At 36.8% G+C, this 144,179-nt stretch overlaps 3 protein-coding genes across 3 annotated transcripts; all 3 read left to right on the top strand.

The window, feature by feature from the left end:
* Nucleotides 1-46,974: 46,974 nt before the first annotated feature.
* Nucleotides 46,975-86,612, top strand: LOC110681355 (ADAMTS-like protein 1; the record flags this gene model as incomplete). The annotated part of the gene is made up of 4 exons (XM_021857104.1): nt 46,975-47,119; nt 47,951-48,080; nt 53,031-53,229; nt 86,364-86,612. Coding segments are annotated over 4 exons (723 nt in total), but the record flags the coding sequence as incomplete, so codon positions are not given.
* Nucleotides 64,480-65,287, top strand: LOC110681357 (glucose 1-dehydrogenase 3-like). Its single transcript, XM_021857106.1, is given in 4 exon segments — nt 64,480-64,528; nt 64,531-64,647; nt 64,650-64,916; nt 64,974-65,287. Coding segments are annotated over 4 exon segments (651 nt in total). The 3' UTR covers nt 65,192-65,287.
* Nucleotides 86,613-86,622: 10 nt separating the features above from the next.
* On the top strand, nt 86,623-122,161 carry LOC110681356 (ADAMTS-like protein 1). Its single transcript, XM_021857105.1, has 9 exons — nt 86,623-86,752; nt 103,956-104,171; nt 104,233-104,694; nt 104,754-105,338; nt 105,402-105,498; nt 115,196-115,483; nt 118,452-118,781; nt 118,844-118,994; nt 119,055-122,161. The coding sequence occupies exons 1-9, from the start codon at nt 86,652-86,654 to the stop codon at nt 119,171-119,173; spliced, it is 2,349 nt and encodes a 782-aa protein (XP_021712797.1). The 5' UTR covers nt 86,623-86,651; the 3' UTR covers nt 119,174-122,161.
* The last annotated feature ends 22,018 nt before the right edge of the window (nt 122,162-144,179 follow it).

Here is a 144,179-nt window from a genome sequence, read left to right as displayed (position 1 = left end):
GTTACAGTCGAACTCCCGCCAGTTTAGAAAACTCTTACTTGAGAAATTTATGATGGCATCTCTGAAGCGATTCTTCAAAAAATGGATTAATGAAGGAGGAGCCTTCCCTAAAGAGTTTCTTATGGAATTCAGGAAGGATCCCGTCAGAATCAGTACAGAAAAAAATAGAAAATTCCTGAAGTAATGTAACTTGTTGAGAAACTTCAGTCACCCCACAGTTATGGATAGCACACAGATATGGATCAAAGTAGGATTAAACGGTGAATATCTCATCAAATAGAGTAGCAATCACGCAAAACTCATTTTACCTACGTGAAACATATATTGATAGCGATGCTGTATCAATTATAATACGTTAGGCATAAATTTTTAGTCCGTACAAATAAAATGTCAACCATGTTCCTGGAAGCGTTGATTCATAACTGTGGGGTGTTGAAAACCATACCACAGTTATGAATCAACGATAAGACGATTCTGAAAGAAACGCCAAAAAGTATGCTTTCACTAAGGCGCCATTCGTTTACCTCGCAGATAAATTGCTGTTAAAGTGTTCTGATCCATAATATGAGTCGATTTGATCCATAATAAGGAGCCTCCTCTTCCACTGATCCACATCTGTGGGATGGACAACGTTTGCACTTTCCATCGAAATCGACACTTTTTTGTAAATAATCAGAATTTCCATATGTATTCTCAAAAACAACTAAATTCTGCAGTACCAGGAAGGTAATTTTATTTTGTAAAGTGTCACCATGATTTATAGGCATATTTTGTTGTGGAAAATGACCGTTAGTTGATCCATAATTGTGGGGTGACTGTATATGATGGATTTCAAACATTCTCAGGAAAATTTCCGTGCAGCTCTTTACTTAGGAAAAACTTTCAAAAAATCCTAATATATAAGCAGGCGTTTCTTTCCATAAGAGTAAAATATGATAACAATTGCTCTTGTGACAGCTGTACGAATGTTGCGTTTAGCTGCTTGTTCACCAAACATTGAATGGTTTCGTAACTTTGTGTGTAGACATTATTATCTTCTACTTGGAAATTTTTCATATCAATTGAATATATTATATTTATAAGCATGTTTATATCTCACAATTAATTGTTTTTCATGGTCTAATCGTTTATCATAGTGAATCCTGTGACCCAACTATTATATCTTCAGTTAGACAATAACTGCACGCGGACACGCTTTCTCACTTAGTGGACAATGTCGAGAAGCCTATATGTTTCGCTTCTTCCACCCTCACACCTGCTCAGGTGAATTATGCCCAGGTGCATAAGGAAGCATTAGCTGTTGTGTTTGGAATTACGAAATTTCACAAGTACCTGTACGGTGCTAAGTTTACCTTGGTAACCGATAACACTGCCGTGAAAGAATCTTCAATCTCACCTCCGTTATCGCTGCTGCAAGACTACAGCGATGGGCTCTATTGGTAGCAGGTTACCAATATGTCATAGAGCATCGTCCTGGAAAACTTTTAAATTATGCCGACGCTCTATCTCGATTACCACTTCCTGAAAAAACTGATATTGAGCACGTCAGTCTCGGTATCAAGTGCCTTAATAATGCGTCTAGCATAGTAAACCTCGATCTTGTTCGTACTCATCAAAAGTCCTTTCTCCAAAGTGGTTGGCCGAACCAAGTTGAACCTTTTTTACAACCCTATTCAAGTCTAAAATCTCATTTTGGAGTTGATGATGGTGTTATCTACTTTGACGATAGAGTAGTAATACCCGAAAGCTTAAAGTCTGCTGTCATTAAGCAACTGCACTCCAATCACGATGGAATAGTCCGAATGAAAATGTTGGGTCGTAGCTATGTTTGGTGGAAACATATGGATAAAGACCTCAACGAAGTAGTTCAGAAGTGCGTTGTTTGCCGAAAATCGATGTTTTTCATTCCGATTAATCGATTTTTTGAATCGATGTTTAGAGTACCCAAAATAGGTTGAATCGATTCTCTAGATTTGATTTTTCGATTCGATTCATTTTGTTGAAATCGATAAATATTTCTTAATGAGTTGCTGAACAAGAAAACAAATTTTTAACTAGCCTTGAAGTAGTAAATTTGTTCAATTGATTTTCAAAACTGATTTGATTGAATGTTGTTATAATCGAATACAAATGAATTTGGTCTCAATTCAAACTTCATAAATTTCAATTTGCATCCAATTCGAATCGATTCAAAAACATCGATGTTAAGGATTCGATTTAATCGGTGAATCGATTCGGCAGCTCAAATGTGAATCGATTCACTGACATCGATGTTCTGGACGAATATGCCCAACGGTATATCACCCGCAATCGAACGGGTTGGCCGAGAGAGGCGTAAGAACCGTTAAAGATTGCTTGAAAAAGTACTTGCTCGATGAAAAATGTAAACCATTATCATTATCGCGTAAAATCAATCGCTTTTTAATCTCGTATCGCGACACTCCTTGCACGGTTACTAATCGTACACCGTCGTCGTTACTCTACGCATATACGCCGCGAACATTAACCAACTCAATTAATCCGCGTAAGGTTGAAATTGAAAGCAATCACCCTAAAAACGTGATTTCTTCTAAAGGCGTACCTCCGTCTAAATGCGTACCGTAAATTCGGGTGAAATTGATCAGTAGGGTGAAATTGATCACTGTGTCACACGATTTCATTTCCCTCTTAAGAGCACAGAAATCAATGCAACCTATTTAAATGAACGTTGTTTGTCTTAACTATTGTCAAATTGCATGTTGTGAAGTTTTTTTGTGTTAAGGAATGTTAATTTCTATGAAAATAATAGAAAATTGCATAATCTTGTTCTGTGTGGTATTGGCAAACACCAATAAACTTATAGTTTTAAACAAGGATTTGGACATGGTGTCAACCTGAAAATATGTAAGGATGCTTGAAATATATCCCCAAAACGAACTCTATCATCAAAATTCGTACCAATTTGTTCATTTTGTTGTAATAATTGATTTTTTTATAGATATCATAAGATTCCTTCGGAAATTGCCTACATTTAGGCGTTTTCTACGGTATTGTTGAAAATTAATTGTTTATTATTTCCATATATGTTGCATTGTTAAGAATTTGGTAACCATATTTGGATTCAGGAGGCCCAAATTTAATAAGTTAAGTTGTTTTCAAAACTAACAATAATTGTTTTGACAGGTGATCAATTTCACCCCGAAACGGAGTTCCTTGATTTTTTATTTTAGAGACGATTTTTAGCACTAAAATCACAACTGTATGAAAATTTGAGTATATAAGCCAAGGAGGCTCACCGTCGTACTTGTTTTCCTGCATTAAGTTGTATGGAATTGGCAACATCATAAAAAACAGACATGGAAAACGGGTGAAAAGTGATCAATTTCACCCGAAATTACGGTACCTTCAACTAGTCCGAATCGTGCTTTACAATCGTGCAAAACGTTCACCGTTGGTGAAAAGATATTTTATCGGAATCATTTTAAAGAAATCGTTCGTTGGATACCTGCGGTCGTTTTACAAAAGCTTAGTCCATTAACTTATTTAATTAACGTTGACGGAAATGTAAAAATGGTTCACGTAAACCAAATTCGGCATTCGGACTTGTCGGACAAGTTTTCATCCTTCCGTACCGACCACGCCTACAGCCCCGCAGCAAGCAGAGCAGCTCGATGAAAGCAGCGATGACAACGATCAGCCAGAATCTACTGTGTCATCCCCACAGAGGACGAAATCCAGCAAGAAACTGCCTAAAGGTAGACAATATGTGCATCACTCGATCGGTGGGAATCACTATCAGGCCCAGATGACCGGATATTCCAGATGAAGCGACGACGCGTAATGTGACACTGCCCAACGGACGTATTTTTTGACCTGAAACGGAAAGATATTCTTGAGCAGTAGGAATTAACGGAAATTTCGAAAAATGATTTTGATAAGTTCCTGCCGATATCACGCTTCGACATGCTCCGCAGTCTGCTTCGAAGTCAAGACGTTGACCTTCGCACACAAGGGGTACGAATTCTGGTAGATTTAGGCGGTTCAGGCCACTTGGACAGACTGCATTATCTCCGGGAGTGGACCGATATTCCTGGACACATGGTTCCGGGCTGGTAGGACGACACGAATTTGATGCTGGTACTGTTGCTTCTGGGACTTCAAACAGGTTCAACCGTAGGACCTCGAGCGCTTCAGACATTTCCGCTACACGATTGTTTCCTTTCGACTTTTTTCCCTGACCTTGACTCGTTGACTTTTTTGACTGACACACTTTTGACGTGTGACCTTGCTTGCCACATGTGTAACACATCCAACTCTGAGCAGGACACGTGGTTGGATCATGCTGCCGACTGCAGCGAAAACACGATTTCCAAGACTTTTGGTTCGCAGGCACTTTCCTCTGACTACTGGGTTGACTGCTTCGCTTATTTGGCCTTCCATTTTGTTGGTGGACTGCTGCGATCTTCGACGATGACGACGTTAGACTGGACATTTCTTGGTTTTGGTTGAGTGCTGCTTCCCAACTCCTGGCTAGAGAACACGCACTGTCGAACGTTAGCTGGGCTTCCGTGAGCAACCGTTTACGAAGACTTTGGTCGTAAATTCCCGCGACGAACTGGTCACGTAGGGCGTCAGGTAGGAAATCTCCATAGTTGCAGGGTTGAGACATTGCTTTCAAACTGATGATAAAATCCGTGATGAACTGCGAAGAGTGTTGCTCGCACTTCCGAAATTTGTATCTTTCGGCGACTACATGGTGGTGGGTGCGAGATGCTGCTTTAAAAGATCTACCAGACTTGGTAGGGCTTGACACGGGATCTTCTGGTGCACACAGTCTTACAGAGAACGTGTAAAGACTGGACCGGCGACAGTAATTAACACCGCACTTTCTTATCTTCCGGGGTATCGTTGACAAGGAAGAACATTTCCAAACGATTAATGTTATTCCACAAAATTTTCCCCCTACGACAAACGGCTCTATCTGACCAAACATGCCAGCTCGAATGACTGGAGCGACCGCAACAGCATTTCCTCCATTTTCATAGTATTCGATGATGTACCACTTGCACCACTACCTTGCGTATCAGTGTTCGACATTTGGAGTTAGGTTACTAAACACGTGTTCAACTGATCCACACAACTTTCACTGCGCGAACCTTTTTTCGCTACCTATTCACTGTTTCACAGTGAGGTTTTATCCATCTTCGTCACCAAGTTATTATATCTTCAGTTAGACAATAACTGCACGCGGACACACTTCTTTAAACTAACTTTATTATATAAAAACAGTTACACTGTTTAAAGAGAATACTTATAGTCGTCTGATCGGTCCAACCGCCGGATGGTAAAAGAGCACCGTTCTACTCAACGTGGAAGGAAGTAGCCTTTAGCCATAAAAAACTAATTTGGTACTTGACGGTTGGTACCTCATTATAGTAAGCGAGGGACACTACACCAACGATCCTTACCAAACATCGCTCCCAGTAACCTTTGTGAGATGAAGAGGTAAACACGGTCTTCAAATAGCAAAGGTTACACACTAACGTTCATTCACCCAATGGACCGATGCACGAGTTCACTAACTTGACGTTTGAGCGGTGCCGAATTCACTCGTTGCCATGGTCACGTAAATAACACGGCACGCTCAAACGTCAATAGTGAACCCGTGCTATAGGTCCATTCCACCTTACTGCTATGAACGTGCCGGCCCCCGTTATTGACCATGTAATAAAGATGCACTGAAAAATGCACACTGAAGAAGATTATGACCAATCCCAGCCGAACTTCTAGTTGATCCTGTGGTCATCTTCATTGACTTCGATCAATCATGAAATAGCAACACATTGTTATGTGTAGTTAGTCTGAGCTAAGCTAAGCAAAAATTCTCGAGACGCTCTTAAACCCGTTATAGGCCTGAGTGAAATAAAATAACTAAAACTCTCACCGCGCAGTAACTGACTTAACGGATTTGAACTATTTTTCGTCAGTATACTGGTACACATAGCTTGTTTCAAAAAGTGGCGAATGGACATCGGGAATATTCATGTGGCCGGAGTTATACAGGTGGATTACTGAGTCAGGTCGGCTGAAAAGGAAGCTGTACTCCTGTGCCCCAGGAGGTAGGCGAATTTCAAGTCGTGGATAATTTCCGGAATCAACTATAATGTGGCCTCTATATCAAGGACTTGAAAGAAAAACGCATAAGCGTTAAATCTGTCTCAGGAACGATGAATTGGATAACCCTGCATTTGTTTGATCCTAGGAATGATTATTTTCGGTCCCCAGTACGCCTCAAATTTACGATAAAGTGATCAATTTGTATTCTGAAACATATGTGTCAAGTCAATGGTAACGCATTTCAGCTTATGTAAGACGACTGTTAGAGAATGAAGTGATTTAGTATCCAACAAATCTAAAGCCAGTTCTTCAGGGTATTTAACGTCAGAGTGATCACATCCGTTACATGCTGAACGGTGCTCATAGCTCTTCATTTATAATGTTGAATGATTTATGCAAAATTGCCATTGCAAATAAATAAGGGAGTGTCCCAAAAATAGCCTCTTTTTACCCGACCTGACCCAGTGTCCCACCGGAATAACTCCGACCCGAGATCTTTTGACCACGTTTAGAAACTAGATATGTGTTCCAGTCTATACTGACATAAATATTTGGGTTCGTTAAGTATTCTCTGTGCGGTGACAATTTTGGTAATTTTGCTTTCACTCAGGCCCTATATGGGTTAAAGACTTTCCTATGTATATGTAATGCCTAAAAAGCCATTGATTTAACTTCTTAAAATTTCTGAACTACTCCATGAAAGGATTCCTAGAGGCATCCCAGAATCCAAAATATACGATTTCTGAAGTATTATTTCTGTCAAAAGCACGAAAGGTTAAATGACCAATCATTTACAAAAACTATGAAACGCATATTAATTGTGGTTATTGCGGCGAAAATACACCTCTGACACTGAATACGCTAGACCCCTCATAGGCTTCCTCCAGAACAAAATCCAAACTACGCCATTGAAAAATGCAAAATCGTAAAAATAAATCTATTTCGAACGGTTGTTGTAGGTCCACTGGATCACTGGACCAACGTGGGCATTTAACCGGTTATAAGATAACAGCAACGAAGAAAGCGCATCGAATAGTGAATTTACATGCATACAGTTGAGCTTCCGTATTAAACGTATCTAATTGCATCTCAAACGTTCTTTAATATTCAATGATTCTTCAAGATAATCCTACACTCGTTATCAAATTGTAAAATTACAAGTTAGCAGACTTGCTGTATTTCAAATAAATGATATCCTGTTTCAAGTATAACATGCGTATGTTGCATTTTACTAGTGTTTGATTTAAAATTACATACTCAAGTTTGAATGTTGCTCAAATCTGTAGAGATGTTACTATTTTTCCATTTTTGACATGCTCTGTGAAAATTTTCATATGATTGAGCACTTTAACAATCGATGCTGCCATCCTTTTATTGAAGTGGGATTCATCCTATGTACACAATAAACTGCATAAATACACATGTGACGATAGCTCAACAAATTGCTTTTCTCCAACGAAAATCTCTCTCACCCCTCATGCAAATATGGTAAGCAAGTCTTTTACAAGGCGATCAGCGACATCAAGCTCCTTGCCCTCTTTCACCAACTAGTCTAATCGCTTAACACGCTAAGTACCGACATGGGCAAAAAATGTGGACGGTAACCTTCGCACGACGATATCTCAGCTGATAATCAATCAATTTTCATAATTTTTTCACCATTGCAACCGTTTACTATCCTGGATGCGTTTAGTGAAGACCGACTGAAATTTTATGCCACCATGGCTGAGAATTGGCCGGATCAAAAAGTTCCACATTTTTTGCCCACCTTACAAGCTGGTTGCTGGTTGTATACAAGCGTTGCATGCAAGTTGGTTATTCCGGAACTAGGTTTGCGGCCGGATATTTCAAAATTTTGACCAGCTAGAAGGGTTCTGTCTTCGGGAGAGTTGTACAGGGAAGTGCTCGCTTCCTTATGGTATATGTAATGATACAAAATTCCACCACTACGTGGCGCTAGTGTACATAAACACTTCCGGTTTACTGCTATTGAAGGATATCTCGGAACCTAAATGACAGGGGTTCCCAAACTTTTTGTAATCACGGCGCCCTTTGACATTTTTTATCAGAAGCGCGGCGCACTATTATCATTTTATACAAAAATATGAATATTTTCGAAAAGTTTCTGCCAGACTTTTCATGCTAGAACAAAATCTACTTTTGCAAAAAGTACGTTCTTTGATAATTCAATAAAATTATTGATATGAAAAATAATTGCACATTTTTTACAAAAATAGGAATCTGCAAAAAATATTAAATTATATTTTGAACTATCACAGTTTCTGGTGTTTCTGGATCCTGTAGTGAACTTTAAATTCTTGTTAAATTTGCGCCGCTTGTATTGTAAAAGCATAAAAATAGAAAAAACGACAAATTTTGATCGAAGCAGGATTTAAAAAAAATCGTCAAAGGATTCCTTTCAATTCGAGGCTATAAAAATGTCTTTACATTTGCGAAAGATTTTAACATGGTTAACATGGTTTAACATTTTTGCATCAGAATAAGAAATAAGAAAAGTTAAACTGTTTCTCCCAGTGTTGTGAAACCCCCTTCTCGATATAACTAAGCGACTTTAATTTTGATAAGGAGAATAAAAATTATGGCATTTTCCAGGTTAGTTTACTTTTTGACATATGATCGCAGAAATGAGCCAGCCTAGGGCTGCAATTCTCTTAAACAATTAATAACATAAGCTATTCCGTTTCTATGAAATGTGTAGTATAACACAGGTAAACAGAGGAAGAGCAAGCAAGCAAGATGAAAAAATCATAGTGGAGCTTTTAACAACACAATGTAACTCCATCCAGCCTGAAGATCTGTTTGTTACTGAGATCCCTACCAGCAAGGTTGTGACTATAGCGTAATAACAATTTGATATCATTTATAGAGGATGTTGTTTCAGAACTTCATCAATATATAAACTCTGAGAAAGTTCTAACTAATCCTACAGAAAACTCTATTACAGTAGACGTTCGGTCGGTGCAAACGGTTTAACTGCAATGCTTTGTAACTGCAAGTCCGGTAACTGCAACAATTCTCCAGTTATCGCACCACCAAACGTCAAAATGGTGCTCCATGTTAGCCCCTGTTAGCCCAAATGAACAGTCGAATGAATTTCACGTTCATTTTACGTCAGTTGATGGGTTGTTGACGTTTGTCAGTCGTTGCAGTTATCGAATTTCGTTCGATAAATGAAACGTAAACATGTTGCAGTTACCGAACGTCTACTGTATATACCTTTACAATGTTTGTCAACATAAATTTGGAACATGGAATTTGAAAAACTTTGAACATAGATATATCGGAAAATGTCCATAGAATGCTTCGTAGAAAGTTGTTCAGAGTGAGGCCTAGCTTCCCTGAAGGACCATAGCATAGTTCCAAATTTATCCACTTCGGTGGCGCAAGGTGGCACATTAAACCACTTCCGGGTTACTGTTATTGGAAGGATATCTGGAACCTAAACGAGATAAAAAATTCCCTTCTTCGAGAAGGTTGTTCAAAGTGAATCTAGCTTCCCCGAGAGACCTAGCATAGTTCCAAATCATCCACTACGTGGCGCTAGTGTACGTTAATACTTCCGGTTTACTGTTTTGAGGATATCTTCGGAACCTAAACGAGATAGAATTCCTGTCTTCGAGAAAGTTGTTCAGAGTGAGCCTAGCTTCCCTGAAGGACATAGCATAGTTCCAATTCATCCACTACGTGTGGCGCTAGTGTACATAAATACTTCCGGTTTACTGCTATTGAGGATATCTCGGAACTTAAACGAGATAGAAATTCCTGTCTTCGATAAGGTTTTTCAAAGTGAGCCTAGCTTCCCGAGGGACCTAGCATAGTTCCAAATTCATCCACTACGTGGCGCTTAGTGTGCGGTAAACACTTCCGGTTTGTCGATATGAAAGGATATCTCGGAACCTAAATGAGATAGAAAATTCCTGTCTTCGAGAAAGTTGTTCAGAGTGAGCCAAGCTTCCCCGAGGGACCTAGTATAGTTTTCAAATTCATCCACTACGTGGCGCTAGTGTGCGTAAACACTTCCGGTTTGTCGATATTGAAGATATCTCGGAACCTAAACGAGATAGAAAATTCCTGTCTTCGAGAAAGTTGTTCAAAGTGAGCCTAGCTCCCCGAGAGACCGAGCATAGTACCAAATTCATCCACTACGTGGCGCTAGTGTACGTTAATACTTCCGGTTTACTGCTATTGAGGATATCTCGGAACCTAAACGAGATAGAAAATTCCTGTCTTCGAGAAAGTTGTTCAAAGTGAGCCTAGCTTCCCCAAGGGACCTAGCATAGTTACAAATTCATCCACTACTTGGCGCTAGTGTACGTAAACACTTCCGGTTTGTCGATATTGAAGATATCTCGGAACCTAAACGAGATAGGAAAATTCTTGTCTTCGAGAAAGTTGTTCAGAGTGAGCCTAGCTTCCCTGAAGGACACAGCATAGTTCAAATTCATCCACTACGTGTGGCGCTAGTGTACATAAATACTTCCGGTTTACTGCTATTGAGGATATCTCGGAACTTAAACGAGATAGAAAATTCCTGCCTTCGATAAGGTTTTTCAAAGTGAGCCTAGCTTCCCGAGGGACCTAGCATAGTTCCAAATTCATCCACTACGTGGCGCTAGTGTGCGTAAACACTTCCGGTTTGTCGATATTGAAGGATATCTCGGAACCTAATGAGATAGAAAATTCCTGTCTTCGAGAAAGTTGTTCAGAGTGAGCCAAGCTTCCCGAGAGACCTAGTATAGTTTCAAATTCATCCATACGTGGCGCTAGTGTGCGTAAACACTTCCGGTTTGTCGATATTGAAGATATCTCGGAACCTAAACGAGATAGAAAATTCCTGTCTTCGAGAAAGTTGTTCAAAGTGAGCCTAGCTTCCCCGAGAGACCGAGCATAGTACCAAATTCATCCACTACGTGGCGCTAGTGTACGTTAATACTTCCGGTTTACTGCTATTGAGGATATCTCGGAAACCTAAACGAGATAGAAAATTCCTGTCTTCGAGAAAGTTGTTCAGAGTGAGCCTAGCTTCCCTGAAGGACATAGCATAGTTCCAAATTCATCCACTACGTGTGCGCTAGTGTACATAAATACTTCTGGTTTACTGCTATTGAGGATATCTCGGAACTTAAACGAGATAGAAAATTCCTGTCTTCGATAAGGTTTTTCAAAGTGAGCCTAGCTTCCCCGAGGGACCTAGCATAGTTCCAAATTCATCCACTACGTGGCGCTAGTGTGCGTAAACACTTCCGGTTTGTCGATATTGAAGGATATCTCGGAACCTAAATGAGATAGAAAATTCCTGTCTTCGAGAAAGTTGTTCAGAAGTGAGCCAAGCTTCCCCGAGGGACCTAGTATAGTTTCAAATTCATCCACTACGTGGCGCTAGTTGTGGCGTAAACACTTCCGGTTTGTCGATATTGAAGATATCTCGGAACCTAAACGAGATAGAAAATTCCTGTCTTCGAGAAAGTTGTTCAAAGTGAGCCTAGCTTCCCCGAGAGACCCTAGCATAGTTCAAAAATTCATTAACTACGTGGCGCTGGGTATACGTTTACCAATTCTAGTGTGATATCAAAAAGGTAAAATTAGAATTCCTGCAGGTACCTTAAAAATATTCTGTGTGGATCTCTCGGAAAATTTTGGAAGCAATCCCCGAAGGATTTCCGGAAAGATACTTGGGTGAATTCCAAAAGGAATCCCTGGAAAATTTTTTGAAGGAATCCCTAGAGAACTTGTTTTGGGAATTCTGTAAAAATCATTGGATGAACTACTGAATGAATACAAGGAAGAATTCCGTAAGATATCGTAGGGAGAATTCCTCAAGAAATCCCAGGATGATTTCTTGAAAGGACTCTTGGGGGAATTTCTGAAGGGATCTCTGTTGAAACTCCTTAGGGACCTTTGAGGAAATTCTTTATAAAATTCTCAATAAATTTCAGCAGGAATGATTTGGGAATTGAGAATTCCTGAAAAATCTTTGGAAACATCCCTAAAGGAATTCCTGAGCAATTCCTAAAGGAATCTCTGGGTGAATTCGTATGGAATTTCGGGGAGTACCTGAAGGAATCGCTTTGGAAATTCCTGAAGAAATCCATGACCATGAAGAAATCCTTTTGGGAAAATCCTGACGGAATTCTTGTCTTGACGGAACTGTTGTCACTTTGGATGTTACGCTTATGAAGAATCATGATTATCCAGAAACTATGATTCATGATCTTGATATCATGACCTTACTTATTCTGAGTTGCATTACTTGTAATCATGATTTAAGAATCAGATTTAAATCCGTGCAGATGAATTAAGTTGTTTGCAAATGGCCTTTCTTAGCCGTGTGGTTAGAGCCCGCAGCTACAAAGCAAAGCCATGCTAAAGGCGTCAGGGTTCGATTCCCAGTCGGTCCACGATCTTTTCGTAATGGAAATTTCCTTGACTTCCCTGGGCATATAGATTATTATCGTACCTGCCACACGATATACGAATGCGTAAATGCCAACTTTGGCAAAGAAAGCTCTCAGTCAATCCCTGTGGAAGTGCTCATTGAAACTAAACTGATAAGCAGGCTCTGTCCCAGTGCAGACATAATGCCAAGAAGAAGAATGTTGACGAATCAAATTTTTAATCGAAATCTCGGCGAACGTTACCAAGATTCTGTAAACATTTAGCAAACTTTACTGAGTTTTACTGAGATCAGACAAATAGTCACCGAGACCTCAGTTGTTCGTTTCTCTGCAATCCGTTTACCGAGATCGATTTCCGAATTTAAGTGGGCCCACATATTTAATTGTTAATCAAATCTATTATCTATTTGCTAAGATCATACAGAGTATGTGAATAAATGTAATTATGGTGCGAAGGCTTTGTTGATCAAATGGTTTGCCTCAACATAAATCGGGGTTATTTCCTCAGGGTTGAAGTTGAAGAATATTAGCTTTCATGTACTATACGAAACCACTGCTTGAAGATTCCGTCTTGCAAGTTCTGCTTCATGTCGAGCACTCGACACTGAAGAAGTCTGTAAGTCACACACGAAATAGACCTATCTGTCAAGATAAGCAACATATGAGAGTTTAAAGGTATTTTGCTCCCCTTACGAGTGATTTTTAGTATTCTTTTTCTTTTGAAAAAGTTAAGTGAAGTTGTCCCAATTCAAGGGTTTTCTTAAAAAAAATCAAATTACTTCTCCATGAATATAAAAAGTGTAGAGAAGTTCTGCTTTTTCTGAAAGGAATACCCGAAAAAAGAAAATTTATATCCCGTTTAGATTTAAGGAAATTTCTCATCAATAACTTACCAGTTTTATTCAAAGATATATATCTATAATCTCCTCTATAGATTGCGAAGTATCTCTAAATGAAATGATACCGGAACCACAAAGTGGACGAACTTCAAATAACTCTCAATAAGGATGAATAATAAAATGAAATAAAATAATAATTAAAATTGTGGCAAGGAACCCGAGCAAAGTTGAACAGCAAAATGATAACAAGTAATAAAAAATTATGTTATCACTGAGTTCAAGTGATAACTAAATTTGCATCATCATATATTTTTGAGTTTTATGTTCATATATCAAGGAAAAATTTTGAGAGGTGAGTGTTTTGGGTTGAACTTACACTTCAAATAATTTCACAAAATTTTGTATGATGAAAAGTCAACTTTGTTTAGTAAAATATGCTTTAAAAATGTTATGGGAGAGATGTTGTGATAACATATTTTGTTATCAAACTATTGTCAAAAGTTTCTGTCACGGATACAATGATAACAAATTTTGTTACCATTCAGTTACCATTGATAACATAATCTCAAAATTGATAACAGCGATAATACAAGTTGTTATTATTTTGATATCATCAGTTATCCGACTTTGCTTGGGAAGCTCTGCATACTATGAACAACTTTCTCGAAGACAGAAAATTTTCTATCTCGTTTAGGTTCCGAGATATCCTTCAATAGCAGTAAACCGAAATGTTTACGTACACTAGCGCCACGTAGTGGATGAAATTTGAACTTCTTTGAGTCTCTCGAGGAAGCTAGGCTCACTTTGAGCAACTTACTCGAGGACAGGATTTTTTTCTCGTTTAGGTTCCGAGATATCCTTCCAAAAGCATGTAAACTGGAAGTGTTTACGTACACTAGCGCAACGCAGTTAAACCAGAAATATTTATGCACACTAGCGCCACCTAGTGGAGAATTTGGAACTTCGTTGGGTTCCCTCGGGGAAGGCTCAGTTCACTCTAAACAACTTTCTTGAAAGAACAGAAATTTTTATCTCGTTTAGGTTCCGAGATATCCTCAATAGCAGTAAACAGGGAGTGTTTATGTACACTAGCGCCACGTAGTGGATGAATTTGGAAACTATGCTAGGTCTACCGGGAAAGCTAGGCTCACTTTGAACAACTTTCTCGAAGACAGGAATTTTCTATCTCGTTTAGGTTCCGAGTATCCTTCAATAGCAGTAAACCGGAAGTGTTTACGTACACTAGCGCAACGCAGTTAACCAGAAATATTTATGCACACTAGCGCCACCTGTGGAAGAATTTGGAACTTCGTTGGGTCCTCGGGGAAGTTCAGTTCACTTTGAACAACTTTCTTGAAGACAGAAATTTTTTATCTTCGTTTAGGTTCCGAGATATCCTCAATAGCAGTAAACCGGAAGTGTTAACGTACACTAGCGCCAACGTAGTGGATGTATTTTGGAACTATGCTATGTCTCCCAAGGAAGCTAGGCTCACTTTGAACAACTTTATCGAAGGACAGGAATTTTCGTATCTCGTTTAGGTTCCGAAATATCCTTCAATAAGTAGTAACCGGAAGTATTTTATGTTCACCAGCCGCCACGTAGTGGATGAATTTGAGAACTATGCTAGTTCTCTCGGAGAAGCTTGGCTCACTTTGAACAACTTCTCGAAGACAGGAATTTTCTATCTCGTTTAGGTTCCAAGATATCTTCAATAGCAGTAAATCGGAAATGTTTACGTTACACTAGCGCCACGTAGTGGATGAATTGGAACTATGCTAGGTCCTTCAGGGAAGCTAGGCTCCTCTGAACAACTTTTCTCGAAGACAGGAATTTTCTATCTCATTTAGGTTCCGAGATATCCTTCAATATCGACAAACGGAAGTGTTTTAGTACACTAGCGCCACGTAGTGGATGAATTTGTAACTATGCTAGATCCTCGGGGAAGTAGGCTCACTTTGAACAACTTTATCGAAGACAGGAATTTTCTATCTCGTTAGGTTCCGAAATTATCCTTCAATAGTAGTAAACCGGAAGTATTTATGTTCACCAGCGCCACGTAGTGGATGAATTTTGGAACTATGCTAGTTCTCTCGGAGAAGCTTGGTCACTTTGAACAACTTTCTCGAAGACAGGAATTTTCTATCTCGTTTTAGGTCCAAGATATCCTTCAATAGCAGTAAATCGGAATGTTTACGTACACTAGCGCCACGTAGTGGATGAATTTGGAACTATGCTAGGTCCTTCAGGGAAGCTAGGGCTCACTCTGAACAACTTTCTCGAAGACAGGAATTTTCTATCTCATTTAGGTTCCGAGATATCCTTCAATATCGACAAACCGGAAGTGTTTAGTACACTAGCGCCACGTAGTGGATGAATTTGTAACTATGCTAGGTCCCTCGGGGAAGCTAGGCTCACTTTGAAAAACCTTATCGAAGACAGGAATTTTCTATCTCGTTTAAGTTCGAGATATCCTCAATAGCAGTAAACCGGAAGTATTTATGTACACTAGCGCCACACCGTAGTGGATGAATTTGGAATTATGCTATGTCCCTCAGGGAAGCTAGGCCACTCTGAACAACTTTCTCGAAGACAGGAATTTTCTATCTCGTTTAGGTTCCAGATATCTTCAATATCGACAAACCGGAAGTGTTTACGTACACTAGCGCCACGTAGTGGATGAATTTTGGAACTATGCTAGATCCTCGGGGAAGCTAGGCTCACTTTGAACAACCTTCTCGAAGACAGGAATTTTCTATCTCGTTTAGGTTCGAGATATCCTCAATAGCAGTAAACGGAATGTTTTACGTACACTAGCGCCACGTAGTGGATGAATTTGAAACTATATTAGGTCCCTCGGGGAAGCTTGGCTCACTTGAACAACTTTCTCGAAGACAGGAATTTTCTATCTAATTATAGTTCCGAGATATCCTTCAATATCGACAAACCGGAAGTGTTTACGTACACTAGCGCCACGTAGTGGATGAATTTGGAACTATGCTAGGTCCTCGGGGAAGCTAGGCTCACTTTGAAAAACCTTATCGAAGGCAGGAATTTTCTTATCTCGTTTAAGTTCCCGAGATATCCTCAATAGCAGTAAACCGGAAGTATTTATGTACACTAGCGCCACACGTAGTGGATGAATTTGGAACTATGCTGTGTTCCTTCAGGGAAGCTAGGCTCACTCTGAACACTTTCTCGAAGACAGAATTTTCTATCTCGTTTAGTTCCCGAGATATCTTCAATATCGACAAACCGGAAGTGTTTTACGTACACTAGCGCCAAGTAGTGGATGAATTTGTAACTATGCTAGGTCCCTTGGGGAAGCTAGGCTCACTTTGAACAAACTTTCTCGAAGACAGGAATTTTCTATTCTCGTTAGGTCCGGAAGATATCCTGCAAATAGCAGTAAACGGAACGTATTAACGTTACACTAGCGCCACGTAGTGGGAATGAATTGGGTACTATGCTCTCGGTCTCTCGGGGAAGGTAGATTCACTTTTGGAACAAACCTTCGTCCGAAGACAAGGGAATTTTCTTGATCTCGTTTAGGTTCCAAGAGATACTTCAATAGCCAGTAAACCGGAAGTGGTTTATGTGCACTTGCGCCACGGTAGTGGACGAATTGGAACTATGCTATGTCCCTCGGGGAAGCTTAGGCTCACTCTTGAACAAACCTTCTCGAAGACATGAATTTTCTATCTCGTTAGGTTCCGAGACTATCCTTCAATAGCAGTAAACCGGAAGTGTTTATGTACACTAGCGCCACGTAGTGGTGGAATTTTGTATCATTACATATACCATAAGGAAGCGAGCACTTCCTGTACAACTCTCCCGAAGACAGAACCTTGTAGCTGGTCAAAATTTTGAATATCCGGCCACAAACCTAGTTCCGGAATAACCAACTTGCATGCAACGCTTGTATATCAAAGCAGCGGGAGGTGGGCAAAAAATGTGGAACTTTTTGATCCGGCCAATTCTCAGCCATGGTGGCATAAAATTTCAGTCGGTCTTCACTAACGCATCCAGGAGAGTAAACGGTTGCAATGGTGAAAAATTATGGAAATTGATTGATTATCAGCTGAGATATCGTCGTGCAAAGTTTACCGTTCACATTTTTTGACTCGTCGGTACTTTACGTTACAAAAACCGTCGGTCGGTATAAGCAGTGTTAATGCATCAATCTCGCAGCCAGCGAAAACTTCAACATCCCCAAGCGAGAATGACAAAAGTGATATGGACAGCTACAGAGAAAGAGTCTAACAAAATCAAATCTATATTCAAATTAGGTCCTTAGACCTTTCTCTCCGCTCGTCTTCCCTGGCCAAACACACTCCCAAAAGAGCAATTTACCCCAAATGGATACGCTGCCATGTTGGCACAATGATGCTGTTGGATCTGGAGTCCCTGCTCGTCGCCACGTCTGGAAGCGTACCGAAGGAACTTGATTGCTCTACTCGAACCTTTTTTTTTGCACTCCTTCGGTTACCCGCCCTTCTTCACCGATTGGAAAGCAAAAAGCGGTCCGATGCTGTGAAATGGCTCTTGACTATTACATCTCGAAGGGCAATAAATTATTTCCCAATTTAATTTTGCTAAATTATCATGAGGGGGCTACCCGATCCAGCAAGTCCCAGACCAACCCGCAGTGGTTTGTTCAAAAGCAAATGGCGGCCTAAACCTCAAACTATCATTAAAAGATATATAGTGATATATTTTTGCATAACTTATAAGTTTGACATTCATGTTGACATATCAAGCACAACAAACTTTTATATTTTCAAGTTTTAATTATTTTGGACCAATAGTTTGATATGAATCTCCAAACCGAAATTTTGTTAGTTGTAGTATAAATATTTAATTACAAAACTATTATTCTGAGACAATACTTTATAACATAAGACAAACATCTACAAATTTCTTTTAAATTTATCTTCAGAGGCTGACAAACATATTACCGTTCAAATGAATTTACATTGATTTTTGAGGTTTTTGCCGCATTTGAACCTCTGAGCTACGGTTTCCTTTCTCTCGAGTTCAGAAACTTATCATGCTCCTCTGTTCATTAGAGTGATTCCCCGACGTGCCCCGTATGGAACTGATGGACCCCCGGGCAAAAACGTAAGAGGGTTTGAGAGCGAGGTAAGTTTTGCTACAATAATGGACTTGGATCGTTCGATATTACATCTCTGCTGCATGCCATTCCAGCCAACACAATGTGCTATGGTAGTGGCTTTGCGCACTTATCAGGCAATAAACGCGAATGGGGATTTACCCAATGGCATGCGAGAATGGTGGATGTCCGTGTAGTGGAGGTGAGCGTAAAACTATGATTGGTTTGGATGCAACATAAATGCAGTCCAGGGATGTAAGTTAGTATCAGTAATGTGAGTTTGTTAATATGCATTTTTTCTGTCAAAGGAGTACAAACAGTTATTGTGGAAAGCATTGTCTCTTTGTAATAATAGCTCGATGTTATAATAAGACGAGGCAGAGAAATCTTTCGGAGGTTCTAGGTCTCAGGTCTGTTAACCTTTGCGTCTCTGCCCCAAAACTTTTTTGGCTTTTTTTGATTAAATATCTTTATGAGTATCATTTTACACATAACATTCATTCTTGTATCTAGGTGTTCTGTTTACAACAAAGCATGACCCTTATTGATGAAACTAAATTAAGTTTTTAAAGCATTTTGCTATTTTTTGAATTTATACTGGTGAAAAAGGAAAAAACGCTTTCAATTTACTTTACCTAACTTAATCTAAATATATAACGCTTTAATCGTGATAATAGAAGATTGCAAACGATTTTTGTTTAAATTATTATTAATTTCAGGTTCCCCACACCAATTTCGACCCGATCCCACCAAGTTTCTGCCTTCAGTGGAACATTAATAGATTTGCTCATAATCTGCGCAACCTAGAGCTTTTGACACACGTCAGCTTTCCTGGGTTATAGGCCTCTGCACTGTTTGAATTTGTATGGAATTTCGAATTTTGACGGCCTTGTTGTTTACATGTTTCATGAAAGAGTGAAAGGAAGAGATACATTTTCGTGCAGAGCCCAGAGGGGATTGCACGCCGCGGTTTGTTAATGTAAACATTCTAAGTGTTTGTCGTTTCGTGCCTTGTTGTTTACGGTGTCGGACTTAGACAATTTCTGTTCGCGTTTGTGGATCGGCCTTCTATGCAAATTTTATGCAACCATCCATGAGAATCGACCGGATCAAGACCGTCCACAAGATTTGCCCATCTCCCGCTTGTTGCATGCAGTTGATTATTCTGGAACTGGCTAGGAAGTTAGATATCTCAGGACTTCACCAGTTAGAAGGGTACACAGTTAAAACAAAATGTAATTTTAAGTTTATTTTCATGCACATATTTGGAGCATCGAAATGAACTTAAATCTCATTCTGCTAATAGATTTACACGGCTTTAAAAATAGCAAGAGACGTGTATTTTACATCCTACAACAGTCTTCATATTCTTTATGATTTTGACCAACGATGGCGATCCTAACGGTGCAAAACGAACTAATCGATGTATGAAAATCACTGACTGGTTGACCGGATGTCGTTGAGATCCATTCGTTGACAGTACGCGGTTTGTTGTTCCTTTGTTAGGCTCCCCCGCTCGGCATAAGCTATAGGATATTCATTATGAAATGAACCATTCACAGTACACATTTATCGTTTATTTCACTTCATCAGATTCACATTTTCAAATTCTACACTAGTTTACACGTTTTCACCTGGGTCAAACGCTGCTTTGCGACATTATGCTGATTATGAGAAGCAATCATCAGTAAGATCTCGGATGCGGGTAGCTGGAAGTATTCGGGTCTTTTATGGCTTCGATGCACTAAATAGTAAGATAAAAACATACCTGCAGGTTTTTCTTCAATAGATTCACGTATGCTGGAGAAATAACTATGTGGATCACCACAACACGACAGAAAAAATACAAATAAGCAAGCTGACCGAAACTTCGATTTCAACACGTCAGCCATGTTACTTTTCAATGAATGCTAAGTGATTGAGTTTTACACGTCGATTGAAAATTTATTTTTTTATCTATTTGAAATCTAATGCAAATAATTTATTTTTTGCTAAATATGTTGAATATAAAGTTTTCGGCGAAAATAATGTCGATAGAACTGGGATATTGTATGTTTTTTGATGCTCAAAAAATGTGCATGAATTCAATTCAATTTGAAATGATTTTTTGCATTTCAGTAATGTTATTTACAAACACTTGTTTTACATGTCATTTAAATTTCATCAGTTTTTTGCTGTGTATTGTTCTCAGAGAGTTGTACAGAACGCTTCCTTTTAGAATAACAGCTAGTTTAGATTACCACTCCGGTAAGAAATTTACTAGGGTTTTGGACCACGGACTCTCGCGTAATTTATCGAGCATATCGAAAAATTTGTGGAGTTTTCAAAATTACCTATTACGTAGCCGGGTCCTACTCTTGTCACTTTTGATTCACTCCGGTAGAAGGGTGTTTTGAAAGCTACTGTGCTCATGATTTGGCCACAATATGAGTCGCATTGAAGTGCTTCTTATTACAAAGGAAGACAGCGAAATGCAGCGGTATTTTGCAGGCATCTCCAGTAAATATCATTTTTGTTTATGTTAATCAATTGAGCTTATCGTGGCATAAATTATCTTTTATTAAATATCTATGTATGCTTGATAATTTAAAAGATCGCTACATTCCATCTTGTCATCTGAATTTTTTGTATTGAAAATTTAAAGATTACCGGCATATTTTTGACTGAAACTAAAATCTACGATAACGAAATCGTTTCCATTACTAATTTACAAAAGTGGACATGAACCATTAAAAAATGTCTACCATTCACAAAAATGCTTGTTTTAACGTGGAGAATTCCTTTGTCTAGCGCCTTTACTTTGCAGCAACATTAAGAGATAGAGACAATTCATCGGCAATTTTTAAATAACTTACCATGAACAGTCGAGCATAGTGTACGTAAATACCAGGGTTGTTAACGTTAATCAACGATTAACGCGCTAACGTTGATTTTGCTCTGGATCAACGTCACGTCGTTTGCGTTGATTTTCATGGCTGTTAGGCGTCAACGTTAACGATGTTTGCGTTGAATCACGTCAACGATCAGCGCTAAACAAAGCGTTGATTTTAATTTTCGTACAGGTTTCTAGAGAATGTTTCGAAACATCAATAAACAACACGTTTCTATGCTGATATCCGTATCCATGGAAAATTGGATTGGAAAAATCTAAGTTGACTGTGCAGAAGCCAATTATTTTGGCTCCCCAACAGTCAGCCTCTTCAAAACGTCACAAACTTTGCTTGAAAAGAACTTTCATAAATTTCAAAGATTTTTCCAAGCAATATATTGTATCCTCTCATAGTTCCAGCCCCCACAGCAATAGGCCGAAAGCTTTGTCAGAGAGCGGCTTCCTTGCCTTGCCTCCATGAAACACTCGGTATCCTTTTTTCTACCCAGTGAACAATCAAATGTTTCTGAGTAACCGCCCCCAGGATGACCCGATCTCTCATTTTCAAATACAAGTTGCCATACTGCCCTAACTTAACATGACAGATACAAGTTTTAAGGTGATTATAAAACGAAGACAAACTTTCAATTTTCAAGTGCACCAAGGAACTGGAGAAGAATCTGACAACAGTTCGCAATTAAAAAATCAAACCAAATTGCTTGCTTGCTTGGTAATAAACAATGGGTTTAAATATTCAACGCGGAGCTCTGTTTTGATAGCTCGAGTCTGTGCTCTTGAAATTGTAGGTGTGGCTGTCGTTCCTATAAGTCACCTTTATTTAAATCTGAAATCTGGGCAATGGCCGTGGAACAGATTTCTCTTACTTCCCAACGACTATGGAGCTCTGATCTAAACATCATTTTTCTCACTGAGACTAAAGAGCTTCCTCTCTCAGTTAACATCCATAATAACTGCAATACAGATCCGCATATTTTTCTTCCCAAGGACATGGCATGTTCAGAGTCTAAGTTAAAAACCGTTGCAAACTGTCCACACATTTCATAATTATCTTGTTCTTATTATGGTGGTAATAAATTGTTCAGTCGTTATTATTACGTAAACTGAATCTTTTTCTACTTTTCTACATTTACGTATTTTTAAATACATCACATGAGACAAAAGTTATTATTTTTTTTAAATTATTAAAATTTCCCGTTAACGTTAAAAATAACGAAGTCGTTGACGTTAAATCAACGCTGTACGTTAACGTTATTGTTTAAATCGATTTTCGAACGAATCAACGCAAGCTTCGTTAACCGTTACTGGTTAAGGTGAAACGGCGTGTAACTCAATGAATCATTAGAATAATCATTGATGTAATAGTAGTAGTGTCGCCTTTCCATGTATATTTTCAAAACAAAAAATACAACATTGTGTTAAGATATTTTTATGTAAACACAATGGAAATTTAGTAGATTGAGAGTATTGGAATCAAAATCAACTGTTCAATAGTACATATCAAAAGAAAACATTACAATTTAATGAAAGGCAACGGAATTTTCTCGTTTTTTAATGGGATTTATCGCATATTTTTGTTATGCATCGGTATGGTTTATGTTTGCAAGGGATGACGATGTTGCCAGGTGATTGGTGATAGATTTTTCTAGCAATTGTTATATGCTTGTTTTCGAAACATTTGCTGCATATTATAAACTTATCATTTTGAAAAATAGTTTTCCATCACAAGATCACTGATTAAATAAAGTTTAATGATTTTTGTGATCAATCCACATTAAATGCTATCACCGTGTCTCTGGTAGAAAACATTTAATATAAAAAAATCAGTATCGATGAAACACCCACCAAATGAAGCTTAGGCTTTCCCCTTTCATTTGAGACCGGTTTGAAAATGTTCTATCGGGGGGTCCTGAACATTTTTTTTTATTTTAGTAAGAGATACGTACCATAGGTGATCTTCTTAAACCATAGTATGATACAATGAATCGCTTGTACCAATATGATGACAACTTAATAGAACCGTAGAAGGCCATGACAAATATTTCTGGACAAACATTTAAAAAGGGCTGGAGAGGTCTTGAGGCTTTTTTCAGAAACGTGGCTGTTGAGCCCTTTTTAGCTCGCCCATGCAAAACTAACACCACTATCAGAAAGATTAGTGTTAGCTCTTCCTGATTGTAGTATTGGTAAGCGTGATCAAGTTTGAATTGGGGCTCAACAGCGCTTACAAAGACATTGTTTACCTATGTCGATGTGCCCTTTTTAAATGTTTGTTCAGATTTTCATAAAACAAGCTTGTTTTTTGTTTTGGCAGTATTGCTGTTCAGTTGATTATAAATTCAGTAAATAGTAAAATTGTATATCTTTAATCAAAAATTTATTCATTTATACAAAAACTAAAATAGTTGTAAATAGTATTTAAATTTTGAATAAAAAAAAATGTTTAGAGATTGAAAGATTACCAATAAATAACGTTATTTAGATTTAGTTGTATGCTATCGTCTTAAAATTCAAAATATATTTTCATAAGATATTGCTTTTTACGATTAGTAATAACCAAGGCGTTTGAAAACATTTACTCTTGGATCATTACATTACCAATGGTTTCACAGATTGCAAAAAAAAACTAAATTGCATCAATGATAGGGAAATCGGCGCTGCGTTATAACGCTTCATTGCTTAAGTTGTCGCGTTCTAAGGTGGTATAGAGAAAAATTGGTGCTTATGTCGCGTGATAAGTTTATAAATTCATTGTTTTGGGTCAACATTTTGGTTGCTGTTTAGAGGTATGCTGTTTAGGTATGCTGTTTAGAGGTATCCTAAAAAAAACATTTCTTCGTTGATGACTTGTTTTTGATTAAAAACATTTTTTGGGTTTGTAGAGGTAACACATTTGCACTTTGATTTGAACGATAATGCAGAAACTGTAAATAACGTAAATGAAAATGCATATAAATGCGTTCAGGGGTCTTCCTTAGCCGAGTAGTTAGAGTCCACGGCTACAAAAGCAAAGCCATGCTGAAGGTGTCTGGGTTCGATTCCTGGTCGGTCCAGGATCTTTTCGTAAAGGAAAGTTCCTTGACTTCCCTGGCATAGAGTATCATCGTACCTGCCACACGAGATACGAATGCGAAAATGGCAACATTGGCAAAGAAAAGCTCTCAGTTAATAACGTGGAAGTGCTCATAAGAACACTAAGCTGAGAACAGGCTCTGTCCCAGTGAGGACGTTAATGCCCAAGAAGAAGAACGTTCAGGGGTTAGTTGATTATGTGACGTCCAAAAAGGGGGGTTGGGCCTGGGAGTTCGATCTGCAAGCGATGGAGAAGGGTCTTTAATCATTTACCCTGTCGATTATCGAGCATAATTCCGACGTCATCGGGACTCAAGGCCGATGTAAGGATACTGTCGTAAAAAATACTGTTGCTGCTTGCTGTTGCTTCTGGCGTTCCAGAAAAATATGGCAATATTGAGAAAATGTGGAAGAAACTGTTGCTATTGAATAATTTTTGGTGCTCCATTGTTGGAGATTTGAAAATCGTCAATCTGATTTTCGTAATAATGGAGGTAGTTCAACATTTCCTTGCCCATACTGTACCACACAAAAAAAAATTAATCCAATTTAGCTGGTCATTCACGAACACTTTGTCACATACGCGTCCGCGAAATGGAAAAGTCTCGGCTCGGACCATAAACTGGCGGAGCAGTTCTTCAATTGTATTTACTATCCACTGCTCGATGGATCACCCGACGAACAAATTGTCCACCACCTTCCTTGCATATGACACTAGGTGGTTGTAATTCCAATCGACAAAAAAGTATAGTACATTGATCCAAATAATGTCGAGAAATGGGTAAGCATCAGCAGTTTGATTGTGTGATTCATAAAGATGACCTTAAAATAATTCTTTTATCTCAGGTGAGGATCAGCAGTTGCCAACGCCACAACAAATGTGGATTGACCAGATGAAACTGTCAGAAGCTTTTGAAAAATTGGCATGTTTTGGAAGTGTAATAGGATCTAAGTTTGCGTGCAATTGTAATTTATCGTACTGTTCTGTAAATTGTCTCTTTAAATGAAAAAATGTATTTCAGGCGCTTGATCATTCTGATCAGATACATAAAAGTTGAGTCTAGATGATGATTTTGCAGAAAAGTTGAGAACTTTTCAAAAACATGGATTGCTTACCCAATAGCTCGAAGTTTCATATTTCCACTCTCATATCCCGGAGTTTTGTGAAATCACAGGAAGTGGTTTGAGCAAATACGGGAAACAAGCCAGTGAAACCGTGCATTTCGATTTTCAAGTTGCTTGGAATCATGTTAAGGTTCCGGAGAACTCCGAAGCATATGATCGACAGTTTCTTTGAGCTGTAGTAATGTACAATAGTGAGCATTTGTAAGCCGTATTATCCGTTTTTACTTTATCGATATGTCGTGTATACAATTGGTTTAAATAGAATGGTATAATGCTAAATCTAAATCCTTTTTATTAATTGGTTAACTATTCGTAGTAAAATTTCTCATGGCTACCTTAGATAAGCATGAAAGAAAATGACTGTGTGAACCATAATTGAGAAATCAGTACTGAAAAAACGGCATTATACTGTTTTGAAAAAAATGTTCAGGACCCCCCGATAGAACATTTCCAAACAGGTCTCAAATGAAAGGGGAAAGCCTAAGCTTTCATTTGGTGGATGTTTTAGCGATACTGATTTTTTTATATTAATGTTGTTCTACCAGAGACACCGTGCTATGATTTTACAGATAGCAACTCTGACATCACTGCGCTCAACGATCGCGATGATTGTGCACACACGATAGACGCGTCCCGACGCATCCCGACGCATCGCACTGTGGAGCTTTTCAATTATTTTGGGTGGTCCAAATTGATAAACACTTGGTATGATTTTATGCTTCGTAGAGATGGTTTCTGTAATTTGAGAGAGTCGAAAAACAAACAACGTATGAGTTTCAAGTTTCTATGCTTTGCCCAACCTTTCCGCACTGAAAATTAATACAACACAAAAAAAGTTGAATATTTTAGACTATAAACCCAGGCATGCCTCAGTGTGCGGTGGCGGCGTCGATTCGCAACAAGTGAAAACCATCGCCATAATTGTTTTGAGTGATGCGTTTGATAAAACTTTATAAATATTGAAATCCCGGTGGAAATGTGTTCCTTTAAGGAAAGTGAATAATAGATTTGTTTTGTGGAAGTATAGTGAACGCAATATGGAATCCAAAACACAAATGCTTGCCGCTGAATTACAATAGAAAAGGTAAGCACCTTCTATTTACAAGTGTAGTTGTGTGAGGCAATGAAATGCGGCATGAAATCGGAGATTTTTTTTGAGAATATAAATCTCATGTATATTGTCGCTAAATTGATAATGCTGTATCTGAAAGTGTTGATTAAATATTAAAATACCACCTGAAGCATTTCTCTTCGCATAAATTATCCATTTAATCAGGTAATAAGCAGTTATATTTCATCGATGTTGCAAATACCAATACTATCATAACAATATGTTAATGATTTTGGAAGAAGCCATTTTGTGATGACGCACCAAAAGGCCTTAACGTTAACGAATTAGCGAAACGGCGTTAATTGTTGGTTATCGTTAACAACCCTGGTAAATACTTCTGGTATGATGCAATTGATGAATATCTCGAAATCTCAGAGAAATAGGAAATTTATGTCTTTAAGATAGTTATTGAGAGTCAGCAGATCTTCTCCGATGGAATCATGAACTTAATGTTTTCAAAGGAATCCAAAAAATAATTATTGAAATAATACCTGACCCGAAAAACTTCCGAGTCCTGGAGCCAATCCAAAATTAAATTCTGCAGAAATTCTTGAGATATTGCGTTGAGATAGTCCTATGTTTATCGCTAGAAGAACTGAAGATGGTCTTGGGTCATTTGGCCGAATGGCATTTGGCCGAATACCGATTGGCCGAAAGGGTCATTTGGCCGAATGCCGTTTGGCCGAAATAGGAAATAATAGTGAATTACAGTTAGCATGTTATTGTAGTGAGTTTCGAAGCTGAATTTCAAAAAAATCATTCAACTTATTTTTAATGAAGGTTAATCATCATTGATATACACATAATAGTTCAACAAACAGTCAGTGCTGAAAGAAGAACATCCTACATGTAAGCAAATATTCACTTTTCTGCTAGCGGTAATAGCTGCCAGCAGAAGTTTTTGCATTGTGTTTGCAGTCAGCTTTTGACAGTAACTTAAACGGTTCACGACTTATTTGTCCTGCTGCAGAACCGGATTGCTTCGATCCCTCGAATCGTATCAAGTAAATTATTTCATAATTCTAATAATCGCAAATTTTGGCTTCTTCAATTCACAACGGAGAAACTGAAAGCTTTTTCCACATAATTGTTCACAGAGTCAATCGGTTTACAGCTATACGCAAGCAATGGTGCAGAGCTCTGTGCACACGTTGAAATCCTAATATTGGAGGAGAAACAGAAAGAACAGCCTATGATCAAAAGAAGGAAAAATCTCTTATGAAAATTTAAGCAAGTGCGATGCAAACAATTTTTGTATTAGTATAACAACAGAGAACTGCCGATGATGTTAAGAAGGTAGAATTTCCAATTAAACTATAAGCCGAATTATTGCCAATAGAAGCGAAACCAGTATAACTAGAAAGAATAGCCTATGCTTAAAAGATGTAAAAACTTCTAATGATTCAATGTCTCGCTTTACCCTCACCTTGTCTCGTTTTACCCTCTCTGTTCCAGCCTCAGACGTAAAACGCTGGGTCACTAAATCCGTCTGAAGCTACTGGACCTAAAAGTAGCATCATAATACCTCGGTACAGCTTCAAACGACAAAGGGAGATATCTCTAGCTGGGTAGAAGAGCTCTCCCAGTGTCACGAGTCCCTTGCTGCACAACCAACAAATTATTTCACGCCTCAGGACTGGACACACCCATTTCACCTACAACTTTGATGGCAGATCTTTCCGTCAATAATGTGATCAATACAGCGTACCCAACTTAGCAGAACACGCAATCCACCACTGCGCTCTGTACGAACACCACAGAAGAACCAATAATATTCCCCATGACATCAATTTGACATTGAGGGGTCAAAAATAGACTTCGTCATTGTGTTCACAAATAGGCATGAATGCTAGTTTAGTAAATTTATTATTCGAATTTGAAACTTAGTAGCCAACTTAAATTTATTATAGATTCTAAAAATAAAAGTACGGAGTTGCTGAATTACTGAATTGCTTTGTTCGCGAATTAAAACTTGTGTTCAAATCAACTTGCTGATCAGTACATTGAAGAAGCAAATAAACAGCAATGAACGTATATTTACCAAGCTATGTTTCAACAAGAACACCCCAAATTTCAAAAACTTTGGTTTTAATTTATTATAATAGTTGATGATCATCACGATAAACAAAACAGTTTGGATCCAGATTTCAAAAAAAAAAATCATTAATAACTGTTATTTGTTTGTTATAAGCTGTAAGGAAATTAAACAGCTCTTTTTACCATTCAAAGAACGAGTATTCCAATTCAAAATATAAAAATACAAAAATTTGATCCATTAGAGAAACGTAATTCAATAACAATTTTTAGTAAATTTCTTAAACTGCTTCAGTCATTGTGATGGTTTGGAGCATTGCATCAATCATTTGGTATAATTGTTCAATTAAAAGTCAAAATCAGAGGAAGACATGTTTCTTGAAGTAGGAACATTTTCTTCTTTGGATTTCCGTATGAATCTCAATTTATTATATCCCTCGCCTACAGCCCTGTTCCTCAAAATTCGAATTTCCCTTTCCGCTTGAGAACTTATCCGCATCCGCCAGGGCTTGTTGTAATATGTGTAATGTGATGCTGATGCATATCACACAGAAGAGATAGAGAGAAAGAGCTAAGAATGTTGAAGTACTTGTCGTGCTCGGTGGATGATGCTTCTTTGCCAGAGATTTTCTTCCAAGAAGTGCAGGGCAATCTTTCGAGTAAACTTAAGCTCCGAATGGTCTGGAAACGAGGTCAGCCATTTAGTGAACCTTTAGAGGAGCTCATCCCACCGTCGGCGTCTTCGTCGTTTTGTAGATCCATTTTTCCAGTAGAACTCCCATTCATTCCCATTCATATTTTATGTCCTTATTTGCATCATATATTCAACGAAAATTTTCCACTCATCCAGCTTTGCTTAAATTCACGTCTTACCCTATAGGAAGACGAATTTCCAATGCAGCTGGAAAAACATATCGAATCGCTTGCAAGGGTTAGATGCTTTTACGCCCTTCACCTGATAGTAAGCCGGGGCCAACACTCTTTTCGGATACCTCTATGTAGCACTTACTCTCCGTTCCTTTTCCCTTGGCGATGGCGTGTTAAAGTGTTACAAGGAACAAGGAATATGCGCTGAGGAATGCCAAAGGACTGCTCGGGAGGAGAAAAATGAATGCACAGCCAACCATGAAGTGACGACGATGGGCAAAGTGGAATTTGCATACCATATTGCTTTCATGTGGTCGGTTGCTATGTGACAGAGGGATTCCTGCAGTTATTTGATATATTAGTGCAGTTTCTGGTGCTTCCACTGGTTACAAAGGAATTCGCGTCAGGCGTTTGAATTGACTTTGATTTCAGTTTCAGTTCCAGGAAGTATACTATTTGCTACTGTTCTTCAAGCTATTTCTAAACCTATATTATACAATATTCGCAGTTAGTAGTCCTGGTAGTTTAGAAAGTTTCCAATACTAAAAACCCTTTACTGGCGGTATTCGAACTCACAACTCTCAGCTTGGCCTTGCTGAAAAGTTGAGCCGTTACCATTAGGAAAATAAACAGATGCATTAACTATAAATTAACAAATTTCTAACTATTGTACTTGTTAACAATAAGCTATTTTAGACAGGATTTTTCCTGCCAAATAATATGTAACTTTCAAAAGTAACAACTACAACCCTGAAGCAAATGTAAAAATACCGTAGAGTCAGACCAAGCTCCAATGAGGGCGTACCATAACAAAGAGGAAAAAGTAGCAAATAGTAGGCACAACATTCAAACTTTCTCATCACGCCAGAATGCTTCTTTTCACTTAAAACTTATATCGTTGCGTTGTCAGCCGAAATGCGAAAGCATCATTTATTTTATCCACTCAACATGTGCGTCAAAGATGTCAACAAGTTCACTGGAGAAAAAAATCACAAAAATAGCACTGAATATACTCTCGGTCCGTTTCGGTCGGTTCGAAAATAAGCCGAAAATCGCACAAATAGCGGAGGCAAATAAAAGATCAACTTCTGGGGATGGAATGCTGCCGTAGACCAACTTCCAGAAATTGTTCCGCGAAAAGTGGAAAAACCGTTTTCTGTTTCCTTCTTGGGGCAAAATGATTAAAATGGGTTTCGCTACAAGGATTTCTAGGAAATTCAGAAAATTTATATTCGGAAGAGACTCTAACAAGTTACTTACTGCCTTTAGGGGATTGACGTTTTTCATTATGCAATGCTAATTGATCAATAAACTTAATGTGCGGACAAAACATTCATTTTCGAATTATTAGTATGTTTGCTAGCTCTTTTTTGTTTGGGGATTTCTACTTATTTCAATGATTCTTTGTCCATATATAAAATTAATATAACATCGAGCAAAGTGCTATCATATAAAGACTATAAAAATCAGTTGATGGTAGTAATTGTCACATTTATATACTAATGACAACTAACAGTAGATTTTGCTCTGATACTTATGTCCATTATACTGCCCATAAAGGCATAACTGTCCCATATGGAAAAAGTAGGCATTGAGAAAATGACTCTCAAAATTTGAAGTTTGCCATTTCATACAAAAGTTCATAATTTTCTAGTGTATATCCGCATGCCATATTCATTGAGCACAACTACACAGATTACTCATTTTGCTACTATTGGTCAGCAAAAAATATAAACTTGAACATAATTCTAGTTTTGCAGCTGCTATTGGCTGTCAAATATCATATAGAGACTGTTATGCCTTTATTTTTTATATGGGACTACACTAACTTCACATTTTTCCACATCATTTTCAAACAAAGTGTGTAAATTTGTGTATACATGGTAAAGTATATACTAAAATATGAATGTAGCAATGAAAAAAGGTGTTAGTTCGAAAATCAATATGGGACAGTTATGCTTTTATGGGCAGTATACCCCTTGTTCTCCGCACTCAAGCACATAGAGCGAATAAATGAGTGCCATAGGCAAAAGCGCATGCCGCCGCTGAAAGCATATCCACTCGCATATAATCAAAATCAATGCTTTAATTCAATTTGCTTTTGGGCGAACCGAGCTTCAAACGAATGGTTCACGCGAGATTCTCCTCGTTTTTTTTTTCGAAAGAAAAAAAAGGCAATAAAAGTTGCTTTAAATATTCATCGTCGCTCGGAATGGGAACGAAATCAGTTTGCAGCATGCTCTGCAAGCAATATTTTTACGCGAGATGGTTAAATCTTTTAGGATATTTCCAACTGCTTGTGGGTTATTCGGGGAAATTTTTCTACACCCTTGGGGCGGAATGTGCTCTTCGACAAGGCTAGACGCTAGGGCTTCATGGCAAATAATGAATAAACGGAACGGGAAAAGTTTATCACTAAATTACAGTGCTTTATTATAGCGAATCGAAGCAGGCTCAGGATCAAGAACAACTTTTTCCTAAGAAGCATGGCAATGCCTAATTTGCCTGCAAGGTCGATGATGCCATTCTAAGTAAACGGTACTTCAGTCCGAGATGAACATTCAGTACTATTGTTTTATGAAATTGTGATTAAAAGTTTCGTCAGGGGAAAAATCTCGATAAATCTTTTTGCATTATAAAATTATATACCGTCGGACGGGGCTACTTTTGATTCCAGGGGCTACTTTGGACACTTACCTTTTGTATTTATTAGCAGCGTAAATATTAATCTGAGCAATTTTGTGTCTTCAGCACTTTTATTAACTAATATATGCTCTACCACTAGGCATGATTTTTTCTTGGAACAACATCAACAATAACAGAATAAACAGGAAAACATTTCAAAAAAGCCCGAATAAATATTTACAAGGTATAAAACAATGGCTATAAGGTACAGTGGGGGAAGTGTATCAGTGGGATAAGTGGTCAATATTAAGCATAAATACTTGAATATGTTGAATGTTTTCGCACCATTGCTTCGTTTTAGGTTATATTCTTACGTCCACACTGATACCATTGCAAAACTGGTACTACACGTACACTAACACAAGCAAACTTGTTAGCTGCAAAAAATAATTTATTTCAAAATTGTTTTCCATCAATCAAAAATTCATTGTATCTCTGTCTAAAATCGAATTCTATTAGTTTTTACAACACATGGTGAGCATTTCAGTTCTTATTGAATGAATCACAATGAAAAATATGTGATTTTTATAAATAAATACAGATATATTGTACATGGTACACTTACCCCTACTTTTTAATGGGATGGGGTAAGTGGATCAAGTGATATTATCATTTATTGGCAGACTGCTTACAAGAATTTTAATAAATTGTAATATTCCCAAATGTTGTTTTCCTTTATTTTTTTTTTCACTCCCAACTTAAATTTGTCAAATTAACCATAGAGAATTTAAATTAATCCACCTAAAGGGTTTTTGATCTTTCTGGTACAAAAAAATATAAAATAATAATAATTTCAAAACTCACAAGAAACTTTTCGTGGTTTATCTAGGCTGACTTGCAAAAGAGCAAAATAAACTATTTCTCCAATTGAAAGTTTATTATAGTACCTTATTTGACCATATAAATTATTCTAGGTAGATGATACAAACATATTCATGAATAGAATAAAAAGATTTCAGTTTGTTAATCAAAAATAAATGAAACTAATATTTTCAAACTACGAGTGTTTTTCGAAAACATCGTTGGGAATAATCCTACAATACTTCTGAATAACTTATGTGTATAAATGGAAGAATTTTTTCCAAATTATTGAAGTTACAATGTTTTTTTGTTGTGCGAATCAGTGTAAACTAATGTATACATATTTTTAAATATATTTTGATTAAATAAAGATACTTTTTAATTTTAAATTATTTAAAAGCATCATTACTAGTACTATTAATAAGAACGAGAGTAATATCATTATTACTATACATAATTACATCACATTTGTTTTGAGAACAGATTTTTTCCTTTGGTGATCCACTAACCCCACCATGGTGGGGAAAGTGGATCATTTGGCGCAAATTTTTAAGTCCCTTATTCTCAATACATAACAATCAGAATAATCGAAATAATCGACGATTTGAAGTATATTAGTCTCTCATTTATTATCCACAGAAAAAAAGTTTGCATTACATTATTCACTTTAGCTGTACATAACAATGAAGTTGACTATTATTTTTTCTGTATCCACTTACCCCACGGTACCTTACAAACATTGTTTGAATTTTATCCATGTCGTGGAAACTTATTGGGAGCATCACAAAACTATCAAATCGTCATGTTTCATGAAAATCTTGTGATTTGTTTTGCTTAAAATTGTTATTTTATTAAAAAAAATTGATCAAAGGTCTTATTTTTGCGACTTTTATTTTATTATAATGTTTTGGTTTGTGTATTTTTCAACATAAAAAAAATAGAATCAATGTTTGTAAAAGTGAATAGACATAAAACACACATATTCCATTACGTACCAATGTCAAATTCACAACATAATCTCTAAAAAACTATTTTTCGTCATATTTTACATGAATTTATAGTAAAGAACAGTTGCATTCTTCAAATGCTTAAATTAAACTACTCTTAAGCCAGCTCTCAACTGCTAAGAAGCCAAAAGCATATTACAAAAGCAAACTTACTTCTTTACGATCTTGCTAAACTTTACTTCATAGATTGCGTTTTTAATGAAAATTACTTACTGGTATTAAATTAGTTACCGGTATTCATGTGATCCTTCAACATATCGTTCATGTAACAGTAAGAAAAGAAAAATAAAAAGAGTTTTTGCCCATAACTCTTTATCCATACTCATTTATCATCGCAGTACCTAGTAGTTACGTCGTTCGTTTATGTCAACTTGAAAATCGAGCATTTGTAACTGATAGTTCCATTTAAGAGGAAGTTGAAAATTTAAGTTTCATACTGCAAACTGAGAATAGTTAATGGCATGTTTCGTTGAAATTTGTTATATATGTGTATTTTATTCTAGCTTTGCAATTTTCTACATTAAGTTTATCAATGAAAAACGTTCCATAACATCACAGTGGACGACAATCTATTGAATCAGTTTGAAAGCTATAAGGAAAAATCATTTCATTAGCAAATTGTGAAAATGTCCAAAGTAGCCCTTTTTTGTCTTGAAGGACACACTTTTTTCGTTATTCAAGCATTTTTGTTATTTCTTAATGGATTTGCTTCATATTTTGCACATTTGTTACGTACATATACAACTTAAATATAGGCAAAAATTACCAACATCTATCCATAATTCTAAGAGTTACAAATCCTCAAAGTTAGAGAATGTGGAAATAATGTCAAAAGAAGCCCCGTTTGACGGTACTATGGCGTGGGACTAGGTTTTAAGAAGAGCAATGAACAGCGTCTCTAAATGCTGTGAGGTTCAAGCGATAATTTAATCGATGTTGCGATAGCATCATCATTTATTTTGATTCTCAAAAACGTGGAAGATTTACCACTAGCTCAACGCATCCTCCAAAAGCTTCGTGCTGCAAGCTGAAATGGACAGGATTAAGGACGATTGCATCTTGACATATGAACGAAAGAATGACCACTTGAATGAAGCAGCGAACACAAGCTCAGAGGCAGTATGGCAAAATGGTCCAAAATGCCACACATTCGAAGTTTCACATTTTTTTTAACTATCATCATGAAAAAAATTATCAAAATTTGAGCTTTCTTACGATTTAAAATCGTGTCAAAAAGTTGGTTGAAAAATGGGTACACAGAAAAAAAATCCGTTCTCGTATCCGTGAACAGCAGACATGAACTCGTCAACAAGCAAAAATACACCGTGAACTAGATCATGTTTATGTGAACGTTGGTGGTAGTTCATGGTGTATTTTTGACAGTTCACGTTTTCCAGAACTCTTTTTTGAGCGTGTATGGTTCAATAATTGAAGAACAACAAGTCCATTTGCAAGAATAGCATTGGAGCTGAACTCATCAAAATGTTTCCAAAGGGGTTGATCGCTATCACTGTATCAATGTATCACTGCCTTTCACCACGGAGGGCTCCAAATTATACCTGTGTCCTCCACACACCTCACTCACTGTCCCACCTCTTTCACTGGTGGGAATACTTGGGCTCCAGAATATTTTTCATGGCCTGTCACCTATGTTTGCTCCCATGGGATTTAGGCAGAGTCCTCTATTGGTAGGTGGATTCAAGTTACGGTAGCATTTGGCAGGCTGCGTACTGATCGGGTGACCAAACATAAAGCAGAAACATACAACACAAACACTTTCCTGAATTATAACCATTCAAATGTCACGAAAACTACAATAACCGCGAGAAAACCTCGATAACCTGGTGAGGGAGTACTACGAACCGTTACACACCTTCCCCGCTGCTAATCACATCCTGCACCCACTGACTACTTAGATTGCTAAATCTGTCATTTTAAAAACCTTTGTGTGGACGACGTGGGGTAGGATTTCTGAGCTCCGGTCTGGAAAAGCTAAAGTCACAATAAATGGACCACTCGTTGATGCCTGATTTCTGGCCTATTTTCGCTTTTAACTTTTACGCAATTTCATGGACACCTGATCTTCTACTTTACAACAATGTGCAAACTTTTTCATGTGGGATATGGCTTCTCCTCGGTTCTTGTCTTCAGCACTTCGTCTTGATCAGTGAACGGTCCAGACTCAACTTCCCTTCCAACTCACTTTTTCCTTCTTACATCCCCCTCTCCTCACTCTAACTTCTTACTTCATCTCTTCGCCCAGGATGTATGGTTGCCCTCGGTGATTTTGCTTTCAAGTGCTAGGGTTGTGAACTGGGTAGCGTTAGTAGTAACAATATTGTGTGGGGATAAACAAATAGGGTTTCGTTCTATTTCGTCGTAAGCGCGATTATTCGTCGTATCAAACTTAATATGTTCCACTACGTCGGATATTCAAACTCACCTCAATTGGGCAAATCGATGTTACTAAATTGATTCAAATTCGTTATGTCGAATCGATTCACCGATTTAATCGATGTTTTTGAATCGATGCGGTTTTATATCTCATAGAAAAATAAAAAAAAGGCTCGCAAAATGAGATCAAACGTTTTTTTATTTGATTATTGAATTCCTTCAATTCAATTATGTTTAAAATATTTCAAGGCTTATTCAAAACTAGATATATTGTTCATAAAATCATTGAAAATTCTAATCAATTTCATTCTTTTCAATCAAAACAAAACATCGAATGAAGAAAATCGATTCACTCGATTTTGAGAGATCCTAACATCGATTCAAAAAATCGATTAATCGGAACATAAAAATCGATGTTCAGAACATCGATTCAAAATCGCCCATTGCTATACCTTCTACATAGTTTCATTTTCCAAGTGTATTTTTGGGTAAGCTGTAATGGTTTGTACACTTCTTCTTCTTTCTGGCGTTACGTCCCCACTGGGACAGAGCCTGATTCTCAGCTTATGAGCACTTCCACAGTTATTCATTGAGAGCTTTCTTATGTCAATGACCATTTTTGCATGTGTATATCGTGTGGCAGGTACGAAGATACTCTATGCCCTGGGAAGTCGAGAAAATTTCCAACCCGAAAAGATCCTCGACCGGTGGGATTCGAACCCACGACCCTCAGCTTGGTCATGCTGAATAGCTGCGCGTTTACCGCTACGGCTATCTGGGCCCCATGGTTTGTACACTTGTACATCAAAAATGCAATAAAACTACTGTATTTCGTTAAATTACTTTCTGTTCAATCATCCACTTTTCACTGTTTCACCGAGATCGCATGGACGAATACGATTTGATAGAAATGCTTAACGATCGACACCAGTCACACCACTTAATGATACAAGTTTCTCCCCGACCCCTGTGTGACTTACTTCGCCAGGCACTTATTTTCACCTTCGTACTTCTTCACTGAAGAATTTTATTCCAATCACACGCCGTAGAAGCTCTATAATTCACGAAATTTTATGAAATTTCCTCACCGACCACCAGGGATTGAATCCTGAGTAAAGTGAGAAAATCTCTCACGTGTCGCTCTCTGTTACTATCATAACATGCTGCACATTATGAGAGACTGTTTATCGTATACTGCTACAACTTTGATCAGATTGGGGGGATCGTAGTGCATGATAAAACCCCTCTAAACATGCTCCAAACCTGTGGGACACTATTTCTATTGGAAGTTCGTGGATTATTTATCGTGCCAGTAAAGAAAAACACCTATCCCCAACGTTAAACAAGCGAGAAAAATGGATTTTATCATCGCTCTCTCTTTGGGGCTCTCGCTCGCTGCTTCCATTTATCAGACTTGTTACACCTTGCGATACAATGACGATCGTGGACCGCAACAGATGGGATGTTTTTCTTTGCTTGCTTTGATCGTGCTTCATACTCAAATGAGAGCGAATTCTGCAATGCCTGTCGACCACGTAAAACTGAGGATGTAAACAAAGTTCAATCCGTCGTACTGAGAAAAAAAAACTTGTGCGCATCAATGTGGGCACGATGTTCGACGTAAAAATATGGTTCCTATGATTGTGTTGTTTTCGCTGCACTGTGAGCAAATGCCATGATTGTACAGACAAAAAAAAATTGTGTTCATATGTTTGGACTGAATGCTGATAACGAACAATGAATTTTAAAGAGAATTAGTATATTTCATCATGCTGAAGGAATGGAGGGAGATGCTCGTAGATCTATATATTCTAGTTAAACATTTCATTATAGCATTGTTAAGTTGTGTTTTGACCACTCAATATATCATAGTGAGCCGTAAGTTGTGAGACGAAACTGGAAGATTGCATTGTCTTTGCATTATTTCCAAAAAGAGATAAAGATTTATCAAAATCTTATTGTACAATGCTAAAGCCGTTTTGAGAAAGAATTGTTTGGCATCGGTTTGTATCCGCATCATTTACTGCAATACTGGGAAAATTGCAGTTCTCATGGATCAATGCTTAATAAGATGGATACTAGCACATCACCCTAAACCGAAATTTGTTTGTCTATTCCTTTTTAATGATTCTAAATTAGGGTGTGGATTATTTTTCAAAAGGAACATTTATTGTGCTTTGAATTCAAATCACAAAAGAGAATCCTAAAATTATGGCCAAAAATTTTAAGATTTAGAGATGGCGCAAGCGAATTTTCAAGTTATTAAATATATCCTTCAGTGAAGTGTACATAGCTTTGTTGGTTTTTAACCAATTTTGAAACTTTGAACTTTGAAGCATCATTCTCTTCAAAATTAAATTATATCAAACTTTGTCGAACACCATTTTTTTTCTAAGATCAAAACTAAAGTTAGTATAACACAGTTTACTCTTAATAAGTTTCCTAATTTTACTAAAACTTTCATCTTTGTTTGACCATAATTTCATAAAAAGTCAACTGATTCCAAACCGTGTATTAGACACATTTAACATTTAACAACTACACAAAAATGTGTATTTTTTAAGGAAAATACCTTTTTTCACTTGTTGGTAGGAAACATATTGTTGCATGTGTTAAAAATATATTGATTTAAAAAAAAGATGCTTTGAAAACTTTGGTTTTATTGTAAACATGTAATTTCCGGCAGAGAAAACTTAAAATATCTAAAGAATTTTTTTTCGTCAAAAAATCATGTTTTTAGATAGTTTTTTGTTGAATAACTAAATCAAAACCAATTTAGGTAAATGTGTTGTATACACAGTTTAAAAACAACTAAAAAGCAGCATAAATTTGAATAAAACTTCTTTTATTTATTACCAATCTAGATTTCAGACAATTTTGATGTTCTTCAAAATTTTCATAAATTGTTAAGATAATAGTGTTAAAACGTTCAAAATTGGTTAGAAAACAATGGTGACTTTGCTGAAGTTCATTTTATACAACTTGAAAATTCACCTTCAAGACGTCATCTCGAATTCTGAATATTTTTAGCTTAAACTTTGAAGTTTCTTTTTCTATAATTTAAATTCAGAAGAGCATACGAATTTCTGGTTTTGATAACCTTTGAAAAACATGCCGCACCCCATACTCCATGCATAGCCTCACAACAGTATAATTTAGCTTTGCCGGACATGTAAGATTGATGCTCCAAATTGTAGTTTTTACTAAAAATTGAATAGTTGAAAATGATTTCATCAAAAATTTTATAAGTATTTTCAATTCAGCTAGAATTTTCAAGTACTATGAAGAATACAGAATTAACTTGTGACTTTCAGGCGTAATCCAAGATTCAAGGTGTTGAATTGAAAACTAAACTAAAAATTAAATGTTTTTTAAAAGTATAACATTCATGTTTGGCTCTGATTTTTGTAAGTAAGGACATTTTCAGTATAACCGAACATCGTTCACATGGATGATCCCCCACCCCATATCAGCTATGTAAAACAATTATATGATTTTTAAAAACATGCTTAAAAATTTCAAAAAGCAAAATACAGCATATATTCACGTGCGACGGGTGCCAGACGGGATTCAACAAGAAAACATTCTGAAGCTTCTCTGAAAACTGTTTCTAGTATAAATCCTGTAGTTTTGTATGAAAATTATTCAGGAACTCCTGTTGATATTCCTACAAGAATTTTCTTGAATACTATCTCCAGCAAAAACCCAAGAACATAGATTTTTCTCTAAAATAAATTCTACAGAAAGACCTTGTTCTGTCTGGAAGAACGAGCAAAGTGGAGTGTAAAACTTTTTTGGGAGGACGGTCGAAGCTAGAGGGTAAGGGTATCTCGTTTTGTAGCCGATTCACTTTACGTCTCATTTGGGAGGACACTTCTTTGGAACTAGGACTGGGTTACTGGGAAATGAACTGGTACACTGAGTTTTTACTTAATTACTCTCTAATTAACTGAAATAACAAGCGAGCTTTAATTTTCTTCTCAACAAGTCGGTTGCTATCGACACTTTCTTGAAAACTGTACTTTTCCATATTGCTTCGCTTTGCACTGAGTCTTGCGTGACGTGATCGTGCATGAAAGTTTGGCGCAGCAATAAGTCTCCACACGCGCAGGATAGAGATGGTAGGAAAAAGAAACACAAAAGATGTTCACGAATCGCATGACTTCTTCCGTACACGGAACAGATCTTTAGGAGTTTTTTTTGGATTTATTTAGAAATACTCTGGGGATTATTCTAGGAATTCCTCCAGAAAGCTCATTAGAGATCACAACGAGTATTCCACAAAAAGATCATAAAGGAAGGAAGAGGAGAGCAGTAAATGCGTGGAGGTCATGGGATCCATTTCCACCGGTTGAGGATCTTTTCGGGTCGGAAATTTTCTCAACTTCCCAGGACATTAAAGTATATTTGACTTTGCAAAAATGCATGGAAAATGATCAATGGGCTTACCTCTCATATAATATTCAAATAATTCGTTCATGAATCAATCCTTCCTGGTTTTGCATATAAAAATGATCTTTCTTCTCAGCTCAGTGTTCAATAAGTACTTCCACAGTCCCCAGTTAACCGAGAGCTTTCTTGGTCAAAGTTGCCGTTTTCACATTCGAATATCGTGGGCCAGATACGATGGTACTCCATGCCCAGGGAAGTCAAGTAAATTTCCTTTACGAAATGATACTGGACCGACCGGGAATCGAACCCAGACACCTTCAGCATGGCTTTGCTTTGTAGTCGTCGACTTTAACGACTCGGCTATGAAAGGCCCCCTCTTACAAATAATAAGAAGTTCATTTATGAAGACCTTACACAGTTTGTCTTGGAATACTTGAGAAATTGGGATTTATTTCTAAGAACTCCTCCAGGAACTCTTCAAGTAATCCGTCAGTTACTGCTGAGATCCCCCTAGTATCACGTTCAAGAAGAGATTTTTCAGATTCAGTCCCTAGATAGTTACTCCAGGCAGATCCGTTAAAAGTTCATGTAAGTTCATCCAGAGTAGGGTGCGGCATATTTTTAAAAAGTTCTCAAAACCAATAATACGTGTACTCTATTGAATTAAAATCACATTAAAAGAAAAACCTCAAAATCTGAGCCAAAAATATTAACATTTAGACCTCTTTAATGAATGTTCGAATCCTCTGAGCAGAATCTCAAATAGAGAAACTTTAAAGTAGATGGAGTACCGTGTACCTTTTAATTCCGCTCCTAAATGCTTATCTTTGACAGATACGCGTATTTCGACTACCACTTGCAGTCTTCTGCAGAAGACTGCAAGTGGTAGTCGAAATACGCGTATCTGTCAAAGATAAGCATTTAGGAGCGGAATTAAAAGGTACACGGTATTAACATTTAGAGTTGGCGCAGGCGTCTTGAAGGTGAATTTTCAGGTTATAAAAAATGATCTTCAGTGAAGTACTCATAACTTTGTCTTTTATCAACCGATTTTGAAACTTTTAGCATCAATACTTTCAAAATTAAATTTATGAAAACTTTGTTGAATACCAAATTTGTCTAAAATCAAAACAAGTTCAAGTCAAAAGTAATTTAATCCAAACTTTTCCTCATTTTACTAAAAATTCAACTTTGTTTGACAATAACTTCATGATTACTCAACCGATTCCAAATCTGCATGCTTTTAAAGCTAATTTAATTGTTTTTAAACCTTTCATACATCACATTTCACAAAAAAATTTCTCAACCAAGTTATTCAGCAAAAACTGCGCAAAAACATGATTTTTCAACGAAAAATGCCAGAGTTTTCAAATTTTTGCCAGTTAAATATTATTTCTAAAGCTAAAACTGGGTTTTCTCATTTGCTAAACCTTTGGGAAGAACTTTGCAACAGTTTTTAAATAATTTTGAAGCCAACATAAGTTTGCATATGTTAAAAAATATATGCACTATTCAACTCGTAAGTAAGGAAAGATGCTTTATAAATTTAAGTTTTATAGAAAAATGCAATTTCCGGCAAAAAAACTTAAATAATCCAAAGAAATTTGATTTGTTTTTCATTAAAAAATCATGTTTTTGGGTAGTTTTTGTGGAATAACTAAGTCAAAATTATTTTTTAGATACATGTGTTTATAAACATTTTAAAAATAACTAAATTTGCTTTAAAACCATGTTAAAAGATTCGGAAACGATTGAGTATTTATAAAGTTATGGTCAAACAAAAATGATTTTTTTAGTAAAATGAGGAAAAATTAATGTATGTAAAAGTATTTTTAACGAAGACAAGTTTTGATTTTAGACAAATTCGAAATTCTACATATTTTTTATAAATTTGATTTGAAAAATGATAGTGCTAAAAGTTTCAAAATCGGTTGAAAAATAACAAAGTTATGTTAACTTCACTGAAGGTAATTTTTTATAACTTGAAAATTTACCTCTAAGATGCTTGCGCCACCGCTAAATGTTAATATTTTTGGCTCAGATTTTGAGGTTTCTCTTTTAAAGTGATTTGAATTCAGTAAAGCACACGAATTTTTGGTTTTGAGAACTTTTGAAAAATAAGCCACACCCTAATCCAGATATTCCTTCGGGATTCATTTGACAGCCTCCCTTATTTACTGCAAGACTTTCTATAGAGACTTCCATAAAAATTCCCCCAGCAATTGCTTTGAGGATTCTTCCATATGATTCTTTGGAAATTAATTTGAAATGGTTCAGGTTTAAACACCGCTAGCGCATGACGGCTTACCATGTTAGCATGTCCGGAAGAATTTTAAACTATTGGGAACCAGGTATCGTGTCGACACTGAAGGAGCAGCCCATCTAGCACGATGCAAGTATCGTAACCCTAATTAGGTTACTTATCGAAGACTCTTCACTAACTAAAGAGGCAAAAATAGAGCAAAGTAGGTAACTTAAACAGGACAACGATTGAAAAGTCGAATATTGGACTGTGAGAACTTTGAATGAACCCGTGGAAATACGCCAACCAAAACCTGGAGAACGTGACTTGCGAGCGGTGGATCCCATCGCCAACAATTCATTCAAGTACCATATCTACTACAGCGGTAGCGACAGTGCGGATCATGGAGTTGGCTTCATTGTGATTGGGAAGCAGATTAAGCGAGTCATTCGGTGGAAACCGGTAAGCGACCGAATCTGTGTGTTGAGAAGGAAGAGTAAGTTCTTCCAGTACAGCCTAATCAGCATATATGCGCCAACGAACGATAAGCCCGATGACATATAAAGGATGAGTTCTATGAGAGCATACATAAGGTCTACAGATTATGAGACTCTATCCATGAAGCTATGACCACATCGGCGCGGGATGTGATTGGCCCTGGTCAACGACGAAAGCAAAACGACTGGTTCGATGAGGAGTGCCAGAGAGTGACGTGAACAATGTCACCAGAAACCGTGACCGGTACTCGACAGAACAGAGAGCTGTACAGGGCAGTGAGAACCAAAGAAAAACGAAACCACGACATAAAGAAAAGACAGAACGAAGAAATTATGGTCGGTGAGGCTTAACATAGCATGAACCAGAACGATATGCGGAGATTTGATGCAACGGTCTATGGCGTACGGCATAATACCGCACCGGGCATAATGGGTGGACGAAGAAATGCTCACAGGTGGGTTGGATGGTCAATCTACAAGAAAGGGCACCAACTAGAATGTGCCAATTACAGAGAGATTACCCTGATGAATTCAGTGTAAAAAATGCTGTCAGCATCCTGTTTGACAGATTACGACTGCACGAGGAGTCCAACGTCGGCAAATACCAGACTGGATTTCGCGAGGTGCTTATTTCAAGCGACATTGCCTACATTTAGGCGTATTAGGCTGATTTTAAAAGTTTTTAATTTTGCAATAAAATGTTCAAATACTCAAGTTGTAAGAATTTCGCCATAATTTTCAGATTCAGGAGACCCAAATTTAGTAGATAGGGAAATTTTTCATTCTTACACCTGCTTTGTTATATGATGATTAATTTCACCCCAATGTGTTATTTTGATTTTTTGATATTTGAAATATTTTTATGATATCTAGAAAGATTCGCGAATTAGGCGAAACTGACAAAATGTACACAATTTAAGAAACTATAGCGGTGAAATTGTAGCTTGATTGTGTATTCACTGCACTTGAAATTTTCCCCTTTCAATAATTTAACTATTTAAAAAACGCAAATTTGTAGAAGACGAAACTTCACCTCATGCAAAACCACACACTGTATTGATTACGCCTGTGTTTTTGTTTATCAAAGTGATAGGCGCATCTGAAATCGAAATCAAAACACGGCGAGAGTAAACGGCGACACGGCAAACAAAAAATAAACAAGGCGTACATGGCGGGCTTAATTGAAACCAGAATGAAAACACGGCGCAAAAGTAATAGGCGACACTGAAAATAATATCGATTACAGGCTCATAACATTGGGTGATACTGGCATTCTTGAGTGCGTTTAAGGCGAAACCTTATAATATTTTTTTATTACGAAATAGCTAGGAAAATTGTAGGAGATGTGTGTGGTATTGATGGGGATTTTGAAACTAGGTTTATGAAATGTGTATTAAAGTGAAATAGTTAAAGTTGGAGTATATGTTCCCCAATTGGGATTACAAATTGCACATGAAAATTTCATTGGTTATTTTCTCATTGTTATTGATTTGTCAGATAGGCCCTTATCGCGAATCCCTCTCGATATGTTAAATAATATTACATGAAAGTCTATAAACAAAAAGATAACAGGATAACAAAAAGTTGTAAAATAATGATCAATTTGCCCCCGGATTACGGTACAGAGTTTTAACTAAAAACTCATGCAGTTGTAGGTAATCAATTTCATTTTTTTAAGAGATATTACAAGATCATTTCAACAGGCTTTAGCTATTTTTAAAGTTCTCTACAATTACATAGCGTATTTTTTTGCGTGTCTCAAGTATCAAGTCATTAAGGACATATCTTCATGAGTACCAAAATGGCCTCTAATATGGCACCTTACTTCCCCCTTTACTTTCCACTCCCTCCTCCTACGTTTCTCACAGTGTTTTGGAGAGCGATCACAAAAAATGATTATTTGAAGTTACTAACCTTATTGCAGAGGGGTGGTTTCTTAAATGAAAGCATTCCATAATGTGTTTTTCACAAATTACCAGTCTTTGAATGCAAACACTACCGAATCGCTTCTTCTTCGCGCACCGTGTTGTTGTTTGTTGGCTTTTCGGTGCCCGTTCTAAAACTCACTTCTAATAGTTTTTCTACTTACCGTAGCTATTCAAAAATCTGATGCGATAGTTGAAACACTTAGACTTTCCTCGCGCCGTGGTCCTCGGAGCAATCAATCACTTAAATTCATCGATTTGTGCTCGAAAAACAAAACCGGAACGCGAATTCACTGAGCCAACATTGTTTATGAATGGGAGGCGCAGCTCTCGTTGATTGGAAGTGATGTCAGTTTTTATGTTTGGATATTCATACGCTCGATTCAACCACGTAATCTACAATTTCAAAACACTCAAAAGGTGTACACAATGTCACAAGTGTTGCAAAACATTTTTATGCGTGAGAGAAACAATGTACGACGCAATTAAACAGAAAAAATGAATATTAGATATAATACAGTACAATTGACTGTAAAATTCAAATGCATACTGATGGCAACTTTCGCTGTCCGTGAGAAGCGAGAGAAGAGAAGAGAAAACTGCCAAAAAAAAGTAAACAACACACGCATGGTGTGAAAAATGCTTATAATTTTGGTCAAACAACATGTGTTCACTACCAAATGAAATAAATTGTGATTTTGAGCTTTCATGAAGTTGTTTATGAATTCATATCGACAATAATACCTTTGTATGAAACGTGTGCTAGTAATACTGCCTACAAAATTCTGTGGGTTGAGGTATGCATGGAACATGATGATTTATTTTTGGCCGAGGTGCATAACATTGTGCTCCGCCTTGTTGTGTGGCTCGAGAGGGTGCTTCAGCGGGTGGCTCGAGTGGGTGGCAACATTATGTTTACGTGCTCAAGGAACTTTCACCTTAAGGTGTCTCTAGTAAATTTGGGATTGCTGAATCGGATGCCTCTCTCAAAAATATTCCAACACGCCACAATTTTAACTTTCATAATAGATAATACTGGTTAATAAAACATTAATAAACAAATCGCAATACAATCTGGTAAACTTACATTCCAGCTGACTGAAATCGTCAAATGATGCATTTTTAACAGCCAATATCTGAAATAGCAGACGCGCTATGATATTTTTTGAAAATAGTATTGGAATTAGTAACCCTGAAATAGATAAATAACGTTTTTGTAGTTGTAAATGACCCTCAGTGTTATTGACTTACCCTTTAGATGGTGTCACGAAGTCAAATTTGATTCAATTCTACGTAAGGCGTCCAAATGTTCCGTGAAATGTAGTCATAATTCAAAATCGTTTTCCAAATCTGGTTACGACGTTACATATTTATCATGACACAAAACACCACTTCTCATAGAGCATCTATCCACACAATAACCTAAACATATTTATATTTATTATCTTCATCCGTTTTTTCTTCCTTCCAGCGCGTCGGATGTGACCTTAAAATCGGTTCCACGAAGAAAATAGACGTTTGTGGGGTGTGCGGCGGAGACGGAACCTCCTGCACCCAGCCACTGTACCAATGGGAGATAGCCCCGATGTCTCTCTGTTCAGTCACCTGTGGAGGCGGTAAGTGAATTTCGTTACTTTGTGTCAGGCTGGAGGTATTCCTTTCGCGTACGGAGACCAGCAGGGATGCAAGAGAAAGTCCTCTTCAAATATGGCTTTGTTCTGGTGCCGGCGATGCCTCTCAAGCACAGCACAGTGCAACACACAAAATGTAAACAAAATTCTGAATGTAGTTCCTGAAAGAATACACCCACAGTAGCAAAACTCTTTTTGGGTTTTTGAAGATTAGTTCGAAATATGAAGTTACGCCATTTTTGTCCTTTTTGCTATTATGGGTCCGTACTTTCAAGATCTGAAGATAGAATTTTGTTTACATTCGATGGCCTCGAAAGTGTTGCACTGTGTAATACGGCAAAAGCTTTAAAGCTCAAGTGCCGTTCGAGCATTTTTCAATTCTGGGAATGCAGTTTTCTCTTGAATCGTCAACAAATCTAGACAAATGAGAATGATTGTTTGTTTCGTTTGTCAATTACGATAAATGGACGCTCTCCTATTTCTCTTTCTGTTTTGAGAAATGCTCGAACCTCAATTGAACCTTACGGAAATCAAAAGGATAAGATTCCCTCTTCTAGGATAGCCTTTCAAAGCGCACTCAAAAGCCCGGAATGTGATTGCTTTGCTGTTGCGAGAATTCTTTCTTTTCTGCATGCCTGACCGTGCTCTAAAATCGGACTTTGCTTCTCGCTTTTCGGGGCAAACACACTTCAATTGGGATTTGATTATTGAAGCAAAGCTCCAATTTCGCTACTAAGCTGATGAATTCCCGTTCGTAGTGCGTTCCATCAATGAAATCATCCAAAGTTTTTCCGCTTTTCTCTATTCTGATTTCAGGCTATAAAATGGCAATGCCCACGTGTAGGAACCGGGTGACGGGAGTAGATGTTGAGGAATCTCTGTGCAATGCGTCGTCACGACCCGAACCCACGGTCGTCCAGTGTAACACCCATCTTTGTCCACCAAAGTAAGATGCCAATTGAGCTTTGTATGTAACACGATCCATGTTGAATCTTGAAAAGAAAATTAGCTTTGACCAATGATACTAGATCAATACTTATTCCACGTATTTTGACCATTTGCAATGGATTCAATTGATTTTTGCCCGCTGATTTCAAATCTGTTCTCATAATTTCCGTAACACGTGCAATTTTTAATCAAAATGAGGTTCATATTTAGAAATTTACAGATAATCATGGAAATTCTTTTATTTTTGTTGAACAACAATTGATTTCATTCACTCATTAAAATCAACGCCTGATTTTGTTGATGTTTTGTTAAGCTTCAGAATGCCCTCTCAATCGAATTTCAATCTGGGTAGAAGCACCAGTTTTGACAAACATAAAAGAACATGTTTGTAAAATATTTATAGGTAGCCCTACATGCATTGAAAAAAACGTCAAATGAAAGCGTGATATCCATTTTATGTGTGAAAATATTGGAACTGAGCAGAAACCTTTTTCACCACTAAAAATCTCGGAGGTAAACGATTTTTTTTTTCAAATTCGTTGGATTGTTTTATTTTAGCGAGACCACAACTGTAAAAATAGCGTTCTACCAAAAACACAACGTCACCCATGACTTCATGTACAATCGAAGTAACCAAATAGCACTTTAATTCGCCCTGTGTGCCCTGGCGCGGTAAATGGCTGGGCATGGCGTACCATTGGTACCTCGTGTACTTGCAGGAATAAAATAGACCCCTTTGTGCGGTCCTTAGCCTCTTACCCAGCAACTCCAATCCCTACCTCCTCGCGGTACTGGCAGGGGTACGAGTAACCTTGGGGAAGATTGGGTAACCAACTCCCGGTGGGAACATTGGTCGTATGCTGACAGGGAAGGGGGGATTTTCTTTTCCTTTTGCAAACCTGGAGCTTCTGTACTCCATGTTAGGAGCGGCTCACAACAGCGTCTGTTCCCCATGTCAGGGACGGCTGATCATCGTCCGAATGCCAGAGAAGGACTCTAAGCTAAACTGCGCACTATAGCCCTCCGAACATTTAGGGGGAATGGTCCTCCGGAAATCTAGGGGTTGGTGACAGGCCCTGCAAGCCAACCGTAAAAACACATCAGCACAGGAACGTCAACGAGAGAATACGGACCGGAACAATCGGCAAAGACCACAGCGACGAAAAAGGACTAGCGATTGGAAACTCGGTACGTGGAACTACAAATATCTCAACTTTATTGGAAGTACACGCATACTCTCCGATGTACTGAAAACCCGCGGTTTCGACATCGTAGCGCTGCAGGAGGTGTGCTGGACATGAGCATTGGTGTGAACGTTTAAAGGTAATCATACCATCTACCAGAGCTGCGGCAACACACGCGAGCTGGGAACAGCTTTCATAGTGATGGGTGATATGCAAAGGCGCGTGATCGGGTGGTGGCCGATCAATGAACGAATGTGCAAGTTAAGAATCAAAGGCCGATTCTTCAACTTCAGCAAAATCAAAGTGCATAGCCCACACTCCGGAAGCACTGATGATAACAAGGACGCATTTTACGCGCAGCTCGAACGTGAGTACGACCGCTGCCCAAGCCACGACGTCAAGATCATCATAGGAGATTTGATCGCTCATGTTGGCCAGGAGGAGGAGTTCAGACCGACGATTGGAAAGTTCAGCGCCCACCGGCTGACGAACGAGAACGGCCTACGACTGATAGATTTTGCCGCCTCCAAGAATATGGTCATTCGTAGCACCTATTTCCAGCACAGCCTCCCGTATCGGTACACCTGGAGATCACCTCAGCAGACAGAATCGCAAATCGACCACGTTTTGATCGATGGACGGCACTTCTCCGACATAACCGACGTCAGAACCTATCGTGGAGCTAACATTGACTCCGACCACTACCTGGTGATGGTGAAACTGCGCCCAAAACTATCCGTCATCAATGATGTACGGTACCGACGCCCGCCCCGGTACAATCTCGAGCGGCTGAAACAACCGGATGTCGCCAATGCGCACGCGCAGCATCTTGAGGCAGCGTTGCCGGATGAGGGCGAGCTCGATAGAGCCCCTCTTGAGGACTGCTGGAGGACAGTCAAAGCAGCCATTAACGACGCTGCCGAAAGCATTGTCGGATATGTGGAACGGAGCTCAAGAAACGATTGGTTCGACGAGGAGTGCCAGGAGGTTTTGGAGGAGAAGAATGCAGCGCGGGCTGCAATTCTGCAGCATGGTACGCGGTAAAACGTGAAACGATACAAACTGAAGCGGAAGCAGCAAACCCGCCTATTCCGAGACAAAAAGCGCCGCCTGGAAGAGGTGGATTGCCAAGAGATGGAGTTGCTGTACCGTTCTCAAGAAATGCGGAAGTTCTATCAGAAGCTCAACACATCCCGCAAAGGCTTCGTGCCGCGAGCTGAGATGTGCCGGGATAAAGATGGGAGCATCTTGACGGACAGACGCCAGGTGATCGAAAGGTGGAAGCAGCACTACGATGGACACCTGAATGGCGCAGAGAACACAGGCACAGAAGGTCAGGACAACGAAGACGATGGCTACGTCAGCACAGCGGACAGCGGAAACCAACCAGCTCCCACGATGGGGGAAGTTAAGGATACCATTCAACAGCTCAAGAACAACAAATCCGCTGGCAAGGATGTTATCGGAGCCGAACTCATCAAGATGGGCCCGGACAGGTTGGCCGCTTGGCTGCATCTGCTGATAGTCAGAATCTGGGAAACGGAACAACTTCCGGAGAAGTGGAAGCAAGGCGTTATATGCCCTATCTACAAAAAGGGCGACAAACTGGAGTGTGAAAATTATCGTGCAATCACCATCCTAAACGCCGCCTACAAAATGCTATCCCAGATTCTCTTCCGTCGTCTATCACCTATAGCAAACGAGTTCGTGAGAAGTTATCAAGCAGGTTTCATCGACGGCCGCTCGACAACGGACCAGATCTTTTCCGTGCGGCAAATCCTCCAGAAATGCCATGAGTACTAGGCCCCTACGCACCATTTGTTCATCGATTTCAAGGCGGCATACGATAGTATCGACCGCGTAGAGCTATGGAAAATCATGGACAAGAACAGCTTTCCCGGGAAGCTCACAAGATTGATCAGAGCAACGATGGACGGTGTGCAAAACTGCGTGAAGATCTCTGGCGGACACTCCAGTTCGTTCGAGTCTCGGCGGGGGCTACGACAGGGCGATGGACTTTCGTGCCTGTTGTTCAATATTGCGCTTGAAGGTGTTTTGCGGAGAGCCGGACTTAACAGTCGAGGCACGATTTTCACGAGATCCGGACAATTTGTTTGCTTCGCGGACGACATGGATATTATTGGAAGAAAATTTGAAACGGTGGCAGATTTTTCACCCGCCTAAAACGCGAAGCAACAAGAGTTGGGCTAATGGTGAATGCGTCTAAAACAAAGTACATGCTGGTCGGCGGAACTGAGCGCGACAGGACCCGCCTAGGAAGCAGTGTTACGATAGACGGAGATACCTTCGAAGTGGTGGACGAGTTCGTCTACATCGGATCCTTGTTGACGGCTGACAACAATGTTAGTCGGGAAATACGAAGGCGCATTATCAGCGGAAGTCGTGCCTACTATGGGATCCAGAAGAAACTGCGGTCAAGAAAGATTCACCTCCGCACCAAATGTACGATGTACGAAACGCTCATAAGACCAGTGGTCCTCTATGGGCATGAGGCGTGGACTATGCTCGAGGAGGACTTGCAAGCTCTTGGGGTTTTCGAACGCCGAGTGCTAAGGACGATCTTCGGCGGCGTACAGGAGAACGGCGTGTGGCGGCGAAGGATGAACCACGAGCTCGCTCAACTCTACGGCGAGCCCTGTATCGTGAAGGTAGCTAAAGCTGGAAGGAAACGCTGGGCAGGGCATGTTGCAAGAATGCCGGACAACAACCCTGTAAAGATGGTGTTTGCTACGAATCCGGTCGGAACAAGAAGGCGTGGGGCGCAGCGAGCTAGGTGGATTGACCAGGTGTACCAGGACCTGGAGAGCGTGGGTCACAGTCGAGGATGGAGAGAAGCAGCCATGAACCGAATGAATTGGCGAATTATTGCTGGCGAGGCTTTATCAAGATAATTGATGTAAAGCCAAATAAGAAGAAGAAGTGCTTATATAATGTTATGGAGCTGACATGCCCTATATTAGTCGTACAATAGCCCTATAAGCCCAAAAAGGTGAATTAGTGAACAACTACTAGTCCTGGGAATATCCTTTATCTTCTAGTAAGGTAAGTGAGTAAGTTATTTTTCCAGGAAAATCGTTCGATAATGGTGTTAAATATGTTTAATTCCATCAATTTATATGTTTTTTGTATTTTTCATCAAAAAAGTTTCTAAGGTTTGACTAAGTCATATGGCTTCACTCCATATAATGTTTCTTTTTAAGATATGTTGGACCTAGTTAAGATTTATAGATTGGATAATTTTTGTTCAACATCCATAGGGAGCCGGATCCTATTCTTGGCACTCATGCAAAGATGACTGGCAACAGCGTGTTATTAATTGTAATTTCACAATTACCAACAAACAAGAGAATATGTTTTGTGTACCACTACATTCAAATAGAAATTTAAGGATTCAAGATAGTTTAACCTTAAATGCATTCTATACGTGGATTTCACTCAGCAGATAAAGGTATTACGAAAATTACAGTTTCAATGTCAGCAGGCAAATGGTCAAAGTGCGTGAACCAGTTTTGCCTATTAATATATGCGCAGTTTAAAGTACGACCTACCATTTTAGTAACTGTATTGAATAGGCTATTGAAGTATTTCAAGCAAACTTCTATTTCAAAAATTGTAATTTTCTATCTCAGATATCAGTTTTGCATGGATCGCTACCCAGCTCTAAAACGGCAAAATCGGACGAATCCATTCACGCAAACTGAATATTAATTTGGTTTATTTGCACCGTACGTGTCTCATTCCAGATGGGTGACCGATGAGTGGCGACCTTGTTCCAAATCCTGCGGGGGTGGCATTCGAGAGCGAGTGGTCGTCTGCGCCGAGGAGAGCAACGGTGCTAAAAACAAAGTTCCGGATGAGGCCTGCCGAGGCGTTCGACCGAAAAGTCAGGAAACGTGCAACGTCCAGGAGTGCCCCAAATGGGTGACCGGCGAGTGGAGTGGGGTAAGTAGTGGAGCGTACTTTTACATTTTATGGTGAGATTTGCAGTGTGAGCCTCGAGGGTATTTGGAATGCGATATGCATTGAAAAGTGAAGGTCTGAAATTGCAATATTGATAGTTGGGTTCAATGAATCTGAATAAAGTACCGTGAAACAGATTATTATTGTTCTGCGGGATAGTATTGATCAGTTTGGCCTTTATCGAATAAACTTCGAATGCATATTTTTTCGTTCGAAGAACTTCACTACGTTGAATATCGGTTTCCGATATTCAAAAAATAATTCTCCTCACACGTATCTCACTCTACTGAAATCTCATATTGCTTATATAATAAATACTTAAATTTCGTGATAATTGAACTCTATAAATGTTTTTTTCACACTTATCAATCATATTCCTCTCAAAGCATGCATTATAAAATACAGACATTTCAAATTTATCTTAAACCAAAATTCTCAAATATTTAAACGTCTTGCTGCACCAAAGCAAGTATGGCTAATTGCGCTTGCGAATTGACTGGAGGGGTGGAAATTTACATACTGTAGCTAAATCATTATACTAATAAATATCAAAATGAATCTCGTTAACGAAAAATACCTAAGAAAGCAATAGAAATGTAAGCATCTTTGTTTTTAATATAGTTTAAGCTGTTAGTCGATACAAACTTCGACCGTATCAAATTTTATTACAAGTGTTTTGCGACAGTCCATCGAACAACCCTTGTCAATCGGTTGGAGGCGTTTATACTACATATCTATCCGATCCCAATTTCTGAGAAAGATAGCAAAAATCAAACTGAAAGGTCAGCAAAAATAGCGACGCCTTCCTACTTGATATCTTGCGTGTAGTATGATAGCGGCCGAACAACAGTGGTTGATTTATTTTCAACGAATTTTCCTTTAGATTGTTGCGCGAAATTCGTTCGAAGAAGGACGAGGATAAATTCCAACTAAAACAAGAAAATAACAGTAGAGTAAAGTGGGGCAAAAGTTCGAGTGGGGTAAGAGTTTCTTTATAAGATTTCCAGCTCAATTCAAAACAAATCTTATAAATGTCATGGTGGTTCAAATACTATTCAAATAAGAGACTTTCAATCCAAATCACGGTGCTCCAATTACCGTTATTATCAAATAAAATATACCATTCAAACGGCAGTCAGCAATTGATTCCTTACGTTGTTCTGCACCTCTGGGCCGATTTTGAAAAAAATCCTTAGACAGAATTTTGAGTTACGCCCTTTTGAAGTTTATATGATAGAAATCACTTAAAATATGCCATTTTTACTTGTTTAAACAAAGAGATTATATAAAAAAATGTAGTTTTGATTTTTTATCTGATTTTGGATATGGAAAAATATTTTCATAAAAAAATTTCTAGACCGACATTTGAAAAGGGCCAATGCTATGTTTAGTTATTACTTATCAACCAATACACGAACAATTATATCTAACAATCTAACGCCTGATAGTGATTTTAGGAAATTGTCCAAAGCATTCAAATATGAATGAATAATTCTTGGACAGGATATGCAGATACGCCCTTTTGAAGTGTATGGAAGAATATTGCATGGTGAATTCCGTTTCATCTATAATCAACAGTTAGGTGCATACATTATCATTATACCTCTGCGGTTCATTCTTATTTCATTCAATTTAGCAAGTCGCACAAAATTTACACGTACACATATTGTCTAGATTGACATTATAAAAGGGACAAAGTATAATAATATAAATATATACACATCAATATACTGCCCATGAAGGCATAACTGTCCCATATGGAAATAGTAGGCATTGAGAAAATTGCGCTCGAAGTTTGAGTTTTGTATTCTCATACAAATGTTCATAATTTTCTAGTACATTTCTGCATGCCATATTTATTTAGCACCACCGAACAGATAACTCATTTTGCTTCTAGGCATCAGCAAAAAATATAATCTTGAACACAACTCACGTTTTGCAATTGTTATTCGGGTTGAAATTTCATATAGAGACTGTTATGCCTTTATTTTTCAATATGGGACTGCACCAGCTTCATATTTTTCCGCATTTTTTTCCGAACAAAGTGTGTTAATTTTTATATGCATAGTAAAGTACATATAAAAACATGAATGTTGCGACGAAAAAAGGTGTTGGTTCGGAAATCCATATGGGACAGTTGTGCTTTTATGGGCAGTATAGCTGAATATCAAAGTTGATCGCATCATTCGAACATAACATATCTGTATCTACATAATTCTATATTCAATATTCTATTCAATTCTATATAATTCTTTTCTATTCTAATCTGTTCTATTCTATTCAATTCTACTCTACTTAAATTTATTCTATTCTGATCCACCCTACTTGTTCTTATACATATTTTTACAAATGCCAATGTTGTAATCAACAACTGTGCGCAAAATAATTGAACGATACACTTTCGATGTTTATTCGACTTTATAGCGCTGACAGGTCTGTGAAACAGCGCTATGCACAGACTCCGACGCCAGCTCATTATGTCAGCCTAGTCCTCGACCAGTTGCATTGCAGAAGTCTTTTACATTAAACATGGTGGTATGATATTTCGAAGATTTTGTCAGACTCTGCTCTTCCCAGCTCTCGACAAACTTGTTCAAATTACCTTTAAAACGAGGATCCAGCTCAAATGAAAAGCATTGAATACAAAATGCTTAAGTTCCTTAAAATACATAAATACTATCATATATAAGTTGAAACCCTTATTTGGACTTACTGTGAAATAATAATTCAAATCTTCATTTTTATGGATCATATGAGAAGCACGCATTAGGAGTCAGAATCTGTGCATAGCAATTTTTTTTAAAGAGCTGGGAGCGCTAAAAAGCCGTACAAATGTCGAAAGAGTACCGTTCCAATCTTTTGCACGCAGTTGTGAATTTTTACAGTGTCCATTTGTAAAAATATGTATAAGAACAAGTAGGGTTGATCAGAGTAGAATAAATTTAAGTAGAGTTTAATTGAATAGAATAGAACAGATTAGAATAGAAGTATGTATGTATGAATATATAATATAGATAAAGATAAGTGATGTTCGAGTGTTTCGGTCAACTTTTATACAGTCATTATTCAGCTATATTGAAATGTGTATATTTCAATTATACTTTGGTCCTTCTACAATGTCAGTATAGACAACATGTGTAGGTACGTGTAAATTTGGAATCGTTCAAATATTACGTAACGAGGAGGTTCGGTAGTGTTACGGTTCATACATTTTCCATACAAAAGCTGTAACGTGGGGCAAGAAAGGGGGTCTCAAATTGGAAAATTCTGCGTTGCATTTGAATACAATTTGAATCATTATTTCTATGCAACTTGCTAAATTGAATGAAATAAGAACAACCGCAAAAGTGTAATGATTATGTATGCATCTAGCTAACCGTTGATTACAGATGGAGCAGAATCCACCATATCCCATATTCCATATTCTTTCCATACATTTCAAAAGGGCGTATCTGCATTCCTGTCCAAGAATTTTTCATACAAATTTGAATGCTTTGGACAATTTCCTAAAATCACTATCAGGCGTTAGATTGTTAGATATAATTGTTCGTGTATTGGTTGATAAGAAATAACTAAACATAGCATTGGCCCTTTTCAAATGTCGGTCTAGAATTTTTTTTTATGAAAATATTTTTCAATATCTAAAACCATATAAAAAATTAAAACTACAAAATTTTATTATAATCTCTTTGTTAAAACTAATTTCGTGTGATTTCTATCATATAAACTTCAAAAGGGCGTAATTCAAAATTCTGTCTAAGGATTTTTTTCAAAAATCGGCCCAGAGGTGCAGAACAACGTCAGGAATCAACTGCTGACTGCCGTTTGAATGGTATATTTTATTTGATAATAACGGTAATTGGAGCACCGTGCAAATATCATAAAAATCGATTGAGATTTGGAAAAGTTATGGCTATTTGTTGTTTTTCGACGTGAATGTTGTAATTTTTTGTCAAACTTTCGTTGCATGGAACCAATTGAAGATAAAATCTTTTTCAATATTTTATGTAAGGGCGTTTCTAGGCCTATCATAAGGTTGCTTTGAGGTGTATTAGTTTTTGCATAAATGCTTGAAAACAATGTTTGACCCCTAGTGGGGCAAAAGTTCGAATCAGCGGGGCAAAAGTTCAACCCATGTATAAACTCACGCAAAAATTTGCAAATTGCCTAAAATCCACATATTATCTTCAAATTCAGTTAAATTTGTCTGATCGTGTGAAAATCGTCACCAAAATTTTTCATTTCCACACAGTTTTGTGAAAAACTGCTTTTTTTGAGTATATTACAATTAACCCGGTTTGGGCAATTTTTTGATGAAAATTTAGTGTGTATTTTTCGTCAAACTTAAGTTTACGGCTGGTGTAAAGTATGTCTATCATAAAAGGATCGATATTTTGTGTTTTAGCCAGCGAACTTTTGCCCCACACTAGATTCGAACTCTTGCCCCACCGGTGGGGCAAAAGTTCGAATAAGACAATTAATTTTGAAACTGTTATAACTAAAAATGGGTAAATATTTTAACACAAGTTTGTTCAGCAAAATTATAGCCAATACGTTGAAGATGCAATGTATGGTATTTGTTTTGTTTCAACTGCTATTGTTTTCCTGGAAACTTTGATTATACCACTAGGGTCGAACTTTACCCGTAACGCGGGTAGATCACCTTTTCGTGGTGCATTACGAAGTAAGATCTACCAATTTGAACCCTAGTCTCATCTTGTTTTTGGGCTAGCGAATATGTTCTGGTAATTCAAGGATTCGCGGTACAAAGTCCTTGTTACTGGCAACAGTTTTCTGAAAATAATCTATTTTACCTAGCAGATGGTTAAAGACTCGGAGTTGGTCAGTCCCGAGACTACACTTGAAGCCAGGATAACAACCATGAGCATTAACTCAACAAGGACTGTAAGTACTGGTAATTCAAGGACTCACGTGAATTCTGATTACTAAACAAATTTTCTAGCTTGATTCGGTTTTGCTGCTAGCATAAAGCCCCTTTTTTCTAGTATTTTCTGGGACTAAACTAAAAGCGAAACAAGGATGGGACTAGAGTTCCGTTGCATGGTCAAATATCAGTAGTACCGATTTGGTTTCCCAGAAATTTAATCGATTATGTTTGCTAAGGGGCGCGCCTTCGCTGAGATGTAAATTTCTATGAAGGGTGTAAATAGCGGGATCTTTTCACCATAGTCGATTTGTATCCATATCTGAGGAATCAAAACAAGAACTGTACAGAAATCGATGCTTCATTACCTATCAATGGAAATGGAGTAATGCGACATGCACTATACACTAAGGATACGGGTAATGCCACAATAGATCTAAATACTGGTCGCAGTGGCGCATCGAACAGGAAAAAAAAGGTCGAACTTTTGCCCCCACCTTACTCTAGAGTAAGGTGGGGCAAAAGTTCGACCTTAGTGGTATAATCAAAGTTTCCAGGAAAACAATAGTCCGCTAATGTCAAGGTTGATATGAAAAAATGATATGCAAAATGATTCCAATTGACTTTTCCGCAGAAATCATCCATTTAACTTTTCCGCAGAAATCATTAGCATTAGTCGTCAAAAGCGCAAAAGGACTGACCAGCGACGTGACTCTTACTTTGTTTGGTTATGTTTTTCCAACTTTGACTGCATCGAAAAGTAAAATTGTTGCTATTTTGAGCGATACAGGTACAACCATCAAGTTAGTATTACAGTAGCAATACGACTCGAAAGAAAAAGAGCTGAGTACTTAATTTTTCATTAACAGTAAGAGTAATACAATTTTTGTAAATAAATATAAAAACTTTAAACAGATTAACCAGAACAAATTAAAATCAAATTTACAAAACTTCAATTTTTAAGTAAATTATAAAAAATAATGTTTTTTTTTTTCGAACAAATTATTTAAATGGGATTCACCAACAGGACAAGAATCCTGTGGGGTTTACTATGTGCAGAAAGACCTCATAAATGACTGCCAAATAGAAAATACAACAAGTTTCCTTGCATCCTCACGCAAAAGGGAATTGTTCTACTTTATCCGATTTTAGGCCATCTACAGCAATACAAGAAAAGTTTTGGTGTTGTTTTTTCTAACAGGAATCTCATACTCCTCTTTACTCAAGCGCAATGATTAATATTGGTGGCTAGGTAGAAAAGTTTTCCTACTTCAAAGTTTATTGCGAACAGTTATAGAAACGAACATGATTCGCCATTTAAATGCATGCGATCTAGTTTTGAGTACGTTTTGCAGACTCACAGAATATGAAGCCTCGTAAATAAGCAATCAGATCTCTGATTATTATCACGAGAAACTATTTTCCCCCATTTATTTCCAATGAATAATTGACAATGATAATTATCATTCATTTTGTTCTCAGATAGTCCACAAAAGTCCTCAATTCACAAGCAATTCTCTCCCATGTGGCAATTTCAATGTACTTAGAAAGGTCACGAAATTTTCTCTTGAGAAACTTTGGAAACATTCCAAGGAACGTAAAAATTATCTAACCTCAAAAAACTTAAGGGGAATCTTTACATGAATCCTGTGTTCTTATAGATTCATGAGTACGATAATCTTTCACAGATCTGTTGTCCTACTTGTCCTAGCCCTTCTCATCCGCTTTTTGTTCGGCTCAAAACCACTTGTTCTCTCCTGGTTCAACTTGGTACACAACCCAACAACAAAAAACATTTTTCAGAGTAGAACGGTCTTATTTTTCGTAAGAAAAATGTTTTCTTTAAATACACTCTGAACTTTATGTACAATCATACAGTGTTGTGAGAAAAATTCTATTTTATTTATAACTCACGATTAAAAATTTTTCATGCGTTAGTTGTCAGACACGCAACTCAGCAGTAAAAAAATCAGGGATGACTTGGCTTATCTGTTTGACTCATTACCTGTTCTACACACCAAAAAAAATCTTTAGATTTACACGTAACATTATTTTAGTTTCAATCATGCAAAGCCATCTCTTATGTATTATTCAACGGTAAAACCTATAAACAAATTTATTATATCCAACATTGTTACCAAATTCCTTAATATTGAACGCGAAAAGTCTTCTCTCAACGAATGTTGCTTGCAAAAACGGCTCGGTTTACATGATTTCCCCGCTGAAAATTCAATCATAAATAATGCGCATGGAATGACAAAGCCGTCGATCCATCCATGTGCATTATTTTTGGCAGAATATTCAGCGTGGAATCATGTAAACCAGGCCTGCCCAACCTGACTCTTTCTCGACATAAATGGTTGGTGCGTTCGCAAAAGTAGACCGATATGAACAAAATTAGTCTCAAATGAAAGCTTGGTAGTATATCTGTCTAAACCATGCTGGAAATTTAAAATTTATATCAACCTCTTAGCTACCGGTGCAATTAAGTACAAAAATGATCCGGCCCGCGGGCCGGACTGATTTTAACCTTTGCTTGCATCGCTAGCGAAGAGATTGATATAAATTTTAAATTTTCAGCATGGATTAGACAGATATATTACATAGCTTTCATTTCAGACTAATTTTGTTCATATTGGTCTATTCTTACGAACGCACCAGCCATTTATGTCAAAAAAGAGCCAAAAAGGTTGGGCAGGCCTTATGTAAACTGAGCGATCTTGTTTTCAATTTCACTTTCAAGATGCAAGAAAGCATGCAATATTGGCGAATCTTGGATGAAAGATCATGAAATGTTTCAGTTTCACTACAGATTGCAAGCATTTTTGAATGCAATGAGACAGTTACATTATTGATCGTTGAACATTCAGTTATAACTCGTTTAACATGATTATTATAGAAGTTCACGTGCCATGTAAATTTAGGATTTTTTTGCTGTGCATATAAACCCATAACCAAACTTGCAGTTGAGACTGGATTGATGCATTGTAGTACAGAATTTGTAGAAAAGCCACCTACAAAGATTTTTGAGCTAAAGCAAGCGCCGAAACCATTATAAGTCTACAAGAATTAGCATAAATAATAATTCTAAAGAGATATCGATTGATAATCCCGTTTCGACATGCTTTTCGCTATGCGATTTGAGATCGAATTCGTGTTCTTCTATAACTACACAGCAAAAAAATCTCAAATTCACATGGCACGTAATTTTTTATGATAATCATATAAAAGGACTTGCAACTAAACATTCAACGATAATTAGTGTAAACTGTCTCATTACATTAGAAAATGCTTGCAATCTTGAGTGAAACTGACACATTTGATGGTCTTACATCCAACATTCGCCAATATTGCATGCTTTCTTGCATCTTGAAAGTGAGATTGCAAACAAGAATGCTCGGTTTACATGATTCTACGCTGAATATTCTGTCAAAAATAATGCACATGGATGGATCGATGGCTTTTTCAGCGTGAAAATCATGTAAACCGAGCCGTTTTGCATGCAAAATTCTTCGAGAGAAGACGTTTCGCGTTCAATATTAAGGATTTTTGTAACAATGTTGGATATAATAGATGTGTTTATAGGTTTTATCATTGAATAATACATGAGAAATGGCTTTGCATTATTGAGGCTAAAATTACGTTACGTGTAAATCTAAGATATTTTTGATGTGTAGGCTATCAAGGATAAGTGACGAGTTCAGTCTAACTACATCAAATAGTGGACGTAGAGAAGATTTTTGTGAGCGTTTCAAAAATGCAAAAATCTCACTTATTTTCCATATTTGAATATGAAGCCTCAAAGGTTCTATTTAGTGGAATACCTTTTAATATGTAAACGAAAAACCTAATTTATTACTATACCATTTAATTCTGCTAGTCGAGTAAAGTACACGACACCGAAGATGGCCTTACAGTTGAGGTCGGAATATGTGTATCTGTCAATGAATACAAACTCTGGCGGTATTGAATTCGGGGTTTCGTTTATTTAACAGAAATTATGCTATTTCCTTTAGTATGTTGTTGGTTCAACACTATTAATGTTACCCGCCATATTGAAGATACCGCGTTTAACGGTACCCAAAGTTTCCGGCAAAGTTGGAGCATCGTTTAAGTACTTTTTCAAATTCCGGGTTTGTATGCCAACACTGTTCGAATGTCATCAAAAAAGCCTATTATATGAGGGTATTAAATGGGAAATAAAAATTTGAAGATAAAGATAGCGTATATACACCAAAGTTCATCGATGATCAAATACTTATGTAGCTGGCAACACTACCATAGAAGAATAAAAGAAAGATCAAAATTAAAATTCACAGCAAGATGGCAAAAATCAATTATATGATAACATTATTAATCTTTTCTCTTCATTGATACTTTCTTTTCGTGAATTAAGGTGACAAGATGCAAGTTTCATTGAACATTTTCATCTCAGAATGCAAGGCAGCGATGTAATGTCCTGGTGTGGAAAAGTTACTTAAAACATGCAACTGGACACTATCATTTACGGAAGAGAAAATCGACAAAAAGAAATCGATTATGTTGCATACGCCCTTATTCTAGCATAAGCGTGGAATACGTTATTGGCAAAATAAAATTTTAAGCACAAAACTGTATTACAGAAAACAATGCAATTCGCCTAACACTGAATGTGAATGTGATTATCTGAAAGTTATGTCCGTCACTGTATATTCATGTGAATATCAGTGTAATCTTCTCAAGATCCGCCACTTCTATGGGTGATAAATCTACGGAAGTCATGTCTACAAGATTCACTTGATAACGACGCTGCTATTTGCAAGTGTCTTAGTTGTCTGGCACTTAAATAGGGCTACTGACCATTTTACCCTCATCTGTCTAAAACAAGCAGTAAGTTTTTTCATGTAATCCAGACAAACAAACGTGAAAATCTCGTATGGTGTGATCCTTAAATAATGAAAGCTTCGATAAATGATACTTTCCTGAAATTGCGTTTACTACGGTTATTAAACCAAGACCGATCGCATGCGTGTAATGAGTACACGTACCCTTTAAAGGCTCACTTTTCATACACAGCACGAGTGGCATGGTGCTTACGATGGCTGAAGGAGTGATCGCTCATTAATGCAGAAAAAAAATAAAAAATGCACCGAAATATCATAATAACTAGTTAATGTCAATTATTCTTCTTCTTTTTGGTGTTACGTTCCAACAGAGATAGAACCTGCTTCTCAGCTTTGTTGTTATTATTTTTCGAATGTTCTCAAAACTAAAAATTCGTGTACTCTTCTTAATTCAATCACATAAAAAAAAATAAACCGTAGAATTTTAGCCAAAAATATTAAGATTAAAAGTTTGAACACATTAATAATACATATAAACGGTAAATATCATGTTTTTTAGCCTTCTGAGCTGAGAAGCAGGATCTGTGTCAGTGGGGACGTTATGCCAATAAGAAAAAGAAGAACTTTCGAAAATTATGTCACACCCTATTCCACAGTCATTTACTAAGAGCCATTGAATTAATTTCGCTCAGCGTGCTAAGAAAAACGAAAGGTATCGGACGCGGCTCTCGAAACACTAGTTCTTTAAAAAATGTTGACGCTCAGGAGACGATAGTCCAAAAAGTTTGAGGAATACTATAACCTATGAGCTAATTACACTGCGGAACACGGTTGTGTCTCAAGAACCAAAATACCGCTATTTACTAAATTAAGGGTTGCTGAGTCCATTGCCGTTTTCAGAAATATCATGGCACGTCTAGTTTTTGAGATATTGACTGATGTAAATGCAAAATTTGACTGTTTCAGCCAACTTGCATGCAAGTTTTCCAACTTGTACGGCAATTTGTTTGCTCAATTTGTCACAAAATTAAAACTTTATGTATAGTACAATAATTATCAACGAAGTTCATAATATTTTCGATGGTAAAATGTTATTTTTGGTGGTTCAGAAATGTATTGTATTATGCATATAGAGAAACGAAGAATTTTATATGAAGGCTGCAAACATGTTGAAAAAAATCGATTTAACCTTAATTTTATCGTAAAATTTCAACTGATTTGCATCTAAATAGAAAGTTCAAGTCCTATTTAGCATGTTTGGTAGACAATATCACAAAAAAGTTTGATAAATCATACTTTAAATTTTATGTAAACATCAATAAAACCAGTGTTTTATACAACTTTGGCGATCTGTAGCTAAAAATTGTGACGTGCTGGAACATTTCTGAGAACGGCATCAGATTCAGCGACCCAAAATCTACTAGAAACACATAATTTGATCCTTGAGACACGCGAAAGTGTCATTTTTGTTACGCTGTGTTATTTCCCAGACTTAATTCCTATAGCAATATCGCTATAGTGGTCATGACCGGTAGGAATGTCGAAAGTTTGAAGAAATGTGGAGCCGAATGTGTTGGAAACAGAAACCTCTGATTTTGGTGGCCGACGTGACAAAACAGGAAGACAACGTCCGTGTAATTGAAGAGACCATCAAAAAATTTGGCAAACTAGACGTGCTGGTAAACAACGCTGGTAGGGGAGTATCGAAACCACTAGTCTGGATCAACTGGATGACATGCTGAATACCAATTTGAGAGGAGCTTATCATCTGACGATACTAGCCGTACCCCATCTAATCAAAAGCAAAGGAAACATCGTTAACGTATCGAGCATCACTAGACTCAAGCCGTTTCCCAACTCATTGGCTTACTGCATTTCAAAAGCCGCGTTGGATCAATTCACAAGAGTGATTGCTCTTAAACTTGCACCGAAGCAGGTCCGGGTGAATTCAGTCAATCCAGGTACCGAGACATTGTTTTTTATCAATCATGAAATATTTCAAACATTGATTTTTTCAGCGGTCATTGCAACCGACTTTCAAAATCGAGAGGGTATGAGTCCCGCACAATATGCTGCTTTTGTGAAGCACAGCGAAAAAACCCATGCCCTCGGACGGATCGGACAACCCAGGGAAGTGGCAGAAGCCATAGCATTCCTGGCGACGGATTCGGCCAGTTTCATCACAGGAACGTGTCTTAGCGTTGATGGCGGAAGGACCATCATGGGTCCAATTTGAGTGCGTTGTGATTTAGTGGAGGCTGTGTTACTCAAATGAGAATTACACATCTATCTTATGCAAAACTTGAATGACAGTCATATTTTAAAAACTTGATTCTAGATGGGTATTTGAAATGGATGGATGGATGGATGTGAAATAATTAATCATATAATAAAATATTAAACTTAAAAAGCATACCAAAAACAAACGGATTATGAACAACAAATGAACTATGCGAAAGATCCCCTTAAAGCACTAGCGGTTAAGCTTGAACATTCATTAGTGTAAACGATGGGTTTTGTCTCCGCTGGTTTTGATTTTTTAACTGAACAATTGAATCAAATGAAGCAGTCCAAGTTTGTGTAAAAATATTAATAATATTGTCATTAGATTACGTTTCACTACTAGATCCATATATCATTTTTTTATGGTTCTAATTGGAATGCTTCTTCACTGAATCGTAAAGAGGACGAGCTGATTATTTTCTAACAGCTAATAAAATACATATAGCAGTTATTACTGAAACCTATTTGAAACTAACTCAAAAGAAATCCAAATTATTTTGTATCGTAATGATCGACTTGATGAAGCTGCTATCCTCATTCATAGACGTATAAACCATCAACTTTTTTCGTCATTGGAAACCAAAGCTGCTGAATCTTTGGGTGTTTCTGTTCAAACACAATTTGGTAAATATAGGCAGCTATATTTGCCTTTTCAATTCACTTGCCAGTAAGTTATTTTGCTTCATACTGAATTGCGGAAATTGACTCGCAATAAGTCAAGTTTTTGATGAGTGCTCATCAGAATATTTCTTAATTCAATACCCTGATAGCCCTACTAGTTTTTTCCTTTTATAGAAACCCTTCTATGATTGATTTGGTCTTTACCAACTCTAGTCACCTGTGCAGCCAACTGGTTATTTATTTATTTATTTATTTATTTTTAACTCATTAATTTTGAAAGAGGAAAGCCCCTTTGAGTGATATTCTAATGAAATCTTTCTCAAAAGGTACAAAACCTCTTTATTTTTTCGAATAACGTTATAGAATAATATTTATTAAGGGGCCGGGCTCTCCCGGAATCGATCCATAGCGGAGCCAAAGTTTTCCAAGTTCAGTCATCACGAATATTCACTAGCACGCATTCAGAAGCCAATCGATTAGATGGATGAGTACCAAACTTGATGTTTCTGAAAATAATATCAAAGAAAAAAAAAACAAACGAGCAGTATCATACACGATACGAAATTTCATTCAAATATTTGTATAAAATTCTCATGACAGGAAGTGAATTATTTCCCAGAATATCCCGAACTGACACAGGAATATCATGACTTAAACTGCTTATTCTATCAAGGAATTTTTCTCTAGATGCAATTTAAAACTAGAACATTCAAAAACGATATGGTATACTGTCTTTCATATGATTTATTACATTCACAAATATTTGAATCTGTGATAATTCATGCGATATAAATGATTACTTACAAATGTTATGATTTGACATTAGTCTAGAATAGGATCAAATAAAATTACGTCCAACAGGAAGACTGCGAAACCAAGGAAATATTTTTATCTTCGGACATATGAAATAAAAATATCGACCTTTGTCACTTGTATTCCAAGAAATTGTCAATCATTCATAGAATATTTTTTCAAATTAGTTAAAATATTCCGAATAATAAATATCACAATTATAAATTTATTCCACGGAAAACCCCCCAATTTTGCCAATAAATCAGCTTGTTCATTACCATAAAAATTGCAATGAGCTGGAACCAAAACAAATTTAATTATAAATCCTTTAGAATATAAATCATTTAATAACCCTTTAATTGATAGAACAATATGATGGGTTTGAAAATTAAAACTAATGCAATTCAAGAGCTTGAAGACAACTAAGGCTATCTGAGCACACCATAAATATATTTGGTGAATAATTCTCAATCAATTTGCATGTAAAATATATAGCTGTTAATTCAGCTGTTTAAAATTTAACAAGGAGATTCTAATTTATAAAAATGAACCAAAATGAAAATTAAACACTCCAACCCTTGCTTATATTTTCAAGTAAAGATCCATCGGTAAAAAAATCTGATCATTGTCTACCCCAATAAATTTACGTTTAAATAATAAATTGGCATAACGGGAACGAGCATGATTAGAAATTTGTTTTAATACTTCATGTAAAGATAAATCCACACATGGTTGAAAAGAATGAGCATCTATGCTATATCCATAAAATGTGGAGAAACATTTGATAAAATATTTTCTCTAGAACAATAGATATATGATTTCAATATTCTATTAGAAGGATTGATTTCAAACAAAGATTTTAGTGTACCAATTAAAGGATGATCCATTGAAAAACAATGCATCAAAAATTTGCAATTCAATTCATGGAAGCGATATTTGAGTGGAATAATACCAGCAAGGACTTCAATAGATTTAGTATGCGTAGAATTCATCAAATTTAAACAAATTCTCAAACAACGAAATTGTATTTTTTCCAGTTTAGAAAAATGTATTTGTGCAGCACTCCCAAAAGTAAAACAACCATATTCCATTAATGAACGAATAGTTGTTTTATAGAGTGTGATCATGTCATAAGGATGTGCACCCCACCATGTTCCATTTATCATTCGAAATTTATTCTCTTCGAGCAAATTTTTGAATATATTTAATCTGACTATTCCACTTTAATTTCGAATCGAACCATAGACCAAGATATTTATAATCAATAATTTGTTCAATTTGTTGATTACTAAGATACAAATCAATATTTACTGAAGAATGTTTACGAGAATATGAATTTTGTTTTTCGAACTGAAAAGTAAAACCATTATTATGTGCCCATGAGTGAAGATTATCTAAACAATTTTGCATAAAATGACGAATAACTTCTCTGCTATGACCATTAACAGAAATGACATTCTAGAAGACCCATTATGCAAAAAATGCATTATTTTGAAGGAAAACAAATTACATAAGAAATTGGAGATAATGATTGAAATTTTACAATCATTCAATTTGTTGAAAAGTAAATCAATAAGAACTGAATCATATGCACCAGAAACGTCAAGAAAAGTAAAAACTACATCTTGTTTTTATTGAACGATAATTCAATATGTGAAGCTAGAAGAGCAATACAATCTCTAGTTCCGCGATCTTTTCTAAACCCATATTGAGATGATGAAAATATATTATTTTTCTCAGCGATTAGTTTACGAAGACATGATAATAAACTAATAGGTCTTCTACATTCCACTAATGAAGTATTCTTATCAGGTTTAAGTAAACTAATTACTTTTATGAATCGCCATTCAGAAGGAAAAATGTTCTGAAACGAAAATGAATTATATAGGCATAGTAGTAATTGTAATTTACCATCAGTAGGTAATTTTTTTAGCACAATAAATTTTATATTGTCAATACCTGCAGCAGTATTTGTAGTAACAGATAATGCTAATTCCATTTCCTCAATTGAAAATTCATTACAAAGATCAGGGTTATAATTGTACAATTGATAAGTTTTAAATATGATGGGAGTAGGAACAAAATCAGGACAAATTTTCGAAGAAAATTGATCTATCCAATTTTCAGAATATTCCAAACAGAGGTAGAAGGAATATTATAGTTCCTTAAATTTCTAGCAACAGACCATAATTTATTTAATGACGTTTCTGAATCAAGATTTTCAATAAAAGTTTTCCAATAATTCCTTTTTTTAAACTTAACAATTCGTGTAAACTGGGCTTCAGTTTTACGATAAAAAATATAATTGTTCCTAGTACCTGAATTACGATTTTTTTTAAAGGCTTCAGATTTATTTTTAAGTGCAACAGTACAATCATGATCCCACCAAAAAGAATTATGTCTTCTTTTGGTTGGCCCCAAAAATATTTTTTTAGTCTGAGATTTTTGTAAACAATCTATTAAAATGACTGAAAACCTGTTATAATTTTGAAGAGGAGAAAGTGAATAATCGAAATTGATTAGAGCAGTAGAAATTAAATCTGAAAATTTGGACCAATCAATATTTTTGTTAAATCAGGAACAAATGGTTCTTGGTCATGTTGATCACGAAGAGGAAAATGAATAGAAATTTGAATAGGTAAATGATCACTACCATTTGGATCATCTATAATTCTACAAGTTGATTTTAAGGCCAAACTACTTGAACACAATGATAAATCAATGCATGAATGATGAGCAGGGGGAAACTGCTATTCTAGTGAATGAGTCATCATTCAGAATATTTAAATTCAACTAATCAATCAGATCCATGATTATGAACCTCTGCCATCAGAAAACTCACTACCCCAAGCCAAGTTATGAGCATTAAGATCACCAAGTATGTAAAATGGAGAAGGTATATTATTTAGAATTGTTTTCAAATCTAATAATGAAAAACTTGCTTGGGAAGGAATATATAAACATAAAATCGAAAATTCTATTCCATTATGTTTGACAGTAATAGCAACATATTCAATTGGTGAGTCCAACGAAAATTTAAAAATTTAAATTCAATATTCTGACGAATTCCGATCCTTACACCTCCATATGCTATATTACGATCCTTTCGAATTATTTTAAAAGAAGGAATTCTAAAAAATTTAGTTGCACTAACCATGTTTCATTCAAACAAAATATATCAATATCATTATTGACTATCAAAGCTTTCAGTCTTTCAATTTTGGAATAACACTTCTGCAATCCCATTGTAAAAAAATTCAAACTACTATTTTTGATTTGAGCCATTAGGAACAAAATAAGGATCTAATGAGGGGTCCATAAGAATTCAATTTCTCTAGTAAACTAACTACAATGGTTAACATTTCTTTATCAATTTTTTCCAAAAATCATTAAAACCCAAAATTTTATAATATTTTCTAAATTTTCAAAATACTACCCCCATCATCGTTTTGAACATGAGAATTATTGGTAGTCTTTTTAATATCATCATTTTTGTTCCCAAATAATCTTGATTAATTTCTGAAAACCAGGAATGTTTTGAGATTTTGATAAATTAATTGAAGGAATTTTTTTTTCATAAGATGTTGATGGTTGAGGATCCAAAATATTTGTTTGATTGTTTGTTTTATTATTATTTTCTTTTGATAGTAGGATGATTCACAAAATTGTGTTCCTCATTTGAATCCTCAATATCAACCTTTGAGTTAATGGTTCAAAAATATTATTGGACGAAAATGCATTAGATGTTTTAATAACTTCAGAATAAGATAATTTGTTCTATTCCTTATTTTAAATTGAATTGCTTATGATGAGCTATAAAGCCAACTGGTTACTCACGCTGACTTTGATGCTGATCAAGTTACATTTAAAATTCCCATGAAGCGATTCTCACTCCTATCAGCTACACTTCCAATTATTTACGAGCCAACTGAAATACATATCAAACAAACATTGATAGTAATCTTGATGTAAAATTTCTTTGCAAATAAAACTTGATATTGACAATACTCTCAAAACTCAAATCCGTGATTATAGAAGATGCTCTTAAACTCGTGATCGTAAAACGCACTAGTGATCCTGCTTTGAAAAATATACAGCAGGATCTGCAAAAGGAAATTGTAAATTCACTCAATAGAGCAATACAATATTGAAATAAATAAAATTTCACAAATGGAGCTCTTTTGGAAACTATATCAGAAACCAATTCCGGCATTGAAAACGAAAAAAAAAATTATGTACCAATTATTGCAAAAAACCTCAAAAATTTGCTATGCAGCTTGAAATTACGCATAATTTCAATTTAGGATTCCAATCCAATAAAAACAAATTTTTCAAAGGAACGATTTCGAAAGCAATCTCTATCTAGAGAACGTATTCCAAAATATCTGGGAACTGACTTGAAGAAGTGAGTGAAAAATTCTGTTATTTCGTTCGTAGGGGAAGTGGGAGTAATTTGCCACTCCAATTTGGATGTACGATGTGTTCTAGAATTCATCTCCAAATAGAGAGTCAATACGAATAAGGAATTTCAGGCAAAATATTTGGTTGAGATGCATGAATACAGATATTGGAGCAGTTTTGTAAATGAAACCACACAAGAGGGTCCATAATACGCATTTCCAGGTGAGTCCATAATAGACACGTCGCAGCGAGCCGGATTACATAGGAATCAAATGGAGGATCCAAATAGGAAACGTCAAATTTGTAAACATTCCGGGAGGGTCCATAATAGGCAATTCGGACAACAGTTCGCTGGAAAAATCGAATGATTTTGTAAGTTTCATAGGCGTAGGGTAACTGGTGTAAAATGCACCGTTGGGGTAAAACGCGCCACCCTTGTTTGGAAGAAACGACGTGCTTTGGGACGCTGTTTTTCAATTCGATGGAAAATGTATTGGCAAAATGCTTCTCTATACATATTTTTAAGTTTTTTCCTGGAAAAAATCGTGAAAAACTCGAAAACTTTTTTTTGCTGTTTTCGTTGTAATTTGTGTTATTTTATAGGCCATTTTCAGGCCGATAAAAAACCAAACTGTTAAAACTATCACCGAGAATCGACTTGTGCACTCCAATAGTTCACATTCCATGCGAAAAAAGTGTCGAAATTATCTTTAAAAAGCGTATTGAAAACTTAAACTTTAATCAACTCGAGGGGCAAAACGGCCACTCCTATTTCATAACATTGAACCAGCCGTTTGAATTAAATTCCAGCAAACGTAATGCCAAACTGTAGTAACGTTCCAATTTGAACCTTACAAATGCACATTTTTCGAATCAGCGTTACATTAATCAAACAATAACATCAGATCAAACGCCCTTATGTATGCGACGTATTTGCAAGCATTATTGCGCATGCGTGCGCGCGAACAACTAACGACAAAATGGATGGCTGTTTCTACTATTTGATAGAAAACATGTTTGTCTATGAGATAATGAAACGAAAAAAAGCTTATAATAACGTTCTTGATAGCTAAAAACGCTTCCTTCCTTAGAGAGCGCGTTTTACCACCAGTTACCCTACTATGAAGTAAAAATATTGAACTTGTTGTTACATTCCTACAAATCGTATATCCGTCTGAGATATCATTGCGGAAAAGTGTCGAGAATGAATTTCAGCTACTAAGGGGTCCATTACTAGCCTTGAAACCCTATATTTAATGAGCTTTTCTCTAGAAAATCGTAAAAAACGTATAACAAGTTTTTCGTTGTTTTCGTTGCAATTGTGTGCGATTTTCAAGGTCATATTTTAGGGCAATAAATAACCAAAAATCAAAAAATATCATCGTTAGCCAACTGTGCACTGTCATAGTTTGTATTAAATGTAAAAAATACGTTAAATTTGTCCTTAAAAAGCTTATTGAAGGACCTAAACTTTAATCAACTCGTTGGGCACCCCACCCATAACTCCAAAACAGCCGTTTGAATTCAAATTCGAGCGAACGTAATGCCACGCTGTAGTAAAGTGCCAATTTGAACCTTACAAATGCACTGGATCAGACGCCCAGATATATGCAGCATATAAGCATAACTCAAGCGGGACGTTTCATTTTTTAAATGTAGTTAGTAGGAGGACTGGGGGCAATATGCTCACGTTAAGGAAAATAGGAAAACAACTTTGCCGATGACGCCATCCTGCGATCTGCAAAACAAAAATTTTACCAGCGTTGTCTAGGGGATGATCCAAATATGACGCCACTTACGGTACAGCTTCCGCGCACGCAATTTGGCCACCGTGTTTTGCTTGTCAGTCTGGTTTGGGGCCTTCTGACCTTAAAAACACGTAGACTAGCCCGCTTCATGGTCTGCTGGACGAACCACTTCGACGAATTGACCTTTTTGGCCACGTTTCGGGTGGAAAGGTTCTGGTTATTCTTAAAATACTGCCTTATCTTCGGCGCTTTCTCTGGGTATTCCATTTTCGGTTTTTGGCCGCTAAACATAACACTCCAAACTAGTATTACTCAAAATTTCATGAATTCTTACCCACGCGGTAAAAAGTTACACCCAAACAAAGTGTCTCATTTTTTCCGAGTCCAATCTTCATTAACTGAGGACTTTCTTTGCCAAAGTTGCGATTTTAGTATTCGTATATCGTGTGACAAGAACGATTATACTCTATGCCCAGGGAAGTTAAGGAAATTTCCATTACAAAAAGATCTTGGACCTACCGGGAATCGAATCTAGACACCTTCAGCATGACTTTGCTTCGTAGCCGCGGACTCTAACCAATCGGCTAAGACCGGCTAAAGAACGTCTATAAGAATTGCATGTAATAATATTTGGAATAGTGCATATGAAATAGAATTTTGAAATTTACAACTTCTACAAGGAAAATATAAATAAAAATGCAATATTCAACTGCTTCAACAGACTCAAGGCCTTTTCCTCATTTATAGTACTCCAATATTTCATAATTTTCCACTATCGTTCAATCTATTCATATATTTCTAACTGAAACCAACTTTCCACCCGTCACTCGATCGAAACTATTAACTTTATCGTGTCGAACAAGCTCTCCACTGCAGAGTGCAGATGTTGTTTGTGAAACTTTTTCGTCACAGAGAAAACAGCCCTACCGGGAACCGGGCTGTTGAAAATTCACCGCTTTCGAAATGCGGCCGCTGCTATTTCACCACTTCGAGCGAGCTGTACTGCACTTCAGCTGTATACAAATCAACAAGGACAAAGTCACATACTTTATTTATGCTACACCACTATCCAGCCTCCCAATTGTTTCGGCGTTCGTTCGTTTGCTGCTCCTGTAGGAATGCTTGCTCGCAAACCAAACGACCACTCAGCCGAATGTAGCCATGTAGTGAGCGAACTATCTCATTCACACTATAGTTTGGTCGGTTTTAGGGGATCAAGGGGAGAAATGCGTACTTTTAGGACAACATGGCCCCGTTTGGTATAGATTGCAGTGCTATCGTAAAGGATTTTGTTTTCTGAAGAGGGAGATTCGAAATAACCTCTAGCTCGATAATTCAACCGTTTGTACAGAAACACAGCTATACAACAGCATGCTAATATATGCAAGATGAATTAAAGTGAAGATGAATCGAAGCCAAACTTCAAATTTTCACCACCAGCTAGTTACCAATCGATTAAGTTTCCAGCTTAAACGGATGTTTGGTTCTCCAGATTTGAGCTCTTGAAAATTTGAGGTTTGGCTTTGATTCATCTTCACCTTAAGGGCAACTTGATAATTTGTGTAACACGAAGTGCATGGTTGCAATTAAAGACAGAGATTGCTCTGAAAGCCAGCTTACAAGGCGACAATTTTATAGCATTTGGACCATTTCACTGCTGGCCTGCTTTTTAACCCTAATGGCTGCTCTTTAAAAACTCTTAAAATATCATAGATTTCCCTATTGTTCCCTACTTAATCGTGTATACAACCCGCCAGAACCCAATCTACAATTCATTGCTGGCGCGCGCTCTCTCGCTCTATATGTTCTGTAAACAACGATTGGTTTGATAGTCCACTGCGCAGCCTTCCGAATGCAGCAGGACCATAATGACATTCATAAAAAATCTTTATGACTTTATTTAAATTTCGGACGATAAATTTATGGCTCAGCAGACTCAAGACAAATTCCCACTACTGCCTTCCACTACTAGTGAGTAGGAAGCTATGGAGGGGCAATGGGAAACAACTTGTACCGCCGAACATAAATGACTGCGATAGGCTATCGTTTTGTTGAATCTGAATAATTTGGTGTGAATGTGAAAATTTATTGATTTATGGAATATACATGAGCGAACGCGACGTGGAGCCAACCGACCACCAGGAGTTTCCTAGGACAGCGAACCGTAGAGGGAAAAGTTATGCGAACCAAAAATAACCAAACTTTATCAGCGATGGCGACAACTCGATTAGGGACATCAGCATATTGGAGAGGAGGGATGGGAAGCGCTCGAAGTCCTGCCGTTTTGCCGTAAATTAAATCTCTCTACTCTGGTATGGCCGTGAGCGCGAAAGTTTAATGGTGGTAATGGGGATGATTTAGAAGCACCGTGGTTCTAGAATGGATTTTTTGAAATTTTTGTTTGCCAAAAGTTTTTGTGACATTTTTTGCTGTTTGAATCATATTGCTAGAGAAATTCCACTTGTCTAATTTTGAAACTAACTATTTCATTGAAATTTTAGCAAACGAGGTAAATGAAGTTCGCCAAATTAAAGCGCTTCTAATCTATGGAAGCTATACCTACAAAATTTCTTTGGAATCCCTTTAAAAACTCTTGCAGAAAATCATCTATGATTTTTTTTTCAATTCTCCCAAATTTGTACACAGATTGTCTACAATGACTCATTTGAAAGGATTCAACCAGGAATTTCACTAAAAAAATGATCTAGGCAACAATTGTGTTTTCTTTATGTTATGTTTGAATGGATTCCAAGATGAGTCTTTGACAGAATTACTGGTTCTATTTTTCAGAGGTATTTAACGAAATCCTTTTCGTAAATTCTTTGGTTAATATCCGGTCAAATTTTGGTAATCTGGGAAGTTTGGGGAGTTTTGTAAATGTTTTTAAATACATAGTTTGGTACAAAAACATAACTAGTTTTTTTTTTTATTCTTGAGTTATTTTGGTAACTACAAAGAACCTGAGTGATTATTCACTCTTTTTGTGTGTGAGACAGTAGGGCGATTCAAAATCTAAAAAAGCTTGAAAATGCAATCTTCCACATCTTTCTTCCCATCGTAACCATAAAAATAGTGTTCTGGGATTTTTTTTTAAATCGCTATGGTTAAATTTTGAAAAAGGTTCTAAACATGGTAGTACTAGACTGCAAGTACAATCTTATCATCCCATAATGAAAACTCATTCTAAAAACTATAATAGAGTAATTTGCTGAGGAGAGTAATTCAATCCGACGGAGAGGAGAAGAGATATTCGTGAGTTTGTTTGCCATTATTTTGCTTCATATGGGATTATAGCTCTGCATGCATCTACAAAAATCCCATACAAAATTAGCTCAAACGGGATTTGTATCGCTCTTGGTTGGTAAATGGCTGGGCATGGCGTACCATTGGTACCTCGCGTACCTGAAGGAATAAAATAGACCCCTCTGTGCGGTCCTTAGCCTCTTGCCCAGCAACTCCTATCCCTACCTCCTCGCGGTACTGGCCGAGGTACGAGTAACCTTAGAGAAGATCGGACACCAACCCCGGTGGGAACTTTGATCGTATGCTGACAGGGAAGGGGGGTTTGCTTTTGCTTTTGCTTCTGCAAACCTTGAGCGTCTGTACTCCTTGTTAGGAGCGGCTTACAACAGCGTCTGATCCCCATGTCAGGGGCGGCTGATCATCGTCCGAGTGCCAGAGAAGGACTCTAAGCTAAACTGTGTACTATGGTCCACCGAACATTTAGGGGGAATGGTCCTCCAAGCTAGCCGTAAAAAATCAAGCAACGAATAATCAACGAGAGAATACGAGCCGGGACAATCGGCGAAGACCGCAGCGACGGAAAGGGACTAGCGTAGCGATTGGAAGCTCGGTACGTGGAACTGCAAATCTCTCAACTTCATCGGAAGCACACGCATACTCGCCGACGTGCTGAAGGACCGCGGATTCGGCATCGTAGCGTTGCAGGAAGTGTGTTGGAAGGGATCAATGGTGCGAACTTTAGAGGTAACCATACCATCTATCAGAGCTGCGGCAACACACGTGAGTTGGGAACAGCTTTTATAGTGATGGGTGATATGCAGAGGCGCGTGATCGGGTGGTGGCCGATCAATGAGAGAATGTGCAAGTTGAGGCTCAAAGGCCGGGTCATCAACTTCAGCATAATAAATGTGCACAGCCCTCACTCCGGAAGCACTGATGATGATAAAGATGCTTTTTCCGCGCTGCTCGAACACGAGTACGACAGCTGCCCAAGCCACGACGTCAAAATCATCATAGGAGATCGCTCAGGTTGGCCAGGAGGAGGAATTCAGACCGACGATTGGAAAGTTCAGCGCCCGCCAGCTGACGAACGAAAACGGCCTACGATTAATTGATTTCATCGCCTCCTAGAATATAGCCATTCGTAGCACCTACTTCCAGCACAGCCTTCCATACCGATACACCTGGAGATCACCACAGTAGACCAGAATCGCAAATCGACCACGTTCTGATTGATGGACGGCACTTCTCCGGCATTATCCGACGTCAGGACCTATCGTGGCGCTAACATCGACTCTGACCACTATCTGGTGATGGTCAAACTGCGCCCAAAACTCTCCATCGTTAAAAACGTACGGTACGGACGGCCGCCCCGGTATGACCTAGAGCGGTTTAAGCAACCGGATGTCGCAGCGGCATACGCGAAGCACCTTGAGGCTGCATTACCGGGAAGAGGGTTAGCTGGATGAAGCCCCTCTTGAGGACAATGAAGAACAGTAAAGCAGCCATCAACGATGTAGCTGAGAGCAAAGTCGGGCACGTGGGACGGAGTCAACAGAACGATTGGTTCGACGAGGAGTGCCAGAAGGTTTTAGAGGAGAAGAATACAGCGCGGGCGGTCATGCTGCAGCAAGAGACCCGGCAGAACATGGAACGCTATAGATGGAAAACGGCAACAGCAGACCCGCCTCTTTCAGGAGAAAAAACGCCGCCTGGAGAAGTGCGAGGAGATGGAACAGCTGTGCCGGTCTCAAGAAACGCGTATCATCAGGAGGAGTTCTATCAGGAGCTTAACGCATCCTGCAACGGTTTTGTGCCCGAGCCGAGATGTGCAGGGATAAAGATGGGGACCTTTTGACGGACGAGCGTGAGGTGATCGAAAGGTGGAAGCAGCACTTCGACGAACACCTGAATGGCGCTGAGAGTACAGGCAATGAAGGACGGGACAACGGATGAAATGCTTTCTTCAGTACTGCGGAGGATGGAAACCAACCAGCCCCCATTTTGAGGGAGGTTAAGGATGCCATTCATCAGCTCAAGAACAATAAAGCTGCCGGTAAGGATGGTATCAGAGCTGAACTCATACAGATGGGTCCGGAAAGGCTGGCAATTTGTCTGCACCGGCTGATAGGCACAATCTGGGAAACAGAACAGCTACCGGAGGAGTGGAAGGAAGGGGTAATATGCCCCATCTACAAGAAAGGCGACAAGTTAGATTGTGAGAACTTTCAAGCAATCACCATTCTAAATGCGGCCTACAAAGTATTATCCCAGATCATCTTCCGTCGTCTGTCACCTGTAGTAAACGAGTTCGTGGGAAGTTGTCAAGCCGGCTTCGTTGACGGCCGATCGACAACGGACCAGATCTTTACTGTACGGGCAAATCCTCCAAAAATGTCGTGAATACCAGGATGCGGAAGCCGGGCTTAACAGCCGGGGTACGATTTTTACGAGATCCAGTCAATTTGTTTGATTCGCGGATGATATGGACATCGTCGGGCCGAACATTTGAAAAGGTGGCAGACCTGTACACCCGCCTGAAACGCGAGGCAGCAAAAAGTTGGACTGATGGTGAATGCGGCCAAGACAAAGTACATGCTAGCTGGAGGGACCGGAGCGCGACCAGGGCTCGCCTAGGTAGCAGTGTTACGATAGACGGGGATACTTTCGAGGTGGTCGACGAGTTCGTCTACCTTGGATCCTTGCTGACGGCTGACAATAACGTTAGCCGTGAAATACGGAGGCGCATCATCAGTGGAAGTCGGGTCTGCTATGGCCTCCAGAAGAAGCTGCGGTCAAAAAAGATACACGCCCGCACCAAATGTACCATGTACAAAACGTTCAAAGGCCGGTAGTCCTCTACGGGCATGAAACGTGAATGATGCACGAGGAGGACCTGCAAGCACTTGGAGTCTTCGCACTTCGGGTGCTTAGGACGATCTTCGGCGGTGTGCAGGAGAACGGTGTGTGGCGGCGAAGGATGAACCTTAGCTCGCCCAACTCTACGGCGAACCCAGTATCCAGAAGGTGCCCAAAGCTGGAAGGATACGATGGCCAGGACATGTTGTAAGAATGCCGGACAGCAACCCTGCAAAGATGGTGTTCGCTTCGGATCCGGTTGGTACAAGAAGGCGTGGAGCGCAGCGAGCTAGGTGGGCGGATCAAGTTCGTATCGATTTGGCGAGCGTGGGGCAGAACCGAGGATGGAGAGATGCGGCCACGAACATAGTATTGTTGCGTGAAATTGTTGATTCAGTGTTATCTGTCTAGATGTTAACTAAATAAATGAATAAATGAATGGATCTGTATCTTCAGCAACATTCTTGATATAGGTTTGAAGAATGAGTTTACACTATGGGATGAAAAGATTGTACTTACATCACAGTAAGTACAGCTGTAAATTTAACAGAACACTACTTTTGTGATAACGACGGTAAGGAACGTATGGGAGATTGAATGATCATACATGTTTCCATTGAATAGCCCTAGTGAGACAGGTCACATGCTCGAAACACCAAGAACATTGAGCCGTCAAATGCTTTGAGGCTAACAGTCCTCTATTATATAATTGATAAAAATGATTCTATGAATGATTCTCTAGTAAGAGTTTTTTTGGCCTTCATTTCTGAGTAATTTCATGAAAGCCAGTGGCGTCACAAGGACCTGCGTAACTATTAGGGTGCGGTTTATTTTTCGAATGTCCTCAAAACCATAAATTCTTGCGCTCATCAAAATTCAAATCACATTTAAAAAAACAAACCGAAAGCCAAATATATTAAGTTTAAGAGGTGGCTCAAATGAATGAAGGTGATTTTTTAAGCGATAAAATGTGAACTTTAGTGAAGTACCGTAATCCGGGTAACATTGATCAGCGGGGCAACATTGATCACAATGACCCTCCTCGTGATAAGTTCAATTCAACATTTGTCGATGAAATATTTTCAATGCATGAATGGTGATTCCCTCCCTTCTATTCATAAGCTAATAAACAATAAGGTTTTTGCAAAAAATGAATTGTATTTATGCGTAAATTTTTCAACTTTTGGAAACAATGATTTTTATGAATATGAATGACATGCTCTAACAATCATATCTCACATAAGTTCTGAAAACGATATGAGCAGAAGGAATGCAGTAATAACTGAAAATGACATCGCTGCAAACGGTTCCATTTTCAAAACTTTCATAAATATATTCAGTTAAGCATGATTCACAAATTACTTTAAAGAATGCAGAAATTCCTTAGGGAATTGCATACACTTAGGCGTATTTCACAATTTAAGGTGTTTTTAATTTTGAAATAACTCAAAAAGTAAACGACTTGTAAGAGTTTCGTCTTCATATTCGACTACAGAGACCATGATTTTAGTAAGTCATAGTAGTTTCAAGATAATCGAACGTTGTTTTCATGGGTGATCAATGTTACTCATATCAGCTAAATAAAAAAATCACCTAAAACATGCTTTAAACTTTCAGAAAACAAAATACTGTTAACAGACATGAGCATTGAGTGTCAGTTCTTGTTTTAAAAATATAAAACTTGTAACATCTTCTTCTTCTTCTTCTTGGCATTAACGTCCCCACTGGGACAGAGCCTGCTTCTCAGCGTAGTGTTCTTATGAGCACTTCCACAATTATGAACTGATAGCTTTCTTTGTCAAAGTTGTCATTTTCGCATTCGTATGTCGTATGGCAGGTACGATGATACTCTATGCCCAACCGATTTCAAATCTTTCTAATTGCTTCTGTAACTTATTAAGTTGTTTCTATACATAGTGTTCAACACATTTAATAAAAAATGGTTTTGACAAAGTTATTTTGCAAAACTGTAAAAACTTAACGTAAATACTAAAGCTGAAACTGGTTTCTCTCATTTTAAAACTTTTTTAAGGTGTTACAGTCGACTCTCCACATCTCGATGTTCTACATCTCGATATCTCTCCCTATGCCGATGATTTCATAAGTCCCTTCAGTCCGTATACATTTTCACTCTCCATATCTCGATATCCTCCTTGTCTCGATATCTCCATATCTCGATGTGTTTCTGTTGATTTTTCGTTCTCAATTTTCTCTCCGTATGTCGATATGACTCATATCGAAGGTTACTAGACCGAAGTTTTGGGATTAAAAACAAATTAGGAGCGCAAAATGACGTCTGTTTGTGTATTACTTTCTTGGCAACGGAGTGTTTTCCGATCTAGTATTCATCTAAAATTTGTTTTTTTTGTGTCGATCTCTCCCTATCTCGATGGTCCCTTCGATATCGAGATGTGGAGAGGCGACTGTAGCAACAGTTTTGATTGATTTTTATGACAAAAAATATTTGCATTCATTAAAGAATATGTGATCAACTCGTATGTATAACAAGATGCTTTATCTACTTTATTGTAAAAGTGTAACTTCCAGCGAAAAAAATCGAAAAATTTGAATTATATGGAATTTATAATGAGAAAATCATGTTTCTGAGTTGGTTTTAGTGAATCATTTGGTCGACATTTTTTTTTTAATCACATATATTGCATACAATGCTAAGAAACAACTAAATTTGCTTCCAAAATCATGTAAAAAGATTTCAAACGAGGGTGAATTTTTTGATGAAATGAGGAAAAATTTGTAGAAAACTACCATAATCCAGGGTAACATTGATCGGAATGTCCCTCCTAGTAAAAAATTCAAATCATAATTTATCGATTATTTTTAATGCATGCATAGTGCTTTTTCTTTTACATATTCATTTTACTAATTATGGCATTGCAAAAAGAAATCAATTCCGTTGTCAAAATTTTCATAAGTATTTTCAAAACAGCATCATTACGAATTACTATGATGCCGTCCACAAATCACGTAACGCTCTTGAAGGAGAAGGTTCAAGCGTCACGCTCGTACTAAAAACTGAGACTTTTAATACAAAAAAGCGTTACGAACGGGGGAAAGAGGATCGAAAATTGACAATTTTAGCGTTACGTAATAAATGGACCCTGCCTATGAAGAATGAAGAATTTCTAAGATAATTTCTTACTTGTAGGCGTATTTGGCGATTGAAGGTGTTTTTGTTTTTTTGGAAAACTTAACATATTTACGTATTGTAAGAGTTTGGCCTTCATATTCGGTTTCAGGGGCCATTTTAGTAAGTAACGTCATTTTCCATAACATGCTTAAACACTGCAAAAATAGAATACTGTAACATGGTCACGAGGAAATGGTCATACTTACTACATGTGAGCGCATATCAGTGATGCCTTTTTGGATCAATATTAACTGTGAAGATTGAGTTTTATTACTTTGAAAATGCGAGTTGCAAAACGAATAACGGACTACTTAACCTTAATGTACAAGATTTGAATAGAAATGCAATCAGGCTTGGTTGAAATCACAAATTACGTTTGTATTTTTTCGAGCTTGAACCAAATGTGTCTCAAGAGTGTATAATTTATATTAATTTATTGTAAAACAGATCGTAGAAATAGTTGTAAAATATTGAGTTTAAAGAATAAAAATTAAACACCAGTCACGAGTTGTGTTTCAATTTGTAAAATATCAAAATAACTTAAGTTTAATAATGAACAGTACCTACTAAAACTTTATCCAAATATTTTTCCATCGTCATTTGCGATAAAAGTTTTGAACCATCAGCTGTCTGATGCTGCATAACATTAGGAAAATATTCAATTACTGATATATAAATGTTGTACTTTATTTTAATATTATTTATTTATTTTTTGACCAAATATAATTAGAGGGAATTAATTTAAATTTAAGTACAATTTAAATCATCAATCAATATAATGATGCAAAAAATACGTTATGTTTTAAGATATGTACTAAAATATTTTAAACCTAAATTCATTTCCGGTAGTTTTGGCCACCTCTGTGTATAGAAGTGGATCATTGTGCGATAGTCATCGCTGAGTGGCTACAAAGGATATCGGGTATGGGTGGATAACGGTATTTCTATTCGATATATCTTACACTTTACATTTGGAAGACAATTGTAGCGTTCTCTCCCAATACCTTAAAAAATATATTGATGTCCATATCGGGCAAAATACCAATAATCTTCGGTATTCATTTTAATTTAAGGAAAGCAAACCGTAGTGATATATGAATTTTTGCTTCATTAAAATGTATCTTATCGATAAAAGTATCGAACCAAATATCAATACTTCACAGTATCCTTGAACGTGAATTTTGTTTACTAAATTTTTACTCAGAGTAGTGACATTGAAAAAAAGACTGAAAAAAAAATAAAATTATTTTCTCAGCATTGGATTGATTAAAACTTTTAATCAACGTGTCATTGGAATCATAATCTTATATTCTTTGAAGAGCACTCACGAAAATTTGATGAACAAATCTGAGAATTGATCAAAATCAATAAAACAGTAATTCAGGTTATCGCGCAAAAGTTTGAGTTCACCTTCTGGGGTTCATCCCAGGTGTATCATGTAAGAGTTTGGGTTGGGTCATAATCTTATTCAGTGTGCATAATGTAATGCCTCCATTTATATACGGTCAATACGGCGCCGGCGTGGAATTGGGGTAAGGAATGTTAGTGTGTAACCTTTGCTATTTAGAGACTGTGTTTACCTCCGCATCTTCATCTGTGTTTACCTCACGCATCTTACTGGGAGGCAGTGTTGCTCAGACTCATTTCCCCGAAAATAAAACTAAAAGTTTATAACAGTTCATGGCTTCACAATTCGAATTTCGGGGAAATGGGTCTGGTCAACACTCCTGGGAGGGATGTTTGTTAATGGGGAGGGTCGTTAGGGCACAGGATTCACTTTGATAAGCGATTATACCATGATAATAAAAAGAGAGATCTTGTGGATTTCTAATATGGACGTATATGATGAATCTATTATTAGTAGTGTATTTTTTTTAATATAATTAACAACTTCCAAACAGAATGTACGAGAATTTACGTATTCTCGACAGTCTAAGCCGATGCTACACTTCTTTTGTAGTTTTCCTGTACACCTGCAGACAAACTACGTGTTTGTCTGTTTACATTTATGCGCTGCTCAATCCTCTACCGATTCACACCGCCAGACTTTTTAAAAGCTTTTTGGAATCGTTTTTACAACGCTTCGAACATCTCTTTGTCAGTGTGACTATTATCGGCAGCCTTATTCTTTTCGGCAACTTTCCCATAAGAGCTGCTGGTGAATCTATTCAGTAGCTCCAAATCAGTCGCATTTTGAGTCGTGTTCATTTGAATTGATGATACAGTGACTCAATCTCATTTTCCTACGGGGCACTGTTTTCAAATCAAGTTGGTTATAAATCTATTAAATGGTGCATGGACTTCGATATACTTTATCAATAATGAAGGTTATAGGTGTCATCTATTGTTTGGCAATGACAAACTGTATTCATTTGCTTAAATCTTTGGAATAATGGAAAAATATTGAGATTGTGTCTATAATTGACCCAATTCCATATTCGTACACCTAACAAAAAGGAAATATACAGCATTCAAAACTAATTTTTAATGGACTAGATGATTACTTAAGCTCTTCGTTGTGTTGTTCAGATGCAGTAGAATACATTTGGAAAATTTAAAAGCGGACATATTTGAAACTAAAGTAAATTTAAGAAAAATACCAGTTTTCCCATGTTTTTCGCTAAAATATTCGGTAAGTCGAACAATAAATTGCATTTTTTTTTTCAACATCACTTCCTCAAGAATGATAACTGCGAATATTGCACAAGTTTCAAAACATTATAATCAGTTTTAGAGTAGTTAGGAGTAGATATCGACAACTTATACTTTTGAATCTTAGGTATTATAACATTTATAACAAATACAAAACCAAAAATTTTAGTCAATTTTCTTTATGTTTGGCTGCTAAATGTGTATACATAATCCATAGTTAATGTCCCTATCAAAGCATTGCGTGATTATCATTTTTAATTTACATTTTACTACCAAAACATGATTATAGAGATTTAAAGAATAAATATTATTGCCATAACCGCAACACAAACGTTTTTTAAAATGATGAAAACAACAGGATATATTCTATTAAATAGTATATCAATGCTCTCTGCTCATTCAAGTTATTTTGTATTATTCTTATAAAATCAATAAATTGCAAAATAGGGTGCTATTTTGAATATACTTTGAATATTATTTCAAAGATAATTGAATATTACGATGACATCAATTATGTGGAGGTATGTACAGCGAGGTTTAGGGTACTTTATTGTAAAACGAAGTTCGTAGTTCAAATTATTTTTACAGACAAATTCAAAATTAACATTTACCTGTTGTTTAGAATGAAAATTTGGTTTACATTGATTAAAAATATCATTTAAGAAGAGTTTGAACTTATGGCACAACAATTTTCTGAACTCAAAAGGGATAAAAACTGTTTATGATTTCTGTAAACTATATATATATTTCAACTAAATTTCTATCAGAGCTTACGAGTATAATCTATAGATTGGATCCAATGACAAAAATAAACGTTATTGTTCGATTTATAGGATTTAATAGCAAAAATCATTGGAAAACTGGCATTTCTCATTAACTTTACCTAAATTTCATATATCATACATCTGAACATCATAATAAAGCATTTCAGTAATCAAATAGAGCTTCTAAATTTAGTTTTGAACGTTGTGCGTATGAATTTTGGTGGGTGTACGAATATGGAATTGGGTGAATTTTAGACATCAATTCAATACTTTTCTATTAATCCAAAGATGAATGTAAATGGAAACATTTTGTGATTGGCAAACAATAGATGACACCTGTTACCTTCAATGTGAATAAACTATTTGTAGCTCAATACTTCATTTAATAGTTTTTTACTAACTTGATGTGGAAACAGTATCCTGTACGAATATGAAATTGGGCCACTGTATCTCAGGCGAAATTGTTTGTTCAGTCTCGGGAAACTCTTCAGCGGGAAGCTGACACAACAAGAAATCATCTGTTTTCATTGGTGTGTTTTGATAGAAAATTATTGTGTATTTGGCATTTGAAATTTGGTTGCCGATAATAGTCGAATGGTGCCGAAGCCGTTAATTACCCAACTGTTTTCACCAAATATGTCTAACAAAATGAATTTGAAATAAAGAAATAGTAAAAAAAATCCCAGATCATTAAACTGTTCTGTCTATGAGTTCACTGCCTACCATTGAATCATTTGGCCTTAGCAATACTTCTTTTTCAGCTTTGATCAATTTTTGTTCACTGTGGAAACTTCAACTTCGGCAAATAAACGAAACGAATCAAATATCTGTCCCATTTTATTTCCCAATAAAAATAACACGGCACTAACCTAATTACCACGGCTCTCATCTTTGCAGTGTTCCGTATCGTGTGGAAGCGGAATCCAGATCCGAAGCGTCGAGTGCATGGATACAAGTGGTCACTTCAGCAACCAGTGCGACCACAAAACCAAGCCCTCTACCGGCCAGCAGTGTACCACCGGAATCGGCTGCATCGGAGATTCGTCCGCTTCGTCAGGTCTTGCCGCCATAATTGCACCACCACCTGCCCCATCGCCTCCTTACCCGTGCAAACCTCGCTGGATAGCAACGTGGCGTCGCAGTTGAAGGAAAAAGTTCTCCCATTCCGAACGGGATCCCACATTGATGACGTACAACGATCAACCCTTCTACGCCCAACCGCTGCGACAGGATCGACTGCCGAAAGCGGAGAAAATTGTTTCCCAACGAGTGCCCAGTGAGGCAACGTAAGTTGAAATATCTACCACATTTTTTTTTTGCTTCGCTATTGCATCCTTTTCTTCATACTCTAATTTTCCACTCTGATTCCCTTGCTAGGGTGCTAGGGTTTCGGTTTGTGATTCCAAATCGGTAACCACCTTTCGATACGAGGGGAAGCCCATTTGTCATATCTAGTTTATACACTACCCGTCATTACTATGGGATCCAAGGATGAGAAAAAGCGACAAACGACACAGTATCTTTATGGTCTAAGAAGGTTGTCGTTCTTGAAGCAGCATGGTTTCAACACCTACGCGTGTGTGGTATAGATATATGAAGCATCCGATGCACTATTTGTCGTGGGACAGTCTGTCGGATGTTGTAACAAGTTGCGATTATCGTGAGTCGGAACGCATTCACAGCAATTGCCCAAATCATGCTCGACTAACTTACGGAACAAAAACTACAAACCAGGAGAAAAGTCGTGGAGTAAAAGCCTCCAAAAAATTTCACTTCGATTTACGTACTATTGATCGTTACCATACATGCCGAGCGATCCATTATTAGTAGAGCGTAGTTTGTTGTGATGATTTAAAGACAAAAGTTTTATCGTAGTTGCTATGCTTCCATGGTGAAGAACAACCGCGATGCATCGTGGATTTTGTCATGATCACAAAATGTTTATTCTTGATGGTATCGCATCATCAAGTATTGCATCATCCTGATAGAATATTGCAGCACCCCTAGAATTTAAGCATCACCTATTTAAGATGAACTATTTAGGAATTCGGAGAAAGTGTGCCACCGTAAGCAATATGTTCTCTAACTTCGTGTAAAGCTTCTCCAACCTTAGCATCATGACGTTAAAACAGCTCAAAAACTACTTATCATCGTGACGTTAGTTTTAAATTTTCTCATTAGTCATTCAAAATGAAGCTGAATTCTATTAATATTAGCTTTGGAGCACCTCAAATATCATCCAAAATACCGTATTTTTAGTAGTATCAGACAAGTATGTCCCTATATGGGGCTAAATAGTCACCGAACAAAAAGAAATATACAGTTTCAGTAGTAATTTGAGAAATATTTTAAAATTTAACGTCACAAGTGACTGCTTCATGACAAGGTTGATCACATGCTGGGCTATCTATTAGTCAATGCAGCAGTATCTTAAGAATTAATGACCGAATTGATTATATTTATCTTCATTCCATAAAAAAAATTGTAGGTGAAATTTAACGCTAGTTCAGCAAAAAAAATACGCTTAAAACTTGGTATTTCGCTTACTTGTAAATTTATAAAAATTAAATGCTGCCTCAATATTGATTACAAACTTTTGTTAAGGGTATTGATTTGAATTTAAAAATTTAAAATACCGTAAGACGATTGTTAGAAGAAGAAGGACGCAAGGGCGATTGTGTATAGTGCATACAAATTGCATGACAATAGTTCCTTAACCCCAAAAAAAGATGTTAATATTAAATATTCGGAAAAAGATTCTCATTGTGAGCACCAGAATCAGATAATCCCCTCTCACCGACAAAACCACACCCGAAGTCTCCTCTTGGTTTATTATTTTGACTCTGTTGCTGATGCTTACACTTTCATAATTTTAAATCCAACGCTTTCATATTTCCAAACACTTGCCCTACAAAGCACAGAATTCAATGTAACAGAAATTCGTAAGTCAAACTTAATTCTTTTTTTTCGTTCAAATGCCACTACAACTTTCACATTTGAACAGTTACATGATGAACCTAAATCTACAAAATCTGTTCATCATCAACCTTAAATCATGCTATATGAAAACAGCCAATATATAAAAATCCACTGTTATATCGATAAATACTACGTGAATAATTGAAAAAAATTGTACATTATATTTAGATAAGTAAGGAAACACATTGTTGAACTCAAAGAGGGAAAAAAATTGCTCGTATTTTTAATAAGTAGAAGTAGCCTACTTGGCTCCATGGAATTACTTTACTCATACTCTGCTATCGACATGCAACATTCACAGGGTGAAATATTCGAAGCGACATTTTGTTTCTTCAGGTCTCTAGTATGAATTTAAATTTAGAAGTGTTCTAGCTGGTTTTATCTCATGATCCTGTCTTTAGCAAAGATGTTCAGAAGACTGAGAGAAATCGTTAACAGTAGATACACTTTCGCTACATAGGGCAGGTGTTTATGTAAAGTGAGAACTTTTGAGAATGGTTTAGATCAGTGATTTCCAAAGTGGGCGAATTCGCCCCCCTGGGGACGATTTTCAGGCTCAAGGGGGCGAAAATTTGTAAAACAGAATTTGGGGGGCGAAAAATCTACAAAGGGGGTGAAAAAACAAACTCTGGAGCATTTGAAAATAATTACTCATATCCTTTGGAGGAGACACATCTGAAGGTTATTCAATTTCAAGGTTTATTAATTGCAGTAATATTTCTCCTAAGATCGAAATATCTCTAATCATGGTCATTTTAAAATTATGATAGACAACACTTGATGATTGTCAAACACAACATGTCTGTGTTGTACATTCACATTTTTTAATATCATGTCAGTTTTAAGAATGCTCTGTGTTTGAGATTTTCACACGGTTGGAAAGATTAGTCAAAGATAATATTTAAATCACACAACATATTTCGGATGTACAAAATATGTATCTGAATGTTTGTAAAAATTTTGCAAATGCTCAATATTTATATAAATTTTGTTTTGTATGGGAACTGTGACGTTAGGGAGCTAATACTTCTTTTATTGAAATCCAGCTTTTTACGGAAAAAAACATCTACAGTACCCATTTTGAAGATTTGGTTGTACTCGTTCTTACTATTTCTTATAAAATAAATCATTTTAGAAACAAATTTAGAAAATAATAGCAGACAAAAATCGGGTTCAACGATAAAACCGCTTGATGCCAAAGACTGAAAAAACTCTATTTAAATATAGATTTGAAGAAATATCAGAAATGCGTCGGATTCAAATCTTCAGAATGCCCAAAAAATTGAGTTTTTCTTGGTGTTAAAAATACTCTTTTAATATAGTGCACGGAAAAAGGAGTTGAAAAACATTAGAGGTTTTCATATATTTTTCAAGTGTTTTGGATTGGATAAAAATAAGCATTCCCAGAGACTTTAAAAAAAAAATTTATTCACAATTTCTGAAAATTATTGCAATAATTTTAGAAATAGCACAAAACTCAGTATGAAATTACAATTAACGAATCATTTTACTTGGTGACGTGTTTGGGGGGACGAGACCTTCCAAAAACGCATCCAAACATTACATTTGGTTCAATTTTGGAGAACATCGTCCCCAACTACGTCAAAATTTAGCGCTTATGCATATATTATATTCGAATTTGTATAGAAAACTAATTTGGTAACTTGTAATGCACGCAAAATATTATTAAAATTGCTATTATAAATTACAAATCAGTAAATCATTCCTTATAATTGTGGGTTATCGATATTTAAGAAAATATTTTTGAATGTACATAATTCTATGAATATATGAGTCAAAGACATTTTTTATCCAACAGCGCTTGATTAAAACATTTGAATCACATGTCAGGGGGGGCGATTCCAGATATATATTGGCCTCAAGGGGGCGAAAGTTGAAAAAGTTTGGGAAGCACTGGTTTAGATCATGATCCCCACAACCTAGGCAATTCGAGTTTCAACATAGTTGTTCTTACCACTAAATGCATTTAGATGCAAAACTGACGTTACGAGGTACTTATGCACATATTAAATTAGGGTAGTTCGCCAATTGTTGAAGGACTCTAATGCTATGAATCAACTTAAAGCAAATTACCATAGGTACTTTTTTAACAGGTCTTAGGCCGCGATGCCGACCTCGTAGGAATTTTTTGTTTTCAGCAGAATTGTTCCAAAGATCAAAAACAGTCTGAAAAAATACCACGTGGTTAAGCCTTATATTTTGGAAGGTATAAACTTGGGTACCGTAATCCGGGGGCAAATTGATCACTGGTTAACATCTTTTTGTTGTGTTAACCTTCGAAATTCAAATATTGTCAAATAAATTCTGACAAAATCAGTACTCCATTGATCTATATCAGTTTATGAAATCGATTTTTCGTGAAATTATATTGAACATATCATAAAAATAGTTTTAATATCAAAAAATAAAATGACACACTGGGGTGAAATTGATCACCGTATCATAAAGCAGATTTTAAAATTAACAACATCCCTATCTACTAAATTTGGGTCTCCTGAATCTGAAAATGATGTCAGAATTCTTACAACTCAAGTACTTGATCATTTTATTGCAAAATCAACTTTGAAAATCTGCCTAATACGCCTAAATGTAGACAATTTCCCTTAAAATAAGCACATTATTCGAGATTAAACGGTTTTATTAGCAAAAAATATATTTGCTATGCTGTGTGGTATTAAAAATTAGTTCTGTATTTCATACTTAAGCTTACACAACATTTTAAACCCTCAAAGTTGACATGTAGGCATAGCACCAGTGGATTCTTTAGCACCGACATTTTCAACTGCATTGCTTACACCTTCAAAAACTGTGAATATTTCTATGCAAAACTGACCCTAAGAAAAATGAAATAGTTCAAAATCATCATTAGACATCTATAAACTAGAAAATATGGAGTGTCTGTGAGGCCAATGAAACCTTCAGCATCCTTGGAAGGAAATGTTGTTTGGTACAGGACCTGGTCAAACTAGCCCCAATCATCAATTTGCCCCCGGATTACGGTACGTTATTTTACTGTTACGTAAAACCTTCTTGGAAAAAAAAAATCAATCAATCGACGAAAACTGATTAATGTTCAAGCACTGTTAAATGCTCGATCAAAATAAAAGCAGATGACACATTTCGAAACGTTCATAGATTGAAATGTTCACCTTTGCTTCACGTAAATACAAAATTTCAGCTTAAAATTTCAATGTTCAAAATTTTTAGTATTCAATTTGAAATACACAGTAGCGACGTGTAGCGTCAGAATGGCGAAGTGTGCTATTTTATTTTATTTTTTTTTAATGCGGCCCTCTACTCAACCTCCACACCAAAAAGCTCAGTGTGAGCCCCCTGGTAGTGAACGCATTTTTTATACATACAGTCTTTTGAACAACTTTGCTTAAGATACACAAATGAGTTTCTTAAAATATAAGTTTATTTTACGTTATTCTAAGGAAAAGACCTTGAAAAGCAGAGAGACACATTTAAATTAATCGTCTCATAAGTGTAGATCGAAGTGTCTCCTTTCATACCGTGGTTGTTTTTTTTTTAAAGGTTACTTAGAATTTTATTTGAAATCTTTTTGAAAAACATTACTTTGTGTAGAGTTTAACACTATATGGGGCAAAATAGTCCTTTTACGGTTGACGATTTTGATAGGAAAAAGCGCTTACAAGTCTGATTTGATTGATAAAATTGTATGTTTTGCTGACAGTCGAAAAATTCATGATTCTAAGAGCTTCACTTTTGGAATAATAACATTCAATAACTTTGACCAGTTATAAAATGATGGTATCGCTTAGAATTTTACGCGACGACGATATTGCACTGAAACTGAAAAAAATGAATGCATTAGTGATCTATTTTTGGGATAAGGTAGCTTTGGCCGGCCCCGTTCGTACATGTTTAATATGAGTTCTGTTTTTTGCTCTAGAATCTGTACAATTTTGCGCATATCAAAAGTAGAAGATCGAACTACTGTGAAAAATTTAAATAAAATTAAACTTTTTAGGACAGTCTGTTTTTGCAGCCTTATTTTTTTAAAATATTCATGTTAGTAACATATTTTCATATTTTCGTGAATACATGACGTATAAAAACAAAGATTTTGCACGATTTTCACGGTAGTGGCTAATTAAATTGGTTATGAGGTCATAAGATAATCAGGGTCAAAATATGTTTTTCAAACTAACTTATTTTACATTTTTGATCTCATAATATTTTCAACAAATTTATTATTAAGGGTAACTTGTTGTATGTTCGTCAGCTTTGTTGTCTTTGTCATGGGTGTTTTTTTTAACTCTTGAGCTCAATATTTGCATCAATACTTTAAGTAAGGACTGCTCATTTGATAAAGTGGCCACCTTGTACATACAATATCTGTTTAATTTATAAATGAAATCGCAATCGGTTTTCTGTACTTCGTTCGACTAATGTTGTACAATATTGTAATAAAAAATCCACCAACATAATAAAATTTCACACGAATAAGGCACAATGCTTAGAACGGTCGATTTTTGGAGGTTATAGAAAGCAATGATTTTAAGAAATTTTCTGGAAATTACGATCATCTATATTTTTTTATTTTAAAAAAGGTTATAAAGGATGGTGTTCAGGAAATTTCGCCCCAAAGGGAAAATCCTAGTGTCACACTAGAATAGTAAAGGATACCAACACACAATATGCTCATAAAAATAAAGGTTTTTGTTATGCGAAATATAATGCTCAGCTTTGATGAAGCGTTTTTCTAAGGAGTTCTAGGAAAAAATATTTAGTGCTTCAACCAAAAGCATTTTGTAAGATTTTATATATTCATAGCATTGTAGAATAATAGTTGAACGATACACAGAAAACCGATTACAAGGTGTCCACTTTATACAATGAACAGTCCTTATATAAGTCATCTCATTGCCGAATTTCATAAGAATTGGTTGACAAAAATACCCACGACGAAGAGAACAAAATGGCCAAAAATACATAAGTACCCCTATTACTGTGAAAACTTAAAAAATGAGTTTAAGATCCATAGTAAAAGTTAATCACCTCGATGGTTACTTTGACCGTAGTTGCACCAAGTTTTCATTGCATTGTAAGTTCATGAAATATGGAAATATAACGAGTTGACTGACTCAACAGACACTATTGAGTAAGATGGGGCAAAAGTCCAACCTTAGTGGAATAATCAAAACTTCCCGAAAACTATAGCCTTTGAAAAGAAATAAATACCGCTTAGTGAACCTTCACCATACTGGCTAAAATTTTGCTATACAAATTTGTGTTAAAATGTATACCAATTTTTAGTTACAACAGTCTAAAAACGAATTCTCTTCAACGAACTTTTGCCCCACCGGTGGGGCAAGAATTCGAATCTAGTGTGGGGCAAAAGTTCGCTGACCGAAAAAAAGGTCAATACTCTAATGACATGCATACTTTATAACAGCCATAAACATATACTTGCAGAAAAATACACACTAATTTTTGATCAAGAAATTTCCCAAAACAGGATTAATTGTAATTTACCTAAAAATATCAGTTTTCGGCAAAGCTACACAGAAACGCAAATTTCTGATAACTTTTTTGGCACGTTGAGGCAAATTTCGTTAAATTAAATGATAATGTGTTAATTTTAGGCAGGTTTAATTTTTTACGCGAAATTGTACATGGGTCGAACTTTTTCCCCGCTGATTCGAACTTTTGTCCCACAATGGGCTAAAATTGGTTCCTAAGCATTTATGCAAAAACTAATACACTTCAAAGCATCCTTATGAGAGGCCTAGAAGCGTTCTTACTTAAAAAGTTGAAAAGATTATATTTTTGTTTCGTTCCATGCAATTAACGTTCAACCAAAAATTACAATTTTTACTTCTAAAAACAACAAAAAGCCACAACTTTTCCGAATATCAATAAATGTTCATAATATTTGGAGTGAAAGTCTTTTACTTGAATAGTATTCAAACCACCATGACTATTATAAGTTTTATCTTAAAAATAAACCTTTCTCCACTCTACTCTACAGAGATTTTAAAACTTCAGTTAGAGCTTTCAAAATCCATATTATATGAAAAAAAAGTGCCAAATAATTTAATCGATCTTAGAAACCCTACCATGAACAACTTTTGTGTTTTTGAGTTCAGTACTTTTAATGCTCATTGCTAACGTTACCTAAAAATTATTTTTGTTTTGCTTAGGCCAACGGCGATCACTAAGGTGTTAACATAAGCTTGTTACGATAGAGTAGGCATGATGAGATTATCCTTAAAATTCCACTTTCTTTAGTTGAAATACACAATAGCGACGTGTAGCGTCAGAAAAGCGAACAAAAGTGTGCTATTTTAAATTACCTTCAGTCTTTTGAATTACTTTGCTTAAGATAAACAAATGAGTTTCTGAAAAAAATAAGTTTTTTATAAGTTTCTTTAGTTCTTATTTTTGCAATCGGAATTGAAAATCGGAACACTCTGAAAATGTCATAAGATTTGTCATTCATTCCAGCCCGAGGAGGAAAAAATAACTAGCAATAACTTGTGCATATTGGTATCATACCATAATTAGATATTTTTCAGTTGTCAATACCTCATTTTGGTATTATTATGGTTTTGAAAAAAAAGGTTTAAAACAATTAAAAATACTTCATTATGGTATTCGATAGCTATTGAGGACTGCTGGAGGTAGGGGGAGATCCCCCAGTGCCGGACAGCACCCAATACCGGACAAAGTCGAAACATTGAGAAATCATGGTCCAATCAAGATAGTGTATTAGTAGAAAAGAAAGCTATTATGTAGACTAATGTTTGCGTAGAATAACACATCCTTGAAATATGCATCCCTATTTAAAAAAGTAGAAAAGTTTGAAAATCTTTAAAAAATTGACGTATCTTCTTAATTTTGAGCCTATTTAGTAATTATTTTGAATACGAAAAAAACACTTTGGACCCTGAAGCATGATTGAACACAATCCTAATTTGATAGTATGAATGTATTTTGTACCACAATTGAAGTAAATATGGACAAATTACAATTTTGGTTAAGCACCTCCTGTCCCTCAGTTTCGGACAGCTTGATTTGTTATATGATATCTTTGTAATTATTGCATCAGTGTCTCAAAATACTTTCATTTTTTATGGGTTCCGTCGACCATGGTATCAAACATGCAATAAAATTAAGAAGAATGAACATTCATAACAACATCGTAAAATGTGCTATTTTCCATCATATATGAAAGAGGTTTTTGATAGGCATCTTGCAAACTAAGAAAAACTCAAATTATGTTTGTAAATGTTGCAAATGCATTGAATTGAAACTATTTCTATAGTGTAAACATTCAATGATGTTCAAATTTACAGAATTCGAGGCATTTCCGGATCGTGTCCGGTATTGGGTACCACCTTTCAAGATCGATCAATTTGGTACTAAAATACATCATCAAAACTCAATGTCAAAATTCATATTTATATTTTCAAATTTATTTTTGTACACTATAAAAATGATAATATTTATCATAAATGGGTAACACGAGCCCATAAAATCAATATTTTTCGAATTATGAATTTAGTGGCTTAAGTGTCCGGTACTGGGGGATCTCCCCCTACTATTGAAAAATTTCACTTTTATATGAAAATCCATCATGTATTATTTAGGTACTACAATACCTGATCTAATTATCAGCTTGATGTTCATAGAATATGCAGAAGGTATATACCACCTCGTATGCAGGGCTCATTCATACCTCAAACAGGTTGTAAGTATTGAAAATTATCTGGTATGGAATACCATAGTTTAGTATTCAGTAGTTATTTTCTTCTGCTCGGGAGGACCTTTCCCCCAGAACAACTAACTCACGAATCCCTGTCCACTAGATGGGGCGCGATACCCCTACACCACGAGAGGACTCATGGACGCAGAAGTTAACCTGAATTCAATTTGAACTCAATAATCACGTGGTCCTCTTTCACAAAGAGAACCCCTTTCAGAAGAATTGGATGCCCATCTGAACACAACGCTTTCTTAGAGTGTACAACAACCATCTTTTTACGACTGTTCGTTTTATGACGGTTCTTTTACGACCACTTTTGAACGACCAGAATTCAGATTAACGACCCTTTTTTATAAATGATCAATATCTTAAAAAATAATCAAAATATATGGTCATTATGTTCAGCAAAGTTGTTCAATATATTAAAGGCTAACATGGTAGTCTTTAAAATACGGAATACTGCAACCAGGTGGCGTTAGTGAGTATCGAAATTTTGTTTTGAGTAACTCAAGTTGTTGAGATTTAAAAATCAGCCAGCAGGTGGCGCTAGTGAGCATGAAACTTTTGTTTTGCAAATATCTCAGGATCCTGACGACTTAGGAAGATAACGTTTCCGTCAAAGCATTTCAGTAGCTCACGATCTATGATTATTCTACCAGTGAGATTCAAGACTTTGCCACTAGGTGGCACTAGTTAACATGAAACTTTTATTTTGGAGATATCTCTTGATCCTGACCACAGAGATAGATGATTTCTTCGTAAATATTGTTTATGCTATCCAAGAGGTTCGAAATTTTTGGCAATAAATCACACTCACAAGTGTATAGAGGCAATATTACATGGCTCGAAAAATGATAACTTTTAACTTACTGGACAAGTTTGCCAAAGGTGTCAGTTTTCTGAGTACACCCGATTCTGTTTTTGCACGGGGGAGGCGTACCGTGCAGAAAAAAATTTCAGCTCTAAATTTAAAAAAAAACCGTGCAAAAAAAGTAACACCATTTCTCGACGTTTCATGCAAAAATAAGGTTTTGGAGTATGTATGGAAAATGTATGGAAACAGAATCGGGTGTAGTCAGGAACCAAAGATATTTGCAAAACAAAAGTTTTTTGCCCACTTGCGCAACCGGTTGGCAAAATCTTGTACCTTCTGACTAGAATAAACAATATTTCGGAAGACGCCATCTTCGTAAGTGGTCATGATCCTGAGATATCCGCAAAACAAAAATTTCATGCTCACTAGCGCTGCCTGGTGGCAAAATCTTGAATCTCTTGGCCAGAATAACGATAGCCCTTGGGCTACTGAACAACTTTGCCGAAGACGTCTTCTATCTAATTGGTCAGGATTCTTAGATACCCGCGAAACAAAAGTCTCATGCATACTAGCACTACCTGGTGGTGGAATTTCATTTAAGCAGTGTTGCCAGTTACGGCAAAATGTGGAACCCTGCATGAAAAACTATATTACAGTGTGTTCCTTTGTTGCTGAACAATCTCTTTTTCTATTCCACTCAAGTTTTATGGTTTTGATCTTTGCCATATTCCTTTTAAACAGTGTTGCCAGCAATATGAACATTTGTGCATTGGCTGACTGGATGGCATACAACACTTGCTTCAGCTTTAGTGAACATTCGGTATCATTATCTTTAAAATTTATCGGTTTCTGCATATAACACTATACATATAATTGGCTCTTTTGATAACAATCGAGCAGTTGCCATCTCTTACCAGAATATGAAAACTTGAATGGCCATTTTGAATAGCTCTCAATCTATGCTTCAACTTTGCCGAATATGTCGGATCAGTACTTCTACATCTAGACGTTGCATTTTTCAAAAACACAATTATAACACTGTTTTTTACGACCGATTCTTTTACAACCCCCCGATAACGGTCGGCACCCCCACTATATTCAACTGAGATGTCGCAATACCAGATGATGTGATTCCATACTTATGGTGGGTAGTGTACATAGGACGATGTTCGTCTGAAAGGTGAAACATCATTTAACATCGGAAGCTTGTATCGTTTGAAGCGATGACACGGTGGATTTTGCTTAAAAAGAGTTTAGATACGATGCATCTAATATTGCTCCATCATTTCTGAGTTATGGATACATATAACACCTATGATAAAGCAATGCTGCCGAAGCTGTTTTCTGCATATTTCGTTCGATAAAAATATATAAGACGGAAAATTGAACTAAAATGAGATTGAGTCAGCATATGTGCCAGGGAGCTGTTACTCTGTGACCACTTTTATGGCGTTCTATCGGGTGGAGCGACACAAGGAAAAAAATATGTAGGTCAAATAATTGATAGGAAAACTATTTCTTAACACATTAAGTTACAATTCAATGTTTTGTTAGTACCGTAATCCGGGGTAACATTGATCAGCGGGGTAACATTGATCGAATGAAAATTGAGGTTTATGTGAAAATTGTGTTTCGTTCATGCGTAAATTTGTCATGTTTTTGAATCAATGATCTTTATTATTATGGATGAAAATTCATGTCTCACACGAGTTCTGCAAATGGTATGATCAAGGAAAATGCGATTTCTACTAAAAATGGCATCGACGAAAACGATTCCGTTGTCAAATCTTTCATAAGTTTATTCAATAAGGCAAGATTAACGAGCTACTGTTTAGAATGCCGAATTTCCTTAGAAAATTGCCTACCTTTAGGCGTATCGCGCGGTTCAAAGTGATTTAATTTATAAAATAACTCAAAAAGTAACTGACTTGTAAGAGTTTGGTCTTCAAATTCGGCTTCAGGGACCATGATTCAAGTAAGCAACGATATTTCCAATTTTACCGAACGTTGTATACATGGGTGATCAATGTTACCCCATATCAGCTAAATCAAAAAATTACTTAAAAAATTTATTTAAACATACTTAAATCTTTTGAAAACCAAAATACAGTATACAGTCACAAGCGGTGGGTGCCAGTAATGTTTTAAAAATATAAAACTTGCGACATTTGCATTTTCAAATGATAAATTTAAGAAGTATCCCAAAACCTGATCAATTTTACCCCGTTTTACGGTATTTTTTTTTGATAATAATAGGGTGTTTTTAATTACATCAATCCGTTATTAAACGGCACACTTTCCTAAATTTTGTAAGATTTTATGACGCAACTGATTTTAGTTGCGTTATGAAGAGAAACAAGTTTGATTAAGAAAAAAGTAAGATAAGGAAGAAACTATTGAAAAAATCAATTAAATTAAAATCTTTGAAATTATGTACATTCATTGGCGTAGGAAAAGGGGGGGGGGGGCAGGGGGGCCTGTCCCCCTCCAGAATCATTCAGAACCGACCCCCCCCCCCCCCCCCCCCCCCCCCCCCCCCAATATTTTTGATGACAATAAAAAAATAAAACAAAACCGATTTAGGATGACGTAAATTCATCTGGAATTATGTACATGACTCTTGTTATTAACAAAAAAATCGCTTCAGTTACGTTATGTAATTTTGTACAACTATATTAAGAAAACCCCATTTACGTTACACAGCATCAGCGCGGCTGTTCTGACTTCGGTGAATCATGCAACAATCGAAAGCTTAACCGTCCGATTGATTTACCATATGAGAATTCACTAAAAAAAATATAATAATTGAAAAAACAGACATACTAAAAATACTACTACGAAAATTAAGGTTAATCTTTCGAGGAATTTCGGCATGGGAAACTTTTTATCAGATTAATGGCTAAAAACATGTAACAAAATTGGCCCTAGTGTTATTCCAACAATAAACTCTTTCTTTGATTTTGATTCAATGTTTTAAATATTCGCATGAATAAATTTATTGCTTTAACTATATTATTTCAAGAAAACTTATTATTTCATAAATTATTTGATTAATTTCCAACACATATGTAGCAAATTATTTTCAAATAACTTTTCGATATTATTCATAGAATATTATTATTATCAAATTCCTCAAGGAATATTGAAGGGTGGCTTCAGAACTTTTGCAAATCTCATGGAAATTAATCAAATAAGATTGTTTCAAAGCGAATTCTTCCTGGTGGACATCCATTCCTTCTATGTCTTCTTTTTATTAGCAAGTTGATTCCGGAATACGTTTCCGGATTTGCCAAAAAAATGTTACTTCTGTCAAATCTAATGCTGGGATATTTCACTGAAAGTTCTACTAGAAATTATTCTGTAAATTTCTTTCAATATTTCACAAACATTTTATTACAAATTCTTTTGCGTCGCTCATCAATGGTCCTTAAGAAAAGTTTCCAAAATACATCACAAGTTGCGTCAAATTCTTCTTTGCTTTTTTTGTAGAAATTTTTCTTCAAATCTCCGGTTGATTCATGAATTGGAAAGAAAATTGTATTTGAAACATCTCTTGCCTTCGAATCTTCAAAAGACATTTGTTGCTTTACCCTTGGAAAACTTTAGCTCCAAAGTTAGCACAGCGGAAAAGGAATTTGTCGAGAAACATGTAGTAAAATAACAGGAAAGGGGGAAAGGATATTTTAAGATACTCATAAAGAAATTTTTATTGATCTTTCCTAAAACATTTCCTTAGAAATAATTTTACCAATTATTGTCTGATTCCAAATTCCTATATTTTTGGCTGGATTTTCTAGAGGCTTTCTGGCAGAATCCTAGAAAACCAGAAGTCAAAGAAGGATAGAATTCAAGGATAATTTCTAAAAATGATTCTGACGGAATCTTGAAAATGGTAAATTGTAGAAGTTTTGAAAAATTTCAGAATTCTGAAAATTCATCAACAAATTTTCAAAGTAATGTACAATACATCTTTGGTATTATTAAAAAAAACCAGCAATATTTCAGCGTTTAACTTCTACTGTACTACAAAATAATCGATAATAGACTTTTCAAGTTAGTTTGTTTGATATTTCTAAAAATGGTTTTACTACATCAATATGTTCACAATATAGTATCATCATCACTTCGGAGTTCATACAAAATATTATCTAAAATTTTGATTTTATTTTACTTTCAGTAAAACTGCGTTTAAACACCTAAAATTTTTTATTATAAAAGACGATTATGAATTTTATGACAGGAATGTAGTAAATTTTTCCGAATTAAATGTCAGCTGCAATTATTAAAAAAATACCTACAAAGTTCTTTCAATCCTTTTTTGTATGTGTTTCTCTAGAAATCTGATATGGAGTGATTCGTAAAGGAATTTGTAAAGCAATTCCTAAAAGAATTGAGATATTCAGGGAGTAGTTTTTGAACCAAAGTATGGAGAGTGGATAAATTTTAGATGTTATTTATGAAAGAATCATGAGATTACCAATAAAAAAAGGAATGATTTCTTGAACCTGAAATAATAGTTGATGGAATTTCTGGAGATTTTTTATATATTTCTTAGTTAAGCAAAGCAAAGAAAATAAAACAAAAAATCCGAGGAAGTTTTGAAGGAATGGGGGATGTTGCTCCTTGATTTTAGCGAAATATAAAAAAATGCAGGTAGATCTGTGTTGATGGCTTTTCAGTCCTGCCAAAATAAAAAAAAACTGTTATTTTATTTTGTCCAACGTTTCAGTCCGTTTGGGACCTTCTTCAGAGACTCAATTTTAACTGTTCTTCCTTCCAGATAGATAAGCGGAGAACTTCTTTGAGAAATCATGAAAATAACAATTTCCCAATTGAATTCTTTCTAATTGATCATAACATTGTTGTGGAATATTACGAGGAACATTTAGAGTAACACCACCAGATTTTTTTGCGGGAAGTCTGGATAATTTTAAGTGTGATTATTTTCAAACAGCACTGTAGGGCTTCAAAAGCAAACTTTTCTGAGGAATTCGTGAAATGAATCCTTGTTTGGTGATTTTGAAGACATGTTTGGTATTTTTTTCTGATTAAAATCCTAAACAAATTATTAATGAGCAACCAGAGGACACTTTAAACTTACAGTTTATGTATAATAAGTACGTAGAGGACCTTCCAAAAGAATTGTTTAAATGAATTTCTAATACATTTTCTGGTCGAATTCTTCAAGAGATTGTTTAAGTAATTCGATACAGATTCTTCGAGAATTTTTCTGGTGAGATCAGAAAGTCTGGGTATGATTTTCTGTGGAAAGCCCACTGAAAATTATGAAAATAATTCATAACGAAATTTCCTTAGGAATTCTAAGAGGAATCTCTTCAAAGCACATGATTGAATCCTTGAAAAAATCGTGGAAGAATCACAAAGGATATTCCTTGTGATCTTTTTGCTAGAATTCTTGAAGGATTACAAAAAGAATGAATTTGGACATTTAAACTACAAATGAAACTGATGTGCCGCGAAATGAGACAAAATCACAAATTATTAAAATCAATACAAATCTGTTAAAAATACGAAATTTGTAAAAATCATGATTATTGCGACCGACATTACATCTGTAAATTGGAGATGAACCAGCCGTGGGCTGAAAATCTCCCTAATGGAGATAATAATAATAATACATCTGTAAAAAACAGGTATATGCTAGGCCCCCCCTAGGCCCCCTCCAGACAAAAATCCTAGCTACGCCAATGTGTACATTGAGCGAAAAAAACAGGAATCCGAAAAATTCAAGTTAGAACAAGTTCTATTGAAGCATTCGGAAGTTTGATGCACCACGGCACATGTCATCCTTCCACGCCAAAAAGCAATTTCTTCTAGCAAAGGCAACATGAATCTTGTTTGTCCAACATCTACATATGTCCGTACGTGCTTGATGAGACGACGTCCTTGTTCGGCATGGCAAATCACATTTATCACCCAACGATGCAGAAGAGAAGAAGCGAATCAAAAATGACAAGAATGACGACATCATAGGCTTCCCCGAGGACCAAATGGCGTCATCATAAAGTCACAAGCTGATGCTGGAGTTTGAGCTTCTTTCGTTTTTTCGTTTCATCATTTTCCAATCAGGCTATCGTGGAGGATATGTTTAGAACGTAGATACTTGTTGTTCCCAACCGTATCCGGGATCGTCAGGAACTTGCCGCATCTCTGGACGATTTGTGTGCGACAATTGATTGTATTTCAGAATCGTCATCGTTGCCTCTGACACGCTTATCGTGAGTGACGGAACAGTAGTCAGCACTTTGAGAATGCGAAACGACTTGAAACATAAGTAAATCTATACGAATTGGCAGAGAGAACAATCAAATTTGTATGAAATGCATAATATTTCCCAGCTAAGAAGGACAGAGGAGGAGCTGTATCTCTTTTTGTAGATTTATAGGACTTCTAGCAAAAGCTAAAAACTAGGAGTAAGGATCTAGTTGTTCTCAACGATCTACTTCGTGTGTAACCCTTAAATGTGGTAACAATGTTGGAATTGTATTTGTGAATTATTTGCACTAATTGTCGGTGTCACTTAATTTCGACCTCGATCAATCAAACTCTTTGCACTTGAGCTGAAATTCCATTCCGTACAGGAGAACTGACCGGTCAAGCTTTGTCGCGCCGTAAATGTGGCCTTGGCAGTGCGATATCGTATAACTCAATCAACCCTAATTACCACTGCCACATCAAACGACCATCTCACCAACCTTGAACTATCCGTAACGCCGGGAACCAAAACCGTGCTGTTCCGTAGGGACATAATCCGGCGGTTGCCAACACGATAATCATCAGTGCACTATTGGTCGTGTCAATGAAGATAATTGAACGATTCACTCGTTTTTGATTTATGTATGAAGCGCCCCTTGTGGTTTGGCTTGTTGCTATTGGTTTAATTGATGGCTATTTATGTTTTTTTTTCTTTCCCAAATAGGTTCATTCAGGACACGGAATGGTCTCCATGCAGCGTCACGTGTGGAGAAGGTATCCGGCGGAAGCCATTTAGGTGCAAGATTTTCCTGGAATTCTCCAAGCGTGTCGCAACGCTCAATGATTCATTGTGCCATTCGTACAAACCACTGGACGAAGTAGAACGGTGCGTGATGGAGCCTTGTTCGTACTCGCACAATTTTGAGGAATCATACTTGAAGTATAATCGATGAAATCTAAAATAGTTTACAATGATTACACTGATATTTTTGGTATTTCAGGGATGGTAATCGCCAAAATTTGGATGGAATCAAAGTGCAAGCAGCTGTACCTGGTAAGACTTATTCGTGGAGAGAAGAAGGCTACACGAGCTGTAGTGCTTCCTGCTTAGGAGGAGTCGAAGAGCTCATCATCAACTGCATAAGAGATGACACGGGAAAAATTGTGTCGCCATTCCTGTGCTCCCCGGAAACAAAGCCGGAAGCTCGGATACGAACGTGTAACGACATTCCATGTCCACCTCGGTGGAATTATTCTGAATTCACCCCCTGTTCAAAATCCTGCGGGTTCGGGATTCAAACGCGCGAGGTCACCTGCATTCATGAAGTGACACGAGGTGGAGAAAACACTATGATCGTACCAAATAGTATGTGCACAACGAAGCCGCAACCGGATCGGCAGTACTGTAACATCATTGATTGTCCTGTTCGATGGGAGGTTTCGGAGTGGAGCAAGTGTTCAAAGTATGAGATAAATTATTAGCTTATTGACTGGGATATTTATGACAAATTCTTCATTTCAGACCATGCGGAGGAGGAATCAAGGAACGCCGGGTCGAGTGTAAGCAGATTATGGCACAAGAACACAAGGTTGAACGTCCTGCTTCTATGTGTCCAAGTAGTAAGCCTCCAGACAAAAAACCTTGCAATACCAAAGCATGTGCTCCAGAAGATCAGCGACCTCCTATTGCTGGTACCAACTCTACGTTCATCCAGCATGACCCGAAGAAGAACAAAATTACTCTGAAGATCGGTGGTGCAGCTACCGTGTTTTTCGGAACCCAAATCAAAATCAAGTGTCCAGTTAAGAGATTCAATCGAACAAAAATAAGGTGGAGCAAGGATCAAACACCATTGATCAAATCGAAAAAGATCAAAATTTCCAAGAAGGGCGCTCTGCGGATCATCGACGTATCGTTCAAAGAGGCCGGTGTCTACACATGTCACGCAGGGCTCAGTCATGCGGATCTTAAACTGTCAGTGAAAGCCAAACCTGGAGGAGTGCAACATCACGATGAAGACAGAGAAAGGCATCGAGAGGGAGTGGGGCTGAATGCTCTGAGAGATCATACATACGTGGCGTCACAGAACCGGAGTGATGAGAAAGGGTAAAACAGTTTTTTTTTATATTATTATTAAGTGTCCAATAATGCATAACTTGAAATCAACAGAGGCAGACGGAATCGTGATCGGAATCGAGGGAAAAATAGACAACGACAACCACCTGACATAGTCCAGAACGCTGAGAGTAGCGTGATGGAAGACGAGGTAAGCTAAGCAGAAATGTAGCACATTCCAGCTAAAACGTAGCAAGTAGCTTGCGCAACTAACAACTACGCTAATTGTAACTAATCGTTTCCTTTCTTTACATATTGCAAACTAAAATGGTCTTTCTCTCTACTGCTACCCTGTAATACGAAACAAAACCAACCCAACCAAATTGGCAAACCCCCATACCGTAACACTCGAAAAACTCGTCCCATTAGGAGATATTGAGGTCCCATTCCCAAATGACCGCCTCGGATAGCACGGTCGCTTCCGATGCGGCAGTAGCGGCTAGCTCCGGCACTCGGACGATGCCGATGCCACACTTTCAGCACTTGTTGGCCAGCTTGCAGGTGAGATAGGCAGTTGCACCAGACTGTCAACCGTTATATCCGCTCGTTACGCCCCGTGCCTTGTCCTTCATAAATTTCTGAATGTTTCGTTCGCTACACCGGTTGAAACTCTACTTCTATTACGTAGCGTTTGACTTACTTTAGTACGGTTGAGTTGTTGCATGACTCGTAATCTGAAACTGCATGACTCATATTTGCTTCAAATTATTGTTTTTTTTTATTATTCGAATAGTACACGCATCTCTCTTGAGAAATAAATAAGGCATAACACAAAAATCTAAATTATTCTTGTATATTTTTAAGAGATTGATATAGCACGATCTGTCGCAACAGTAGAATATTCTATTAAAATTATTAATAAGTTATGCGAGATTTCTTAGCATCCTATCAAAAGATTCGAGATTTACCCAGCAGGGGACACTATTGAACATACAATTTTTGTTTGCAGATATCTCAGAATCCTGACTCTGTGCCTATGCTAAATCTTGAAACTTATGGATCAAACATGGATCTTTGAGCCACCGAACGACTTTTCCAAGGAAACTACACGCAAACAAATTTTGTTGTACAATCTACCGAATCCATAGTAGAATTAAGAACTGCACCAATGATTTTCATCCGACTACAAAAATCTGTTAACTTTACTATAATCTGGTAAAAATCACTGAGAAGTGTAGTAAAAATGACTATGTCCATAGTAGCATCCCACCGTACAACACAGTGTGGTCTAAAGTATAATACCAAGCTTGTTAAATCTAGAATGTTTCTAGTCATAAATACTACAACTCTGGTTAAATAAACAGAATATATTTTCTTGTGTAGTAATGTTGACTATGTTTTAGTAGAGTTAACAGATTAATGTAGTCGGTTGAAAATCGTTGGTGCAGTTCTTAATTTTACCATGGATTCAATAGTTTCTACAATAAAATTCATTTCAGTGTATCTTTCTAATTGCTCAGACTCCTGAAATATCGGCAAACAAAATATTAAGGATCACTTAGCCACCTGGTGGTAAAATTTTGAATCAATAAGCTCGAAAAATTATAACCTCAGACTAACTGATTAAATTTGCCGATGATGCCATTTTTAGAAGTTGTCAAGATCTTGAGATACTGGCAGCACTAAAATTTTATGCTTACTAGCCTTGCCTACCAAGTGTCGACTCTTTTGGTAAAGATAACAATAATCCTTGAGCTACTGGACAAATTTGCCGAAGACTCCGTCTTTCTAAGTCGTAAGGATCCTGAGATATCCGCAAAACAAAAGATTCATGCACACTAGCACTGCCTGGTGGCAGAATTCCGTATCTAAGTGACCTCCGCATTTCAGCCCTTAAGCTATTGAACAACTCTTTCCAAAACACCAAACTTCCAAATCATCGGGGTCTAGAGATATCATATACTCCAAAGGTTACATTCTTATCCCTCAAGGATCATACAGTGTAAGTTCAAAAAAACGCTCCTAATGTCTCCAAGATTAAAAAGATGATCCTAAACTCCTAAATGTAGATCGTATTGAGAACTGAAACTTCGCCGAAGACAGTTCTGTGCTATCTCTCAAAACACCCCACTCCATAACCTTGTGTCTCCTATAACGCCCTCTAACCATGTATCTTATAGGAGACAAATAGGTTGTCCTAATAGTCTTATTGAAACAAAATGCCAAGCCGCTCATGCCGAAGAATTTCTCAAGTAACCACTAGCCTGCTAATTTGGTCTTATTGAGCTATCATACTACTAATATGGGGTGTTGGATGCACAGTGGACTGTATGGAAGGAGGTTGGAATGTTGGATATTCTCAGATCCCCGCAGTGACCTAGCCAGATGCGAGCAGGAACCATAGGGAACTCCTTCCCTGGAAGCTCACAGGCTGGGAGTCACGACGACTTCGTCTCACTGGCAATGCACACTGGTCCAGGAAGCTAATATAGACGGACATGAGGTTTTCGTCAAGATTTGTTAATTTTAGAGCCATAGTTTCTTCTGAGAATATGTTCAGAATTTTCAGTACTACAAAATGTACAGATCAGATTTTTTTACGGTGATCGCAAGAGTGACGTATACGCCAACTTTTTAAATTTCAACTAATCGTAAGTTGGTATGTTCAGCAATGTTGTAGCAAATGATCATAGAAACAACTTTGCCGAATAAACTTTTTCTTGGTTTTGCTTAAAAGCCAAGATTATTAAGTATTTTAAAAAAATCGTTTTTTTGCTCTTAAGTGTTTTATATTCAGGTTTTATTGGTCTATGTTCTACAAAGTTTTTATACTTATCATTTGCAACAACTTTGCTGAACCTACCAAAGATGTATTTCTTATGGTTTTCATGTTATTTGAGTTTTTCATCTTAAAATTAGCTATTTTGTATGCCTTGTATCTTAACTATGAGCACCTAAAAAAATATATCTTTCCACCAAATGATTATGCAGTCTTTCAAGTGCCTGTGAGCAAAATTTGGAGAAGATGATATTTTTCTATCTCGATTTTACAAATAGACGATGTGTGATAAATTCATATTTATTGAATATTCATACATGTTCACATCACTAAAGTCATGGCTACCTAAGCACATCGAACCAAATGTAACACGTGTATTTATATAGAAATATGAAGTAGGGAAAGTGTACCAGTTATGGCCATAGTGGTTCCCTATTTGGCCATATGCAAAATTTTGACAACTTTCACATTTTAAATCTTTTTGAATGTTTCAACATCAAGATATATCTTAAATCTAACTTCTACAACACACAAAAACAGAGTTGCTTAATATTAATTATATTAGCTGATGGCTGATGATCTAAAACTATCAATATCACTTGCGAGCTATCAATATCACTTTGATTTGACAACCAACATCAGAGATGCGACATCGCACTCTAGATCATAATCACTGCGGAATGAGTGATCACGTGGTAATTATCCATGCTATTAATGTTTTTCAGTGACCAACAAATAGTTTCAATCTATCTGCAACACTGTCAAATAAATCGTACTGATAAATTGCCATTTAATCTGCTTAATTTAAGGCTAAAATTAACCCATCAGTGATATCCATAGGGGCCCAGATAGCCGTAACGGTAAACGCGCAGCTATTCAGCATGACCAAGCTGAGGGTCGTGGGTTCGAATCCCACCGGTCGAGGATCTTTTCGGGTTGGAAATTTTCTCGACTTCCCAGGGCATAGAGTATCTTCGTACCTGCCACACGATATACACATGCAAAAATGGTCATTGGCATAGTAAGCTCTCAGTTAATAACTGTGGAAGTGCTTATATGAACACTAAGCTGAGAAGCAGGCTCTGTCCCAGTGGGGACGTAACGCCAGAAAGAAGATGATATCCATAGTGTATCGCTATCAATGCACTAGTGATGGAGTAGATTGCATAATGTTGATGTAATATAGATTGATCCAAATTGTATCGCAGTCAGCCTGTACAAATCAGCAAATTTTAAGCGTTGATAGTGACAGCGAACGACTCTGCACACAAATTTTCAAAATTTGAGGACATTAAAGTAATCACGTATGGCGAAATAGGGAACCACTATGTCCATAACTCGTACACCTACCCTTTATCGTTTTTCAGTTGTTTTCGACAAACTTAGAATTTCTTGCAGAAGTCATCGTATTTTCCTCTACCAGTATTTAATCTATTCCTAAGCGAGATCATCGGGTTGGAAGTCAACATAAGCCGTACAAAATACATATACAAAATTTACAGTCCAATTGAATTCTGTGGCATGATTTTCCCAGAATCTTCTGATGTAATTATTCCGCATTTCTTGTGCTTCTTCGGAGACATGCCGGACAACATCACTCCACGCGAAAGTAGTTTTTGCACCGTTGGAGAGAGTACGTACCAATCGTAGAACTGGTGATACTAACAGTACGTTTCTGAATAAAACTGTTCAAATGCCTCCTCGTTAATCTCCCGATTAAAGTTGATTACTTTTGAAATGATTGAGATCCGAAAAAGGAGGTGATATGTTCATTAAGTTTCAATTTCTTTCTTCTGAAAGCTTCCTTTCAATACAAACTGAATTTACTTCCACGGTGCTCCCCTGACAGTTATTATCAGAAAAAAATCTCCATCAAATCTGTGCTCACCAGTCGTTTTCTATCAGGGGGGTGGCATGAGCCAATATTTACCAACCCAACATCAATTCAACATGGCGTCCAGTGTTCTTGTTTTGATTATTTTGGGAGGGACAAAACATATGTTTTTATGGGTAGGAGACATCAATTATACCTTGCTGATGCGTAAAACATTAAACAAAATGATGAACTAATGAAAAGCGTCATCAAATACGACGATTCAAAGCAATATGTTTAATTGCCAGAATCTAGCACTAGCAGCGTATGAGCCGTATACTCTAAAATCAGGAGCAAGATTAGGGCAAACCGATCAAAAAGTGGGTACCAAAACGATGTGAGGAAGAGCCAAAATGTATGCAGGATGACAGCCGTGTCAGTCCCCTGTTTTCTATAGCTAAAATGCATGTCTGGGCAGAATTTAAAAAAAAATGGCTGGGCCCATTTTGAAGTTACGCCCTTTTGATAGTATAAATTCACAAATTCATAGGAAATTTGAGATATTTGAACGGATTTCTATTGGCCTTGAATATCAGAAGAAATATACCATCATAATTTGATTCAAAATTTGTGTTCTTAGTTATTTGTAACTTCTAGGTGGAGTTTTTATTGAGAAGATCAACAAAATATGGAGTTACGTCGTTTGAGAAGTGTAACTATTTAAGACACAATTTTTCAAATATTAATTAGGAATTATAATACCGTTAAGTATGTTCAAATGTATTCAATCAAACATTGCTCTTACATGCCGCAAAAGTCTTTCACAATTTTCATAGATTCAAGTGGTATGAGGCATTACGGAGCCAATTTCATCATGTATCCAAAAAAGTTTTTAACAAAAATATTCTGAATAGTTTGGTGAAGCAATTAACTGATGAAAAAAATATATGCGAAGTATAGAACATCCGTTATTATTTTGTTCATTCATTCATTCATATTAATGAAATTTAGAATCGTAACACTTACAGAGCTTAATTTTAAATATTTGTCTTTGTCTCCTACGAAAATTTTGTTTAGCAAGGTACGATTTATTTTCGTTTGTCTTCACTGATAAGAGCAGCGGGTGAGTCTCAACATCTCAGGCTCAGTTTGCGATCGAAAAAAATAAATGAAAATTTACAGATATTTGTCTAGTATTCAAACCTATTATGGTAGATATAAGCAGGCAATCAACATGGCCACAGAACAATGTAAGATTTTCCGGTAACAAAACTGGGGGTGAAGTCTTTTTAATGTCCCTAACTCTGAATTCCATTACCTCGAATGCTGAAATGAATGAATCTGGAGACCATAAACTCGATTTCCAGTTCCTAGAATGGAATTACTTCGAATTCCATTATCACGGACAATGTCATTCAATGTATTATGTCTGTATTATGAAATTCAGGACACTAGCATTCAGCATAATGATGCGTTAGGATGATGACTCTCGGGTTATTGCAGGCAATGGACATGCCCTGTATCAACTGCAGCGATTTGCAGTAGACAGGATGTCCCGGGCCCGATCTATCTGACAAGCCAATCGAGCCCTCTGTCACCATAGTAGATGGTGTCTCCATCATGTCGATAGCCTGGGTTATTGACATTCGGGGAAATTAAAATCGGAATTCTAAGGTAAAATTTTTTCAAGAGAGGTCTTTTTTTATTTTAAATGACACCGATACGTTAATGCTTCAACTGGACGATTGCCCTTTGAAGGAAGCACCGCACTAGACAACGGACTAGCATGCAACCCAGTAAACACAAACTCGTATACGATGGCGCATAAGAGTACAAATGTGGAGGCGATATACGTACATGCGCCATAAGGCTGCGTACAAGATGTGCGTATATCGCCTCCACATTTGTACTCTTATATCCCATCATATATGATGGCGTGTTTACTGGGAACGCTCAGGGGCACAGTCGAAATAAATTCCTGACGAAAATTTTTCCGAACTGAAGTGGGAATCGAACCCACACTTTAAGACTCGATGCGGTTAGATGCTTGGTAACACTAACCGCGCGGCCACGAAGCCCACAGATTTGATTTGAATATTGATTTTTTAGGAAGAGATGTAAAATTAAGCTCTGCAAGTGTTATGATTTTAAAATCAGTGAATCCAAACAATACCGAATATTTTTTACTTTTCTTAAATGTATTTCAAGTATTGAGGCTTACTCTTCACGAGTTGCTTGAGTATAAATTGATTGATTTATAAAATTCTTTCTCTATTGTATTCATCTAGGACCCTTACGTGTTTGTGAGGTCAAGAAGACCGGGAAAGCCACAGGTAAAACTATAGACTTGTGAAAAATTTAAATGTTGTAATGTATACAACAAATAATCACAAAAGTATTGATAGTGGTCTAGAGTACAAGAGTTTGACCAATAGTGCAACTCAGCAATTGAGGTTTAAGTTCTGGTGCAGTACAGCCAGGGGCAGTCATGACAGCCAGGGGTAGCTAGTTGTGTTACAACAATATTTTATGACTAATAATAACAATACTAAATTGGCTCCGTAATGCCTTATACCACTTGAGCCTATGAAAAAGCAGTCAATTGTGAAATAATGTTAGTGCAATGTGTCATTGAAAACATTTGAACATGATTATCGGTATTAGAATGCCTAATTAATCTATTGTAAATTTGTGGTTTTAATAGTTATACTTCAAAAAGAACGTAACTTAAAATATCGACGATCTTCTCATTCAAAACTCCACTAAGAAGCTACAAAAAACTGAAAACACGTATTGTGAACTTAACTTTGTTGGTTAATTTCTTCTGATAATCACGGCCAATGAAAATCCGTTTAAATATCACAGATTTCCTATGAGTTTGTGGATTTATACAATGAAAAGGGCGTAACTTCAAAACGATTTTTTTTAATTTTGCCCAGACATGCAGCTTAGCTATAGAAATATATGTTGCATGAATGTACACTGTTTCTAATAAAGAATTTATAAAAATTGCGATCCCTCCATCTACTTGTTGTAAATGTACTGCGCTATTGGAAATCCGTGGCATATTTTGATTCCATTCAATGGAGAATAGTTTGATATCCAACAGATTACTTTCATGTTTAAGCTAACATTCATTTTTCCGCTAAGTGGGATGTAAAAAGAAATCTTTCATGAAGACGGCTTTCAATTTTTGTTTTTACAGAATTTTTACATGATGCAAATCGTATGAGAAGCAACAGAGAACAATCTTATACGAATTATGATACTTTTCTCGTTGGATGAAAAGAACCCCTAACAAAAATTTCCCACCATGCAAATCGTTTTCGACCTTTTGTCCTTTCGACCTTTTGTCTTTCGCCCTTTTGTCCTTTCGACCTTTTGTCTTTCGACCTTTTGTCCATAAACCCTGTTGAAAAGCTTAAGAACAGTAGAGTATTCAGTAGGATAGTTTTGAAAACTGTGGGCAAAAAATATGAGCGATTGTATCAATTACTTGATTTTCCCATAGTAATGGCTCTAGAAATCTGACCTAAAACCGGACGAGCGGTGTGGAACTGAATAGATTTTTGAACCGCATTTTTTGATTTCACTCATAACCTTTACGTTCACTGACACCTCCTTGCTTTTGGATTCCTTAATAAGTTGTTCGATACACGTAGATGCCTGTTGCTAAGCAAACAGATCAAACTGACTGCAATCTCATATGAAATAATATACAATAGCGCTGTTCAGTCGTACCTAAAGTAATCGAAAACGCTTATGATGGGGGAATTACTATAGATATTTTATTTTCATTCGCCTTTTGTACTGCTTGTTAATGTTTAATGTTAACCGGACATGAAAAAAACACAAACACGATATTATACCTCGAATTTTTTTTCAACCCATCTTTTCTATTACATTGTATTATCCCGGTAACCCCAAAACTACTACTACTACCAACAATAACCAACACCACCACCACCATAACCACCGATTTTTCCACACATGGACACAAATAGGTAATTTCCTTTAATTAACTTTGGTTCCACTTTAACCCGCCCCGAAACAACAAATCCCCAAACATGTTTGTCAACGTGTTAATGTGCGACCATTTCATGTTCACGGTTTCCAACAACACCACCCCATTTTCGCCCCAAATATGTTGGTCAGTCGACGCGACGGCTCCCATTTTCACCAAACCACCACAAACGCACACCTCTAGCAATCACAGTTTTGTTTTCCACGCACCCTCAATCTACATATTTGATTGTTGTTTGATTTGGCGGTAGCTAGCTGTTGATTTTGGCACACGAAGCACCCTCCGAAACAGGATAAAGTGAAACGAAAATAATTGGCTCCTGAAATCGATCCACCCACCTCGCCACATATATGTATGAAAGCGAAGGCCCACATTTGGAGATGTATTCAGTGTGATTGAGTAATCTGATGTTTGGTTTTTATAATTTTTATTGAGTCATTCCATGTCCAATTGGTGAATGGGTTCAAAAAATATCTGATCGAGTTCCTCATTGTGAAATTTTGTCACAAATCTTGAAGATCCAGTATTCCTGTCATTTGGTATTCATTCTCAATATCAATTGGAAGAGAAGGTGTCAAAAAATGAATTCATTATCTAATCAATAATGGCTCTCGCATACATGGAACTACATTATTACTGAACTTGAAATGTCTCTAGTAAAATTTGGGTTACTGAAAAAAAATGCAATTATACTCTTTGAAGTGGATCTTTCTAGGACATTATATTATGATTTTTTCAAGTTTTCATCGATAGAATATTTCACCAAAAACTAAAACCCTGTGAAAGAAAATTTAGGTTCAATCAAGTTCAATAATAATGTGGTATGCATGTATCTGGATTATTTAACTATGAATTATCTTCAATTCAAATACAACTTGCCAATTTGACATGGAACGAATCGACTCTCATGGATATGATAAATTCAATTTCAAAGGAAAAAATCTCATCAACTGTGTTCATTTCCAAATGAAATCAACATCCAATGCCAAGTGATGGCGTCAAAACAAACCGTCCCATCGAATTGCAGCTGACTGACGAGTTTGGTCTGCAAAATTTCGTCACTGTATATTGATGATACCTTTTTTCCTGAATTGATGTTGTTGACTTCACATTTCCCACTTCCATGCACCTCCACACACTCATTCAATCAAACCCCCTTTTCAAGTGGATATCCTCTCGAAGTTCCAAAATATTCCCCACCCGATATCGTAACAAGTTTAATTAACAGCATCAACCTGTTCCTCTCTTTTTTGCATGACTCTGTCGATTTACCGTTTCTCGTTGGATCGCAGCTTCTCTGGCCATTTCAGACATTTTCCAACTCGAAAGGACATCAGCTGCTGATGGAGCACGAATACAGCCACCTGGACTCGGAGCGGGCCGAAAAGGACGAACCGGTGAGGCCGTTCAACATCTACGAGCTGCTCAAGTCCAAAGATACCGGCGATGATGGTGGTGACGATCCGAGCAGCTATGATGCCGAACGAGCAGCTGCCCTGGAGAGCATCGAGTACGAGTGGATGACCACGCCATGGTCGGAGTGTTCGCAAACCTGCGGCGCCAATGGCAGCGGTTATCGGGTAAGGATGCAATTACATTAGAAAATGTGCTTCTTTAACATGTTAAAATACGCTAACATCTCGTTTAATGAAGTGTATTTTTACATAAATTCAAGTTTAAAAAGTCAGTCAATCATGAATACATAATAACACTGCAGAACACGTTTTTGTCTCAAGATCCAAAATACCGCTACACGCTATGTCTGAACCAGACGATTTCAAAAATCGAATGTACCGTAATCCGGGGTGACATTGATCTTTTTTTAATATAATTGAAATTTTTATTTCAAAATGCAAGTATTGCAAATTTTATATTTTTAAAACAAGTACTAGCACCCATTGCTCGTGCCTATAAACTGTATTTTGTTTGCTGAATGTTTTAAGCATGTTTAATAAAATATTTTATGTGATTTTTTGATTAAGCTGATAGGGGGTAACATTGATCATCCATGTAAACAATAATAGGTAATATCGAAAATATCACTACTTGCTAAATTCATGACCCCTGATGCCAAATTCGAAGTCCAAACTTTTACAAGTCATGTGCCTTTTGAGTTATTTTAAAATTAAAAACACCTTGAACTGCGGAATACGCCTAACGGTAGGCAATTTTCTAAGGAAATTCTACATTCTCCTAAGTAATTAGACAGTTTTGCAGTATTGACTATGTTTATGAAAATATTGACAACGGAATAGTTTTTGGCTATGCCATTTCAAGTAAATAACGCATTTAAATTGCTTTCATCATTTGCAGAACTCATGTGACACATCAATGTTTGGTAGTGTCATCAATGGTCATGGAAATGATTGTTTCGAACAGTTGAAAAAAATATCTATGAACAAAACTATTTTTTTTACAAAAACCTTAATTTATATTAGCTGATTAATATAAGAAAGAGAAGAGTCATTAATGCATTAAAAATATCCCATAGATAAATGTTGAATCGAACTTCTTATTAGAAGGGACATTCCGATCAATGTTACCCCGGATTACGGTACATCGGAATTTTTCTCGCTAGAGATCAATATTTGGTCCATGTTTCCATTATAGGAAAGTTTTGAAATAATGTATCGCAGCATTTTTTCCATACATTTTGTATGGGCTTAAAAGCATAGAAAAACGTGATTTTCATGGGTTTTAGTATGAAAAATAGACCGAAAATGGAAAAAAAATAATTAAATTTCTCCGATGAAATATCTTAAAACTTTCCGATTATGAAAATATGGACCAAATATTGGTTGGTTGGTTGGTTTGACTTTATTAACGAGATTTTTAGCCCTTTAGACTTTATTAACGAGATTTTTAACCCTAGTTCATCTCGGGACCAACGGCTTTACTTCCCTTCCGAAGGAAGTCGTCACTATAACTTTTTTATGTCATAAGTGACTATGTCGGGGATGGGATTCGATCCCAGGTCCTCGGCGTGAGAGGCGAGTGTTCTAACCACTACACCAGGTCCGTCCCCGGACCAAATATTGATCTCTAGCCAGAAAATATCCGATTTACATTCGATTTATATAATCGTTTAGTTCAGACATAGCATGCGCTTTTTTTCTTAATTAAGGGTTGCTGATTTCATTGTCGTTTTCAAAAATATCATAGCACGTCTAGCTTTTGAGATATTGACTGTTGAAAATGCAAAATTTGAACTTATATGGCAATTTATTTGTTTAATTTCCCACAAAATTCAAATTGTTTATAACAATATTTGTCAACAAAGTTTGTGATACTCCCGATGGTCAAACGTTGTTTTTGGTGTTTCATAAAAGTATTGTATTTTGCCATATAAGAGAAGACTGCAAGCATGTTAAAAAATCGATTAAATGTAAATTTTATCTGCAACTTAACTAAATCATATCTAAATTGAAAGTTTAAGTCCTATTTACATGCTTGGTGGATTAGACGACAAAAAAATATTAAGTTTACCTTAAATTTCATGTAAACATCAGTGAAACCAGTGTTTTATACAATTTTGTAGCTAAAAACTGGGACGTGCTGGAACAGATCCATTATGGTTTGGAATAGGCTTTGAGATCTACACGCATAGTCAGTGATTTCTCGAAAGTTCATAGAGATAATTTCCCCTCCTTCCTCTTATTAAGTTTTAATTAACATTTTTTGGCGAAACATTTTCAACATATGAATAGTGCTTACCTTTTTTCATATTAATGAGCTTGTTAAAATGAAAGTTGAAAGTGGTCTTCTACGAAATTGCAAAAAAAATGTTGTACGTAACTCGTTGCAGAACTCGATTTTTACAGCACTGGTCGTGATTATTCAACTCGGCAAGCCTCGTGCTGTAAAAATCATCATTCTGCAACTTTTTCCGTGATGATTTTTACAGCACGAGTCTTAAATTTATCCAACGAGGCTTGCCGAGTTATATAATTACGACCAGTGCTGTAAAAATCGAGTTCTGCAACGAGTTACGTACAACATTTTTTTTGCAATTTCGTAGAAGACCACTTATTATATAGGAATACATTTAACATCATTTTACAATTTCTGAAAAATGGTTGTGTAATGATTCATTACGCAACTCAAAACATTGCGTAATGAGAAAGCGTTGCGTTATGAATCATTACAGCACTGGTTTGCAGGAAAGTAGGCCGTTTCATGACAGATTGGCGTGATGAAAAACAGCCTATTACGATGAGAAATTGCTAAAACTACTATTACGTAACTGAAACCAGTAGCGTAATAATTAGTACGCAATGCGTTTTCATTACACATTATATTGAATTGCGTAATGAATCATTACCCAACAATTTTCAGAAATTGCAACAAATTTTGTACGCAACTCGTTGTAGCTCTCGATTTTTACAGCACTCGTCGTAATTATCCAACTTGGCAAGCCTTGTTGAACAAATGAACGACTCGCACTGTAGAAATCATCATTCTGCAAATGGTTGCGAAAACTACTGTTTTCTCTCTACCATTCTCCATTCTTCCATTTTTTTTTTAATATTCTCTCATCTTATATTTCAGCTCCGATCTGCCCGCTGTATGGTCCAGATGACCAACACGTCCTACACGGTGGACAACAGCCTGTGCGAAGACGCCGGTCTCGTCATTCCGGAAACGGTGGAAAAATGCGGCAATGTGGACTGTCCCAGATGGGTTTCCACCGAATGGTCTCTGTGTTTGCAGTCCAAGTGTTTTGCATGGCATACGGCCCTACAGAAGCGGGACGTATTCTGCAAGTTCGGCAACGTCAGCAGTAGCGATCGGTGTGACGATCTGGAGAAACCTGTCACCAAACAGGAATGCTACAACGAGATGTGCAAAGGCGTCTGGCGGGTGGAGCCCTGGTCAGAGGTTGGAGGACTTTTAGTTGTTTTAGGACTTATATTATAGTACATGATTACGATTGCTTACAGTGCAATGCTGCATGCGGTGGCCAGGGCATCAAATACAGGATACTGCAGTGTGTCTGGTACGGTACCAAAAAGCCGGCTGGTAACGCATGTAGAGATCAGCCACGACCTGCCGTGATGAAAGTTTGTAAAGGACCACCTTGTATTTCTAATCGTAAGTATTGGACGATTCATCTTGTCTATAGGAACCTCAATTGATAATGTTTCATTTCAGCCTCAGAATGCAAAGACTTATCGAAATATTGTAGAAATGTAAAAACAATGGGCCTATGTAGACTGCATCGTTACCAGCAACAATGTTGCAAAACCTGTAGGTTTAATATTTATAATTGAAGTATTCTGCGTCGACATCCAATTGAGTAACTGCACCGACCGTAAGATGCAGTGAAACCGATACGGGGAACCAAACTAATAGACAAACAGTGCAACAGAGGAGTCGTCCAATGTGGACGACAGTTCCAATAGTGACACTACCTACCTAAACTACAAGAAACCGAAATCCTACCAAACCAAAACGATTTTGTGGCGATCCTGGGACCGCTTCGAACTTGATGCTAAGAGAAACTTCAAAACAGGAGACGAATGTGTATAATATATTTAACATGTATTTCATAAGTTTAACTGAATCGATTGAACAACTGCGGGAAAGGCCAATGAAATAAATGACTATATTGAAACAAAAATAAATATGACATTTACCGTGCTTTAACTGAAAAACCTTTATTTATAAGGAATGTCAAGAGGCAATAGATGTACATAGCAAAAATGAAAAGAATGAAGAATTAAAAATTCACAAATGAAGATATTAGAATAAACAAGGAAATACCGATAGGATAATCGAAACGAATGAACGGTTATGAGTTTTATTTGAACTTTCAGTATTTCGGCTTTTGATATATTAAGTAAGATCGGAAAGAGCCAAAAACATCAACAGACGTTTTTGTAACTTCTGGGGAGTATTTTTGAACTTCAAAACTACGAATTGTTCCTCCGAAAAATAGCAAACATTCACTTAAGAAACAAATAAAACTAAGATCAACGACCATGCCGATATAAAAGCTACCAGAAAAGTAGCGCCTAAGTTTCTACTATTCACAACTCATCGAAAACCATAGACTTTTATCATTCATCTCTCTTGTGCGTTTTAAAATGAGTCTCACGTTTAAATTTCATCTTAGTAAATTGGGAACGAGTTCACCGGCAAATCTACACAAAACATTTTTAAAACCAAACCTCGATCGTAAAGGAATCAAAATCAGCCTAAAACAATTAAATTCCATACCTTTAAACAATTTTGGCCAACGAAAAAAAAAAAACATACCTTATTCCTGTTCTAACAAAACGAAATTAAATCGAAGGATGGTCAACTTTCCTATTCGGTAAAAAAGGCTGAAATCAGCTGAATGATCGTCGGATCATTTCGAATTAACCTGTATTATCGAACAAACATAAAATTATAATTTACATTGTGTATGAAAGGGTTCGCCTACACAGGCCTTAGTTTGGAAGGAGGCATTTTTATGTTATTATCATAGAACCATCAGGTCTTGCGATCATTGGAGGGGGAGAAGGTTGATAATGGCAAATATGAAAGAGTACACTAAAAAGAGTCACACTTATAGAAAACATACGTCCAATCCATACTCAGTTATTAGGGATGACCCAAACTACCATGATATTGTTTAAACGTTGTGTACAAATGATGAACTAAAATGCGATCTGTGTGTTGCGTTTTGAAAGAATCTAGATATGGGGATTTGTTCTCAACTGGTATTTTTGAATGTGCTGAAGGAGAATAATTCGAGTCAATTAACATGAAATGGGATCCGGTTGATGCTTTTGACGGTGGCAGGAAAACCAATCAAATCAATTACATACATTCTACTGATGCACAAATATCCATGTAACTGGCAACACTGCTTAAAATGAGTGACTTCAGAGGCAGAAACAAATGTTCAGAAAGGTAGAAAAATGATCGATTCGATGTTTTTATGTTTATCGCTAACAAGATGTTGCAATTGTGAATACAGTTGGTAAAGAGTACAATTGAACAGACTTCCATAATTGTTGATCATTTTAAAATTGATAGTTTTGCCCCGACCAATGAAATGCACGTTTCCACACTCTGGAGATCATCACAGTTTTGAAACTCTGTTTGAAAGATAATTTAAAGTCTTTCTTGAAAAGGTATCTAAGAATTTAAAAATCTACTCCTCAAATTCGTTCATCGATGTATTTCAACTTAAAAACTGTCTGAAAAACTTCATAAACAGGAGAAGCTAGTGAATATTTAAGACGATTCAAATTTGTAACGGCTTTCAGTTGATGTTCCTAGGATTAAAACTTCCTGCAACTTTAAAAGCATCAACAGTGATTTCCATTTCAATTTTCATAAACTCGACAAACTCAGTGAACATTTTGGTAACGAAATTTTTGAGCAAATACCCAAATGGTAATAATTCAAAGTGGACTCAAATGAATGCTGGGTTTTTATGGAAGAGAACAGAAACCATGTTAGTTAGAAAATATGAAATTTATGAAATTGTGAGAGTATAAAATACGAGTAAATCACTTTAATTTAAAAGAAACTATACAAGCTAAATACAGAAAAAATAAACAGAATACTAGTTCGAAACAATGAGAAAGACGACGAAGGATTGTAAATTTGAATTAATTAAAATGAAACAGAAAGCCATAAACCATAAGGTAGGAAAAACACTTCTAGGATAGTAAGAAAATCATTCGCAAAGCAAATATTAAATACATAGTTGAATTCTGTTGGAAACCAGCAATGCTTAGTTTCATTTGTAGATGATTTCATTCGACTGATAGAAAAAAAAATCACGCTAAATTAGTACGTGTCGTAGCTCGTAATGCACTTTTTAGTTATAAATTAGACCAGATGAAGGAAGAGCACTCACAGCCTAACAACGCCGACACCTATCAATTTCCCACGCCTAAAACCAAATTATAGAGCAATGCCTGTTAGAGAGAACAAAAAAATATAAGAAAGCCTTTGACTTGCAAACCTATTTAGAAGCTTTTGGAAACAATTAAAACACCGAGAATCTTTTAAATTGCGAGACAAGCCCAGGGCAACAAAGTAAGATGACGCGAGAGTGCATTTATGACGATATTGTGATATTTCATCCCGATAGAGAGTTATAACCTGATCCCGGATGGCAACAAGCAAAGAGCGATGCAATGATATTCTTATAAAACAAATAATTTCATTATTTTTGCGTGGTCCAAAAGGTCATCTACCCGCCACCAGATGAGTTGTATGTTGCTTATGAGAAACACATTCAGAATTCCCCATTATAAAATCAAATCATCAATTAGAGCATTATGGCAGCAGCAAACATCAAACCGTTACGCTTAAAACCTGTTCTTCTTAAGTTAACAAAATCCTTGATTACGTTGGATATTGATAAGATAGAATCACTCATGCGTCATCGTCAGAAGAATGAACGATAACAAAAGCAACTATTTATGATTAATATACATTTCACAGGACTATGATTATCATTGCAATTATAACTATAAATATGAATACTAGGAAGGTTATTAGTTAAACAAAAACTTATAACAAATATTGAACGAAATGGTAACTGAATAAAATATTTTTTATTTAAAACGATAAAGGGTGTTTCATTTCAGAAAGGTAATGGGGCGTAAAATAAATACGTATTCATTTATTATAATTTGTGAAAACAAATTTCGAACAGTACTTCCATTACAAACGAAACTTATGATAATTTCAATATTAAACTTAAAAAGCTTACAATTATGTTATCAGCACAATCTACCGAGAAACATGAGCAATATAAACCGAAAGCTTAGCAATGAATCCATAACATACGAAAAAGTAAACTCGGCAAAGGAACTTGTTTTATGGGATGGAAAGCGTACCATGCGCATGCGTTGAAATTCCCATTACCCACGATTTGTTTTATATTATGCATTCGGCATAGGCAGGTATTATCTGGCGGAATTGACTTTCCTACACCCAAAATGAAACGAATTTCATCCATATAATACAATGTGCCTTTTATCAATTGTAAGTGATTCGATACTGTAAGGATTACGATGCACTAGGAAGGAATAAACGTACATTTATGCATACTCTAATTCCTGGGTTTATAAAGTTGTATGTTACTCTATTAAGCTCAGAGTTAGCAAATGGAAGGGTAATCATCTTATTTCAAAAATGTTTAAAATTACAATATACTCTCGGTTACAATATTTTTTAGTACTCTTAAACTTGACAGATAGAGAGTGCTTCAATCGGTGGGGAGTACTGAAGACATATTCAAATCAACAAAAAATAACAAATTATTTTCAATACAAGAACAATTATCAAAACTTTATTGGTATTATAACAGAGTGCACTTTATATATATTAGGCGCATCGTAAGCTCGTGGTCGTGCTAAAGAAATATATCAACAGTGCGCATCGTACCGTTTTGTCTCAAATTCCGAACAGACTCATATTCCGAACACTCTGTTTTTGTATGCAGATTTGGTTGAAATGTTTCACTGAAATATGTCATCAAATTACATGAAAATGGCAGTCAATTGCAACTCAATTTAACCATTTTCCAATTTATTTTAAACCTCGGGCATAGCGATAGTTCACTACTTCTAGGTCAGTAAAACTAGCTCCGAAAAATTTGTTTGCCAAATACCGTTTTGACTCATATTCCGAACACTTAAGGCAAACAGGGACTTCAAATGCATCTGATTGGCATTGTACGCGCCCTACGCGTGCAGAATAAGCTATGCAAGCAATCCATCCAAACCAGCCCATCTTATACCAGCGAACAACGCAACGAGACGGTTTCCACCAACTTGTGCATCGAATGGGTGGAGCTTGGGCTTCAACTTGATTGGCTGTTACAGCCGTAGAGAAAAATATATAAGCGCTTTCATTGTTTCAATATTCATTCAGTCTTAATAAAACCATTCCCGCGACAACATCAAAAAGTAAAAGTCTTTTCTGAACGAGAGCCGAAGAGTGTGGTGACAGTGAGCCAGACCGGTCAACGAGGCGATCGGTTGGCATTTTTTTCCCTTTCCTTTTTCTCTGCTTCCACGAGATCGTGAGCCGAGACGGGGACGAGTGTGCCTGTGTCTCTCTCCCTTTCGGGTCAGCGTTGGCGAGTCATCGCGAAGAGTGTGTGTGCGCCGCTCATCCGAGCCGGCGTTGTCGAGCAAGACAGTGAACGTGTTGCGTCTTGTTCGGCGTTCCTCTTTCCTTCGTTCGTCAAACGATTGGTGTGCGGCGGTGCTGTTCCAGTGAAGCGAAGCTGCTGTGGTGGTGCTGTTCGGTCGAAATTGCTAATGCGACGATTCACAGGAGTGTGCCGGGAGTTGCTAAGATAATATTATAGAGTCGTTTTCACGATTAGGCTACACTCCTGGTGATTTATCGTTAGCGAGCAAGCGATCACGACCCGAAATTGGAAGGTGTGAGGCACAAAGCTGGAAGTGTGAACGTATTTTCGGCATCCTGGCCGTGGTCCTTCGTCGGAGTGTTCCTGTGCTGGTGACCGCAACGTGTGCGGTTGTCGGCATTCCGTTGGTGGCTGTGGCGTGCACGGCTGCTGGTGGTGTGTTTCCTGCGCTGGTGACCGTGACGTGCACGGTTGTCGGCAATCTCGTCTGCGTCGGACTGCTTGTGGCTGTGATGTGCACGGCTATTGGTGGCTCGATCACGAGGTAAGTGTGACGATTTCCCTCCTGAGTGTATTGAGAGTTTGAGTACCCAACAGGCATAAATTAGCTGATATTTGTGTAAGTTATAATTTCTTCGCGAAGTCTAACTGTTAGCTGTTGGGTATAGTAATAATAATGTTGATTTTAATAGTTTTTGTATTGTTTTTACTTAAAAGTATGGAACAACATTTTGATTCAAATGCCGAACACTGTGTTCATTCTGTCTCATATTCCGAACACCTTGATTCAAATTTCGAACAGCATGAATAAATCGTATTCAAATGAATAATTTGGCAAATAAAATAATCTGAGCTTGTTCTACTGGTCTCAAACTAGAAAATCATCACTACTCCTGCGGTATAAATTATATTGGATACGTTAAAATTGAATTGCAATTTACTGCCATTTCCTTGTTATTTGGTGACATATTTCAGCGAAACATTTCAACCAAATCGCCATACAAAAACCGAGTGTTCGGAATATGAGTCTGTTCGGAATTTGAGACAAAACGGTAATTCATCTGAACGCAATTTATTCGTGCTGTTCGAATTTAAATCAAGGTGTTCGGAATATGAGACAGAATGAACACAGTGTTCGGCATTTGAATCAAAATGTTGTTTCATACCTTCACGTAAAAACAACACTAAACAAGTTTAAATACATATTTTTCTCAGCACACCCAACAGCTAACAGTAAGACTTTGCGGAGAAATCAAAATTTTCACAAATTTCAGCTAATTTATGCCTATTAGATGCATTTAAAGTCACTGTTGGCCTTAAGTGTTCGGAATATGAGTCAAAACGGTACCGTTTTGTCTCAAATTCCGAACAGACTCATATTCCGAACACTCGGCTTTTGTATGACGATTTGGTTGAAATGTTTCGCTGAAATATGTCACCAAATAACAAAGAAATAGCAGTCAGTTGCAATTCAGTTTTAACGTCTTCCAATCTTCTTTATACTTCGGGAGTAGTGATGATTCTCTAAATCGAGACCAGTAGAACCAGCTCAGATAAATTTATTTGCGAAATTATTCATTTGAATGCGATTTATTCGTGCTGTTCGGAATTTGAATCAAGGCGTTCGGAATATGAGACAGAATAAACAGAGTGTTCAGCATTTGAATCAGAATGTTGTTCCATATTTTTTCGTTAAAACAATACTAAACGAGTTCAAATTAACATTTTTTTCGGCACCTCCAACAGCTTACAGTTAGATTTTGCGGAGAAATTTAAATTTTTACAGATGTCTGCTAATTTATGCCCATCAGAGGCGTTTGAAATCACTGTTGGCCTTAAGTGTTCGGAATATGAATCAAAACGGTACCTTCGTGCTGTGCGTACACGAATTTTCTCTGCTCTTGGAAGTTTTCTTAAAAACTACCTAAGGCAATAAAACAGTACTTTTCAGTGCTACAAAAACAGTGATTTCCAGTGCAAAAATAAAAAATGGTACTTTTCAGTGCTACTAAAACAGTACCTTTCAATACTATTTTTTCTACTATTGATCCCTTTACGATCCTTGTTTGATCCCATGCCCAGGGTTACCACATATACAGATTATCGAATATTTTGTTACCAAGATTCTGTATATACAGATTACAGAATATTTGGGAAAAAAAGATTTACAGATTCTGTATGCAGAATTCAGAAATCTGAATCTGTATAATGATTCATACAGATTTTTGAGCAAAAATGAAAATACATACTTTTGGAAACCTTAAAATTTTATCGGAGATGTGACAGTTCTGCAATGTAGTTGAAAATGATTGGTATTTCCTTGAATTTCTTGTGTAATATTCATTGCTATTCCAATTTTCAGTGATACAGATTTAATATACAGATATTTTGCTCCAGGATTCAGAAATATAGATAAATCTTCGAAAAAATACAGATTCAAATGTGGCAACCCTGCCCGTGCCTTCGATTTTTCGTTGGACCCGTTGACGAAAGCCAGCGGTGGTAATCCTTCTTGGACACCGTCTTGGGAAAAAAAACCTCTTGAAGGTCACGTCTTCTTTCGTTTATTCACTAAACATGGTTGCAACAACAAACAAAAGAAAGGGTGAATCTCTGGATTCACAACTTCCTTCCAAAAAAGTGGGATTTAAAACTGTCACTAAACGTGGCAAGAATGGAAGAAAGGACGTTTCCCCAGAATGTGAACTTTCTTCCAAGGGTGAAATGAATAATTGTCTCGAAATGAGCAATCAGTTCGATGCTCTAGACAAATTTTACGAACACCATATCGAAGCAGACTCTAGCCTAGGCTCTTTGATTCAAGTGAGGAAGCAAAGAGTGCCGCCTATCGTGGTCAGTTGTTCCGAATTTGTGGGATTTAGGCAGGAGATCTTGAACTCCATTAGGGGAATCAAGGTTTCCTTACAAATCGCAAAGAAAGGATACTGTCACGTTTTGCCGGAAACTCTTAAAGATCGCGAACTTCTTCTCACACATCTTGAAGAGAAGAAGCACAAATGTTTTACTTATGACGACAAAACTGAACGTTTGTCTGAACTGAACGTGAACTGTCTTGAAAGGTCTCTCAAGTGACTATAATTCACCTGAAGAGATCAAAAATGGAATAAACGATTTACTTGGATTTTCCCAGTCAAAGTAATCATTATGAAAAAGAGAACCGAATCTGGCATTGTTCGGAAAGGGCTTTCTCAAGAATATTATTTAGTACATTTTCACAAAAAATAAGATCTAAATAATATTAAAGCTTTAGAAAAAGCTAGACTTATGTTCGATGTCCGTGTGACATGGGAACATTTCCAGAAACCAGGAGGAAATTACCAGAACCCCACTCAGTGCCGTCGGTGCCAAAAGAAAGGTCATGGAACAAAAAATTGCCGCATGGGTGCCAATTGCATGATTTGCGGAGGTTCTCCTCACGCTAAGGATATCTGTCCAGTGAAGGAAGATACCATCAAGTTTATGTGCTCTAATTGCGGGGCCAATCATAAGTTAAATTTTTGGAATTGCCCTTCTTGCAAGAGAGTCGTTGAGGCTCTTGCCAGGCAGATGAAAGATAATATCCGTTACGATAAGGGTCGTTTCCGGAATTTTCCTGGTAGAGTATCGAACAATACTCATTTTTCAGTTACAATCGCTTCAAAAGGAATCATACCCATCAGGTGGATTATAATCATGCTCATACACAAACTAATTTTATTCCGTCGGGTAGCCGTTCGAATCATTTAATTTCGAATGTATCTACCCACGGACAATCCTTTGCCGATATCGTAGCAGGTAATTTGAACTCCTCCCCTATTCGTACTGTGGGTATCCATTCTACTTCTTTCAAATCAAATGAACAAACCCTTACCACCACAGGCAACATCTACTCCGCTTCTTCGTCTACCGAAAATTATAACAGAAAATCATCAAATGTACCCACTTCAAGTGATATGTCTGCCTCTGATTTTAATTTTCTAACTGAACAATTGAATCTAATGATTGATGCAATGTTCAAAGCCAACACTATGACTGAAGCAGTCCAAGTTGGTGTAAAATTTACTAATCAAATTGTTATTGAATTACGTTTTTCTAATGAATTCAATAAATAATAATTTTAGTATTTTAAATTAGAATGCTCGTTCTTTGAATAGTAAAGAGGACGAGCTGTTTAATTCTCTTACAGCTAATAAGGTGCATATAGCAGTTATTACTGAAACATATTTGAAACCTGGATTCAAACATAAAAAAGATCCTAACTTTTTTGTTTATCGTAACGATTCACTTGATGGGGCATGTGGGGGAGTTGCAATCATCATTCATAGGCGTTTAAAACATCAACTGTTTTCGTCATTCGAAACTAAAGTTTTTGAAACTTTAGATGTTTCTGTTGAAACACAGCTTGGTAAATATACTTTCATAGCTACCTATTTGCCTTTTCAATGCTGTGGACAGCAATTTAATTTGGTCCAAACTGACTTGCGAAAATTGACTCGCAATAAGTCATTTTTTTTTGTCATTGGTGACTTTAATGCCAAACATCGGTCTTGGAATAATTCTCAAAGTAATTCTAACGGTAGAATTTTGTTTGATGAGTGCTCTACAGGAAATTTCTCAATTCAATACCCAGATAGCCCTAGATGTTTTTCCTTTTCTAGAAATCCATCTACGATTGATTTGGTCTTAACCGACTCTAGTCATCTTTGTAGCCAATTAGTTACTCGTGCTGATTTTGATTCTTATCATGTCCCTGTTACATTTCAAATATCCCATGAAGCAATTCTCAATCCTATCAGCTCCACTTTCAATTACTTTAGAGCCGACTGGAATATATATGAAACATATATTGACTCTAATCTTGATGTTAACATTTCTTTACAAACAAAAGTTGATATTGACAATGCTTTAAAACCGTGATTATAGACAATGATCTTAAACTCTTGATCCGTCTTAAAAATGTGAGGAGAAGGCAATTTCAACGCACTCGCGATCCTGATATGAAAACTATATGGCAGGATTTGCAGAAAGAAATCAAGAAACCTTTTGCTCAATTAAGAAACAAAAATTTTGAAAATAAAATTTCCTAATTAGATCCTGGCTCTAAGCCTTTTTGGAAATTATCTAAAATTTTGAAAAAGCCTCAGAAGCCAATACCGTCATTGAAAGAGGAAAACAAATTATTACTAACTTATTGCGAAAAAGCTCAAAAACTTGCTATGCAGTTTGAAGGTGCGCACAATTTTAATTTAGGACTTACTCGTCCAATTGAAAATCAAGTTACTCAGGAATTCGAAAATATTCTCAATCAAGAGAACGTTTTCGAAAATTCCTGGGAGACTGATTTGGAAGAATTTAGAACTATTATTAAATAAATCAAAAATATGAAAGCTCCTGGCGATGATGGAATTTTCTACAAGAAACTTCCAGAAATTAGCTTATCATTCTTAGATGATATATTAAACAAATGTTTTCAATTAGCTTTTTTTTCCTTACAAATTGAAAAATGCTAAGGTTGTAAAATTTTAAAACCAGACAAAAATCCTGCAGAAGCTTCTAGCTATCGTCCAATCAGTTTGCTTTCCTCCATCAGTAAACTTTTTGAAAAGGTCTTTTTGAACAAAATGATGGTCCACATCAACGAAAATTCAATTTTTGCCAATGAACAGTATGGATTCCGCCATGAACATTCGACCACTCATCAACTCTTACGTGTAACAAATTTGATCCGTTCCAACAAATCTGAAGGCTGTTCTACTGGTCTTGCTCTTCTAGACATAGAAAAAGCATTCGACAGAGTTTGGCATGAATGTTTGATTGAAAAATTAAAGAACTTCAATTTTCCAACATACATTGTTAGAAGAATTAAAATTTATCTGCCAAATCGTACACTGCACGAACTCCAGATCTGAAAGACTTTATCTAAGAGCTGGTGTTCTCCAAGCCAGCATTTTGGGACCAATATTATACAATATTTTCACATCTGACTTACCTGAGATACCTCAGGGATGTCAAAAATCTTTGCGGATGACACAGGCCTCTCCGCCAAAGGACGAATATTCCCACATAAACCAAAAGCTCTTTATTTGTAACCTTCAAGTAGACATGTTGTCACGATGAGAGGAGTTCCAATAAATTGGTCAGATGAAGTTAAGTATCTAGGGCTCATGCTAGATAAGAATTTAACTTTCAAAAATCACATTGAGGGCATTCAAGCCAAATGTAACAAATATGTAAAATGTCTCTATCCGCTTACACAGCGTAACAAAAATGACATTTTTGCGTGTCTCAAGGATCAAATTATGTGTCTCTAGTAGATTTGGGGTTGCTGAATCTGGTGCCATTCTCAGAAATGTTCCAGCACGTCACAATTTTTAGCTACAGGTCGCCAAAGTTGTATAAACCACTGGTTTTATTCATGTTTACATGAAATTTAAAGTACGATTTGTCAAATTTTTTTGTGATCTAATCCGCCAAACATGCAGAATAGAACTTGAACTTTCATTTCAGACATAATTTTATTGAAATTGCGCGATTAAATTTCGATTAAACCGATTTTTTTAACATGCTTGCAGTCTCCATACAAAATTCTTCGTTTCTTCTATATGGCAAAATACAACCATTCTCTAAACCATCAAAAAATAACTTTTCCGCATCAAAAGTATTACAAACTTTGATAATAAGTATTGTTATACACATAAAGTTTGAATTCTGTGGCAAATTAAGCCAATATATTACCTTACAAGCTGGCAAACTTGCATGCAAGTTGGCTGAAGTAGTCATTTTATGCATTTTCAACCGTCAATATCTCAAAAACTAGACGTGCTATGACATTTCTGAAAACGGCAATGGATTCAGCAACCCTTAATTAAGTGAATAGCGGTATTTTGGTGCTGGAGACAAAAACGTGTTCCGCAGTGTTATTAATAGAAAATCAAAACTTCGTCTTAAGAACAAGCTTTTGATATTCAAACAAATTTTCAGATCAGCCATGTTGTATGCTGTACCAATATGGACTAGCTGTTGTAATACCAGAAAGAAAGCTCTGCAGAGAATTCAAAATAAAAATTTGAAAAAGATTCTGAGGCTTTCTCCCTGGTATAGTACCAATGAGTTACATAGAATATCCAATGTTGAAACATTGAAACATTGGACCAAATGTCAAATGAAATAATTAATAATTTCAGGCAAAAATCGTAACAATCTTCTATTAAAACGATTAATGCGTTATAACTTTAGGTTAAGTAAATTGAAAACGTGTTTTTTTCCTTTCTCATAAGCAGGTGAAATCAACTCACCTGTAAAAAATCTTAACTGCTACGGAAAATGATATGTAATGTGTTGTTAACAAAATGTTTATAAAATCTTAAATTTGTTTTCCCAAATTAGGATGATAGTGTTGTCTAACACAGAACACCTAGATTTAAGAGATGAATGTAATGTTTGGAACGATACTAATAAAGAAATTAAAAAAAAAGAAAAAAAAAACTGTTCGAAAACTTAGGACGAAAAAGATTTTCCAGAGAAGGACGCGTCTGAAATGAACAGAATACGATCTATTTGATGCATCAGTCGCTGAATAATAACTTCAATTAACGGCAAAGGTAAAAACTTATGCATAAATTTATTTTGAACCACACATTCGCTCCAGTAATTGAGTTAATCTTAATCTTTCAACGCAGAAGCTGTTACGTTTCCCATTTCAAGCAAACCAAAGAGATCTCAGTGAGTGGCACAATTCTCAGCTCGGCTGATTAAATTGTTCCAGCAGCAAGAATCGCGTTCATCAGTGCGACGTCTGTGTTTCTTCGTAGGCGGAACGGATATGATCTATTGAACGAGAAGGAATATAATGTGCGACGATATACATAAACTCATTGTCAATATATGAGAACATCCTGCCGTAGCAAGTAAGTACTATCGCACTTCTTCCACCATTGGATTCGTATGCACAAACGAAGATCACAGAGCTTCTTCTATACACTGTCGTGAAACAACGCGAGATTACTATTCAGACTGAAACTAAATCTATGCTGCTATTTCAGCTTTTAAAATTTGAATTCATAATTTCTCCACTGATACTGAAGGCGGTAATGATATGAATATTTGCTCTAGTTTCAAGTTGGTTCTGTCGATTCATTGCTGTCATTTTAGTAGTGCATATTTATCATACAAGAGAAATTTCTCTATTCAATCTCACCTTGAGGGGCTCAAATGGCCGTAACGGTATATGCGCAGTTAAGAGTCGTAGGCTCGAATCCCACAGGTTGAAAATCTACTTATTTCGACTTCCCGGGGCATAGAATATCTTCATGCTTGTCACACGATATACGAATGCAAAAAGGTTAGTTGGCAAAGAAAGCTGATAAGAATGCTGTGTCTCAGTTGGTACGTAACACTATGAAGAAAAAGAAAACCCCCATTTGTGACGATCGAGCAACCGACATAGGAAAATGCAAATTCATCCACCACAATGTTCGGGCAATTTGAGAGCAATCCTGCACAATATGTTGGCAGCACTCTTTACAATTTAGCATAGTTATGAGTATTCAGCTCAAAGTCAAACTGTCACACACATATTTTATTGAAACATATTTTTTCTCTGAGCACTTGGAAGTCATTCTAAACGAACGAATAACTTTCATTCAAACTTTTTAGCACAATAAGCACCTTCATCAAAATATGACAACACCATGATATCTGCAATAGTCATCGAGCCGTTTCCGTTGCTTGTATAACATACGAACTTCGATGTACTACTTAATCTACAGTTAATCAATGTCCATTAAATAACTACCCCACAACAATTCCTCTTCAACACTTTGTAAATTTAAAAAAGACAACAGAAGTCTAACTGGCATTAAATTGATATTTATTTGTACCGTATATTCGGGTGAAATGTCACAATGTCAAATGATTTTATCTTTCACTAATAAGTAGAGCATAAATATCAATACAAAGTTGCTTGAAGTGTATCCCTTTTACAGATTTAATCATCGAAATGCTTACCAATTTATTCATTTTGAGAAATTCCTTAAAAAATGCCTGTACTTAGGCGTTTTCTGTGGTGTTTTCGAGTCTTAGTTGGTTATTATTTCCATGAATATTTGATTCAGGGAGCCCAAATTTAGTATGTAGAAATGTTTTCAAAACTAAGTTTTATCGATTTCACTTGAGCAGCGTTGTCAGCTACTAAAAAATGTTCAACCCTTAATGAAAAACTGGATTACAGTTGAAGGGTATTCCTATGTTGCTAAGCATTCTATTTTCTGTTCAGCTCAAGTTTTAATATCTTGATGTTTTCTTCATTCTTCTTAAACAGTGTTGCCAGTCACATGAACATTGGTGCTTCGGCGGACTGTATGGTATACAACACTTTCTTCATCTTTGGTGAACATTCGGTATCGTTATCTTTAAAATATATCGGTATCTGCATATAAAACCTCCATATAATTAACTCTTTCGATAACTATCGTGTTGCCATCTATTATCGGAATATGAAATCTTGAGTGGTCTTTTTGAAAAGTTCTCAACTTTGTCAAAATGCCATCTTACCACAAATCAAAATGAAAACAAACTGAGTTATTAAATGCTTGTTATCGGATAACTCAACGTGATATCTTGTTTTTTATTCTTACCTTAACTCGGGATGCATTTTTCATTTGAAAATCTACATTATCGTTCTCATTTGAACCATACGAACAAACAAAAATTACTTATTGCATTTGTCGGTTCTGGTTTCGGTTATACTCTTCTTTGATTGACGTTATTTATCATCGCATAAAAAACGGATTATTATTTTTATTACTATTATAGAGTTTTGGCAATTCTCAGCAAAAAATTCTAGAAACTTTCACCTATCCCGGGAAATCTGTATGCCAAAAGGGATTAGGCTCTGTGGATCTCATTTATCAGTTTTATTTATCCTAATGAGTCTGCTGAATGAGCTCAGTTGTGGGGATTCAGGAACCGTCTCACTATACAACAGGTTCCAAGAATGGCTGCTTTTTGGATGCTGTGTATGTCCTTTTTCAATGTCAGCTTGAACAAGCAGACAACAGTTCTGCGAACAGTTCTGCTGAACTGGAACAAAAACAAAACCAAACACTCCCAAGCGTCAAAGCGCTGGCTTAGTCGCATTTGTCGTGCTCCCGAGTAACCGAAGCTAAAAGTGAATCATGAACGTGTTCAGAGCTGCTCAGAGTCATATTGTATTTTTGGGAAAAAACTGCTTCCCTTCCGAGATTTATGGTTTACAAGGTTTTTGACTGCAAACTAGTAGTTTACTGTCGAGTGTGTATTAATTTGTCTGTCAAAACCATAATTAATCACACTTTGCTCGGTTACTCGCGAGTAAACGTTCCTGAGTTTGTTGTTACTTCTTTCGACATGTTCTCCCGAGCAGACGGGTGCGGACTTACTCACACCTAGCCAGTTCGCGAGTCGGTGATGTTTGTTATGCGTTGGTATACACTCGTGAGCTGCTTCGTGATGCGAACTTTTCCACCACTATCGTAGACTACAATGTCGGGGCGGTTGGCACGGATGAGGACGCCCGTTGTGATCTCGCGATCCCAGTACAGCTTTATGCAACTATTTTCCAGGACCGGGTCAGGTAGGTATTTGTGGTAGGGTGCAAATCGGTTCACCAAGTTGGGCTTAAGAGCAAGCTGTCAGTGCCAACATTGTGCAACTTCATTGAGACTATCGAGGTAAGCTGATCTAGCTAATACTGAACAGCCGGCAACAACATGCTCCATAGTCTTCTTCTTTTTGGCGTTACGTCCCAACGGGGACAAAACCTGCTTCTCAGATTAGTGTTCTTATGAGCACTTCCACAGTTATTAACTGAGAGCTTTCTTTGCCGAATGACCATTTTTGCATGTATATATCGTGTGGCAGGTACTCTATGCCCTGGGAATCGAGAAAATTTCCTTTACGCAAAGATCCTCAACCCGCGGGAATCGAACCCACGACACTCAGCATGGTCATGCTGAATAGCTGCGCGTTTACCGCTACGGCTATCTGGGCCCCTTTGCTCCATAGTCTCCCCTTCTGAATTGCACTTCCTACAAAGGTCCTCCACGTTTTCGTGCCGATAATTCTTCGTCGCAATAACCGGTCCTGGATGGCTACCATAGAAACTTCTGTTTCCGAGAAGAGGTCACCCCAAATCAGCCACGTGTTTAACGACACCTTATCATTGTGCAATAACTCCAGTTGATGGGGGTGCGTTCCATGAAACTCCTTCTGCTTCCAAGTTGTGAACATCTCGTCGACGGTTTTGATGTCGCAGTTCAGCTGGTAATCCTCCTGCGCCAGATACAGGACGCTTAATCCGTGGCACTTTCTCCAATTCCAAAACACTGTCTCTCTTCTTCTGCTAACCACATCCCATCACCGTTGTGTTTGGTGGGGTTCTCCCATAAATTGGTCCAAAATTGTGTAACGTCGCCAATCTCCGGAAGCTCCTCACCAAACTCGATCTTGTCAATTCGGATGTATCCCTCTCGTTGATGTTGAACATCCGATTTTATTCCTTCAGCTTTGAACATTCTTCATGACGTCAAAATCGTTTCGCAAGAGTACTAAACCACTGTACAATAAGTAGGCCGTCCCTTATTTTTCGAAATGCGAATTGTTACAAGTACGTCATTGTAAAGTGCTCGTTTTGGTGAGAAGCTCCGTGCACTAGAGCAGCGAGCTTCTCACCAAAACGAGCACTTTACAATGACGTACTTAGAGTTAGCGTTAGCGTTAGCGTAGTTACGGTATAATTCGTAGATTGGTAACATTCATGTTTTTTCTTTTGATAATCTCATCTAGAATGCCTTCAGGACCAAGGCTAGGGAATAAGCCTTGATCCAATCTTAAATAAGAATACCAAAACCATGAATATTGCTATTCCCGGCCACGCCCATCTTTACCGTAACTTGGGATTGGGGAAGGAAATGTTGAAGTAGCACTTACTTAAGAGAGGCCTCCGACTCAGCGACACCCTCATAAGTGCTACGGAGTTGGGGGTTGGGAGGGGTATTAGGTCATCAGGATTCGCCTGAAAAGCTAGCGATAGACCCAAAGTAGTTTTTGTTTAATTGTTTTTGATTTAAATCTCTGGAGATCGCAGCAAGCCACGCGTGCGAGCTGACATATTTTGAATTTTCGATTTAAACGATTTAAACTTTCCCCCTGAAATGAGACGGTTGGTACGGTTGTCCCCGTTTCTTCCTTAATAAAATTCAAAAGTTTACGTCTATCATATTATTCATAGTGGATAATCTGATCGCCGTGATCTTTTGAATTATCTTCAAAACCAAGTCTGCACAGTGGGCCTGGCCATTTTAGTATTTGTTTCATATCACTGATATGATGCAAATATTAATGCTGACAAGAAAATAATAGAAGAAATTCCAGTATTTCCAGGATGCTTTTCAATATTGGCTGTGTAAGCGCTTAGATAGATAGATAGATAGATAGATAGATAGATAGAATTGTTTTTGATTTAATCTCTTGAATGCCAGCAATCAAAAGAGGACAAATGTTTGATTTACAGTATAAAGAATGTTGTTTCACGTCAAAATAGTCGATCACGCGTACAACGGTAATAACGATCCGCTTTCTACCTAGTAAAAAGCAGAATAGATCCCTCCAGGGTCATCTAAATAAGAAAAAAAGCTTTGTTATGATTCACATGGAACTGTCATTTACATGAACATACAATCGCCCAAAATGCATTCACAATGCATATCCTATTCCACGATAAGCGACCGGTTGAAACAAGTAAATTGCCGCACTTCAAATAAGCGAGAGAAAAAAACACCCGGGACAACCGCAGAAACATGCCGCACTCCGAATCGCGAAAATCTGATCACGAAACCGTTACATCTAAAACAAATTCGGGTATTCTGTTTAAAAGGAACGGACTCACCAAATGCTTGCAGCCTCCGGAAAAAAGATACTTATTCCCCCGCCGCGGCGCCGGTCAACGTCCACCCTACTCTTGATCCAGGTTGAAACGTATTTGTTTTCCCAGGTTCAGAAACTGAATGCTGATTTTTTTTTCAATTCGAAACTGAACAACATTTAAAACGCGGGAAGAGCAACAATTTCACGCCGAAAGAAGATTTCCACTTTTTCACTGTCACGAAGAACAATTCGACAAATTTAAAACGATTGTGGCCAACTTGCGATTGATGCAAGGAGACGAAAATAACATGACAGTCGAGCACTTTACAATGACGTACTGTACGAAAAGCCGCCAGTAACAAATTGTCTTATGCGCGTTGATAATCAGCATAGAAGTTTGTTTTCTTTGGGATGAATCAAACATTACGTAACACAAAATTTGCCAATTTTAGACCCCCTCCCTCCCCCACGTAACAGCTTTTGTATGAAAAAATAAAATTTTTGTATGGACCGTAACACTACGGAAGACCCCCTCCCTACCCCTGTTGCGTTACTTAGTATATGAAAGATCCCTTTGTAGTTATGAATTTTATGTCAATGTGCATCTTCATAGCAGATATCCACTATACAAAATATAATTTTACTTAAAATTCTATGCTGATTATCAATTTGTTACTAGTAGCTTTTCGTACTCATGTTGCGTACACTAGAGCAGCGTGCTTGATTTGGCGCACGGGGTCATCTACACCTAACACCTTTAGGGTCATTGGGGGACCACTTAGCGTCCACGTACGGTCTTCAAATTTTTATCTGATTTTTTTTCTTACCAAAACGAGCACTTTACAATGACGAACTTGTAACAATTCGCATTTTCGAAAAATAAGAGATCTCGGAGCTCTGCGGGCCTGACAATTTCAGCAAGATGATGACCTTTCCTCGTTGAAAGGATTCACCCACGTTTGCTGTGTTAATCGACCATACTTTGAGCACAGTGTGACGATCTGATTCGCGAAGCGTCACATCTATGCGGGTTTCTTTGCATTTGGACGTGTGGTATCTTCTTCTAACGAGCGTGATCGCAATCCCAACGTTGTAACTACAGCTACTGTATACAAATATTTGGCGGCCATCTTTAATTTTGTTGGAAAAACAGTTTTTTGCACCACTGGTTTTGAATTTAGAGATCACTATCAGAAAACTGAAAAAAAAACTGGGTAAGATAAGCTGCAAAAACTAAGTGAGCAATGGTATTTAGGGTGATGTGCTAGTATCTATTGTATTAAGCTTTGATCAGTGAGAACCTGCCATTTTCCCAGTATTGCAGTGTATAATGCTGATACAAACCGATGCCAAACAGTTCTTTACCAAAACGGCTTTCACATTGTACAATCAGATTTTGATAAAACTTGATCGTCTTTTTGGACATAATGCAATGAGATAGCATCTTGCCGTATTTTCAATTCGTCGTATCGTTTTGATTTCTGTCGCAATAAGTTTCCAGATTCATCTCACAGCTTACGGCTCACTATGATATAGTGAGTGGTCAAATTACAACACATCAACGCTATTATAAAATGCTTTCCTAGCATATATAGATCTACGGGGCTTCTCCCTCCATCCATTCTGTTTGTTTAAATAAATTAATTACCTATAAAATTCATTGTTTGCCATGAAAATTCAGCTCAAACATATAAACACAATTCCTTTTGACCGAACAATCATGACATTTGCTGACAGTTCAGCGATAACAACACGATCAAAAGAATCGTTTTTTTTACGCCGAGCATCGCACACAAGCATGTTGTTCTCAGTACGACGGATAAACATTGTTTACATTCTCAAATATACGCGATCGCTGGGGAAATTTAATAAAAATTCGTGAATTATAGAACTTTTACGGCGTTTGATTGGAATGGAATCCTTCAGTGAAGAAGTACGAAGGTCTCCCATAGTGAAAATAAGTGCCCGGCGAAGTAAGTCACACAGAAGGGTGGGAAGAAATTTAGCTTAGCTTAGCTTAGCTTAGACTGACTACACATATCAATGGTTGCTATTCCGTGATTGACCGAAGTCAGTGAAAATGCACAAAGAATCAACTAGAAGTTTGGGCTGGGATTGGCCATAATCTTCTTCAATGTGCATAATTCAGTGCCTCTATTTATACAGGGTCAATAACGGCGCCGGCCACGTCCTTGCAGTCAGGTGGGATTGGGGGAAGGAATGTTAGTGTTTAAACCTTTGCTATTTGGAGACCGTGTTTGCCTCTGCATCTCCACAAAGGTTACTGGGAGGGATGTTTGTTAATGGGAAGGATCGTTGGGTCACAGGATTCACTTTGATAAGCGATTAGACCATGATAAATAATGATTTGTGAGATATATACATGCTTATTTGTAAGTATAAAATTTTCATTTGATATGAACAATTTCTATGTAGTGGAAAATTATGCCGACACTTGAGGTGACGAACCATTCAAAGTTTGTTGACAAATACCTAAATGTAACATTCCTACAGCTGTCAGGACGAAAGCATGTGTTATTATATTTTACATATTTGAAAAGAAACAAAAAACTTGATTGGTTGGAACATCATAGAACACACTTATTCTTATGCCCGACACTTACAGTGGCGAACCATCCAAAGTTTGTTGAATAAAGTGAACTTTTCGCAAGTCTACACTTGTAGTGTCGAACCATTCAAAGTTTTTTTTTTAATTACAAAAATAAAGGTACAAAAGGGGTGTTCTGAAAAATAAAAAAAAAAATTTTGAAAACATAAATAATTCATGAATCAGAGTTTGTGTCGACACTCCACAGTGACGAACAATTCATAGTTTGTTGAAAAATTCATATTTAAGTCCACAATTGTAACGATTAAATGTGGCAGTCATACATATTTTATAGATTAGAAATAGTAGCATGAAAACGAGCTCACCGATTGATCCTTTATCCTTCACTGTGCAGCCACAATCCACTCTCAGCCTCACTCGTTTGCTCGGCTATATAAAAGCACTCAGAAAAAAAAAAGGCGCGCGACCCCGAAAAGGAAAAAAAAAACTTGGCTTTCTTGACGCACTGCCCAGCAGCAAGCGTCAAGGTCAAAGGATCAAAAAGAACTAACCGATCACTGCCCACTTTTTCACTTACTAGACCGACCGTGCGACATGTTTGATCCTGCCTTCGTCGCTAACTTGCCGTAGGAGCAAGCGTCAAGGTCGTAAGATCAAACAGAACTCCACAGAAGGGTGGGAAGAAATTTAAGGCATAAAGTGGTGTGGCTGGTGTCTATCGCTAAGCATTTCTCTCAAATCGTGTTCGTCATGCGATTTCGGTGAAAAAATGCAAAGTGGATAATTGAACTGAAGTTATTTATCGAAATACAGTAGTTTTTTTTTTTTTTTGCATTTTTGGTGTACAATTGTACGAACATAACAGCTTTCACAAAATTACACTTGGTAAATGATGTTGCAGGTAAGTTGAAATATTCGCCGCAGTGGAACATTTTGAGTTTGATACGACGAATAATAGCGCGTACGACGAAGTAGAACGAAACCCTAATGTTTAAAAAAATTTATTTATTTTTTGAAATTTATTTTGAAATAAATAGCTGAACTGCTACTGTGCCATGGGTCAACACTTTGATACTAAAATAAAACTAACGTTTTCCAATTTATTATATTTTATGGTAAATCTCGAATGGGTGTATCGTTGCTTGATATCCTTGAGCAGCGTTTTGTATGATAAAACTATAATTTTCAGAAAAGTCACTAATTACCATCGGATTGTTAGACGAAGTTGATTTTCTCATAAACAGAGGCGGAGTCCGTTGATTGCCTTCATTTAAAAATAAAAATAATGTATATATAAAAACAATCACTGTATTATTCAGTTTTTTAACTATTCTCAATAAAACATTCAATCTTCAAAACGTTTTTCCCTTAAATATGCCCAATTTGCAATGCATGGACGACTTTTAGTAAAATTTAATTGCGAATCTTTCTGCCTAAAGAACGATCAAAATTTGAAGTTGCCGTTTTTTTAATCATTTTTTTTAAATTTTCAATCATTGTTAAATTCAGTGTAGAAAATGTTTTTTATTTTTTCAATATTTTTTTCCAAAACTTCAGGACATTTCACGACAGTCACTTTTTGTCGGTCTTACCGTTACAACACTTTTTTGTCGGTCTTACCGTTTTCCGAGTTAAACGGGTTTATAAAAAAAATTGACCCTTTCCAAATGTTAGTCTAGATCGATTTTGAAAAAAAAAAACAAAGTATGTAAAGTATCTTAGTTTCACAAAGTCTTCACACCCAGAAAGTTTCATTGATTCTGAAGGGGTGCTGCCAATCCCTTTGTCGAGTTGGCGTGAAATCCGTCTATCGAGTTATGGAGAGAATTTACCTCTCACGTGACATCGACTAGTGGAGATATCGAGTCATAGAAATATCGACTTACGGAGAGCATGAGGTATGGAAATATGAAGGGTCCGAAAATTCATCGAGTTATAGAGTATAATAAATTGGTTAAACTTTAAATGGAAGCTACATCCTCCCCTATACGATGCCATTAAATTGATTAGGCTTTGTGTTCCCTTTTGCTTTGTGTTCCAAGGGAAATATGAGACATATCGCGTGAAGAAACACCTAAAATTTATCAAAAATCGGCTTTTCGCAAACCCCGTTTGGCCAGCTGGCGTACGAGGGGTCAATCAACCTTTGGTTTTAACATATTCTAGCCATCAGGACAAAAAAATCTAATAAATGGTGCCGGTGGCGGCCTGGTTTCGGCGAGAATTGTTCATATGGCTTGGTTTGGCATAATTAAAAAGCGTATTTCAAAGCAAACTGTTGAGATAGTTCAAGGCCATTGGTACACATATTCGAAACTGTCGCGAAGCGCCGCGGTGCACGATATAAAAACCGCTTATCTAGATTATAACAAATGAATTCAATTTCTGGTACAAGTAGTATATCGGGCCTCACATCTTATGTACAGCTAATACAGTCAATTCCCTTACTAGATATTGGTCTCTCGATATTGGGTTTGAGAATCAAAGTAAAAATTGTTTTAAACTATGGTTACCTGATATGTTTGAAAAGAATATCTGACTAGTGGATTGCAACAGATTTGTATCAATAAGCACGTTTATTCTAACAAAAGTTGTTATCAATTTGGCTTGTGAGAAGTCAAAATAACAAAATAGGGGAAAGTGTGAAATTTGATAACTCTCACATTTTAAATCTTTTTGAATGTTTTAACATTAAGATAATATCTTAAAATCCTAAACTACTACAACACACAAAATTTTTCAAAAATTTGAAAACATTAAAATAAACACGTATGGCGAAATAGGGAACCACTATGTCATAACTGGTACACCTACCCTATATAAACAAAATTTCCACTAATAGTGGTAAGCTCATCGAAGTTAATACGCGATTGGCGTCGTAACTTCGATGGAGCTTACCACCAATAAATTAAACCAATATAAAACAACATCACTCCCGTGCAAAAGTTTGGTTCACCCCTCAAAAAATACAGAAGTGTTCTGTCCCATATCTTCCTGTGATTACACGTCCAATTGAAACTCTTCAAGACGCATTCGAAAGGCAAAGAGTTATTTTTACTTCGTATGTATTTTTCCAAAAACATTTTTTTAATTTTGTATACTAAATTTATACTTAAAGTTGTGACATTTTCCAAAAAACCACATTGAAAAATCATATCTAATTTCCTCAGCATTGGGTTCGACCAAAATTTAATCAAAGTGTCATTAGAAATCGTAATCTTATATTCTTTGAAAGAGACCTCACGAAATTTTGGCGGAAAAATCTGGAAAGTATTCAAAATCAATGAAACAGTCAGTCAAGTCATCGTGCAAAAGTTTGGGTTCACCCCTCAGTATGATGCAAATCGTGCAAAAGTTTGGGTTCACCAGAGCCGCACGCACATCATTTTTGTCAATATCTCTGCCATTTTTCAACCGATTTTAAAAGTTTAAAGCTTTTTTGAGCGCAAATAATGGCGCGTACATGATTGGTATGAGATTTCACAGATTTAAGTAAGTTCAGGTGAACCCAAACTTTTGCACGATGACTTGACTGACTGTTTCATTGATTTTGAATACTTTTCAGATTTTTCCGCAAAAAATTCATGAGTGCTCTTCGAAGAATTTAAGATTACGATTCTAAAGACACCTTGTTTTAAAATTTTGGTCGATCCAATGCTGAGGAAATTAGTGATGTTTTTTCAGTGTGTTTTTTGAAAAATGTCACAACTTGAAGTACATATTTAGTATACAAAGTTCAAAGAATGTTTTTGGAAAAATACATACGAAGTAACAATAACTCTTTGCCTTTCGAATGCGGCTTAAAGAGTTTGAATTGGACGTGTAATCACAGAGATATGGACTGAACACTTTTGTATGTTTTTGAGGGGGTGAACGCAAACTTATGCACGGGAGTGTATGTTATAGATAAACAAAATTATAACTCTCCATGTTTCAAATTAAACTGAAAAAAACTCATTGTGATATTTCTCATTATTTTTATTTTCTTATTTTCCACTTCTTCTTCAGCATTGCTGTACAGACTTGAATCATGAAATTTTTGTTTGTTTTGTTTTCTGTTCCAAACTGCTTCAAGATTACTTATACCTAAAATTATAATTATTTGTAACTAGAACAAATTTTGAACACACTTTGTCATTGATATTGTTTTAAGTGTGTGAAAGTTTCTTTGAAAAAATCTGAGTACTTTTTCTAGCAAAATGAAACGAAATTTGTTGATTGCAACAAATTTGTATATGATTGTGATACAATTTTGTCGCAATCCACTGATCCGGTAATAGTAAAGAAAAAAAAGTCGATCTGTTCTGAGAATGTAAGCTATGTTAAAATAAGTGTTCAATTTGAATTGAATATTAATCTTCTATTAAATTTCATTTTGGTTGTATTGGCACAAACAAAGTATTGGCATCAGATCGTCTACTTTTTTAATTATGAGTTATTGTTTACGGCTAACAAGCCGAGAGGAAGCTTGAACAACTACCGTTTAACTAAACATTACATATACTTCGGTTTAAATGGACAAATTGATGTGAAATTTGCAAAGAAAGTTACACGTATTCTAGGTGAGAATCGAACTCACGACTCTCTGTTCACTAGATAGGGTGCGTTACCCCTGCACCACGAGAGGACTCATGGACGCAGAAGTTAACCTAAACTCAATTTCAACTCAGTAATCACGTTGTCCTCTTTC

This window comes from Aedes aegypti, unplaced genomic scaffold (assembly GCF_002204515.2).
Source record: "Aedes aegypti strain LVP_AGWG unplaced genomic scaffold, AaegL5.0 Primary Assembly AGWG_AaegL5_hic_scaff_750_PBJ_arrow, whole genome shotgun sequence".
In the NCBI taxonomy this organism is placed as follows: Eukaryota; Metazoa; Arthropoda; class Insecta; order Diptera; family Culicidae; genus Aedes; species Aedes aegypti.
The sequence above is the reverse complement of the archived record's forward strand: the minus strand, read 5'-3'. Positions and strand labels throughout refer to the sequence as shown.

Coding starts and splice junctions, on each gene's coding strand:
- LOC110681356 (XM_021857105.1), top strand. CDS start 86,652: ATGACGTACAACGATCAACCCTTCTACGCCCAACCGCTGCGACAGGAT. Junction 105,339..105,401: donor AACCGGAGTGATGAGAAAGG/GTAAAACAGTTT, acceptor TGAAATCAACAG/AGGCAGACGGAATCGTGATC. Junction 105,499..115,195: donor GTAGCGTGATGGAAGACGAG/GTAAGCTAAGCA, acceptor GTTGGATCGCAG/CTTCTCTGGCCATTTCAGAC.